This window comes from Panthera uncia, chromosome B1 (assembly GCF_023721935.1).
Source record: "Panthera uncia isolate 11264 chromosome B1, Puncia_PCG_1.0, whole genome shotgun sequence".
Taxonomy (NCBI): Eukaryota; Metazoa; Chordata; class Mammalia; order Carnivora; family Felidae; genus Panthera; species Panthera uncia.
In genome coordinates, this window is record NC_064811.1 from 105,712,536 (window position 1) to 105,848,323 (window position 135,788).

At 36.2% G+C, this 135,788-nt stretch overlaps 2 protein-coding genes across 3 annotated transcripts; both read left to right on the top strand.

The window, feature by feature from the left end:
* The first annotated feature begins 7,496 nt into the window (after positions 1 to 7,496).
* Positions 7,497 to 94,671, top strand: INTU (inturned planar cell polarity protein). 2 transcript variants are annotated; one of them, XM_049631150.1, is made up of 16 exons: positions 7,497 to 7,735; positions 18,944 to 19,482; positions 29,159 to 29,244; positions 39,222 to 39,425; positions 43,498 to 43,616; positions 49,500 to 49,589; positions 57,130 to 57,207; positions 64,223 to 64,412; positions 66,128 to 66,181; positions 66,831 to 66,893; positions 67,697 to 67,918; positions 68,521 to 69,006; positions 70,852 to 70,949; positions 75,274 to 75,463; positions 81,888 to 82,045; positions 91,369 to 94,671. In XM_049631150.1, the coding sequence occupies exons 1-16, from the start codon at positions 7,590 to 7,592 to the stop codon at positions 91,478 to 91,480; spliced, it is 2,835 nt and encodes a 944-aa protein (XP_049487107.1). In that variant the 5' UTR covers positions 7,497 to 7,589; the 3' UTR covers positions 91,481 to 94,671. The 2 variants fall into 2 exon arrangements, with proteins under 2 accessions (XP_049487107.1, XP_049487108.1); XM_049631151.1 differs by having other exon boundaries at positions 7,520 to 7,691.
* A 2,764-nt stretch (positions 94,672 to 97,435) lies between these two features.
* SLC25A31 (solute carrier family 25 member 31) lies at positions 97,436 to 125,540 on the top strand. The gene is made up of 6 exons (XM_049631155.1): positions 97,436 to 97,826; positions 107,101 to 107,228; positions 116,018 to 116,135; positions 118,707 to 118,861; positions 120,334 to 120,459; positions 124,636 to 125,540. Exons 1-6 carry the CDS (start codon positions 97,583 to 97,585, stop codon positions 124,834 to 124,836), a joined length of 972 nt encoding a protein of 323 aa, XP_049487112.1. The 5' UTR covers positions 97,436 to 97,582; the 3' UTR covers positions 124,837 to 125,540.
* The last annotated feature ends 10,248 nt before the right edge of the window (positions 125,541 to 135,788 follow it).

A 135,788-nucleotide genomic window follows, 5' to 3' on the forward strand; every position in this document is an offset into this window, starting at 1 on the left:
AGAATCCACATGGAGAGCAAATTTTCTTTCCATTTTAAGGTTAAGAAAGGATGGATGAAATGTCAGGCACTTAATGCTGCTTTAAGTCCAGGAAAGCCGGGCCTTCTTAAGACATAATATGGGGGAAACTTTTAGAAATATATCAAAAGTATCTCTTGAATACTTTTGTGGTGAGAAAGAGTAAGTGGCCCTTAGTACATATCTGTCAGGGGGAGGTTTATGTGAGTTCTCTCATCTGTAAACGTTTCATGTGACCCTTTTAAGTCTTTGTACAAAACCATATGAGCTGTAGAAATCCTGTTCTGTTGGAAGTGTGAGTAAAAAAAGAAAGACATTGTGCAAGAAAGAAATTGGGTCTCTTCGATTTAAAAACCGTCTTCTGAAATCTGCAATTTTCCACAGTTGATTTCCTTTATCCCTCCCCCAAGAGAGCCCCTGCCATATACTATAAAATATTGTTAAATGAGTAGCTAAAAGGGGTTTCTGCTAACTTCCCAAAGACAGATCCCCCCTACATTTGATAAAATTACAGTCCAGCAGTAATCCCCCAAAACATTAACTAGAACCTCATTCACAGCATGACTTTGATAAAGCAGGGACGGGTTTTTGTTTTAAATGCTTAAGACCCTGTTGCAACAGAATTTCATATTTTAAATGTCAGGCCAAAAAATTCCAAACTGATTAACACTACAGGGTGTCAGATCCAAAGCACAAATGCATCTGAATGAACCACTGTGAAAGAATATGTTTAAACTATAGTCATCAAGACTGAAATGATTATTTCAGAAGTAAATAGTGGAGTGTTTCTGGAATAAACCTGCTCAGTATATGAAAAACTACTCTACTACTCTATCTGAATTACAAATAACTGCTCCCACATGGTATAGGAACCCATGGAATCTGAAACTATAAACGTGTTTGTCAGTATCATGGCTAATGATGCTTTATTTTTAACATGGTGTGAAAGTCTTTTTGCTTTTGCAATGTGTCATTTTCATTAGTGGTTATTATTTAATGTTTTCAAACATACTTATTAAAAAATATGAGACATCTGTAGAGGTTTCTCTTTCATTTAATGAAGCTATGTTATCATACAAGTTCCTATTTCATCAAATGTCTTTTACTTGTATATATAAATTGAGACATAGTGTAATAGAACTTAGAGAAACCAGATAACTTTTAAATCATGTTCATCTACTCACTATAGCTCTCATTGACTAGTCCAGAGCATGGCCTATTTTTTTATATCAGTTTTATAAAGTTTTTATGTTTTTCCTTTAAAATGTCCCTTGTAAGATATCCACAAAATTCTGGCAATTGCATTAAAGAAAACAATAGCCTTGAGCCATAAGAAATGTATAGACAAGAGAAAATAGCAAGATGATTCTATTTTGTTTTTACATCTTATTTTAAAGGATAAATCTTCTGAGTGTTTTTTTAATTACTTATGTATTTTCTGTTGTGAATATGGTTTTCAAAATGTAAAGCGTTAAACTGCTGTGCTTTTTTTTTTAATGTTTATTTATTTTTGAGAGAGAGAGAGAGACAGAGCTTGAATGGGGGAGGGGCAGGGAGAGAGGGAGAAATAGAATCCAAAGCAGGCTCCAGGCTCTGAGCTGTCAGCACAGCATGCCAGACGCAGGGCTTGAACTCACAAATTGTGAGATCATGACCTGAGCCAAAGTCAGCCACCCAACTGACTGAGCCACCCAGGTGCCCTTAGATTGCTGTGCTTTTGAAAGATGCTCCAGCCAAACCCAAAGTGAAGCAAAGTTGCAAACTTTTCTCTGCATGAGTGAAGTGTTAGCTACAAAATATGGTCAAGACTAAAATAACAATAGCTGGGATAAAAGACCATACTGCTTTTCGATTAAAAGTTACATATAGGTTGTCAGAGTCAGGAAAAAGCTTCAAGATTGTCTCTCAGTTACTTTTACTTAAGTAAATTAACACATATTTGTATCATCTTGATTATAAGAAGTACCCAAATGATTATATTAGGGTTCATTAGTATTTTTGCAGACTTAAAAAAAAAAAAAACAACTAGGTACAAGGCTATTGCAGTTTAAACATTCCCTTGGAGTCCTATTTCTGTTGTGCACTAGTTGTGTGACTTACAAGACTTTTGACTTGTCTATGTTTTCCTGTTCTTCCTGTAATATAAAGGGATAATACCCACTTCATTGGGTGGTGGTGTGAATTTCAGATATGTAAGTGCTGTAAAAAACTAAAGATCTGTAAAATACAAAGGATTATGTTAACCAGTGTCCTAAAAAATTAAAACAAAGCACAGAACAATAGGTATTCTTAGAGACTCTGAGAAAATTCAGCTAAGTGAGTTTTGCCCAAAGCCTAATGGCTAATATATGGGGCTGGTCCAGGCCAGAGTGCTAGTGTGTTCTAACATCTAAGCCAGCAAAGAAAATGAGCAAGAGGTGAGTCTCTGAAAATGTTTGATAACCTAAACTTCATACTTTTGCCAATAGCAAAATAGCATATTTAAAATATCTCAAATATCCAGAAGCCTCAGGGGTAAAGATGTGCCCCATTAGATAATATTCCTGATGAATAAAATATCCTTTAATAAGTTCAAAAAGTAAAAACTAAAAAAAAATACTGAAATAAAAAACATTTTTTTTTTTAAGTTTACTGAGAGAAAGAGAGACAGTGGCACACATGAGGCAGGAGGAGGGGCAGAGAAAGAGGGAGAGAGAATCCCAAGCAGACTCCTAGCTATCAGCACAGAGCCCAACACGGGGCTTGATCCCACGAACACCTCGAGATTGTGACCTTAGCTGAAATCAGGAGTTGGATGCTTAACCAACTGAGCCACCCAGGTGCCCCAAAATCAAAAACATTTAAATATAGCATATAACACACACTCCTCTATTTCTTAAAGTGTGGGACATTAGATTCCAAGGACATTTGGTTCTTAGCAACCCTGTACAGTACACAGGGATTATTATTGTCGTTTTCAGATGATGAAACTGACTTTGTCCATATTCACTTGGTTATTAGTGCCAAAATCAGGATGAGAATGTGGATTCTCTGACTGGAGGATGCATGGCACTTAGGGAATATCAAGCATTTTCACGATCTTATCAAATTACTGTAGGGTTCGGCAATGCAGTAATTTTGTTTCTTTCTTTCTTCTTTTTTTATTTTAGATGCTATTGAGGGCACTTAGCACTCATTTATACGCTATGAGTTTGGGGGGGAGTTGGTTTTTTGTAATTCTTGTGTCTGCTTTTTGTTTCTGACTTTGCTCTTCATTGGCAGATTGTCAGCCATCAACAATTTCTGCTGCTATTGTATTCCCGTTTTAAGGAGGCCTCCCTTCCTTCTGGTTGGCAGCTACTGATCTATGGCGGTAGAACATTTCATCAACTTTTTACAATGTGTAAATGAAAGTATAAAATGAGAATAACTAGGAGTAAATGAAGGGTTTGGGGTTGAGCTTTGTGCCATCTACCTCAGATACTTTTATATTTACCTCTGTGTTCTCATCTGTATTTCATTATTATTCAAATAGAGAATGCATGATTTCTATGGAACAAGTTCCAAACATTTTAACAGGCAATTCCATTTTTATAAAGGAAAATTAGAATCTTAGATCATAATCCAATTCTATAAACATTGGATTGCTGAAATGTTATTCATTTATGACTATCTCAAATTTTAAAAATCCTACATTACGATGCCTCAGTTTTTAAAATGCTGTTTTGCTGGTCTACCGAATTATTATTCATCATTTTTTAAATGATTGGGGTTGTCAGGATTACCACATCCCTCATTAATTATTTCCACATTCATAGTTAAGATGGTATTAGTTTCTAACAATGCTAAGTTCTGTAAATTTTTACCTTGCAGTTTAAAATTTTTTAATGGACATGACCTCATGTAGCCCTGTTTTCATTTACTTCTCATTGCTAGCTTCCGTTACCACTAGGCAAAGAACTTGAACCTGCCAAAAATACTAAATATTTAATTATGTTCTTATCTGGTGTATTTTATGTCAGAGTTGTGTTGTTTGCCTAATTGAGGGAGTAAAATATGAAAATAAGGACTTTATGTCATATATATATATATATATATGTATGTATTAAACTAAACATACTTAGTTCTCAGATATATATATATATATATGTATATATATATATATGTATTAAACTAAACATACTTAGTTCTCAGAGATGGCTGGCCATCTGTGTAATGGAAAATAAAAATTGAGAATATACCCCAGTCTCTTTTAAGTCACCAGCAATTGCTAAGTATAAAACAAAGTCAGTATTTTTTAAAAGGCCCTGAAAATAGCAAGTTAATCTTTTCCATTCTTCATCCTCTCTAGTATATCTAAGGTTGTTAAATATTAATTTAGTACAAATATGACATATAAAGTTAGAAATCTGATAAGCATCACACCCTGAAGATTTAAATAAGAATATAAAATGATTGCTCTTATTTTTTCTTTTGTGAAAGATCAGGAAAGTGGTATCCTTCTGGGGGTGCAGATTTTGTCTTTTAATCTAACGTATGGAAGTAGACTAGCCAAGGAAGTTAACTTAGAGACATATCTAGTGTGAAAAAGATTTTGTAAAAGATACTTTTATGTGGCACCTCTTGCTCTTGTTCAAACTTATGTAAGATGAAAGATTGAAAACAACAACAAAAAAGACCCAGTTATAACTTCCAGGAATTTGTCATTTGGTAGCAAAGATTCCTAAATAATTTACACATTAGGCAGACATACTCGTTATAAAACTTTATTAGATATGAGGGGAAGGTGGAAAGAAGAATTGTCACTGAGATAGGAAAAGAGTGTGAGAAGTCTTCTTGAAAAAGGTACTATTAGACTTGGGTCTTGAAGGAAAATGTAGCATTTCACAATGAGAGAACTGCATGAGTAAAATAAATGATCTATAAAATAGTTTTAAGTTTTATTGATACTTTATGTGCTAGGGATCTTACATACATTGACTTATTAGACCTCCAAACAGTCCTATGAAGTACATATCAATATCTGAATTTACCAATAAAGAAAGTGAAGCTTGGAGAGGTTGATTTGCTCTGTCTGCCAGGCTCAAAATCAGGAGGTGGGAGTGGTTTCTAGCCTATTGTGGAAATGGTCAGTGGGCCTGCAGATATGAAGAATTAGAACTGGGGGGAGGCTTGGGGCAGTGTTTCCCAAGTTTACCTTAATCTAGGGATCATTGAGGGGTGAGAGCATTTGTTTAAAACAGAGGTTTCTAGGGCAACTTCCCTGGAGATTCTGATCCTTTTGAGGTGGGACAGGTCTTAAAATCTCTATGTTTAACAAGAACCCCAGGGGTTCTTTTGATCTGGCAAGTTGGGCACACTTGATTAACTTGATTAATGCAGGAAATAAAGCATCTAATTCCTAATTGGTGCTCAATTGTTTGTAGAACTGGAATCTTTTTTTTTTTTTTTTTTTTTTTTTTGAGGAGACTACCTAGTTTGGAATTTATTCTCTAATGGGGTGGCGTTGAAGGTTTTTGAGCAGCGCATGAAATCATTAGCTGTTTATAGAGGAAAAAAAAAGAGTGTCATTTATATGCAGAAAATGTGGGGTTTTTTGTTAATATTTAGAATGTCTTTTTTTTTTTTTTTTTTACTTCCAATAAGATGCTTTTAAAATATTAAAATTTTTATCACTGGAGATTGTGGTGAGAATAAGTATGTATATTTTAACATGAAACAAGTATAACTATTATATTGATTCCAACTTTTTAAAAAATAATATTGTTTCTCTGATTTTAAAAGTAACTACATTTTTGGACCTCAGTGCTGATGGAAATATTTGTTTCCCTTCCTTCGGGGATCCGTTCTCTTCAAACTCCATTGCCCTCCTTCGTTTTCACCTGGCAAGGTTACCTTCTACTTACCTGAGAAAATAAACACCATTATGTATGGAGAGTGTCTCAACTTCCTGACTAAAACTGGCAAATCAGAATCCACACCTGCACCTTCGTTTAGGATCCAGTTTTAAAGAAGACATGTCAGCAAGGTCATGTCCTTCCATCTGTCTGGTAGACACCAGATTCTCCTGCCACCTCAAGGACCTCTTTTGCCCCATTATCCTGTTATGAACTAGTCCCCTGTTCTCCAGTCTGAATGATAGATAGACCTCTTTTAAGGAAAAAAAGAAAAATCTGTTGTGGATTTCCAGGAATGAATTAAACTTTTTAAAATTATAATTTAAATAAAAAGTTATAAGCTCTGTGCTCTATAGCTCTCATATAAGATAAAAACAATTTTATAAATTAATTCAAATTAAGACAAAACAATATTCAACAGCTGGTATACAACTATGAAAAAACACATTTAGAATTAATGTAATTTAAGTTGAATCTCCAGCACTCATCCATTGAGATAAAATATTATATCCTTTAACTTGTTATAACATGAATATTCCCCCTTGCATTATTCTTTGAAAATACTTCTATCATAATATTTATATTTCATATAGAAAAGTGTATTATTTAACTTTTCCCCTATTGTTGAATATTTAGATTGCTTTCAGCTTTCCACTTTCACAAACTTTATAATTGTTTTTACAACCTTTATTTTCTTAGAAAAGATCTGTAACAGTTGAATTACTAGATCCTGAGGACGAAATATAATCAAGTAGTTAATGACAGGTTCAATTTTTGTGTGGCTTGGCTGCCTTCTAGCCATGTGACCATTAAGATGAATAACCCAAGCTTCAGTTTCCTTATTTTAGTATAAGGATCTTTACTTCATAGTATGTGAATACGTAGTATAGTATATCAATAGAACAAGTAATTTGAGAAATGGCTGACTCTCAATAAAAGCTAGCTATTATTTTGTACTTAGAAAAAAAATACTTGTAGGTATTCGTAAATTACCGATAAAATTTACCAGTTTACATTTCCAATTTCAGTGATAACACTTCATCAAATTATAAAATTACAAAATGAACGTGCAGTTGATTTCACATTGCCTCTTATTTTAAGCAATTTACATTTGCTAGGGAAAACTATACAAATGTTTGCAACTGTGAAACAGTAAGAAAACCAAAGAAACATTGGAGCGTATTTACATTTACACCTAGTGGACTTTGCTTAAAAGCTTCCCTTCCCAGCACAGATGCAGAGGCCCTGTGGAAAGGTACGGAGGAGTTTCCTTTACTTCATGGGAACCCCAAGCTGAGTGCCTCTAAGGCTTTGGGCAGCTGTTCGGCTTAGAAACATAGGGCAAAGTGCAAGCTAGAAAAAGGGAAGAAAAAAATGGGTCTCCGCTGTTAATAAATTATAGTACTCTAAAGGAGCGCGTTTAGGAGACTCTAAGTGGTGAAGTTTTAGCTACTTATATTCCTCCAACTGAGACGCCCTCCTGGAAGTTCTACCTCGTTGGCTTCTTTCAGTAGCTCCCTCTCTCTCTCGGGAAAGCTTCCTCGTCTCCCTGGCAACTCAAGCTGCCACCAATTGCAGCCAAAGATTGGCGGTCACGTGGCCTTTGCCCTTTCCCTAGCGGAGACAACATGGCGGCTACGGCGAGCCATTGCTGCGAGATTTGAATTAACACTACTAGTAACTACTGCATCCTTGATGATGGCGTCTCCGGTTTCGTATGGTTCCCGTCAGAGCCCAGATGAGCTCCCTGGAGACCATTCTTCACAAGAAGATGAGGATTGCGATTATGAAGATCGGGTCAGCGACTCGGGTTCATATTCCTCAACCAGTAGTGATTATGAGTAAGATTCTTGAAGAGGGACAATTAAGTCCATTCTTTCAATCCAGAGAGTGTACACTTGGGCGGGGGGCGGGGGGGGGCGGCCTGTCAGAGTGTTGGAGTAGTTGGGATTGAGTGTTTGAGGTTCTATAATTAGTGGGATTTATTTGAGCCACATTCCAATTGTGAGGGACGTGAGCCGAAATGACGTGCCGTTCTTTGCTGTTGTAGGTTTTTTATGGTTATCAGATAAGGCTCTCCTCTTTGTGGAGTGTTCTATAATATTTAACTGTATATCTGTTAGAATGTTCACAAAACTCTTCGTTCCTATGTCAGTGTCTTCTTATCTGGTGTTATAATCTTTGTGACTTTAGTGGAGGGATACCCTACACGTTTTATAAGTCAACTATTTATTTAGATTTTTTTCCCTGTTATAAAAATGGATATATATAAAAGAACTAAAATCCACTGATAGTCTTCACCATCAAGGACAACCTCTCAGCATTTTGGGGTATTTCTGCTGTATTTTCCTACACGTTCTCATGGTTTTCTGGTTTTCTACTTAATGTCATAACATAATTTTTAAAATACAAAATATCTAAATATTATTTTCCACTTTTTAATCTTTAATAATAATGAAAAAATTATTTTGATTCATAAGACCCAGTGCCTCTTTAATTTTGAAGGAATCTATCCCTTACTGCTATGGATTAAGACCTTTTTAGAAAAGTAAATTAGTGGTAGTTTGAAATAAATGACTAATAGTGAAAAGGTTTAGGTGCCAAAACATCAAGCAATCCCATAATAGACTACAATGCACATTCAGTTTTAGGATGACATTTTAAGTGTATTTAGGAATAAATGGTTACAAGTATTTAATGTGTATTTAGGAGTAAAAGTTACTTGGCAATTATTTTCACCTATGGGTATGTAAAAAAATTTTACCATTATCGTTAAAAGCATAGGGGAAGAGCAGTCACTAATGGCTGCTTACCATACTCTAGAGGCTCAATGAGGACAGATTATATTCTTGAAGACTTGAACAGATTTTAGAGGATCAAGTATTTTGTGTAATCTGCTGTGGTCATTTAAAAAATAATTACAAAATTATGGTTATCAAGAGAGGCACTGGAAGGAAATATAGATTATGGGAAACCTTATTTGGTCTTGCTGTGGGAGTCATAGATCTTGTGAGACTCAAGCTCTTGATTTCTCTACATCTTAGAATCACACACTTTTAGCCCAGAGAGAATCTGTAATTTGCCCATGGTCACACAGCTAAATCAGTGTAGAGATTTAGGAGGCCTCATTTCGAATGTAGTACCTTGATTTTAATAGAATGAAGACAAATGAGCTAGTCCTCACTTAAATTCCTAGGAAATGAGTAATCTGGAGACCTTGTGTTAGGAAAGCTTGTTAATTCAAAGCATTTTGTAAATCAAAATACATGTGTGTATTTCATATATATATATATTTAAATGGTCATTAAGCTTTCTACATTAGTCATTCACTCATCACTCCAGATGTTCCAGTGTCTTTATCCTCCTAATAGTAAAAGTACAGTAAATCCCTTTTGTAAAATGTTTTGCTGGTCTATATTTCAAGTCCTATCAAGATTCAGATTTTATGTCTGCCCCTTCTTGATGTGTAGGTCATGGGAATTGATTTGCTGATCTGACCAGGTAGGCTTCTGTTCTGCTCCTATTTACCTATCTAATGTGCAGAGTCAGCAATGCAGAGGTGATCCTCCCAGTTTGGACAAGATCACTTCTTTTTTTTTTTTTTTTTTTTCAATGTTTATTTATTTTTGAGAGAGAGAGAGAGACAGAGCACAAGCAGGGGAGGGGCAGAGAGAAAGAGGGAGACAACAGAATCCAAAGCGGGCTCCAGGCTCTGAGCTGTCAGCACAGAGCCCAATGCGGAACTCACCTCACAAACCGCGAGATCATGACCTCAGCCAAAGTCAGACGCCTAACCAACGGAGCGACCCAGGGGTCCCAAGGACAAGATCACTTTTTGATCAAAGGCATTGGGATGTGAACTTAATCTTTGTCATCGAAGCTAAGAGATCCGAATTGCCCATTGTTTTTCATTGCCTACATGGATGATATTGAACAAGTATGCTAGGGATGCCTGGGTGGCCCAGTTGGTTAAAACATCTGACTTCGGCTCAGGTAACCATCTCGCGGTTCCTGAGCTCGAGCCCTGCATCGGGCTCTGAGCTGACAGCTCAGAGCCTGGAGCCTGCTTTGGATTCTGTGTCTCCCTCTCTCTCTGCCCCTCCCCTGCTCATGCTCCATCTCTCTTTCTCTCAAAAATAAATAATAAACATTAAAAATTTTTTTTCAAAGGAAGTTTATGCTAGTTGTTTATTCATATAAAATATTCTTAACTTTCAGTGTCCTAATAGTTAATTATTGCATATTCTTTCTGGTAATTATTATTTCATACATGCTTTCTAACCAAAAACCAGTTTGAGCTGCATGTGATTGTTAATACAGAATAAGGTGATCATTTTGGGGATAAAATTACTTTAGGGTATGTTCTGGTGAAGTACTTTTAGTAAGTTTGTTTAAGACTTATATAAGAGGACAATTTTAGATTAGAAAACACATTGGCAAGTCCCTGAGGATACTTCAGAGATAATACTGGTAGATGAGTTGAGGAAATCAATGACTAGTTTTGGTATTGAAACAATGGAAATCATACATTTACTTTTAATAATGCCAAGTTCCTTTCCTGTGGTTTTCTTCTCTTTTAACTGTTTTGATCTGTACACACCTATTTTCAGAAATACTACAAATTCTGTTTCCTTCCTTCTTTTCATTTGGCTTATTTGTTTTGTTTCTTAAATTCCACATATGACTGAAATCTTATGGTATTTGTCTTTCCCTGACTTACTTCACTTAGAATAATACTCTCTAGTTCCATCCATGTCATTGGATTTCATTCTTTTTTATGGCTGAGTAATACTATTCCATTGTGGATGTGTATGTGTGTGTATATACCAACTCTTTTTTTCCCCCTCAGATCTAAGATTAGGGTTCAGTTTAGGGCTAGAATAAGGGTTAGGGTTAGGGCCAGGGTGAGGTTATGTGCCTGTTAATCCTGCAGGTCAGAGATCTCTCCAGAGGAATGTGGAGAGGGTTAGGGTAAGGGTTAGTGTTCAGGTTTGGGTTAGAATTAGGTTTAGAGCAGGGTTAGGATTAGGGTAAGAGTATATGCCTCATACCCTGCAGTTCAGAGACCTCTCCAGAGGTTAGATTTGGTGTTGCAGTTAGGATTAGGGTAGAATTTAGGGGTTACTAGTTAGGGGTAGCGTTAGATTTAGGGTCAGGGTTAAGGTTAGGGTTTAGGTTTGTGGTTGGCATCCTTTGCTGTGGTTTTCCAGTTATTCAACTTTTGAGGCAACATTGGTTAGTACAGATTGGTCAGAGTTCTCAATTTTATAACTTAGATTTTTGTTTTTTCAAAGTGAATTTTTTGTTGTTGCTAGATTTTTTAAAAGCTTGACTTATAGAAAGAGGGATAATTTAAAAAGAGAATTTAGCTATAAAAAGCTAAGGAACTTCCACTAAAAATAAGAATAACTGGAGAAGAAGGGAAATATGTCCTTTACAGTTTTTTTCTGAGATTTTTTACCATACAATAAACTTCATGTATTTAAAGTGTACAGGAGTGCCTGAGCGGCTCAGTTGGTTGAGTGTCCAACTCTTGACTTCCACTCAGGTCATGATCTGAGTGTCGTGTGATTGAGTCCCCTGTCAGGCTCTGTGCTAAGCCTGGAGCGTGCTTTAAGATTCTCTCTCTCTCTCTCTCTCTCTCTCTCTCTCTCTCTTTCTCTCTCTCTCTCTCTCTCTCTCCCACTCTCCCAGCAGGCTGTGCACTGTCAGTGTAGAACCCAATGTGGGGCTCAGTCTCACAACAATGAGATCATGACCTGAGCCAACATCAAGAGTCAGATGCTCAACCAACTGAGCCACCCAGGTGCTCCAGAGTTGCCTCTTGTAGTAAGTTTTCTCGTCTTCATCAGAGGTTTCCCAACGTCCTCCATATCTCCAGGATGGAAAATGCTATGTATTCTAAGCGCAGTGTGGCTAAAGAGAAAGCTAAAGCCTGAATGTGCAAGCATTTCTCTGAAATCTTTGTATAGGTGACCTATTAAAGACGTGCTTTTCCTCCTTTTAATCAAACTTTTTTTTCCTGAAAATTTTCAAATATGCACAAAAGAAGAAAGAAGTCCCCTATGTGCTTTCCTTTAACATGAAAACTATCTTCCTGGTATTGAGAAGCTTTACGGGCCTTCATTTATTCTGGTTTTTATTTTAAAATTTAAAATACTAGGATAATTGTGTTAGGGTAGTGATACTACTCTGTATGATACTGTAGTGATGGATGATACATGTCATTATTCATTTCCCTAAGCCCATGGAATATACACCACCAAGAATGAACTTTAATGTAAACTGTGGATTTGGGGTAATTATAATGTATGAATATAGGTTTATCCGTTGTAACAAATGTATCCCTCTGGTGGGGGATGTTGATAATGGAGGAGGCTGTGCATGTAGGAAGAAGAAAGTATATTGGAAATCTCTGTACCATTAGCTCAATTTTGCTATGAACTTAAAATGGTTCTAAAAAAAAGAGTATACTAAATCATTTTTCTATAGTACTCAAAAGCTTGGTGGCCTCCCAAATAAATTCCATATTTGCTTTTAAAGCTGTTTTAAATCTGTCCCAAGCCTCTCTGATCTCAGTTTTGATGATCTTCCTTCTTTAAAGCTACCTATATTCTTGCTTGTCTTACCTGGGGCTGCTATTTTAAAAAAGAGCATAGACTGAGTAGCTTAAATTATTTTTTCAATGTTTATTTATTTTTGAGAGACAGAGAGAGACAGAGTATGAGTAGGGAAGGGGCAGAGAGAGGGAGACACAGAATTCAAAGCAGGCTCCAGGCTCTGAGCTGTCACCACAGAGCCCGACACAGGAGCTCGAACCCATGAACCGTGGACCTGAGCTGAAGTCAGACACTTAACTGACTGAACCACTCAGGTGCCCCTAGGCTGAGTAGATTATAAACAACAGAAATTTATTTCTCACAGTTCTGGAGGCTGGAAGTCCTAGATCACTGTTCCAGTACGGTCAGGTTCTGGTGAGAACCCTCCTCCAAGTTGTGGATTGATGACTTCTATTTGTACCCCCACATGGCAAAGAGCAGAGGGAATGAACAAGCTTTCTCAAGACTCTTAGGAGGTCATATCCCATTCACGAGGCTCCATCCTCATGGCTTCATCTACTCCTCATTACTTCCCAAAGGTCCCATCTCTATACCATCACATTGAGTGGTGGGGTTTCAACATATATATTTTGAGGGGACACAAACATTCAGTACATAACATTACTACACGGAAATATACACCCTCTCTCATACATATTGTATATACTTTCACACCTACACTTTTACCTACTTTGTTTTCTCTGAAAGACCTTTGCTTCCTATCTTGTCAAAATCATTCAGTGTCCCACTTAAGTGCTACCTTCTCCTACAGCCTTTTTTGATACCTCTTAGACTTAATTTCTCCAAACTTGACTTTCTTATAGCAGTTTTTGTTCCTCTGTTTTGGCACTTGCATTTAAGCTAGGTGATGAGCCTTCTGTCTGTCTGACATCTTTAAAAGTACAAAAATGCCCTATCAAAAAATGTTTTTGTTGGTCTATGATTTCAGGGTCAGATCTTATCTCTAAACTTAGTGATATGTAACATGCTCCATTAAGCTGAAAGAGTTGGAGGTAGGGATTGTGGTCCTGGGAACAGGGTCATTAGCATAGTTCCAATGAAGATGTGTTCATGATGTAAAAATTTATTTCGTGCAGTGAGTACACAGTGACTAGTTTACTGATTGATCCCCTTCTTTTCTCTAATATGCTTTACGTTTGTAAATGGTGACTGTGGCTAGGCTAGAAAGAATACCAGCCCATCCCAGGTTCCCCACCCCTCAAGCTGCTATGACAGATTTTAACCATTAAAATTATGGCTTTCTTTTAGAAAACAATCAAAAGACTTCATAGGTGAAAATTAGATATTGCTGGTAGGCAGAGCACAGAAAAGCATGGATAAACCAGTACTGAACAAACACCAGAGAGAAATGGTGTTCATTTGTCATGATGTTTTTATTGTGTGTGGTTTTTCTCTGTCCCTAGAATTGTCCTGCTGTGCATATTAGCACCATGTAACTATGTGTGTTGGCCACTTTGGTGTGCTTTTGCCTACTAAAAAGGAAAAAAAAAAAATTCTGTAACAGGTTTGGAGTAGTAGCAAAAGTCTGTTTTCCTTCAGGAAATGAACCAGTAGGTTTGACTGTTCATAACTTTTCTTGTGATGGCTAAGAAAATTCTAATATTACCAATTGATGAAAAATACTGACAATATAAAGACCTGAGAGATTCAATAATTTAGAATAAAAAAATTAGTATCAGTATAGAATTCTTGAATATGAATTGAGAAACTTATTTGCCTTATCTGAAGTTCATTTTCTTTAATATAGTTATGTTACAGTTTATGTAAGTGAACTTGCTTATTTGCAAATTAGCAAGTCTGTCTTTGGGAAGAAGGATTCTACTCATGTTTACTACATCCGAGCCTTGAAAACCAATTAAAGTGTTCTCAAACTTTATGAGCAGACTGAATATACAGTTATTTCTGTTTAGAAAACAAGTAGAATAAACAAAGTAATCTCACTGAAAGACACTTACACAATGACAACTTTGCAGCTTGTACCATTGGATCTCAGAAAAGAGATTAAAGCATTCTTATATTATAAAAATCTGAATTAAAGCAGCTAGAGTTAATGCCTTTTTAAAAATAAACATTTTTTGGAATAAATTTAAATTTTCAGAAAAGTTGCAAACATAGTACAGAGTTCCCATATATCCTTCACCCAGTTTCCCCTGATGTTAACATCTTATACAACTATGGTATATTTGCCAACACTAAGAAATTAATTAACGTTAGTACGGTACTGTTAAATAAACTCCAGACTTTATTTGGATTTCACCATTTCTCTACTCATGTCCTTTTTCTGTTCTAGGATCTAATCCAGGGTAGCATATTGCATTTAGTTATTAAGTGTCCCTAGTTTCTTTTGGTCTGTGACAGTTTCTTAGTTGTTCCTTGTTTTTCATAACCTGCATCACTTGGTTAAGGTAATGTCTGCAAGGTTTCATCACTGTGAAGTTACTATTTCTCACTTTCCATACTCTCTTCTTTGGAAGCATGTCACTAAGTCCTGTTCACGTTAAAGGGGAGGAAAGATTAAGCTCCATCTCCTGGAGTAGGGAGTATAAACATATAACAATAATTTCTTTAATTTTGTTATGAATAACACACACACACACACACACACACACACACGTATACATACATATACACCACATCTTCTTTATCCACTTATTGGTTGATGGACATTTGGACTCTACATAATTTGGCTATTGTTGATAATGCTGCTATAAACATTGGGGTGCATATATCCCTTCAAATCTGCATTTTTGTATCCTTTGGGTTAATACCTAGTAGTGCAGTTGCTGGATTGTAGGGTAATTCTGTTTTTAACTTGAGGAACCTCCATACTGTTTTCCAGAGTGGATGTACCAATTTGCATCCACCAACCGTGTAAGAGGGTTCCCCTTTCTCCATATCCTCGCCAACATCTGTTATTTTCCTGTGTTGTTAATTTTAGCCATTCTAACAGGTGTGAAGAATATCTCATTGTAGTTTTGATTTGTATTTCCCTGATGATGAGTGATATCAAGCATCTTTTCATGTGTCTGTTGGTCATCTGTATGTCTTCCTTGGAAAAATGTCTATTCATGTCTTCTGCCCACTTTTAACTGGATTATTTGTTTTTTGGGTGTTGAGTTTGGTTAAGTTCTTTATAGATTTTGGATACTTTTACCTGATATGTCACTTACAAATATCTTCTCCCATTCAGAAGGGTGCCTTTTAGTTTTGTTGATTGTTTCCTTTGCTGTAAAGATTTTTTTATCTTGATGAAGTCTCAATAGTTCATTTTTGCTTTTGTTTCCCTTGCCTCAGGAGAAAGTTGTTACGACACAGATCAAAGAGGTTGCTGCCTGTGTTCTCCTTTAGGATTTTGATGGTTTCCTGTCTCACGTTGAGGTCTTTCAACCATTTTGAATTTATTTTTATGTATGGTGTGAGAAAATGGTCTAGTTTCATTCTTTTCCATGTTGCCGTCCAGTTATTCCAACACCATTTGTTGGAGAGGCTGTCTTTTTTCCATTGGATATTCTTTACTGCTTTGTCAAAAATTAGTTGACTGTATAATAGTGGGTCCATTTCTGGGTTCTCTGTTCTGTTCCATTAATCTCTGTGTCTGTTTTTATGCCAGTACCATACTGTCTTGATCACTACAGCTTTGTAATAAATCTTGAAGTCTGGAATTGTGGTGCCTCCCCCTTTGCTTTTCTTTTTCAAGACTGCTTTGGCTATTCGGGTAGTCTTGTGGTTCCATACAAATTTTAGGATTGTTTATTGTAGCTCTGTGAGAAATGCTGGTGGTATTTTGATAGGAATTGCATTATAGATTGCTTTGGGTAGTGCAGACATTTTAACAATATTTGTTCTTCCAATCCATGATCATGGAGTGTTTTTCCATTTCTTTGTGTCTTCTTCAATTTCTTTCATAAGCTTTCTATAGTTTTCAGCATACAGATCTCTTATCTCTTTGGTTAGGTTTAGTCCTAGGTATCTTACGGTTTTTGGTGCAGTTGTAAATAGAATCAATTCCTTGATTTCTCTTTTTGCTACTTCATTTGGTGTATAGAAATGCAAAAGATTTCTGTACAGTGGTTTTGTATCCTATGACTTTACTGTAATCAGTTCTAGCAATTTTTGGTGGTCTTTCGGGTTTTCTACATAGAGTATCATGTTGTCTACAAATAGTGAAAGTTTGACTTCTTCGCTGATTTGGATGTGTTTTATTTCTTTTTGTTGTCTGATTACTGAGGCTATAACTTCCACTACATTGTCAAATAACAATGGTGAGAGTGGGCATTCCCGTTTTGTCCCTGACTGTAGAGGGAAAGCTCTCAGTTTTTCCCCATTGAGGATGATATTAGCGTGGGTTTTTAATATAAGGCCTTTATGATGCTGAGGTATGTTCCCTCTGTCCTTACTTTGGCAACCATCAACAAGCTTTAGTTGTCCACATAGGCCATGGAGACTGTCCCTCAAGGCTTCTGCTTATGCTGTTACTTCTGCTTGGAATTCTCTTTTCCTCTTCCCCTTAACCCCCACCATACCTCCTCCCAGCAACTTACTCTTTTAGGACTTAACTTCTGTGTTTCCTCTGCTAGAAATTCTCCCCAACCTCACCCCCCTTCCCAGGCTAAACTAGGTGACCTCTATCTTGCATCTACCTTATGTATTGTTGTGAATTCTTTCTCACTTCCTCTTCCCCACAAGACAAGGGAAGGAACTGATGTTTTAATCATTATAATTCTAGTACTTTACAAGCGCCTGGCACTGTTAATTTGCTCATGATAAAATGCCCTGTGCCCCCTGTCCCCCACCTAAAAAGGTCTTTAAGTTATAGCCTAAAAATGGTTTCACATTCAAATTTTAGAGATTAAGATGAAACATCTTCATGTTTAGCATAGGGAGAAAAATATTTCTTTGGAGTCACATGTTCTAATACAAATAACATACCATATTAAAAGAGTGAGATTATAAAGCAAATAATTTCATTCATTTTTTTAAATCGATACATATCTTCATAAGTAATTGTATATAATCATGATATGTACATTGTGCCATTTTAAATTATGATACATGGTTATCTAAGTTTTTTATGGTTGGAGACATTTATTTAGAATCTTCAGAGTCGAATTGCAGAGTTATTAAATACTAATTTCTGTGGATGCAGATAGATGTGGTTAAACCAACTGATAAATGGTTAATACCTGGTGCTAAGTGGTGCCAAAATGATGCCACACATTTGATATTTGGGACTAGTTATGCCTTTTTTTAGCCATTAGTATATAGTTGAAAATTATGTATTAATGACCAACCACAAACGAGATCAGTGGTTAGTTTCAGAGTTGTGTAAGAGAAGAGTACATTTTTAGGAGGTTAATTTTCATAGTTTTTAGAGAGATAGCTAACTTTTAAAAGAACCAGAGTTGCTAATAAACACTGCAGAAACAGAAATGTCTGTTTGATGGAATGATTAGAACACAAATTATACCCTTTTACATCAGGATATTACAGCTGATGTTTCGGAAAGACTCTCTTTACATATTATATTTTTCACTGTAACCAGTTTTGCTTTTAAAAATAGCAGTTTGAAAGGTAGGGTGTTCATAACATTGAACAGGCAGGGTAGAGTTCATGATTAGGTTTGTTACCTTAAGATGAGCATTTTGTTTTTTAACGCTGTTTCAGTCATTTTAATAGCAATACTTTTGCTTTTTTCAGTGGCCTACTTCCCAGTTAAAAGGTTTTTTTTTAAGCAATCACATGGCAAATTATGTAATATGTGGTTTACTTTTCTTACTATAATTATTCACAAAAAGGAGTTTTACAGAAATTATAAGTTATGGAAGCAATCGTTACTAACTGTGATTATAAACTGGTCATTTTGAGCAAGGATTTTATGGTGAGGTGAATGTTTCTTTTTTTGGAAGTTTATTGTATAAATAAATCTTATTAATAGTGGTAGGCTTTAGCTTTCATTTAACATGACAGCCACGATGAATTATTTCTGTGCAAATACGATGTTTTTGTGTCCAGTTTCCAAATGGCTTATGTCTGGATATAATTGCATAATCAACTATTAATGTAAATTATTATCCAGTGAAATGTCTAAAGTGAACAATAACCATACAGAGGCTGAATTAAAATAATAATAAAAAATACCCTTAGATTCTAGAAGGAGGCCATTTCCTTTTTGTTTTTTTTTTTTTTTTTTTCTATCACTGGTGCCTTTTTGATCCCTGTCCTCCAACCCCACTTGAACTTCAAGACTCTACAAAAAGCATCCTAGGAAATAATGTTGATGTTTACAATAAATTAGAAATAGCAAGGAGACTTTGAAAGAATCAAAGAATTTTCACCACCTCCCACCTCTCTGTACCACCTGTGCCCAAAAGACGTAGCTATTTTTCTTATGTTGGCTGCTATTCAGATTATCTTTTCTCTTTTTCATAGTGATGTTGAACCTGAATGGCTGGACAGTGTGCGGAAAAATGGAGAATTATTTTATTTGGAATTGAGTGAGGATGAAGAAGAAAGCCTTCTTCCTGAGACTCCTACTGTGAACCATGTCAGGTTTAGTGAAAATGAGATTATAATTGAAGACGATGATTACAAAGAAGGAAAAAAGTGCGAACCTAAACTCAAGCGGTTTACGAAAATTTTAAAAAGTAAAAGCCTTTTACCCAAGCGCTACAATAAAAAAAATAGCAATGACAATGAACCAGTGTCCATTCTAAAGCATCAGTCCAACCAGAAAACAGGAGTGGTTGTCCAACAGCGATACAAAGACGTGAATATTTATGTAAACCCCAAAAAGTTAACTGTGACCAAAGCCAAAGAGCAGCTGAAGCTTCTGGAAGTACTGGTTGGGATTATTCATCAGACCAAGTGGAGCTGGAAAAAAACTGGAAAACAGGGCAGTGGAGAGAGACTTGTGGTCCATGGCCTATTGCCAGGAGGATCTGCTATGAAGAGTGGTCAGATATTAATTGGTAAGTGCTGTTGGTGAACATCTGTTCTTGTTTGCAGAGATTCATGATTAGTAATGCCTTTTGAGACAAGTGATCAAAACAGAATTATATCCAAAGTCTCAACAGATTAAGGACTGCTTGATGATATTTGGGACAGTAGTGAAATTGTTTAAGCATTGGTGTACTGCAAGGCATAGTGTTCTTTAAATAAGTACTTTGTTGAGTTGAATGTGTGTGTGCCTTGTTTAGGCCAAGGAATAGCTTAACTAATTTTTGAGTTTTGAATTATATAATTTTATTTCATCTTGGTTATATTTCCTGACAAGAAAAAGAAAATAAGTTGATTTTACAGTGATAATTTAGATTTGAATGACCTATACCCAATAGCATAAAATAATATGTAATTTATGAATAAAAATACTTTTAAATTGTATGTTTGCACTTGAGTACACTAAGTTCTTGGAGTGGTTTTAAATTGTTTCATTTGGCATATTTAGCCACAGTGATGTTATACGTAAATTTCCTTTCAAGGGTGCTTGTCATAAAATATCTCATCAATTTCAAGGGAAAAAAATAAATCCCGAAGTTATTCTGAATATATATTAAAGTGAGCATTTTGTGTTGCTAATACATTTTTAGCTGTTGGATATAATGGTTGCATCAGTAGCAACTTTATTACTTAGGGAAAGCTATATTAGTCAGATGTGAGAATATATTCTTAATGAAACTTAAAAATTATTAATAAACCTAAAAGCTGACAGTCTTTTAGGTTGACTCAGCCTATAAGATTTAGATAAAGGAACTTTTATAGATACTTTAGAAACATGTTTTTAAAATATTAAAAAAAAATTTAATGTTTATTTTTGAGAGAGACAGAGAGAGACAGAGAGAGAGAGAGAGAGAGAGAGAGAGAGACAGCACAAGTAGGGGAGGAGCAAAAAGAGAGGGAGACACAGAATCCGAAGCAGGCTCCAGGCTCCAAGCTGTCACCACAGAGGCCGATGCGGGATTTGAACCCACGAGCCATGAGAACATGACCTGAACTGAAGTAGGACGCTTAACTGACTGAGCCACCCAGGCGCACCTAAAAAATATTTCTTTAAGTCTGAGTTGCATTTGTTTGTTCATTGATTCATTAAATTTTTGAGCATCTGCTAAGTGTCAGGAATACAAAGATTACTCTAATGATCTAGTTACTCCTCTTAGGAAGCTCATACTATGGTGGAAGAGATGAGTCAGAAACAGGCAGACAGTTTCACATAGTATGAATAGTGCCATCATGGGGGTTTACGAGGATGAATCATGTAGGATGAGCATCTGTGCAGTGTGTGTTCCAAATGGTTGCAACAAGATCTCCACGTTCTCATCTTACAAAGTAATGTTGATACTCCTCCCATGGAGAGTTACAGTGTTTGTGTCACCGCCTATACCCCCTGGCGCCTGTCATGGGCCTGTGACTACAGCTCAAATAGTATTATGTGATTTCAGAGGTAGGATCATAAAAGGTGATGCAGCCTCTGCCTTGTATTCTTGGAACCTAGTTGCCATTCTGTACAGGAGCAAGGCCGGTGTACACAAAGAGGCCATGAGTAGTACTCTGGCTGAGGCCTCAGCCACCCTGCAACATCAGCTACCACACATGAGTGAAGAAGTCTTCTGGATGACTCCAGCCCCAGCTGGCTGCAACTTTGTGAGGAACCCTGAGTGAGACCCTTGGCTAGTCAACCCCAGAACCAGGAAAGATGATAAATGGTGGTTGTTGTTTTAAACAACTTAGTTTTGGGGTCATTCATTATGCAGCAACGGATAGCTGGAAAAGAAGCTAATGCATGCTTACATTCTCTCAGGTCCTCAGCTTTCTTTTTTGTAAAATATGTCTAAGTTTTATTCTTTTCATTCTATCAGAGGAGGCCAGGATTCATGCTTATGAAATCCTGCTTGGTCGTTGCCAACCACCGTAATTCTAGGTACCACGTGATGGGAAACTCCAGCTAATGTACTGTCTGTATTTATCTGGGGCCTCTGCTCGGGACCTACTTGGACTGATTTATAGACAAATCTCTAAAATTCTTTTTACTCATTCCTCTTGAAACCTAGTAGAAAGGTGGTTATGGTCAGTGAGCATGTGCTTCCATGTTTTCTTTCCCCTGATCTTCACTCCTAATACCTAGGCCTTACCTCTAGGCCTGATCTTTCTGCACCAACTGTATGGGAAGAAAGAGAATGAACTATAGAGAGGAAGAAACTACTAGGTAGTCCTGTTGTTAATCTTTAAAATAATTAAAGATACCCAGGATGCTGGTAGTGTACTTTCTGACCTGAATGTGGTTACATTGATGTGTTCAATTTTTGATCATTTATTGTTGTAACGCTACAATTTGTGCACTTTTATGCATGTGTATTGAATAACAATAAAAAGTTAGAAAAATGAGGTTCATGATTTCATTTCCATAATGGAAGCATTTATGATTTACTAATAGGTTAAAAAAATTGTCAGAATAAAATGATTATTTCATCTTTGGTGCGTAGCAAAACACTTGGTTGATAAATAAGCCCTCAAAAACATTTATTGAATAAATGCATAAACTGTAAAAAATATGTGTAGGGAAAACAATTAGATGTAAATAGAAATACAGCAAAATGCTAATAGTGTTGGGTTAGTATGGATACATTATGGTTGATTTGTTTCTCTATTTTTTCAGATTTTTAATTTTATGATTATGTTATATATTTTTAAAGTTACAAAAAAAATAAAGTTGATACTTTGGGAATAAATAATGGACTATTTTAATGTCATGGTCAGTTTGATAATCCCACAAAATGGAATTTCTCATTTGTTTCTTTCATACTTTCATTTCACACTGAAGTCTGTGGGTGAGCTCTGAGGTAACCCTATAGGCAGGAGGATCATGAAAACTTTGTCCTGGTAACGCAGTTTGCTGGGTGACTTCTGCTATTGTCTAGCTGGAGGATGACCCTCCTTTGCCTAAAGTCCATTAGCCAAGACAGTGAGACTGGTGACTCTTCATTCTGTCCTTTCAAGACAGCAGAACTCTATTCTATTCTGATTCTTCTGTACCTGGATTTGGGGGATTTTGCTGCATTTTTCAGTGCCATTTTTGCTCTTCTTACTACTGACTTGCATCTTTATTTTTTATTTTTATTTCTGAGGTTTTTTTTTTTTTTTTTTTTTTTCAACGTTTTTAATTTATTTTTGGGACAGAGAGAGACAGAGCATGAACAGGGGAGGGGCAGAGAGAGAGGGAGACACAGAATCGGAAACAGGCTCCAGGCTCCGAGCCATCAGCCCAGAGCCTGACGCGGGGCTCGAACTCACGGACCGCGAGATCGTGACCTGGCTGAAGTCGGACGCTTAACCGACTGGGCCACCCAGGCGCCCCTTTCTGAGTTTTTCTTAAAGTTTGACAGCTGATTGCTTCTTGACTACCAGTACCAGCCTCCATCCCCAGACCAAAGCAAATCCTCTTTTTGCCTACACCCTAGAAACTGCATGTCACCTTGGTGACTTTTTCTTCTTTAAGATGACCCATTTTTGTTTAACTAGGTGTTTTTTTAAGGATTAGGAAGAATAGGGTTAGAGAAATCACACATTAATATTCTAGGCACATACACCCCCGCAGATTGTTTCAGTTCAACAATAACACAAAGTTTTTATTTTTTTATTTCAAAGATTTTATTTTTAAATAATCTCTCTACCCAATATGAGACTCAAACTTACAACCCTGAGGGGTACCTGGGTGGCTCAGTTGGTTAGGTGTCCCAACATCGGCTCAGGTCATGATCTCACAAATTGTGAGTTTGAGCCCCGCTTCAGGCTCTGTGCTGAAAGCTCAGAGCCTGGAGCCTGCTTCTGATTCTGTGTCTCCCTCTGTCTCTGCCCCTCCCCCACTCATGCTCAGTCTCCCTCTCTCTCTCTCTCTCTCTCTCTCTCTCTCAAATAAATAAACATTGAAAAAAAGTTAGAAAAAAACAACTTACAACCCCAAGATCAAAGGTCACATGCTGTACTGACTGAGCCAGTCAGGTATCCCTAAAATTTTTATTTTAAGCTCTTATTATGTAACTTCTAATGTTCTCACCTGTGATCACTGAATAGCTTTTTTTGTATGACATATTGTGCTATTTCTCTTTTAAATTTTTTGAAGTTTTCTTTTTTGCTTTTTAAAAATCTTTTTGAGGTATAACATACATTCATAAGATGGACAAATCTTAAGTGTACATTCAGCAAATTTTGTCATATGTATATACCTGTGTAACTGCCACCCAGATCAAGATATAGAACATTTCTAGTACCCAGAAGTCTCCATGGTGCCTCCTCCCAGTTAATGCCCTCTCCCAAAGGTAATCTGAAAGTCAAGTTTTCTATCAATAGAGTTGATTTTGCCTCCTCCTCTTTTCTTATTGTTTTATTTTGCCTCTTCTTGAACTTCATATAAATAGAAATATATGGTATGCATTCCCGTGTGTTTATTTTCTTTATTATAATCTGTGAGAAATATCCAAGTTGTTGCTATATAGTATTCCATTGGAATGTACACTATTATATTTCATTTCACTGTTGATGGACATTCTGGTTGTTTCCAGTTAAAACATTTGAAGTACTTTTTTTTTTTTTAAACCAAACGGGTTTTTTTAATGTTTATTTATTTATTTTGAGAGTGAGAGAAAGAGAATATGTTAGTGCACATGAACAGGGGAGGAAAGGCAGAGAAGGAGAGAGAAATTCCCAAGCAGGCTCTGCACTGTCAGAGCCCCATGTGGAGCTCGATCTCATGAATCATGAGATCATGATCTGAGCCAAAATCAAAAGTCAGACACCTAGCCAACTGAGCTACCCAGGCACCCCTGATGTGCTTTTTTAAAAAGATGGATTTTTTTTTATGAGTATATAATGGATGGTTTTATTCTTTAATATTTTGCATGTTGTTATTTGATACACATTTTTATTTTCACCTTCTGTAATACTTGCAACATTTCAATTTTCTCATTGAAGGGAACTCTCCTGTGTTTGTCTCTCCTTCCTCACATTTCTTTCCCACATTTTGCCTGTGGTACTTGACTCAGCATAAAGGAAAGAAACTGAAGCAGTGAGTTCATTGGAAAGGTAGAATTTTAGAGTTTTTAGGCCTTCCTAGAGACCTTCTCATGCAGTTAATTCCTTCTACAGCTGAGTACCAAAGGGATTACATGATTTACCCAGGAACAATGGCAGTCAGTGATAAAGCTGTGACCTACAAGTTCTGATTTCCATTCACAAAGTTCTTTTACTTGCTGTAGTGTTCACTTGAAGGGGTGGGGAAGTGCCAAAGGATTTCTCTTTGAAGAAAAAGAAAAGAAATTATTTAATCCTTTCAAAGTGTAATTTGGAAATAAGGATTAAGCTACAACAATGTACTTTTTAAACCAATTAATCCATTTTGAGACACTTATCCAAAAGAACCTAAAACAGATCTGTAAACCATGGCCTGCATGTCATATCACGCCTACCACCCATTTTTGTACAGTCTGCAAACTAAGAATGGCTTTCACTTTTTCAATGATTAAAAAAAAAAAAGAAACCAAAAGAACAATATTTTATTACATAAGAAAACTTTATGAAAGTCAGATATTAATGTTTATAAATAAAATTGTATTGGAACACAGCCACATTCGTTTATTGTTTATTGCTGCTTTCAAGCTACAGTTGCAAATTTGAGTAGTTGCTGCAACAAAACCATATGGCCTGCAGAACCTAAAGTATTTACTTATGTTGCCCTTTACAGAAGAAGTTTGCTGACCCCAAATGTAAAAGAAGGAAAAACTATGCACATGAAAACATTTATTTAAGGGGCACCTGGGTGGCTAATTGGTTAAGCGTTCGACTTCAGCTCATGGTTTGTGGGTTCAAGTCCCGTGTCGGGCTCTGCTGACAGCTCAGAGCCTGGAGCCTGCTGCAGATTTTGTGTGTGTGTGTCTCTCTCTCTGCCCCTGCCCCGCTCACGCTCTCTGTCTCTGTCTCTGTCTCTCAAAATTAATAAACTTTAAAAAAGGTAAAAAACATTTATTTAAACATTTTTTAGTAATAAAAAATAAAAAAGCATGAAAATGTCAAACTGGAGTATGGTTATTTGAATTATAATTTAATAAATGTATGTGTTATTTGACTATTAAAATTATAATCTAAAAACAGTGTGGGGCACCTGGGTGGCTCAGTTGGTTAAGCGCCAACTTCAGCTCAGGTCATGATCTCACAGTTCATGGGTTTGAGCCCCGCATTGGGCACTATGCTGACAGCTCAGAGCCTGGAGCCTGCTTCGAATTGTGTGTCTCCCTCTCTCTCTGGTCCCCGCCCCTCCCCACCTCTCACCACTGGTGCTCTGTCTCTCTGTCTCTCAAAAATAAACAAACATTACAAATAAATTAAAAATAAATGAAAACAACGAACTAACATCAGAATTCTTACGACTTGAGAGGTTTAAAAGGATGAAATTCCTTTATATCTCATTTGTGCCAATATAGGTAAAGACTAAAAATAACTTGCAAAAATAATTATGGTTACAGTGCTGGGGTCATCAACGACTTTTCCAACATTTCTGTAGTATTATTTTCTGTTTTAATGAGAAATAAAAACCTTGCACTATTTCTTTTCCAGCCTCATCAGGTAATGTGATATTTTACTTAAACTTTTTGAATGATAGTTACAGTATATGAGTCACCATTATTTAAGGATTTCTAGAATGATAGGTTAGGAGGGACCTTAATTTTCTGCTTATGCCTGCATATTATAAATGAAGGATTGGTATTGAAGCTCAAAAAATACATAGTAAAGTTAATTCTCTCAAAACTTAAGAATTTTTCAATAAATACCTTGATGGCAAATACATTAACTTGAAAGTGTAAAATGGCAGTATGATAACTATGTTTGAAAAGCCAGATTCTCTTCTCCCTGAAGTCAAATTCAGCCTAATTTAAATAACCAATTTAAATTCACAGTCTGGTCCCACACCACTGACACATACATATTTCCCAGTCTTTCTCCTCTAACAAGATTTATTGTTTTTCTCCAGCAACCTCTATGTACCTGTGTATCCAGATCTGTTCTTTATTATTTATAGTTCCTGATTCTCATTTGGTGCTTAGCCAAGACCGCTTTGTATTGTTAGGCAGGTGTATTCATTTTCATTTTGTATTGTTAAGCAGGTAATTTGTGCTGTGACAAATTACCACAAACTTAGTGGTTTAAAACAACACAAATTTATCGTCTTGCAGTTCTGGAAGTCAGAAGTCTAAGATGTGTCCTCTGGCACTAAAATCAAAGTATCCATAGGGCTACATTCCTCTGAATTCTCTAGAGTCCCTTTCCTTGGCCGGCATTCAGAGGCCACTGGAATTCCTTGCCTTGTGGTCCTTTCCTCCAACTTCAAAGCCAACAGTATAGTATCCTCAAGTCTCTCTCTGCCTCTGACCCTCCTGCCTCCTTTCTTATAAATACCCTCTGATTACATTGGGCCCACTTAGATAATCTCCCAATGTCAACATCCTTAACTTGATTACATCTGCAAAGTCCCTTTTGCCATGTAAGGTAACATTCACAGATTTCAGTGATTAAGATGTGGACAACTTTGGGAGACCACTAATCTACCTACCACAGTGGGGATTTTTAGGTAAAATAATGAGTTTTAATTTTTTCTCTTTGTAATGGTAGTATTTGTTTAATGTAGACAGTTTAGAAAATATAATTAAGCAAAAAGAGAAAAAGCACATACACCCAAAGGCAAAATTTTTATATGTAGCTTTTCTTTTTCCTGTATTTATGTGTAATAGTTTTGTATTAAAAATAATTTCTTAACGTGTGTATTCATTTTGTATATAGTATAAATAGAACAGTAAACAAACTTTGGCATTTAGTTTTTCATGGGCCTTGGTACCCTTCAGTACACATTTGATATTAAGTAGATGCTGAGAAATTGATGGATTTTCAAATGATTAATTTTACATTGAGGAACAAATTTAAGCACTGTGATAAACTGGTTTCACCTCTTTATATTTTATTTGACTTTGAATGTATCTCGATAAAATTTTCCACCAGCACAGACCATTTCTTACCTAACAATTCAAACTAATTCATGCAATTCATTTCCTTTTAGCCTTTGACAGTGCATACTAATGACTTCTGTGTCCTTGTTGAGAAAGAACTTTCCTGGAGTGTATACTGCCCACTGTAGTGATACGATGTCCAGGAAGCCTGCCATTTCTGAGTCACAGAGATACTGAGAAAAACTTGAGGAAAACAAATATCTGGGAGAGTGAGAAGTGGATATAACTCTTCTGTTATAGAAACACAAATTTTTTAGGACGCCTTCATGGTTCAGTCAGTTAAGTGTCCAACTTTGGCTCAGGTCATTATCTTGCCATTCATGAGTTTGAGCCCTGCATTGGGCTCTGTGCAAACAGCTCAGAGCCTGGAGCCTGCTTCAGATTCTGTGTCTCCCTCTCTCCCTGCCCCTCCCCTGCTATCACTCTGTCTCTCTCTCTGTCTCAAAAATTAAAAAAAAAAAAAAGAAAGAAAGAAAGAAAGAAATTTTTCTACTAAACTTTTAAAAATACTTTGTATACTATACTCACTCTAAAATTAATTTTCATACCTGTTATGATGATATATGTATGGTTCCTACTTTGAGAGCTTTGTTAAACATGTTTTCAGATGATTACTCCCTGTAACATTATCTATGTTGTCCAAGGCTGTTCACTACATAAACATCCTTGAAAAAATAATTCAGAGCAAGGACTTTTAGTGCCTTAGCTTGCAAGATATACAAAAACATGAGAGATTGATGGAGAATTGTTTACCAACACTATTATCTATATACATGTTTATTATCTGTCTTCCCCAAAGCATATGAAGTTCCATGAGGGTAGAGATTTTTGTCTGTTTTATTCAATTCTCTATCTGTAGTGCCTAGAACAGTAAATGGTACATAGTAGATGCTCAATAAATATCTGTTGGATGAATATTAATTATTTGGTCCATTTCCTAATGATATGATTGATTAGAAATGATAAAAAATAACCCTTGTATGTATATATTTCTATTAATAAAGCTCATTGGTATTTTGATATTACCTCTAATTATGTTGTAAAAGTAAATTTCCATTTTAACATTGATCTTTACTTTATGAAAGCCACCAAATTTAATAAACATACAGATTTAAAGAAAAGCCATGGAGAAGGCGATTTTTACCAAAACGTGCTGTGCATTTTGTTATGATTGGGGCCTTTGAAACAAAGGCATAGATCAATAACAGCAAATACTGCAGCATACTGAGTTATGCCACATGGATTGAATTAAAATTTTAGCTAAATTTTTTCACTGTGGGTTTAAGTGAATAGATTCAGTTTTGCTAAGTGCAGTACTTGTCCTTTGAGTTTACATAATGCTCTCAAATTATATTCAAAATGAGAATATTCATCTCTTTAAATCTCCATAGGTTGTATTTAGTTATGGCACTGTGTTGGGCTGTGTTGTCAGAAAAGAGTGGAGTGGGAGCTTACCTCTGCTGCTAATGAAGTGTATAAAAATACATAATGAGTTCCATAGACTTTGAAGAGGTCAGAATAGATGCTTTTTAATGTTCTAATTCTAGATCTTTTTGGGTTTTGTATATTCATACAACCACCTTTGTTACTCTGTTTTCAGGTGATGTCCTTGTTGCTGTGAATGACGTGGATGTGACTTCTGAAAACATAGAAAGGGTTCTGTCTTGCATTCCTGGACCTATGCAGGTATGGACAATCTTTTTCTATATTCTTTGATGAATTAAAAATAAGGACATCTTGTACTTTTTTCTTTTTTTAAGATTCTGAAAATGACCATGTATAACGTGAATTACACTTACATACTTGACTGAGGGTTTTTGTTTTTTTTTATGTTTATTTTTGAGAGAGAGAGAGTGTGAGCAGGGGAGGGACAGACAGAGAGGGAGACACAGAATCTGAAGCATACTCCATGCTCTGAGCTGTTAGCACAGATCCCAACACAGGGCTTGAACTCATGAACCATGTGATGATGACCTGAGCTGAGGTCAGAAGCTCAACTGACTGAGTCACCCAGACGCCCCTACATACTTGACTATTTTAAAAAATTTGGCTCTTGTTAACATTTTTAGCTTTTGGAGATGATTCTAAATAGAGGAGAAATATCTACAAATAAAACTCCTCCTGGGGTGCCTGGGTGGCTCAATCAGTTAAGTGTCTGACCCTTGATTTCAACTCAGGTTATGATCTCATGGTTCATGGGTTCAAGCCCAACATTGGGCTCAGTGCTGAGCATTGAGCCAGCTTGGGATTCTCTCTTTCCCTCGCTCTCTGCCCCTCCCTGGCTCGTGCTTGCTCATTCTTTCTCAAAATAAATAAATAAACTTAAAAAAATTAAACAAAAAAACTTATCCTAAGTAAGCAGGAACAATGACAATAATAAAAAGATCTATAATGACTAACCTATCATTATAACTACCATATATGTTGATGAAAATCCAATTCCTAGAAAAGTCATTTTGAACAGTCATGGAATTTTCTTTTCTCTAATTTATTAAAATCACTATTAAGTTTTTTAAAATGTGGTTTTGTTTATTTTAAAAACTATACCATTTTGTTGATTTTTTTCTGTTATCTAGTTTAACCTTATTCCCAAGCTCTTATTTAGGTATTTAGTGAATTATTTTTCATTCCTTGTAGGTAAAAATAAATCTCTTTCATAATAGTTATTTTGATAGTCTAAGCATTGACATTTTGTATCATAGATGACATTTTTAGGTCCTTAGATGAATTTTTAAAGTGCTATACTTTCTATTTATGAATGCTTTGCTCTTGTTAGTATCAGGAATTAGCTGGGGTGCCTGGATGGCTCAGTCAGTTAAGTGTCCATCTCTTGGTTTCAGCTCAGGTCATGATCTCACAGTTTGTGAGTTCAAGCTCCACATTGGTCTCTATGCTGACAGTGTAGAGCCTGCTTGGGATTCTCATTCTCTCTCTCTCTCTCTCTCTCCCTCTCTCTCTCTGTCCCTCCCTGACTTGTGAGCTCATGTTCTCTCTCTCTCTCTCTCTGTCTCTCTCTCTGTGTTTCTCTCTCTCTGTCTCTCTGTCTCAAAAATAAATAAACTTTTTTTTTTTTAAAGTTAGACTGTGGGAGAATGAAGCAACTTTCTGGATTGATCAGGATGATTTGAGATTCTGAAATATTGGCACCTACGATGAAATTCTTTATTTTCTAAGAAATAACATTTCCCTTATTTCACTTTTTTCTCTTAAAGCACACACACACCAAACATATACATGGATGCTCTGTAAAAGTAGCTATCTTTGGAAATGCAAAATGAAAGTGCTGGAATAAGTATGATAGCTAGTGACCAGCAGTGCTTAGGAATGAATAGAGAGATATCGATGGAGACAAGGTGGTGTTCGAAATATTAACAATCAGGCAGACACCAGCCATACTGCTGAAATAGTGTATACTGTTGTCTCCTTTGGTTGCCAGATGTGGACAGGTCAGCCAAGGTACTATGGTTCCTCAGGGTGCTCAGATAGCAGCTACTTACCAATCAGTAATGAAGAATTATGTATTTTAGCAACTGAAACAGCTTCACCCAAGCAAACTGGCTTTATGTCAGCCCTGGGTAAGGGCTTCTCCTTTCTTGCCTCTGTCAGTTGCCAGTGTTTGCCAGTCTTGCCACAGTTCAACCATGTCTCTTCAGTCTTCCAAAAAAGAAAAATTATGTTTACAGTGGAGTCACATACTTACGTTTAGTTGTCATTTGCAAATTCAGCTATGTGCACTCAGAAGAAAAAGAAGAGGAAGAAGTAATGATTTAAATATTTTGGTCCAGTTCCACCCACCATTTACATGTCCTCGTTAAGTGTGAAGTAGGAGTCGTGTATCTGCTCTTTGCCCAGTTTTGCGTTTTACAGCGTGAGCATCTTGCTGCATGAAGTGTGGTTCTGGATTTAAACACACACACACACACACACACACACACACACACACAGCTTTTATGTGCCAATATGTACATCTTGTACCTAAATGAAGAAATAGCAGTTTGTTTTGAAGATGGAAGAAAAACTGTTTTGAGTTGCTTGAATTTATCATATTGAGAGAATATGTTATGCTCCAGTACTCTAGCACATTCTTGCCTTTCCTAATATAAATTGAAAGTGATTTTGACACTATGTAATTTGAAAATATAGTCCCGTATTAAGATGTGTATTATTAAAATCTTTTTATTATTTAAGGAAATAATTTTTTCTTATTGTAAAGGTAATACATGTTCATTGTAAAAAAAAGAAAACATAAGGGACAAAATATTTTAAAATCCTGCCACCTGAGGATATCTAGTATTAATATTTTGGAATACTTTATTCTAATTTAACCTCTTGAGTATAAACATGTATACATTTGTTCACTTTACTAGAAGAATCGGTATTATACCTGTGTCATAGTCAAAAGCAGGCACCAGCATTTGGAACATGTCTTGAATAATGATTTAGAACATAGTTAAAATTCTTTTAACTAGAAATAATGTTTAATTGGTAAACCACGTTTTTCTTACATCATTAGTATTGAAAGTGGGGAAAACTATAAGCTTCTCTATACCAGCCATGTAAACTAGGAGGTTCAGGGAGGGTAAGAGTAGGCCTGGGAAGGGAACTAGTGTTTCTACGTGCCAGGCATATGTCGGTGTTTTGCTAATATTGTTTCCTTTAGTAGTTTCATTGATTCTTTATAACAGTCTGTAAGATGCCAGTAATTGTATTTCTATTTTACATGTGAAGAAAAAGAATCTAAGAGAGATTTAATGATTTCTCCTAGGTAGTAGAATTAATAACTCAAGGAACTGAAAGTGACTCCAGTGCACAATCCTTCCCTTTGTCACAAAGCCTGGGTGGGTCTTCACTCCTACTGGGTCAGAACTAACTGAGGTGAACTTATTCCAGAAAAAGTTGTTTTACCTGCTTTGTATCTATGGCATCTAAAACAGTTATTTAAGCAATAAGAGGAGAGGAATGCTAATTTATAAAGAATACCATAGGAGACTTTTTAGCATTTAAATTTGAAAATATCTAACAGCAACATTTTCAGCTTCTATTCAGGGTATAAAAATGGTCTGAAGGCTTCTTGTCATGTGACAGCATATGGCCTGGGAGATACCTACAATGTGGTAATGTGGTAGGATGAGGTCAGATCTCCATTTTAAAACCTTGCTCTGAGCAATTTGCCAGATTCTTCAGGGCTTCAGTTTTCTCATCTATAATCAGAGTAGATTTGAGCAAATATATCTGAGCCCAGTTCCAACTCTGCAGTTCTGTGTTTGGTTTTTGAATAAGTTCTGTTACAAATAGATTCCAAATACCAGAATGAGATCCAGAGGTGAAGCCTATACGCTAGGTAAGATATAAAAAGCCCAAATCATTTTCTTTCAAAGCCAAGTTTTAACATTCTGCAAAAAAAGTTGTCTTAGAGTGTCCAAAAATTTAACTATCATGAAAGGAAAAAAAGGCTGGAGAACTATTCTAGACTAAGGCAGACTGAAGTGACATATAACTAAATACAGTGGCTAATCCTTAATTGATCCTGGATTGCAGTGGGAAATAGTCATATTGGGACAATTGGGAAAATTTGGACACAGACTTTGAGAACAATATTGTATTGAATATTCAGATTCCTAAATGTGATCATTATATTTGGTTGTGTAGGAGAATGCCTCAGTCCTTAGTACATACATGCTCAAGTATTTAGCAATGAAACATTAAAATGTCTGCAGATAATTCTGAAGTGATTCAGTCAATTTTTTTTAAATGTTTTATTTATTTTTGAGAGAGTGCCCAGAGGGGAGGAACAGGGAGAGGGGGACAGAGGATCTGAAGCAAGCCCTGCACCGATAGCATTAAGCCTGATGTGGGACTTGAACCCACAAACCGTGAGATCATAACCTGAGCCAAAGTTGGATGCTCAACTGACTGAGCCACCCAGGTGTTCCAGTCAATATTTTTTTAGTACATAGAGTGGGAGTGAGGATGGAAGGAGAGAGGAATATTACAGAGAAGAGAAGGAGAAAGGAAATGTAACAAAATGTTAAACATTGTTGAAACTGGATGAGGAATAATACATGGGTAATTATTATATTCTTGCAACTTTTCTGTAGGTTTGAAATGTTTTAAATTAAGAAGTTGTAGGTTTGAAAAAAAGAGGTTTTAGGTATTTAAAATGACAACAAAGGTGCAAGTACCCTTCTAATTACCTACTTTTGTGATTTTGATCTCCTGCCACAGCTCTGTGCACTTATTTATTCTACAAGCACATAATTGTGCAGGTAGTATACCACCCACTCCTGGGTTGATCAGGGTTTTTGTGTCCATATTTTGCAGTTGACCAGGGTTGATTGCATTAAGCACTGGGCCATAGTTCATTTTCCTGGAGATTTGGAGGGAGCCAACTCCTTTTAAGGAGATCGGCCTGTGGAACATTAGTCCCAGACTCTTACCTCTCAAGTACTTCTTAGGACCAAGAGAGGGGGGGAAAGTTTTCTTAAAGGAGATGATATTTGGGTGGAATTTTTTAACTTTTATTATTTTCTTGTTACACAAAAGTGATATTCATATATGCTGTGGAAAGATTAGGAAATAGACTGGCAAAATTTTTAAAAATATGTATTTGGGGGCTCCTGTGGCTCAGTCGGTTAAGTGTCCAACTCTTGGTTTCGGCTCAGTTCATGATCTCACAGTTCATGAAATCGAGCCCTGAGTCACGCTCTGCAGTGACAGCCCAGAACCTGCTTGGGATTCTCCTTCTCCTTCTCTATCCGTCCCCAGCTAGCATGCTGGCTGTCTCTCTCTCTCTCTCTCTCTCTCTCTCAGAATAAATAAATAACTTTAAAAAAAAAGTGTAAACCTTCTCTGTTCTCAGAACCCAGAAGTAACCATCTGTGTTGATATTTTATTTTTAAATTTGTTCATGTTTTTATTTATTTCTGAGAGAGAGAGAGAGAGAGAGAGAGTATGAACAGGGAGGGGCAGAGAGTGGGAGACAAATTATCTGAAGCAGGTTCCGCCCTGACAGCAGAGAGCCCTATGCGGGGTTTGATTTAACTCACAAACCGTGAGATCGTGACCTGAGCTGAAGTCAGATGCTTAACCAACTGAGCTACCCAGTCTTGATATTTTTAAAGTGGAGGACTGACTTGGTCAGATTTGCATTTTAGGAATATTTCACTCTGAATGGGACTAGAGTTTAGGAAACCAGGTGACTGGCTTCACAGCAGTCAGAAGAGAGGTGATAAAGGCCTGAGCAAGGTTTTGGCTGTGGATATGGAGGAAGGAGTAGATTACATTTAAGATAATGTGAATTGAAGAGGATACTTCCTGCAGAATAAAAGGAAGTCCAAGGTGCCTTCCAGGTTTTGTCTTGAGTAACTCAGTGAGATTGTCCAAAAGAGAAGAGGATCAAGGGGAGAGAATTTGCTGACTCAGATAGACTCAATTCCTTCAGAATTTTGATGGAGGAACTTTCAAAGCTTCAGTCAGACAAAGGAGAAAGGATCAGACATGCAGATAGTAGCCAGGTGTTGTGAGAGAGACTGTGAGGGCCATAAGGCAGAAGTGAGAGACTGGTCAGCTCTTGGAGCTGCTTCAGATTCTGACAACCTCCCTCGTTCCCATCTCTGAAGAGGATGGCATGGAGAGAAAGAATTTGCTTGTTTGACAGAGGCTGAAGAGACATTGCTGGTTACATGGAAGGGTTAAAGATAGAAGTAGAGAGGGGGTAATTAAGGAAACAAGATTTTGGAAGTGACGAGTTATAGAGAGCATGTCCTTAGACCCTGAGGAAAGGCACATCATCTCCTGAACTGGAAGGAGAGGAAGAAAGAAAGAATGGGCAAATAGCACACACACACACAAATGTTTTGAGAGAGACCCATAACAAGGAATGATAAAACATGTCACAGGTTAACATCTAGGAAGGAACAACAGAAATGAAAACCCTTTTATAGGAAGTTTCATGCAAACTATTTTACATTAGATGTTTCTTAATAAAAGTATTTTTCTATAAAAAATTCTATGTATATCAACCCCTTTTTAAAAATAGCACTTACCTTTTAATTTAGTTGTCTCACCCATTTTCATTTTATCAAGGCAACCAGATATCCTGACATTTTAGAGCTACCTAACATGTAAGCTTTTCAAAATGTCTGGCCAAAGTGTAATCATCTTTGCACTTGAAGCTAACTTTACTTAAATCAGAAGAATGGTGGCTAAAATAGTTCTTAAAAGAATTTTAATGGATGGTTCTGCGGTCTGTGTATTTGTTTGAGTTTGTGACATGGTGAGGGGAAAACGTCCTTACACCACCGAAAAGAAGTGCAGTTGTTTGCCAAGTATAACATTAGTTTTCAAGTATGTCATTTTTCACTAAGCATAGCAAACTAGTCTTAAATTTTAGGTTGTTGTTGCTGCCTCGAGTAAAATTAGTGAATTTTCATTTTGAGTTTACCACCTCATTTCCTTTTGTCATTTTTGGTTAGTTACACCTGGTTTTTTGACCTCTCCACCCACAAGAATCTCAGCTGGAAAAGATGCCCTCCCTGTGCTGAAGCATGTTTCTTTCTCTGAAGACCACCTTTCTCCTTGTTCACCACTGGTATGCATATCTCTTACAGACACTCCCAACACAGACCCAGCCTGTCTCTCTGACACCTATTTCCCTAGGATGTCACTCATCATGTGCTCCCTGCAGTCAGATTTCTCCTCCCCCACTCCACTTATATATATGGCTCCTTGCCAAAGCCCACTGCTGAGGACAATCTCAAATCTCCCATCTATCCTGTCATGAGGTCTAGGTTCCGAATTTCCCCAAATTCTTAGGATTTCTCACATTTTCAAGGAACACCACCAAAGGCTCCCATATATTTTCTTTTGGACACACTTAAATTCTCAGGTAAAAGGACCCTCAACCACCAAGCCATTCACTTCAGGAGATCCTTGTTCAAGGATTTTATATGTCTATGCTTATGTTTGTATTTCTGTTTATGCAGACATATGTTGAGCATTGCCCTCTACTACAGATGCAACTCTCAGAACATAGTCTTTCAGGCCATCTAATGCTTACCTGTTGCTTTTTTGGATCAAAACCTCACACCAAAGGGGTGCCTGGGTGGTTCAGTCGGTTAAGCGTCCGACTTTGGTTCAGGTCATGATCTCGTGGTTTGTGAGTTCGAGCCCCGTGTTGGGCTCTGTGCTGACAGCTCAGAGCTTGGAGCCTGCTTCAGATTCTGTGCACCCCCCTCTCTCCACCCCACCCCTGCTTGTGCTCTGTCTTTCTCTGTCTTTTAAAAATGAATAAACATTAAAAAAAAAAAACCCTCACACCAAATATTCTTTTTCACATCCTTCTAAGATCTTTTCTAAAGCAACATCTCTTCAGCTATCTCTCACCATCATCTTAAGTTTCATCAGATAATGCTTGATTGTTCCCATATAGGATCTCTAATTTTTTATATTTTTATTTAGTTTGCCTAATATTCCCCCCCCCCACCCCCCGCCCCAAATATACCAATTTTCTATTCAGCCTTTTTTGGACACAGTGTTGTAATATCAAGAACCCATTTTTCAACATTAGGTTTATAGCAAACATGAAAAATTTAGTAAAGGTTTATCTTTTCTGTTTGGAATACAATTACATGTTTTGTAAAGAAAACCATGATTATCAGTCCTCAGGAAAATTTTATGAAGAATTTCTCCCTTCCTACTTTCAATACAGACTACTGCTGATCTTGACCTAGTTTCTGTTTACCTTAAATATATACATATTGATGAATTTAGACCTCATGTCTCTTTTCTACTTAATACCATAAATCTGAGATTTATTTTAGAAAAGATGTTTATTTAACTAAATCCACTTTAGGTAGACAGAGATAATTTGGTGCCCCTGAAATGCCGCAGACAGACAATTACAGATAAGCAAAATGGAATACAATCATAAATAGTCCTTCCTTGCTAACAAAAAAGGACATTTTTCTTTTGGAAGGTTTTATTCATCAGGACAAATTTATTTTATAGTCTAATACTAACAATAATTAGATGGGCTGGTGTGATTATGAATGAATTTTTAAAAATAATATGCTTAATATTTTTTATGAAAACATATAAATATATAAAGCTCATTTTTAAAAAGAATGACTACATATGTTGGTATTCATCACATATTTAAAGTTGGCCTTAAAAATGGTAACTCATAATAAATTATTAAAAATTAGAGATTATTTATTACTATCTTGATAATAGCTTTTAAAGATTTCCCCTCAAAATATAACTTAATGTGTACAATTTTATCTGCTTTTAAATATTGGCTAGACATTCCCCCTGCTTTATTTGGGTTTGATTGACAAATAAAAATTGTATATATTTAGGTTGTGCATGATTTCTTTTAAAGGATGCAGTGTGATGATTTAATATACATATTAAAAAGTATGTTGAGCAGACTTCTTTATTCTTGATAAGCATGAATTTATCATCTGACTTCAAATTTAACCTAATTTTAAAAGAGTCATTACACTTTAATGTTTAAATGTGAAACTTTATGGATTATTACAGTTAGAATATCCTGTTTTACTCATCTATATTCTGATAAGATTTTAAACACAGAATACTTTGTGGTTATGTAGCTTATGATGATGTCCTTACTATACCAAATTAGCTATCTCTAGTGAAAACTTCTTTTAGTCAAGATACACACTGGTGCTTCTTTAAAATGAATGAGTTATCTTTGCCCAACTCATGGCCAAACTCAACTATCTACATCTCCTTTTTCAAGGAAAGGTAATTGAGAAGTGGAAGCTTCCTTTCAGCAACTGGAATGTGGATGGCCACATTCTGGCTCTTACCAATCTTGTCAACCATGAAAATAAAACTGTCTTGATAAAACTGATAATCTTCTCAAGGTCATGGTCCGAGATCCAGCACATTGATAGTTTTCCTTGGTCTTTATTTAAAAAAATTTTTTTAACATTTATTTATTATTGAGAAACAGAGAGAGACAGAGCATGAGCATGGGAGGGGCAGAGAGAAGGAGAGACACAGAATCTAAAGCAGGCTCCCAGCTCTTAGCTATCAGCACAGAGCCCGACACTGGGCTCAAACCCATGAGATCATGACCTGAGCCGAAGTTGGACACTTAACCAACTGAGCCACCCAGGCGCCCCTCCTTGGTCTTTAATTTAAAGGACCTCAAAGAATGTCTAAGAAAAATGTTTGACTATCACCTCGCTTGAAAGGAAAGCTAATCTGGTTTTATGAAGTTCCTTTTAATCCTAAATCTTCTTTTTCCCTTCTCCAGATGAATCAGTGCCATCAGCATTCATAGTAATAGTGTTGCTGTTTTTGAAATTATGAGATCATATGAATTCTTGTTTTTCCATGGCATTTCCTTTTGTTGTCAGTAACTTAGAATACAGTGATTAAATAAATGAATTTTTGTACGCATAATTATAAATTCTTATTCAATAAATATTTGTAATAATATGTGCTAGGCTAGGAGCTAGAGATAGAAATGTAAATAGACTACATAGTCCCTTCCATAAAGAGCTCACATTCTAGGATGATATTTAGATATACTGTGTGTACCTGAATATATATGCATGTACAGACCCTTTTTTGTGAAAACTGCAGCTGACTTTCCCTTGTTGAAAAATCAACACATTGTTTAATTGTTAAAGGTAAAACTGACATTTGAGAATGCATATGCTGTGAAAAAGGAAACAACTCAACCAAAACAGAAAAAGACACAGTCGAACACAAGTGATTTAGTCAAACTTCTGTGGGGAGAAGAGGTTGAAGGGATCCAGCAAAATATCCTAAACACTCCTCATATCGTTATGTATCTCACACTACAGCTTGACTCGGAAACATCAAAGGAAGAGGTGAGTGCCTTCTCAAAAGTGCAAAGGAAAAGAATAAGGATCTTTTATAATCTTCCAGGTGAATAATAAGCACTTTTTTCAGTCATTCTGTGTCTTTATGGTTTTGGTATGTCTCTTACACAATCTTCTAATTGACAAACTTAATGAGTCCATTTATAGATTACTGAAATATTTGAATTTGTTTCTACCATCTTCTTTAAAAATTTCTATTTGAACTACTTTTTCCATAATATTTTTCTTACCTGTTATTGGTTGCTGTAGTCTTTATTTCTATTTTTTTAGTAATTGCTCTTAAAATTTTGTCATATTTATCTTAGCAGACTCTAAAGCAGTACCTTAACTCTGTTTTAAAATAATTCAAGGCCCTTGGTACACCTTAATTCCAATTTCCCCTCTTCACATACATGCTATTTTCCTCAGTATTTTTGTGCTATCACTTTTTTAAAAATTCCAGAAATTGGGTGTAATTATACTAGTGTTACTACTATTAATTATTGTGACATTTTATATATTATAAAATATGTAAGTAATACATTATAAAAATGCATATTTTATCCATTGTATTCCATACAAATGGGCCTTCTTTAAATTTACATAAATGCTTACCACTTTCTTTACTATCTTTCTTATGTCTCTGTCCTTATTTGATCATTTTTCTTCTTCTTAAGACATATATTTTAGGTATTTCTTTTTAGTGAAAGTCTCTTGATGATAAATACTTTTTGTTGTTATTTATCTGATGATGTTGTTTCACCTCATCTTGAAAGGTGCTTTATAATTATTACTACAGTGTGTTAGTCAAAATAGGCCAATCGTTGTAACAACTCTGATGTCTTAGTGGCTTAACATAATAGTTTATTTCTTATTTCAATATAAATGTTCCTGCTCATGTTGCTCCGTGGTCAGAGCCCTTCATCTAGTGGTTCCATGATTTCCAAAGGCTTCAGAGCCGTAGATCATTTTGCATCTAGTTCACCAATGAAAGAAGAGAGAAAGCATTTAATATCTCATGGGACATTTCCCGAGTCCTAGCTTAAAAATTAGAACATCACTTCTGCCCATGTTCCAGTGTCTAGAACTAGTTATATGGTCTCTCCCAATGCAAGGAGGTAAGAAAATGTAGTTTTTCTGTGTGGCTGAGAAGAAGATGAAGTTAGCGCATACTATTGCTTATTTCATTCAGGTAGAAAGTTATTTTCTCTACTGGTAGTCTTGTCTTAGTGATTTTATACTTTATTTCTGTAAGTATTTCATGTATATTCTGTGTTCTTCTGTATCCTTTATCTGCCCATTCTACCAACTCTGAGTCCTCTACGTCCTAAGACTTGTGGTGGTTTGCCTTCTTGTGTCCTTGGTGATCACTGACTAAACTTAACTGCTTGATTTTTATCTTTGGGAGTCCTGTGGTTTAAAAGTGGGAATGCCTTCCTCCAGAGAGAATTTGCTGCTTCTGCTTCTGCTTCTGCCACTGACCTAGGGTACTTCAGCCTTACTCAAGAATCCGGGTTTAACACAACGGTGCTAAGTTCAGCTTACCTACCTAGCCACTAGCTCAATACTCAGTGTCCTGACTGACACTATTGTAGGCATCAACCCTCAAAGCAACCCTGCCTCTGTCCTTCGGCCCACCACTCACCACTCCCAGCTTGCTTTGCAGTTCTGGGAAGTGGCTTGAAAGGGTATGGAGATGTCCTTCTTACATATCTAGCAGTTCAACAAGTTACGTTCGAGCCATAACTCTACTTGTTTTACAGCGTAAGGGTCTCTCAAAGCATCTAGTTTACCATAATGCTTCAAGCACAAGGGAGATCTAAAAAGTTTTTACCTAATTTACATTTCTTTGCTTTTGAAATCCTTGCAGCCTATATTCTCATTGCCAAAGCCATTTTATCCAAGGAGCGTGTTTCCTCGTCTTGCTGCTTCTTCTTTTTTTTTAAATTTTTTTCAAAAGTGTTGCTTCTTTGTATATCAAAATTTAGTCAATAATTGAAATGGAAAAGAAAGGATTTACTTATATGTATTTTTTATAATTTTCTGTGTTCTGAAAACAGAAAAACCTAAAGTTAATTATTCTGATTTCTTGCATGTATTACTAGTTAAATGAGAAATTTAACCATTTATTATATAAAAACACACAACAAAATCCTGGGTCATCCTGGAGTAGAATACTTTCTACTGAAACTTTCTAGGTCATCCTGGAGTAGAATACTGCTGAGGCCTTTTGTCATCTTTGCCTTTCTTTCCATGGGAAAGTGTGTAGATGTCTCTCAAATGAACAAGTTTCTGTCTGTTGACAGCCCTGTATCAACACTGTAATTAGGAGAGGCTTTTCATTCTTACTGAACAGAGTGGAAGCTGCTGCAAATGCATGCCACTAACAAGTGTCTAAAAAGACAGCTAATTAAACTGGTTAGAAACTGTTGAGTTTGCCAGGTCCTTAACAGTGAGGCTTTCTGGGCTGGTTGCTGCAGAGGTTGGAATAGAGACTTGTTCAAATGACTTTTTTTACTAATATGACTTAGCATACAATAAAATGTCATAGGGTCATTTAGTTTTCATGTGAGTTACATAGTTAATAACTTGTATTCTCCAAGTTATAAGATTTGAAAATTTCAAAAACTTAATCAAAGAGTATATGGTTATTTGTTTAAAGTGGTGTTTGGTATTTGACCAAATGCAATAAGTGCATTTACTAGTCAAGGTTTAACTTTACTAAATAAGCATAACAGAAGATCTTAACTGATGTTTGGCTTAATTTTTAAAGATAGGATTTTTGTAACTGTTTTACAGTAGAAATATTGCAAGAAAATTTGAGGGTTAGGCAGAGTGTATTTGGCCAACATATTCTATAGCAATTTGCATATATTGAATGTGCTTAATAAGTATAAAAAAGGTGTGTCCAGTTTATTAATTATTTGTATTTGTCATGATGTAAAAGTTGCCAAGACATGGATTCTAAATCACATAATTATTTCTTGTAACGAGAGATCAAAATAAGATGTAGAACACTCTTTAGAGAGAGAATCAAGGAAAAGATCCAAGTTAGGAGTTTGGCTTTTCAATAGTGACTGTATTAATATTTACAGATATTAAATATTAAATAGCATAACTGGGAGCTACTTTGAATTCTCTATGATTTCATATAGAAATTTTTATTTTGCCTGCTTTTAATTTAACCTGTGAGGAAAATAGCATGTTGTTTTAACAACAAAAAAGTGAGGTACAGAATGATTCATCCTTTTGTGTAAAAGGTCTAGCACAATGCCTATTCTGATTTTGAAATTTATTTTATTTTATAAAAACTGTTTGTTTCTTGGGAACATGCTTTTCTTGAAAACAAAAAAATATATATTAAGCATTTTGTGAATTATCTTATAGATCTAGTTTTTTCCATAATTTAAAATGTGCTTTCTTTTAAAGTTTAATTTGTGGTGGGCAAACCCTTTTAAGTTTAAGACAGATAAGATATTATAATATCATAATACTGCTTTCTCTCTACTTGCACTACTTTCATTTTGTATTCTTACTTTGTAAATTTAATTGTAGTACCGTCTTATGTTTGAATAAGGATTTAATGATTTCACCAAAGATGATGATTATCTTTTAAATGTCAGTAATGAAAGTAATTAAAATTAAAGACTCTTACAAGTTACATGTGGTATCCATACAGATACACTACCACAGAAGATCAGAAAATTTGAGTAATTAAATATAATAATATATTATTATTAGAATTTATTGTAAAGGAGATTAAAGTTTAAAATATTGAAATTAATTGTAATTATTCTAACTAATGAGTGTCCTACTCAGTATATATTTTGATATTATGAACAATTTTGACAGTTTGTAACTGACTTCCAAATGTAGTGTTTTAAATACTAGGTAATGTGTTAAAATTCCAGACATACTTCCTTTCTTGTGTTTGTTTGAATGAAACTTCCCCTGAAGCTGAAAGGATTCATTTTTTTGTTCTTTTCTTAATAGTACAAAGCCTGAAGTTTCCATGACAAAAGTAATGGTTGGAAAATTTGGGGGGGGGGGTTGATCACTTCTCTTTCTTTTCATTTAACAGCAGGAAATTCTTTATCATTATCCAGTTTCTGATGCATCTCAGAAACTGAAAAGTGTGAGAGGGATATTTCTCACACTCTGTGACATGTTGGAAAATGTAACTGGGACACAAGTTACTAGGTAAGAATTGATTTTTATTTAGCTTTTATTCTATTTCTTGCAAGTTCTGTACCTTGGTTCTGACAAAATACTAATACAACTACTTATTATACAAATATATTTGTATCTATAATGTAGATATCTATATAGCAGATATGATGTCTGCAGATATTTTGTTTCTTACCTAACATTTCTACCGGTCACCTATAAGGTGTAAGTTCTCAATACAGCTGTAGATCTGGGTGTTTGGCATACTTTAAATAACAAATTTGGACTAATGACATATATTGTAGCATTTATTCATGAAGGTGCTATTTCTTAAGCATGACATTATGTTGAGTCTGGGCTCTTTCATGTTTTTGTTTTGATTATTAATTTGCTAGGCAGTACTCCTGTGGTTGGTAAGAATGACTGAACACTGCATTTTTCATGTAGTTCAAAATAGTCTGTTCTACAACAATGACAGAAAAAAACACAATACACATACACTTTAAGAAGAGGAGCTAGAATGTTCCTTGTATCATCTGTGCAAGTTAACTTGATGAATAAACAACACTGATGTGAAATAATTTTTTGAAAAATAAAATATACCATATACTCAGTTATAGAGCCACACATCCCATTCAAAGTCGATTTAGTAAGCCCTGACTTTGAAATGCCACAGTTAACTTATGGGAGGAGGATGCTCAAAACTTGGTTGAGTTTTGTTTTTTGTTTTTTTAATAAAATAAATCTAGGGATTACAAACCATTTTTCTTTCTTAATATTTCAAAAGTTTTAGAAATATAAAGTTGGATTTTCTAAGGCTTTAACTTTTCCCATCTTTTGGTAAAAATGACACCTCTAAGATTCTAAAAGATAAGATCTGCAAGACAATAGCAAGAAGAATTTCCTTGTTTTCTAAATAAAAGTCATGTTTAATTCTGGGACTCATTTTCCAGACACTAGTAACTGAGGTTATATTTAATATATAAATTTGCATTCAAAAACACATGTTGAGTAAAATCATATGGTATTTGTCTTTCTCTGACTTATTTCACTTATCATAATACTCTAGCTCCATATATGTCATTGCAAATGGCAAGATTTCTTTTTTTTTTATGGCTGAGTAATATTCCATTGTGTATATATATAATCACCTCTTCTTTATCCATTCATCAGTCAGTGGACATTTAGGCTCTTTCCATAATTTAGTTGTTGTAGATAATGTTGCTTGTAGATAATGTTGCTATAAACATTGAGGTGTATATATCCCTTTGAATTAGTGTTTTAGTAATCTTTGGGAAAATACTTAGTGCAATTGCTAGATGGTAGGGTAGTTCTATTTTTAACTTTTTGAGGAACTTTCCTACTGTTTTCCAGAGCATCTGCACCAGTTTGCATTCCCCCCAACAATGCAAGAGGGTTCCCTTTTCTCTGCCAGCATCTATTGTGTCTTGTACTGTTGGTTTTAGCCATTCTGATAGGTATGAGGTCATACCTCATTATAGTATTGATTTGCATTTCCCTGGTAATGAGTGATGTTGAACATCTTTTCATGTGTCTGTTGGCCATCTGTATGTCTTCTTTGGAAAAATGTCTATTCATGTCTTCTGCCCATTTTTTTAGTTGGATTATTTGTTTTTTGGGTGTTGAGTTTTATAAGTTCTTTATTTATTTTGGATACTAACCCTTTATCAGGTACGTAATTTGCAAATATCTCCTCCCATTCCATAGATTGCCTTTTAGTTTTGTTGACTGTTTCCTTCACTGTGCAGAAGCTTATTTTGATGATGTCCCAGTGGTTTATTTTTGCTTTTGTTTTTGTTGCCTTAGGAGACATATCTAGAAGTAAGTTGCTACAGCCAATGTCAAAGAAGTTACTGCCTGTGTTCTCCTTTAGGATTTTAATGGTTTCCTGTCTCACATTTAGATCTTTCATCCATTTTGAGTTTATTTTTGTGTATGGTGTAAGAAAGTGGTCCAGTTTCATTCTTCTCCGTGTTGCTGTCCAGTTTTCCCAACACCATTTCTTGAAGAAACAGTCTTTTTTTCCCATTGGATATTCTTTTTTTCCTCTTTGTTGGAGATTAATTGACCATATAGGTATGGGTTTGTTTCTGGGTTTTCTATTCTGTGCCACTGATCTATGTGTCTGTTTTTGTGCCTATGCCAAACTGTCTTGATCGCTACAGCTTTGTAATAAAACTTAAAGTCTAGAATTGTGATGTCTCTAGCTTTGCTTTTCTTTTTCAAGATTACTTTGGGGGTGCCTGGGTGGCTCAGTCAGTTAAGCGTCCAACTTCAGCTCAGGTCATGATCTCACGGTCCGTGAGTTTGAGCCCTGTGTCAGGATCTGTGCTGACAGCTCAGCAAAACCTTGTCTTGTTCCTGACCATAGAGGCAAATCTCTCAGTTTTTCCCCACTGAGGATGATATTAACTGCAGGTTTCTCATATAAGGCCTTTATTATGTTGAGATATGTTCTCTATAAACCTGCTTTGTTGAGGATTTTTATCATGAGTGAATGTTGTACTTTGTCAAATGCTTTTTCCTCCTCTATTGAAATGATATTTTTAAATTTTTATTAATGTGGTGTGTCACGTTGATTGATTTGCAAATATTGAACCTCCCTTGCAACTCAGGAATAAATCCCACTTGATTGTAGTGAATGATTTTTTTGTAATGTTTGTTTATTTTTGAGAGAGAGAGAGAGAGAGAGAGAGAAAGAAAGGGGGGGAGGGGCAGAGAGAGAGAGGGACAGACAGACGCTGACATCAGCAAGCCCAATGTGGTGCTTGAACCGATGAACTGGGAGATCATGATCTGAGCCAAAGTCAGACACTCGACCAACTGAGTTGAGGCAACTCGGGTGCCCCATGAATGATTTTTTTTAATGTGTTGTTGGATTCAGTTTGCTAGTAGCTTATTGAGAATTTTTGCATACACGTTCATCAGAGATATTGGCCTAATGTTCTCTTTTTTCGTGGAGTCTTTATCTTTGCAACGACACAGATAGAGCTAGAGAGTATTATGCTAAGCTAAATAAGTCAGAGAAAGACAAATACCAAACGATTTCACTCATATTTGGAATTTAAGAAACAAAACAAGTTAGCAAAGAGAAAATAAAATGAGAGAGGGAGGAAAACTAAGAAACAGACTTTTAACTATAGAGAACAAACTGCTGGTTACCAGGTGGGAAGTTGGTGGGAGGATAGGTAAAATAGGTGATCGGGATTAAGGAATGCACTTGCTGTGATGAGCGCTGGATGATGTATGGAAGTGTTGAATCACTGTATTATACACCTGAAACTAATATTACATTGTATGTTCAATTGGAATTTAAAGGATTTTTAAAATTTATTTTATGTCTTTATAAATAGTTATTTAATTTTGAAAGAGACACAAAGCACAAGTGGAGGAGGGGCAGAGAGAGAGGGAGAGAGAGAATCCCAGCAGGCTCTGTGCTGTCGACGAACAATGAGATCATGACCTGAGCTGAATCAAGAGGTGGACACTTAACCATCTGAACCACCCAGGAGCCCCAACTAACTGGAATTTAAATAAAACTTAACAAAAATTTAAAAAATATAATGATGGTAATGCCTGAAGACGATGTTAAAAAGATTAAAAAATATTAAATATAATGTCTAGCAAATAGTATGCACTTGATTGTAATAAAAAATAATAACAATAACAAATAATATGTATTAAACATTAGAGAAAATAATTAAAATAATGATATGAAAAAATATGTTGCAGGCCTCCTTTTATTTTTTATTTTTACTTTTTAAATGTTTCTTTATTTTTTTTGAGAGAGAGAGAAAGAGGATGCCCATAGGGAGGGGCAGAAAGAGAGAGGGAGAGAGAGAATCCCAAGCAGTCTCCATGTTCAGCATGGCTCCCAGCACAGGGCTTGATTTCACGACCATGAGATCACAACCTGAGCCGACATCAAGAGTCAGTTGCTTAACTGACTGAGTCACCCAGGTGCCCTCCTTTTATTTTTTTTAAACAGCTTTATTGAGACATCATTCATTTATCATACAATTTGCCCATTTAAAGCGTACAATTCGGCAACCATCACCACAGTCAATTTTAGAATATTTTCATGATACCCAAATAAAAACCTATACTGGACATTTCATGTGAATGAAATCATAATACATGCTTATTTATGACTGGCTTCTTAGGATAATGTTTTCAAAGTTCAGGCCTCCTTTTTAATCTTATTGGAAAGAAATTTTGTTTTAAGTTTCTCCATGTGGATTTGATTTTTTCTTTTTACTCTAAAGGATAGATGTTATTTTACTTGATGTTTAGATCTTGTTATTAATGATAAGATATGGATTAAACATGTGGAAAACAGTAAATGTAGGTAGAAAAACTTTTTTGTAAAACAGTAAATATGAAAATGATTATTATTTCAGGGATTCCTTAGCAACATGTACGTCTTGTATACAGTTTTAAAACTATAGTGATATTAATGTCTGAGTATAAAAAGAATCTAATATTTGTCAAAAAGCATATATACTTTTAAACTTTATTAAGACAAAAGTAATATTTCTTTTCATGTTTAAAATCCCACACACTTATCTCTATTGTAATATACAATATACATTATATTCCAAGGACTCAACCAATGAAAACTGATGTGTGTATTCTCACTTAAAGAAAAAAAAAACACTAAAGAAAAAAAAAGGAAGGGGTATATCTGGGCGACTTAGTTAAGTGTCTGACTCTTGATTTTGGCTAAGGTCATAACCTCCATTGTTCGTGAGATCAAACCCCCCATCGGGCTCTGTGCTGACAGCACGGAGCCTGCTTGAGATTCTCTTTCTCCCTCTCTCTCTCTCTGCCCCTTCCCTGCTTGCACACATGCACATGCTCTCTCCCTCTCAAAAATAAATAAACTTTAAAGCAAAAACAAACACTAAATATGTTTTCTTCACACCATCTACCCGCATTACAAGAAGGATCATACTCTGTTTTCATAGTTCTTTATTATATCTCTTTTTAGAACACATTTAATATGTTTTCCAACTTGATTGAAGTAGAGTAAATTGCATATATGTAAAATATACAATTTGATCAGTTTTGACAGAGGTGTATGATCCTGAGACCATTACCACAATGAATATATACATTATCCCAAAAGTTTCCTTGAGTACATGTTTAAATCTGACTTATATTTTGGTTCTTTGTTTAAGTACATGTGCCCCATATTGAATTATCACTTGTGAGCTGGAACCATGTTGTCCTTTCTTTGTAATTTCTCTTAATAAATAGAAATTTCTCTTGGGGCGCCTGGGTGGCGCAGTCGGTTAAGCGTCCGACTTCAGCCAGGTCACGATCTCGCGGTCCGTGAGTTCGAGCCCCGCGTCAGGTTCTGGGCTGATGGCTCGGAGCCTGGAGCCTGTTTCCGATTCTGTGTCTCCCTCTCTCTCTGCCCCTCCCCCGTTCATGCTCTGTCTCTCTCTGTCCCAAAAATAAATAAAAAACGTTGAAAAAAAAATTAAAAAAAAATATAAAAAAAAAAGAAATTTCTCTTAATAAATTCTCTTAATAAATAGGCAATCAGAAAAGATTTGTTAAATTAGCACAGTCATGGAAGCTTTCTTTTGGGAAAAAAAATAGTGTATAGTCACTTAATTTAGCAAAAGAATTTCAATACCTTTTACTGTAATGTGACTACTTTTGTTTGACCTGGAGCTTTTTATAGGTATTTAAAAGAATATTTCAGAATACATTATTGTTGTTATACAATTCCTTGCCTTTTCTGTGTGACAGATAAATGCCAAGAAACTTGTTTATTAAGCATGAGGTTCTTAAATCATACCATGTGTAATCTTTTATGAGTGACTGTTTATAATTTTATGACATGTAAAGATATTCTGACTTTATTTTCACTCTATTTTTTCTTAGCTCATCCCTTCTTTTAAATGGGAAACAAATTCATGTGGCTTATTGGAAAGAATCTGACAAGTTGTTGTTAATTGGCCTGCCTGCTGAAGAGTAAGTTGAGATCTTTGTTTACCTTAAAATCTTTTCTAATATATTGCTAACAAAATCTGTTTCATTAAAAGTATGACATTTTTGTCAAAAGGCAAACTCCTTTAAACAGTCTTATGTTGGGGCACCTAGGTGGCTCAGTCTGGTTAAACCTCCAACTTCAGCTCAGGTCATGATCTCATGGTTGGTGGGTTTGAGTCCTGCATCGGGCTCTGTGCTGTCAGCTCAGAGCCTGGAACCTGCTTCAGATTCTGTGTCTCCCTCTCTCTCAGACCCTCCCCTGCTTGTGCTCTGTCTCTTTCTCTCTCAAAAATGAATAAATATTAAAAAAAATTTTTTTAATAAAAAAATAGTCTTATGTTTTAAATATCTGTTCCACCAGTACAATTGCTACCTATGTTAATTTGATATTAAAAATATAAAAAGTGCTGGGAACACCCAGCTAGACCAATTAGTAAGAAGAAGGACTTTCAACACACTTTCTTATGAGATGTGGCCAGTGTGAAGGTGGCTGAGAGATGACCTTCTCTGCTCAAACTTTTGACAAGATCGTGGTTTGGATTTTGTGTGTTTGGTTTTTTACTGTTGGAGATTTTGGAAAATTAAAAGTCAAGGGAAAATGTGTTTGGCCCTGATGTTGAGCACCTTTGACAAAATACAGTTGACCCTTAAACAACGTGGATTTGAATTGTGCTGATCCACTTATATGTGGGTTGTTTTCAATAAATATATTAGAAGGTTTTTTGGAGATTTGTGACAGTATGAAAAAGCTCACAGATGAACTACATAGTCTAGAAATATTGAAAATTTTGAGAAAAAGTTACATACATCATGAATGCATAAAATATGTGTAGATACAGTCTGTTTTATCATTTACTACCATAAAATATACACAGATCTATTATTAAAAGTTAAAATTTATCAAAACTTAAACAAATACTTACATGGAGCTATTTGCAATTGAGAGAAGTATAAACAAATGTAAAGATACATTATTAAATCATAACTGCATAAAATTAACCATAGCACATACTGTACTACTGGAATAATCTTATTGCTATCTCCTATTGCTGCTGTTGCAGTGACCTCAAGTGTTATCTACTTACAACCCCCCGTGACGTTAATCATCTCTGTGTGAGCAGTTTGTCTTTCTAGTAAATTGCAGTAAAAAGTGATTTCTTACAGTTCTTGCATATTTTTCTTCGTGCAATAGTGTAAACCTTGAATAACACCGGGGGACCCATATGAAGTGCCACTAGTAATGCTGGAAATGCTCCCAAGAAGCAGACAAAAGTTAGGACATTACAAGAAAAAGCTAAATTGCTTGATATGTACTATAGATTGAGATCTGCAGCTGCAATTGGCCACCATTTCAACATAAATAAATCCTGCATGAGGGCCATTGTAAAAAAGGAAAGGAAATTCCTGAAGCCATCACTACAGTTAGGCCAGCAGGTGCAAAAACATTGCACTTTTTGTGAAAGATCTTTTTATCTTGTATTGAAAAAGCAATTTTTATGTAGGTGCAGGATTGCTAGAAAGAAGGCATACCTATAGACTAATATGATTTAAGAAAAAGTGGTCATGATATGACAACTTAAGGCAAAGGGAAGGTTAAGGATCTAAAGCAGGAGAATTTAATGCCAGCACAAAGGATGGTCTGACAATTTTAGAAGCAGGTTTAGCTTTAAAAATGTCAAGATATCAGGAGAAGCAGATTCTGCTAAGAGACTGCAGATGACTTCCCAGATGTCATTAAAAAAATCAGTGAGGAGGAAGGATATCTGCCTCAAGGTTTTTTGTTTTTTGTTTTTTAATGTTTATTTATTTTTGAGAGAGTGCAAGTGGGAGAGGGGCAGAGAGAGGGAGACAGAGAATCCGAAGCGGGTCCTGCAATGACATCAGCAAGCCCAATGTGGGGCTTGAACTCATGAACCCCAAGATCATGACCTGAGCTGAAGTCAGACGCTCAACCAACTGAGCCATCCAGGTGCGCCCCAAGGTTTTTAATACAGACAAAAGTGCCCTATTCTGGGAGAAAGAAAAATGTTGCATAGGACATTAGTTAAGAAGAAAAGTGAGCACCAGAATTTAAGGTGGGAAGGAATAGGCTAACTCTGTTTTGTGAAGACACAGTCAGGTTTATGATTAGGACTGCCCTTATGTATAAAGCTGCTAAGCCCCAAACCTTGAAGGGAAAAGATAAACACCAGTTGCCAGTCTTTTGGTTGTACAACAAGAAGGCCTGGGCAATGAAAATCCTTTTTCTAGACTGGTTCTGTTGATGCTTTGTCCCTGAAGTCAGGAAGTACTTCACCAGTAAGGGACTGCCTTTGAAAGTTCTTTTGATATTGGACAATGCCCCTGGCCACCCAGAACCCCATGAGTTCAGTACCAAAGATGTCAGTCTACTTGCCCCCAAACAAAACATCTCCAATTTAACCTCTAGATCAAGGGGTCACAAGGGCCTTTAGACATCATTACACATGGTACTCTATGGAAAGGATTGTCAATGCCATGGAGGGGGACCCCAATAGAACATCATGAAAGTCTGGAAGGACTACACCACTGAAGATGCCATTGTTGTTATAGAAAAAGCCACAAAAGTCATCAATCCTGAAACAATAAATTCTTGCTGGAGAAAATTGTGTCCAGATGTTGTGCATGACGTCACAAGATTTATGACAGAGCCAATTAGGGAAATCATGAAAGAGATTGTGGATCTGGCAAAAAGGTGGCAGGGCAGGGAAGTGAAGGGTTTCAATATAAAGATCTTACAAAATTTCAAGAGCTAATAGACACCACACCTGAGGAATGAACAGAAGATGACTTAATGGAGATGTGCCATCTCCACACATGGCCACATCCAGTGCCAGCAAACAAATTGACACTAGACAATCCGGCCGTAACGTTCTAATTATTCAGGACTGCTTTTGACCTCTTTTACAACACAAACCCTTCTATGATATGGGCACTAATAATAAAGCAAATGGTGGAAGAAGTTTTGATAACATATAGGAATATTTTTAGAGAAACGAAAAAGCAGAAAAGTCAGAAAGAAATTACGATATATTTCTCTAAAGTTACACCAAGTGTGCCTGCCTGTCCTACCTCCCCTTGCACCTCCACATCTGCTTATGCCACTCCTGAGACAGCAAGACCAACCCCTCCTCTTCCTCCTCTACTCAATATGAATACTTTCTCCGCCTACTCAATATGAAGATGAGGAGGATGAAGATCTTTATGATGATCCACTTCCACTTAATGAATAGTAGATAATCATTATGCCATACAGTTAATAAACTTATCTGTTGTGCATTTGTGTGTCTTCGTGCAAATCAATATTTGCAAAAATCTAATAATTGTACAGCAAGAACTGTGTCATCATCATCGTTGTATAAGTATTCATCTTGTAGAACATCACATGCAAGATTTCTGTGGAAGGGAATAGTCTATCCTTATAGAGGCATAAGATGATTGATATTTAATATAAAATAAATAATGTGTTAGTGTTCTTACTGCTTTATAACTTTGCTTTTTGCTTTTTTGCAGCAGTGTTTCCAGTATTGTGTTACGAATATAATACAGTGTGCCCTAAAAAATTTTAAATATTTACTCTCTAGTCTGTAGGCTAGGCTACCATGAAATAATACTATCAATTATACTAGGCTACCATAAAGAAATCATATTGCTCTTTCTTCATTATCAACACATAAGTTTTCTGTAAATAAATATGAATTTCTTTTTAACATCTTTTCATTTTGGGTGTCTAGTGTTAGTAATATGTGTAAATCTACAGTGTTTTGTATCGTATAAGACAGTATTGATGTAGGTACTGACAGATGATTCATCTTGTAAACAGATGATACAAACTTATGGCATCAATTTCTCTTCTTATGATTTTCTTAATAACATTTTCTTTCCTCTAGCTTGCTTTATTGTAAGAATACAGTATATAATACATACAAGATATGTGTTAATTAACTGTTATCATAAGGCTTCCAGTCAACAGTAGACTATTATTATTTAAGTTTTGGGGAAGTTAAAATTTATACTTGGATTTTCAGTTGCCTGGGGTGTAGGGACTCCTAACCCCTGCATTGTTCAAAGGTCAACTGTAATGAATATTTAACTTTAAAGTGACTTCTCTAATGGTATGTTTTATATTATTATTTTCACCTTCTTAACTTTTAATTTTAATGTATATATTATTTTTATAGTTGGAGATAAGAGCTGGATTGATGTTTATGAGTAGAATGTGAACCCAGGGACTACGTTAGGTATTTTACATTCATTCATCTCATTTAATCTTCAAAATCAGCTCCAGATGTACGTCATGATCTCTGGCCCCATCTTATAAATGAGGAAAGTAAAACCAAGAGAAGATTAAATAACTTGCTAAAGATCACAAAACTAACAAGAAGCAGAATTGGAAGTTGAAGGAGAGTCTTTCTGAATTATTTCTGAAACTACATTGCTTCCCTAATGTCATAAGACATTAAAAGCTGGGGGAGGGGGGGGGATGGGGTAGGAATATGGAGAACTGCCCCCAAGGAGAGGTTTTTAATTATTGTTAGACTAGTCTTATGTCCCTGTTCAATGATTTTTTAAAACTTGTAATTTAGATTCTTCCCTGCTTTAAAAAAAAAAAATTGACAACTTCTATTAAACTATTAACACATTTTAGTTTTAACCTTTTGGTGCATAGAACTATCATATATTATCTACCAAATAGTGATCAAATATCAAAATAAATACTATATTATGTGACTGACACAACGTTAGAGAATACCAGTTTAGATAACTTTTCTTTTGGTGTTGCCTTATGCTTCCCAAGGAAGAAAAAAGTAGACCTCAAAAAAATGCATTATACAGCTACTCTAGACATGAATATGACTATTTTCTATTATTGATGATTTTGTTAACAAGATTTCTTTCATTATATAACAGTGTATTTGTTATCTATTCCTAGGTAACAAATTACACCAAAATTTAGGGACTTAAAACAGCAGACATTTATTATCTCATAGGTGTCTTTGTGAGTCAGGAATTCATGAACGACTTAGCTGGGTAGTTCTGACTCAGGATCTGTATTGAGGTTGCAGTCAAAATGTTGTCCAGGGATACAGTTATTTGAAGGCTTAACTGAAGCTAGAGCATCTGCTTCCAAGATGGCTTACACACATAGCCATTGTTGAGAGGCCTTAGTTCCTTGCCAAATGGGTCTCTCCTGTAGAGCTGTTGGAATGTCCTCACATGTCAGCTGGCTTCCCCCAAAGCAAGTTATGGAGAAATAGATTTCTCCAAAACAGAGAAAGAGGGGAAGCTGACTTAGTCTTATAAATGATGCAGTCATTTCCACTATATACTATTTGTTAGGAGTAAGTTGCTAAGTCCAGCCCACACTCAAGGGAAGGGCAATTAAGCTCTACCTCTAGAGAGGAAGAGTAGTGAACAATCTGTTGACATGTTTTCATACCACAAACAGGAACTCCAAAGGAGACTATAGTGAAAAATTATCCAAATGATTGTGCTTTAAAGATGTCTAATTTTGGACAAAAGGTTATATGATCTGTCATGAATGTATGGTTCAAAATTTTTTTTAATTTCATTTATTTCTGTTCTAATCTTTATTTTTTTTCCTTCTATTGACTTCGGGCTTTGTTCTTCTTTTTCTAGTTCCTTTAGGATGTAAGGTTAGGTTGTTTATTTGATACTTTTTTAGTTATCAAAGTAGGCCTGTATTGCTATAAATTTCCCTCCTAGAACAGCCTTTGCTGCATCCCCAAGATTTTGACCATTGTGTTTTCATTTTCATTTGTCTCCATGTATTTCCTGTGTGTTTCAAAATGTTTAACTTGAAGGATAATGGTGCTGTGACATATACTACATGGTGATTCCCTTAACCAGCTAATTTGTATTTTTCTGACTCAAAAGAGACTATGATGAACCCTGCTAGAATACTGCCTTATGTCAATGGGTCAGATTATGAAAAAACTGAGTTGTTTTGAAAGTATGGGTTTACAAGAATTGGAGGACACTCGTTATAAATTACTTTAGTATAAAATAATTATGCTTAGACTTTTATAGTGGCCCAAACAGCAAAAGAAAGAAAACAGAAAATACAATGGTAAGCTGAAGGTAGTGTAGACAGACACAGGGAAAAGGAAGGCCCTGCTAAGGAACTGAGCAGAGGCTGCTCAGCCACATTCTGATGCTATCAGCCAAATTAATTATGCAGATAGAGACAGTTTCCAGGCAAGGTTTTACCCTGAAGCCAAAAAAAAAAAAAAAAAAAAGGCTGTCCCAGCTGAGCTGAGCTCTGAATTAAGGTTGTGCTGCATAGGGGATGCTCTAGCCAATTTCCCAGTCTTTATTACTGGGTGATGGGGATAGAAAGTGTCTACCCTAAATATTAGTCATTCCTATCCTGGGGAACTTGGTTTGATAAATTAGAATGAATTTGAAGATCCCCTTTATTCTACTCTGTACCAGATTCTTTTCCTCATCCCATCTTGTTTCACATAGCCATGAAAGATAGGAATTATTATTCTACTTTGTTCAAACTGAGAAATAGAGTATGAGAGATCATGCACAAGCACCTCCTCAGTGTCAATTAATAGGTCTTTGTATCTCTAACACTGTGCATGTGGTTTGTAATGGAAGTGGCAGGCCTGGGATTTTTCTCTTATTTGTCTTAAATGCCAGTCTATGCATTTCCTTCTTTGCCACTATGCCTTTTACGAGCAAAATGAGAAAAGTGCCACCCCACAGAAGATCAGGTCAGGTGTATAATCCAGGAACATGTGTTTTCAGAGGGGAGATCATCTTCCTGTGATGACTGCAGTGAATAGTGGGGACCCAACCAGGAAGTCATTGTGAGGTAGTAGAGAGAGTAACTTTAGAGCTAAGAAGATGGATGTCCACAGGCAGGTTCTACTCCCTTTAAGTCCTTGTACAAGTTACTTCTTGGACCTCAGTTTACCCAATGCTATAATAGCAATAATCAGACCTACTTTGTAGAATTTTTATCAGGCTACCAAGAAAACAGTTAATTCCATTTCTTTCCTCTACTTTCTTTCCCTTCTCCCATTTGTTTAGGGGTGTCTTTTGTCACAGAAGTTGGAGGTTCGGTTGAAATCTAGGTAATACTGGAAAGTGTCAAGAATTTAGCATTTTTTTCTGAGCTCGGATACCGCACTACTTTATATGCATTAATTTAATCCTCAAAATGAACCTGAGAAGGGCTTAGTGATTATTCCCCCATTTTATACATGAGGAAACTGAACCCTAAGGAGGTATAAATAATTTCCACGTAGGTAGTGATATAAAAGTCCTTACTTGACCCATGCTAGAACTCCAAGTCTAGATATCAGAGTCTTCAGTTGCTAATTCAGTGAACCATTTTACACAGCCATACTCGCAGTTGACACACAGACTTTTCACATTCCTTACATATAAAATGGAACGATGTTCTGCTTCTTTTAGATATGTATCACTTGGTTATGTTATAAGTGAACAAATGTATTTTTCTTCTTTTTAGAGTTCCTCTCCCTCAGCTAAGGAGTATGATAAAAGATGTTGCCCAAACCTTAACATTTATGTATGGTTCTTTAGATAGGTAAGTATGAATTGAATCTCAAGTTTTTTGTTTGTTTGTTTAAAAAAAAAAAAAAAAACTTTTAACCACAGAGAACAAACTGATGGTTATCAGAGGGAAGGGAGGTGGGAGGATGGGTAAAATAGATGACTGGGATTAAGGAGTGCACTTGCTGTGATAAGCACTGGGTGATGTAGGGAAGTGTCGTATCACTATATTGCATACCTGAAATTAATATAAAAGAGTGTTAACTATACTGGAATTAAAATAACTTAACAAAAAATAATACTAAAAATAATAAAGATACCAGTGCTCCTAAAAAAATGAACCTCAAGTTTTAAGCACATGATTCCAAATCACCTTTTGCATTTAATACTTTTCTTTGTTTGGCAAGTTAGTTATTTGTTTTGTTTTTTTTCTTTCTTTCTCTGATTTTCTCATCTTTTATTACTGGCTTCATTTTACAGTTCTAGGCACTTTTTCACTTGATCTATTCATTGCTTTTTCATTTTTGGTCTCATGTTAGTTTAGCAAAATAAAGTAAAATAGTGATAAAACCATAATTATATTCTGACTTGATATATTTCTATAGAAGCAAATATAAGGGCATTTCTTCAAAACAAATACAAAAAGGAGTAAGAAGATTTTAAGTTGTGTTGTTCTCTCATTATAAGACCAGTGTCAAATGCACTGTCCTAAAATGTGATTCTTCTTTCTTAAACCAATTTTTAAATTAAAAAAAAAAGCACTATTAAAATATATAAATGACACAGTAAAGATATTTAGTTTCATGTGTGTCATATGTTTCCTATACAATATGAATGCAGTATATATATTCCCTTTTAAAATATGTGTGGGCTCATGTTATGCCTATTTTCCTGCTTCTTGTTTTTTTAACATTACAGTAAAATATGATGCATCTTTCTTGATCTAAAGGAGGCAATTTGAGGTAACTTCAGGATTTGAACACATGAAATTATGGATGAAAAAAAGATTTTTCTGTTTGTGGGATTTTTTCTAAGTTCCAGTACTTCAGAGAACTAAAATGATACCTTTGCTTTCAAAGCCTTAAGAGTATATAAGTATAAAGATCCAAAACAGTTTATATGTCTTTCCAAACCACAGTGGTATTGGCTCCCTGTTTATCTCTTATGGATCTTTGTTACCACTGTTCTCAAAGCAGCCTGAAATAACTTTCTGTGACATTGGGACTGTGTAGTGTACAGAATTCTCCTCAACAAGCCTCTTAGAAGACACATCCCTCTCAAACCTAATTACTGGTGAGCCTTTTCCAAATATGTGAACTACAAAAGGCCAGGCAGCCACCAACATTGTTTTTAACTTTTACTAATAAGGAAACTTTTAACCAATGAACAGTAAGGATATGGTTGTAAACTACTTCCTTAAATTTACGCTGGGTGAGCAAACCTTGCCCTGTTTTACCTTAACTGAAGCTTTATGTTTTCATAAAAACAGAGATAATTAAAGATTAAATTCCTGAGATGAATTCCATAACTTAAGATAATCATTTGGGGTTGTTCTGCAAATTCCAAATGGACGAGGTTATGAGCAGAGGGACTCTTCATTTCTGTGAATTTCATTTTGAAATTTAGCTTTCTTTTACTTGGAAGTATCACCAAATTGGCAGCAAGTTTTAGTTTCTTCTTGTTCTAGTGAGAATTGGAAAGGCAAACTAAGATAATGAATGTGAAGATCCATTGAGTTCTTACGACCAAGAAGCAGTATGGATCCAAGATGTTGTTAATAGTCATTTTGTAGTAATTTTTAATAAGGTTTTTTCTAATTATGAAAGATATTAAAGGCCCATTATGAAAAATTATGAAAAGATTAAGAAGTCCAAAGAGTTAATTTTTTTAAGTTGTGAGCTGTTTAGTTCCTGTGAGCCACAGAAAAGTGATTATGTATTAACAAGTTTAGGGGCATCTTTGTGGCTCAGTGGGTTAAATCTCTGACTCTTGATTTCTGCTTGGGTCATGATCTCATGGTCATGAGATCAAGCCCTGCATTGGACTCCGTGCTGGGTGTGGAGCCTGCTTAAGATTCTCTCTTTTCCTCTCCCTTTACCCCTCCCCTGCTCATGCTCTCTCTCCAAAAAAAAAAAAAAAAAAAAAAAGTTTAATATTGTGACCATATTAAAGATAGATTTCCTCCACTATTCCTAGCAAAACTATCAGCAGACTCTAAACAGTCTGTCTCCAAAACATATCTCAAATCCATTCATTTCTCTCCATCCTCACTATCACCTTGAACAGCCACCACCATCTCTCACTGCTATAACAATCTCCATTCTTGCCACTTTAATAAATTTCCAGGGATATTGGCCTGTAGTTCTCTTTTTTTTCTTGGTCTCTGTCTGGTTTGGGAATCAAAGTAATGCTGGCTTCATAGAATAAGTCAGGAAGTTTTCCTTCCCTTTCTATTTTTTGGAGCAACTTGAGAAGGATAGGTATTATCTCTGCTTTAAATGTCTGGTAGAATTCCCCAGGGAAGCCATCTGGTCCTGGACTCTTATTTGTTGGGAGATTTTTGATAACTGATTCAATTTCTTCACTAGTTATGGGTCTGTTAAAATTTTGTTTCTTACCATTTGAGTTTTGGAAGTACTTGAGTTTTGGAAGTACCTCCCGTTTGAGTTTTGGAACTACAGGCCAATATCCCTGATGAAAATGGATGTAAAAATTCTCAACAAGATACTAGCAAATCGAATTCAACAACATATAAAAAGAATTATTCACCATGATCAAGTGGGATTCGTTCCTGGGCTGCAGGGCTGGGTCAATATTCACAAATCAATCAATTTGATACATCACATTAATAAAAGAAAAGATAAGAGCCATGTGATCCTGTCAATCAATGCAGAAAAAACATTTGAAAAATTCAGCATTCTTTCTTAATAAAGACCCTCGAGAAAGTCGGGATAGAAGGAACATACTTAAACATCATAAAAGCCATTTATGAAAAGTCCACAGCTAATATCATCCTCAGTGGGGAAAAACTGAGAGCTTTCCTCCTGAGGTCAGGAACACAACAGGATGTCCACTCTCACTGCTGTTGTTTAACATAGTGTTGGAAGTTCTAGCATCAGCCATCAGACAACAAAAGGAAATGAAAGGCATCATAATTGACAAAGATGAAGTCAAGCCTTTCACTTTTTGCAGATGACATGATACTATATATGGAAAACCTGATAGACTCCACCAAAAGTCTGCTAGAACTGATACATGAATTCAGCAAAGTTGTAGGATACTAAATTAATGTACAAAATCAGTTGTATTTTTATACACCAATAATGAAGCAACAGAAAGACAAACAAAGAAGCTGATCCCATTCACAATTGCACCAAGAATCATAAAATACCTAGGAATAAACCTAACCAAAGATGTAAAACATCTGTATGCTGAAAACTATAGAAAACGTATGAAGGAAATTGAAGAAGATACAAAGAAATGGAAAAACATTCCATGCTCATGGGTTGGAAGAATAAATATTGTTAAAATGTCAATACTACACTATCAACAATAGCCAAAGTATGGAAAGAGCCCAAATGTCCATCGATGGATGAATGGATAAAGAAGAGGTGGTATATCTATACAATGGAGTATTACTTGGCAATGAAAAAGAATGAACCCTTGCCATTTGCAACTACGTAGATGGAACTGGAGGGCATTATACTAAGTGAAATTAGACAGAGAAAGACAAAAATCATAGAACTTCACTCATATGAGGACTTTAAGAGACAAAACAGATGAACATAAGGGAAGGGAAACAAAAATAATATAAAAATTATATTATAATTATAGGGAGGGGGACAAAACAAAAGAGACTCATAAATATGGAGAACAAACTGAGGGTTACTGGAGGGTTGTGGGAGGGGGGATGGGCTAAATGGGTAAGGGGCACTAAGGAATCTACTCCTGAAATCATTGTTGCACCATATGCTAACTAATTTGGATGTGAATTTAAAAAAAATTTTTTTTTTAAACATCAATACTACCCAAAGCAATCTACACATTCAATGTAATCCCCATCAAAATTGCACCAGCATTCTTCTCGAAGCTAGAAACAAGCAATCCTAAAATTTGTATGGAACCACAAAAGACACCAAATAGCCAAAGTAATATTGAAGAAGAAAACCAAAGCAGGAGGCATCACCATCCCAGACTTTAGCCTTTACTACAAAGCTGTAATCATCAAGACAGTATGGTATTGGCACAAAAACAAACGCATAGACCAATGGAATAGAATAGAGACTCCAGAATTGGACCCACAAATGTAGGGCCAACTAATCTTTGACAAAGCAGGAAAGAATATCCAATGGAAAAAAGACAGTCTCTTTAACAAATGGTGCTGGGAGAACTGGACAGCAACATGCAGAAGAATGAAACTAGACCACTTTCTTACACCATTCACAAAAATAAAGTCAAATGGATGAAGGACCTGAATGTGAGACAGGAAACCATCAAAACTCTAGAGGAGAAAGCAGGAAAAAACCTCTCTGATCTCAGCCGCAGCAATTTCTTACTCAACACATCTCCAAAGGCAAGGGAATTAAATGCAAAAATGAACTATTGGGACCTCTTCAAGGTAAAAAGCTTCTGCACAGCAAAGGAAACAATCAACAAAAGTAAAAGGCAACTGATGGAATGGGAAAAGATATTTGCAAATGACATATCAGACAAAGGGCTAGTATCCAAAATCTATAAAGAACTCTCCAAACTCCACACCCAAAAAACAAATAATCCAGTGAAGAAATGGGCAGAAAACACGAATAGACACTTTTCTAAAGAAGACATCCAGAGGACCAACAGGACATGAAAAGATGCTCAACATCACTCCTTATCAGGGAAATATAAATCAAAACCACACTGAGATACCACCTCACTCTGGTCAGAGTGGCTAAAATGAACAAATCAGGAGACTATGGATGCTGGAGAGGATGTGGAGAAACGAGAACCCTCTTGCACTCTGGAAAAGAGTGTGGAGGTTCCTCAAAAAATTAAAAATAGACCTCCCCTATGACCCAGCAGTAGCACTGCTAGGAATTTACCCAAGGGATACAGGAGTGCTGATGCATAGGGGCACTTGTACCCCAATGTTTATAGCAGCACTTTCAGCAATAGCCAAATTATGGAAAGAGCCTAAATGTCCATCAGCTGATGAATTGATAAAAAAGTTGTGGTTTATATATACAATGGAATACTACTTGACAATGAGAAAGAATGAAATCTGACCATTTGTAGCAATGTGGATGGAACTGGAAAGTATTATGCTAAGTGAAATAAGTCAGGCAGAGAAAGACAGATGCCATATGTTTTTACTCATATGTGGATCCTGAGAAACTTAATAGAAGACCAGGGGGGAGAGGAAGGGGGGAGGGGAGTTACAGAGAGGGAAGAAGGCAAACCATAAGAGACTCTTAAATACTGAGAACGAACTGAGGGTTGATGAGGAGTGGGGGAGAGGGGAAACTGGGTGATGGGCATTTAGGAGGGCACCTGTTGGGATGAGCACTAGGTGTTGTATGGAAACCAGTTTGACAATAAACTATGTTTATTAAAAAAAAAATTCCAAATGCGGTTAAAGCAGTCTTTTTACATTATAATCTAGCCCTACATATCTTTCTGATTTCAGATTTCAAACCACATTTCCTCTCTGGGTGGTCTGTGGACACCCTGGCCACACTTGTTCCACACTAGGGCTTTTGCGCTCTTTTCTCTCCCTAGATCTTCTTGACATTGGGATCTCAGCTAAATGTCCATTCTCAAAGACTCTTCCCCAACTTTTGATCTAAAATAACCAACCAGTTACATCACCCATTCACATGATCTTGTTCTCTGTATATCTCTTTGTACAAGTTCATGTTTTTACTCTTTGTTCATTAGTTGTCTTTCTCCATTAGAACATGAGCTCCACAGAAGCAGAGACCTTGTCTTTTGTCTTGATATTTTTACTGCGGTACCTCCAGCAATGAGAATAGTGCCTAGAACATAGTTGGCACTCAAGCAATTTGTTGAATGAATCCATGAATATTATTCTGATGTATTAATGGTACATATACTAGCTATTGTGTTATCAAGCAGGCTATTCCAATGAATAGTTGCAGGCAATGCTCTGTTATTTTTACATAACTAAAGTCAAGTGTTTAGTGTGTGTGTCTCTCTCTCTATCTCTTTTTCGGTTCTTCAGTAGTGTTGCCTACATTAGTGAAGAGGGGAAAAATAACTTAGGCTAACTATGTGCTTACTGTGTTCAGTAAGTAATAAGTATAATAAATAAATAAATAAAGTACTAAGTACTTTGCATGCAAGTCAGATTGTATTATCCCCATTTTTAGAGTTGGAAACAAAAGTTCAAAGAACTTTTCCTGAGATAACTACCTGGTAAAAGCAATGATAAGATTCAAAGACAAATATGTTCTATTACAAAGCTCAAAATTTCTTTATTATTCCATCTTGCCTGAAAGATATTGAGAGGTTAAATGGTTAAGAGATAAGGTAAAAGCAACTTACATTTTTTTACAAAAAGGTTACTTCAGTCCATTTTGTTGTAGATATACCGCTTGTGTTAGCCCTGTGGTTCTTCCATAATACCATCTACTCAGTGCATTTGAAAGTAGGTTTTCGGTGCAATAACATTATAGCAGTAATTCTTTTTTTTTTTTTTTAATTTTTTTTAACGTTTTTATTTATTTTTGAGACAGAGAGAGACAGAGCATGAACGGGGAGGGGCAGAGAGAGAGGGAGACACAGAATCGGAAGCAGGCTCCAGGCTCTGAGCCATCAGCCCAGAGCCCAACGCAGGGCTCGAACTCATGGACCGCGAGATTGTGACCTGAGCTGAAGTCAGATGCTTAACCGACTGAGCCACCCAGGCGCCCCTAGCAGTAATTCTTCATAAGGGAGAGGAGGAAGGAAGAGAGCCTATGTATTTGGGAAAGATCCACTCTCCTAGGGACATACAAAAGATGACCACTATTTCCATATGTTTTTCTGACTTACAGCTGTTGTTTCTTCAGTGCCTTTTGCCAGGTTGAGAATGTTCCTCGTCTGGATCATTTTTTCATCTTGTTCTTTCAAAGAGCACTTCAGCCTACTAAACTACATTCCAGTGCCAGTTTGAACGCACAACGATATGATGCTTCCAGTGCAGTGCTTTTAGACAGTCTCCCCGGAGTTCGGTGGCTCACACTTCCACAGGAAATCAAGGTAATCCTGGGTGTCGTAAATAAAAATCAGAACCAGTTGCCTTGTAATTTTTTATCTTCTCTCTTTTTTAGCCTTTTTGTATTTTCAGGATTGTGGGTAAGAGTTGAAGCCATTGATTGATGAAGTAGGTGATCCAGTACAGTGAATTTAGACAAATATTTCTTTCTAAACAGAAATTAGCTCTCTCATCTTAAGCATTTTCTCATTTAAGCATTTTCTAAATTTGTAATACTTCTCAGAAATCATAATTATATGGTGTGACTTGCTTTTGTTTGTTTATCAGATGTTCTTTTTTTTTTTAATTTTTTTTTTTTAACCTTTATTCATTTTTGAGAGACAGAGACAGAGCATGAGCGGGGAAGGGGCAGAGAGAGGGAGACACAGAATCTGAAACAGGCTCCAGGCTCTGAGCTGTGAGCACAGAGCCCAACGTGGGGCTCAAACTCATGAACTGCGAGATCATGACCTGAGCTGAAGTCAGACGCTCAACCGACTGAGCCACCCAGGCGCCCCAGATGGTTTTTTTTTAATGTCATTTTTCTTAAGGTACACTGGAATAATTAAGAGAGTAGATACTTTGTTCTCTTAAGGAATGTGAAGAAACAATTATTGTAACCTTGTACGTTAGCCTACAGAGTTCAGTAGCAGGAATAGCAGCCTGTAAGCATTAATATTTGTGAGATCAGAATTAACAAGTGGGTACTTTTCTTGTTTTCTATTATTTTTTACAAGAGCACCAAAGCCACAAAAAGGAGTACATGAAATATTTGCTAGATACAGAAAAATGCAGGTCACAAATGAGTAATAAGTCATAGAGTGTGAAAAGTATTGAAAGGCATGACTAATGTTTCCAAAGCTTTTGTCATCTCAGTAAGACACAGTTTGTGAAATAGTCCTGCAGAGAGTGCCTTGGCCTTTAAAAAGAAAAGGAAAAGGAAAAAAAGGATTCTTTTCCACAAATCGCATTTATGCCACAAGCTTTAACTGCCAATAGTTTTCAATTTATATATATGTATTACAGATTAAACTACAGATTAAATTTATTCTGTTTTTAAATTTTGAATGTTTCATGGAAGAACAAACACATGAAAGAGTTCGGGCAATCTCCATAGAAACAAAAGCTAAATCCTAAGTAAGATTTTTCTAATAACCCTGTAGGGAAGCTAAACTGTGCCAGGTTCCAGGGGAACACTTTTCTTCATGTTTTAATCCATAAATAAAGATTAAAAGTCCTTTTATATAGAACATAGGAAAGAGACAGGGAAGAATGTTTATTTTCCAGAGATCTAACTGTTGAGAAATATACAGCAATAGAGGGGGGAAAAAAAAAACCTCAAAATAGATTGGGTACATTAAGATGGGTTATTTTCCTGTAAGAATTTTGATAGGTTCAAAAATTTCCTAATTCAAAACTAGAAAGCAATTTTTTAACCTCATAAGTTATTTTGCATTGAATACAGAGTGAATTTCATTTTGTAATAATTGAGATTTAATTGAAAAATGACAATATGTTAAATAATTTTTTTCCATGTAATTGCAAAGCTTAAAACAACATGTTCTATTTTCGGACATTTCTTAAATATCACAAAGGAGAAAGATACTTATTCAATTCTTCAAGTAATTATTAAGCACTTTTATGAGGCCATTACTAAACAATAACCGAGTTAAATGGTTGTGGTTTTTTGTTTTTTGTTTTTTGTTTTTTTCCCACATAGATGGAACTAGACACAGCATTGAGTGACTTAGAGTCTGCAGATTTTGCTGAACTGGTAAGAAAGCTAGTGGATTTTAGGCTTAATGTTGATTTCATATATTGTAAATCAGCCATTATTCTAAATATTTTTCAAGTGGGCATGTAATAATCTTGAAATACGTAGCATTGGATCTCTATTTTGACATGAACAAAATTTATTTTCCTTGCCTTAAAAAAACTTCTTATTTATTTAATTTTTATGTATTTATTTATTTTGATGTTTATTTATTTTTGAGAGAGAGCAGGGGAGGGGCAGAGAGAAAGGGAGACACAGAATCCAAAGTAGGCTTCAGGCTCCGAGCTGTCAGCACAGAGCCTGACACGGGGCTCAAATCCATGGACCATGAGATCATGACCTGAGCTGAAATCAAGAGCTGAATGCTTAATCGACTGAGCCACCCAGGCGCCCCACTTATGTTCTGTTCTTAAATGTCTCTAATCAACAGTATCTTACAAGAATAAAAAATAAGATTGCTTTCAGCCAAAAATATATGCACATTATTTTTCACCCTAATACCCTAGTATGTTCATTTCTAAAGAAGGCACTATGAAAAGTTCAGTTACTAAAGAATATAATTGCCATTTTTAATTATTATAGCTTTACTAGGATTTTTTTAATCATGAAAAACAAAGAATATAAATCCACTGTGGTTTTGCTCCCCCAGTCTGAGGACTACTATGACATGAGGCGGCTGTATACAATTTTAGGATCTTCTCTATTTTACAAGGTAAGTTGAAGGCTGAAATTTTTATAAGTGTCCAACTGCCATATGAAGAGACCTAAAGTAAATTTTCTCAAACTTCTACAAACATGAAAAATACATTTATCTCTTTTCCTTTGAATGTAGTTACCATAAAATTAAGGTCTTCAAAAAAACCCAGTACCTACAGATTTACAAATACAATAAATATTTTTGATATTATTACATTCATTACATACATTGCATTTGCAGATGTATAAGCAGAAACAGTAATGGAGGAACCAAGTGCGTAGGAGAGAAGAGCAATACTCTCTCGGTTTCTTTTTGCAGCAGTGCACTTTTTTTCTTATCCTCAGACATAACCATGTATCTTTTTAGTAAATCTTCTAACATTTCATTGACTTCCATGCAAAGCAAATTAAGCATCAAATGAATTTAAGTGTTTTGGCACTTCAAGAAGATTTTTAAACATGATTTAAAACATATCTAAAAAAGAATCAGACAGTACAGAATGGTACTGAAAAGTAAGTCTGTCCTCACTGTAACTTCTCTTCTCCACTTTCCATGCTCAAAATTCAGTTCTTTTCTAACTTTGCCAAATAGTCAGGTTTATACTACTCAGGCCATCTTGCTTTGTGCTAAAGTCTGTGGTAGACTTAACTTATCATAAATATTTGATCTCTAATTGACCTCAGAAAAAGAACATTTATTTTTGCTATGTCTTTATTCTATTTGAAACTGGAATATTTTAAGCTAACTGAAGTACCTGTAAAACTCTTAGAAATATATTATGACATAGTTGACTTCTGTTCTTTGCGGTTAAATTCAAGGGTTATTTGATCTGCAGTCATTTGCCTAAGGATGACCTTATTGATATTGCTGTATACTGTCGCCACTATTGCCTACTGCCATTAGCAGCAAAACAAAGAATTGGTCAGTTGGTTATATGGAGAGAAGTGTTTCCTCAACATCACCTCCAACCTTCTACAGACTCAAACACTGAAGTCTTTCAGGAACCTGAAGGAAGATATTTTTTGCTAATCGTTGGCTTGGTAAGTTTACTTTGGTTTCTGTGTGTGCGTTTTGGAGTGGCTTTTTTTTTTTTGGCCATTTACTATCTTAAAATACACAAACAAATATGACAGTTTAAAATTATGAGCGTGCCAGATACCAGTATTCAAGAAAATGTTATATGTCCCTTATTCCTTTTCTTTTACATCCATTTAATACTCGTGAAGAAATATTAATGAAGCCCAGAATAAGATTTTATCAGGTTCTTAAGATCTTTTGTTCTCATTTCTGTAGTGATTTTATCCTCTGGTTTGTCTTGGGAAAGAGAGACATGAAAAGAATATAGAATCAGAAAAAACATGTGATTGCAGATAAAAGGACTTCTAATCACTGTGGCTCTTTGAAAGCTACCTTAGGGAATTCCATGTACCAGAAAGTAGTCTTTGATGGTATACCAAGAGAAGGCAATATGAGATTTGTTTTCAAGGATGATCAGGAAGCATTGAGAATAACTAAGAAACTGAGGCAGTTTTTAATAATCATATGATTATACCATGTTTTTCGTACTTATGAATTTATGCATGCACACTACATATAAACATTTTCATGTAGCTAAATCTCTATTAATATTTTTGTCTTATAGAAGCATTATATGTTATGTGTACTATTAGAAGCTGGAGGCTGTGCATCCAAAGCTATTGGGAATCCTGGACCAGACTGTATATATGTGGATCAGGTCAAAACAACTCTTCACCAGCTGGAAGGAATAGATTGTCGCATAAATGAACGGCTAACATCTTCTCCAAGCCCCTGTTTGTCTTGTGCTGACTGGTTCCTTACTGGATCACATGAAAAATTAGATAGTTTGACAACCTCACCTATCCTCAGTAAGCTTCCAGGTACTTCCAAAGTAGCAACCTCTCCAACATGCAGAAGAATTCTTTTTGGTGACTATTCCTTAAAGACACGTAAGCCCAGTCCTTCCCAAAGCAGTGGAGGATCTGACAATGGTTGTGAAGGTGGAGAAGGTATTCACGTGAGTCCCCACTCTACACCAGATACAGTACGGAAACAACAAAGAGAACCTCAGGGCTCTGATGGTTCAGAAGAAAGTGGGGCCTTGCTTAAGGTGTGTGTTCATTTGAGCGTGTACATTTGGGAGCTACTGTCTTTCCAGTTCTTATTTTATAATTGCAAGAAAATTTTTAATGGCAAATCATTCTTCATTTGATCTAGTGGTTGTTTTGGTTATTGTTAGCAAACCAGTGATTTAGAACCAAAAAAGAGAGGGGCGCCTAGGTGGCTCAGTCGGTTAAGCAGCCGACTTCGGCTCAGGTCATGATCTTGCGGTCCGTGGGTTCGAGCCCCGTGTCGGGCTCTGTGCTGACAGCTCAGAGCCTGGAGCCTGTTTCAGATTCTGTGTCTCCCTCTCTCTGACCCTCCCCTGTTCATGCTTTGCCTCTCCCTGTCTCAAAAATAAATAAAACATTAAAAAAAATTTTTTTTTAATAAAAAAATTAAAAAAAAAAGAAAGAAAGAACCAAAAAGAGAAAGAAATATCAAGTAATAAAATAGTAGCATCCAGGACAACTGCTTGACACTACTTACAAGTAGGAAAATTCTTTAATCCTTCCTGCTTTCCCTGTTCATCTTTCTTCTGTATTCACAAGGTTAACAGAGAACATCCTAGTTGTGTGGGATTTTAGATGCCTGATTTAAGTAAATAAGCAATAAAATATTCAGCAGAAACAGAGAATCAGAAACTTAAAAAAAATATATTTATGTAAATATATGTGTGTATACGTGTTATTCTATAGGTTTTTATAGGGTTTTTTTTGTTTTATTTTGTTTTTATCTGAATCTATAAAGGCTGGTCTCCATTGTCAATAATTTAACATGTGATCATAAAACAAAGAGAATGTTCATTTTTCAGATTGTTTATTTTTATCCTTTTTCCATGTTTTTGGATACAATAATGTATCCAAATGATCATCAAAGTAGTCACCCCGGGAGGTCTTCTACTATTCTAGTGATGCTCTACTTTCAGAACACTTTTGAAACTTGCTTGTCATTTGGATTGTTGGAAGTGATGTCAGACAAGACATGAAGAAGGTAGAATCTGAGAAGGGGCACCAATAAAATATGAGATTCTGAGTGTCATGGCATAAATAGCCATAGCTTCCATCTTCTAATTCCAAACAATACAGCAGTCTTGGAGTCTGAAGTGGATATATTTAGAAAATACCCGCATTCGTACTATATATTCATTATCCCAGTTGGTGAAATTGGTAGGAAACATAGTTTAAGAAGTAGTAGGCTTAAGAAGCCATGAATAACTCTGAAGAGAAATTAAATAATCTCTATAATCGAGCCATTCAACAAATTTGATTGAACACCTATTATGTGCCAAGGGCCATGCTATACAGAAGAAATACAAAGATGGGTAAGACATAGCCCCTGCCTTTGAGGAGTGCAAAGTCTAGAGAGGGAGACAAGCACATTTACACATAAAATATAACAAAACTTGGGGCACATGGGCAGCTCATTTGATTGGTTTTGGCACAAGTCATGACCCCAGGGTTGTGGAATCAAGCCCCACATTGGGCTCTGTACTGAACATGGATGGAGCCTACTTGCGATTTTCTTTCTCCCTCTGCCCCTCTTCCCCTCTCACACTCTCTTTCTCTCTCTCTAAGATAAAGAAAAGAAAAAAAAATGAAAAAAAAAGTGTAACAAAACTTGATAGTGGCTCTGGTAGATTTTCAGGAAGAACTATGACATCCTTCTATGACATGGCCCTAGGTCACTGTTAGCGAAGAATAAGCCAGGAGGTATAAGTTAGCCTCAAACATATTTAAAGGAAACATTGCAAAATACTAAATAGTTCTCTTAGAAAGTTTTCAGTTTTTACACTATTTCTGCTGTTTGATTCCATTCTTAGATGCAAACTGATCTACTTAACTGCATTTTTCAGGTCACTAAACGGAAGTCTGCTCTTCCAAATCCATTTCATTTGGGGAACTTGAAAAAGGACTTTTCAGATAAAGAACTGGAAATATATAACACAATGAAGTAAGAAGCATCCTTGTATTCTTTTTTTTTTTAAAACATTGTGTCTTCGAGCAAACTTTACAGTAAGAAAGTACAAATCCATAACATACAGAGATTTAACTCAAAAATGTAATTGTGATATATCTTACATATTAAAGGTAATGTCTATGCTAATTCACTAATGTTTTTCATTATACAATAGGGAACCCGTACTCCTATTATAAGAGATAAAAAAACAGAGTGATGTTTCAAAATGTGAAACTCCCCTCTTATCTCTTTTCCACAGGTAACCTCCCTTTTGTATGTCTAATTTTTTTATTATAGTATTTACTGTTTTTAGACTTTGGTGGATGCTGCAGTCTGCTGCACAGATATTCCATAGCCCAGGGTACTCCTTCCAGTGTTTAGGGATAATGGCTGCTAACTATTCACAGCTGAGTCTCTTGTTCTGCTTGGAAGTTTATTGACTCAGCCAAGATGACAATTTCTCCTTAGAAATAGCCCACATCTAAGGACTAATAGATAAGTTGAATACAAAGACTTGGCCTAAATTCGAGACAACTCTAAAAGGCCATCCAATCTCATAGTTCCAAGTGGTATCTGCTGAGATTTTGTTTCAACCGCAGTGTGGTTCAGCTTTTCCCTCTGCTCAATCCTGCTTCCTCCCACACTTGTGGGACTTCCTCCCACAAGTGTTGTTCCCCAGAGTTCTCCCTAGTAAACTTCCTTGCTGCATCTCCCTCTGAGTCCGGGGGTAGGAACTGAGCCTATAACACCCATTTTAGGAAAGAAATGAAACCTCAAACTTACATTAAGTAGGAATTCTGAAGTAAAAGGAATGGAGTGAGAAGAGCATGTCTATAATTATTAGAACATAAAATATCTATAATTATTAAACTCTGTAATTATTAAAATGTAAAATGTTACGTATTCACTTCTTGTGCAACTATTATGTGGTGACGAGCTGTCTGAGCTTTGCCTGATGTTTAATTATGATGTCATGTGTGGGATCAGTTAGTATAACAAACTCCATTGCACACTTCTATTTGAATAAACAGACACATAAATCACACAAAAAAAGTTCAGCACTATTACTTTCTTAATCATGAAACATCTTTTTAAAGATTATGAATGTTTATTTTTTTGTTAATGTTTATTTATTTTTTATGTTTATTGATTTATCTTTGAGAGAGAGAGAGAGAGAGGGAGAGACAGAAAGAGAGGGGGAGAAAGAGAATCCCAAGCAGGCTCTACACAGTCAACATAGAGCTGGACGTAGGGCTCAAACTCACAAACCATGAGATAATGACCTGAGCCGAAATCAAGAGTTGGACGCTTAATCAACTGAACCACCCAGGCACCCCAAAACATTTTATAATAAGTTCAAATATATATGTCACAGAGTTGTCAAAAACGGCTTTTTTTTCCTGACGTTAGAGCAAAAACAAGGTAACTTGTCTGCATAAAATAATGTAATGGGAATCTAATGTGTTAAATTTAATGCCTTCAAAAACTATGGTTAGTTTTTTAATAGCTAAAAATGTTTTTTAAACAAATCTAAATCAAACCTTTTGTAGAGCTTTGAAATACTTTCCCAAACGCTCGTCTTCTATTTAACAACTACCACTCTGAAATTTTATTACCCCCACATCTTACTTTTTGAATGTGTGTGTTATTTTTACCTTATCTCTAGTAAAAGAAAATGTTTTACAAGTTCAGGCTTGAACATAAATTCATATACAATGTAAATCATAGGCTGTCTATTTAAAAAGATCCTACAGAGGTGCCTGGGTGGCTCAGTTGGTTAAGCGTCAGACTCTTGATATTGGCTTAGGTCATGATCTCCGGGTCATGAGATCGAGCCCTGCCTGGGGCTCTGTGCTGAGCATGGAGTCTGCTTGGGATTCTCTCTCTCCCTCTCCCCTTGCTCCTCTCCCACTCGTGCTCTCTCTCTCTCTCAAAATAAAAAAATGAGGGGCGCCTGGGTGGCTCAGTCGGTTGAGCGTCTGACTTTGGCTCAGGTCATGATCTCACAGTCTGTGGGTTCAAGCCCCGTGTCAGGCTCTGTGCTGACAGCTCAGAGCCTGGAGCCTGTTTCCAATCCTGTGTCTCCCTCTCTCTCTGCCCCTCCCCCAGTCTCACTTTGTCTCACTCTGTCTCTCAAAAATAAATAAATATTAAAAAAATAATAATAATAAAAAAATGAAACATTAAAAAAAATTTTTTTAAAGATGCTACAGATGCATATTTATTTTCTTTATTGACATGAAAAGTGTTCATACTATGTAGTTAATTTTAAAAGTATGAAATAAGCCAGTGTAGATTGTCCTAATTTCTGTGTGTACACTTTTGTAAAATAAAAATATATACCATATTAAAAATAATATACACAAAACAGTTCATTTAATAACCAAGTCCTATACTCTACATTCTAATAATTATTTAATCCATTCAACCCCTATTGTTCCTACTGTAGATCAGACTCCCATTGTTTTACCTGTTTTACTGCAACAGTCTCCCAACTCCCAGCCTACCATGAATCCATTTTCTGCTGCAGGAGTGACCTTTCTCAATAATAAATGACTTAATCTATGCTTTCACAAATATTTTGTCTTCCCATTGGGCAACTGTTTGATGATTTTTAAACTTGCAGTGTATCCACTGAGTTAATATACTCTGAATGAGTTTATGATTTTCAAGAGCTAAATTTCCTCACTGTGTTGTGGATTTTTTTTTTTTTTGAGAGAGAAAGTTAAAAAATACAACAAAAATGTTAATTCTAAACCTCCCTAAAAAGGAATCTTATTAATTTCTCTTTTTAAAGAATTGTTTCTGTTCTGTACCTTTTCTTAATTTTGAAGACCTCTAAAATAAAATGTATGTTTTAATTTATTTTCCTTTTTGAATAATCAAAATTCCTCTCTTCTTGATTATTTGAGTTACTAATTGAAAAAGATCAGCCACCAGTTGAGTTGTTAATGAGCCAGCCACCTTCTAGAAAAGTATGAGAAAAATTTGCAGATGATCTCCTTTCCGGTCTATCCCTGGTCTGAAAAAAGAACCAAAGCCATAAATCACCAATAAGAAGGAGAAATTATTCTGATCATGCCTCCTAATTAAGAGTTTAACAGGATTTTAACTAGCATGGATGATCAAAGGCAGTATCCAGGCTAAGAGATGTTACATGCCTTTTCTCTGCCTCTGTGCTTATGGCTGGAAAAAAAATCAACTGAGAGAATGTTTTAAAAATAGACATCAGAATTAGAATGGGGGCAGCTTGAGTGTTTGAAATGCAAATGGAGAATTGCTGTCCATATGTTTAAAGATTGCCCGTCAGAAGTCATCAGTAGAAAGGAAAAAGTAAGGGATAGTGGAGTAAGCTTCAGAGTTAGCTTAGCTCAGCCACTTAGCTGTGTGACCTCAGGCAAGTTAATCTGAGATCTCTGAACACTGATTTCCTCGTGGTTAAAATGAGGGGAGTAATACTATTTAATATCTCACAAGATCATTGTGAGAATTAAGACTAAGGTATTTTAAAGCCCCCCTCCCACCCCAGGCACAGAGAGGGCATTCAGTATGTGATACTATTAGTATTTTGTTGTTGCTATCATTGTTATTCTTTAGCTCTTCTTACCACTGGTAGAAATACATATTTATAGATTCTACTGACTTGTCTGAGACCTAAATAGGGGAAGAAAGAATGGAGAAATGAAAATAGTAATAAAACATGTAAGGGAAGGAAGACGGTGATGATGAATAGTAGAATACTACCAGTAATTGTCATAGTATTCTAGATTATTAACCCAGTTTTGCAGTCACTAATAATAATTTTATTTTTCTTCAGGATCATCAGTCTGACTGTTATGCTACAAACTTAAATGTGTTCATTTTGTTGGAAGGTGTTCTTGTATGTGGTCCACTCTGGACTGATACCTTATTTATGACTTGTAGGTATCTGGGCCAGACAGGGGCTGAGTTATTTATTACCAACCATGGAAAAAGAAGGGTTTAGCCAATTTGGGTTGTTTAGCAAAGGAATAATTAAGTGGTTTGCAATTGATGTTTATCCTCACATACCATGTAGTATTTGCCTGCATTAACAAATTGATAATAACCCTAGCTCTACTTTAGTTAAGGAGGAAATGGGAATTAAATATTTGTACTAGTTTTCCCTGTCCTAATTACACTCCTAATATTATATATATATAAATACACTCCTAATAATATAATATATACAATAATATATATATTGTAGATAAAAACTTAGGAGTCTATAAACATTCAAAATGAAGGAATATTTTTAAGCTTACTTAAATATTTTTTTCTTTCTTTTGTTCTTTTCAAGATTGACATCTGGTCCTGAGAACACACTTTTCCACTATGTTGCCTTAGAAACTGTGCAAGGGATCTTTATTACTCCTACCCATGAAGAAGTGGCACAGCTAAGTGGCTCTATCCACCCTCAACTAATAAAGAATTTCCATCAGTGTTGTCTCTCCATTCGTGCAATTTTCCAACAGACATTGGTAGAAGAGGTAGGATACTGCCATAAGTATACTTTTCTGTTTTGTTCCCAGATCTCTAAATATTATCTCTAAAAGGTCTTTAATCAGTATGCCCAATAATTACAGTTTTTATTTAAAAATTTTGTAACAATCACCCAATCTAACTAGAGCACCCAATCTAACTTGAGTGCCCAAAAGATTATACTCACCATATTTAACTTCAAAGCTTTGTTTCATAATACTGAGTTTGATGTCCTGGATTACTATTTCAGAAAATGGTGGACCTGTGTTCTTCTACAGCAAAGTAGAATATGGTAGTTTGTAATGTAAATTAGCCTCCATATTTGACATTTGTGAGTCAACCATTACTTGCGCAGTAGTATCTACCCATTGGTAACTCTGATAATTCTTTAAGTATTCCATCAGTAATATAAGGTATTTTGTAATATAATAGGGTAAAATATAGCAGTAGACACAAGACTGTTGTAAATGTTTCAGCCACTTGTTTCATTTCTTGCTTGCTTGCTTGCTTTTTAATCCAGGATGAAGTTTCATTTAATATTATACCTCTGGAAAGTAGTAATGTTGTATATAATTAAAAAATCAATTAGATTATCTTAATGGCAGGGAAAAGTATGTGTTGATTTCTGGAAAAGGATAAACATACAGAAATTCACTTGTCAGTGGTCAAATATCATACAGCCAAAAAAAAATTAAAAAATAAAAAAACACAAAACCCTCTCTGAAGATGCTAGTAATGTATATAGCAATATGTGTGTTAAGAATGCTAAGTTTGTGAAGAACTTGGGTTTAAAGTAGAACATTGGACTGGGAATAAGGAATCCTGGACTGAGCCACAACTCTTCCTATTTCCTTACTGTAAAGTAAGTGGGCTGAATTATGTCTTAGAACTTGTTCAGCAATAAATTCTGTCTGATAGGATTTCTTCTTTGAGCTATCAGAAATTAGTATTCAGCAAAATGTTATGTCTGACCATATATCTCTGTGTGCTTTGTGGTCTTATGATCCCACTTTCCTTGTAACATAACTGGTTGATTCTATAAAGGAATGTCTCATTAATTTATTCATGTAATACTCATGACGCAAAATAAATATTACTCATGTAGAGGTCTGTTGTCCCTGTCGGTTGATTGATGAGGTCTCTTTGAGCCAGTTAATTAAAGCTCCATAAGGGTCTTCTCATCTTATTGTTATATTCCCACCTCTTCACGGGAAGGTCAATTTCACGGATTAGAAGTAAGAGATGGTAAAGCCCTCCTGTGGCCATTCGTACAAGTCCCTATTTAGGGAACAAGTGATTATGCTACCTTTGCACGGTCAGGATACCGCAGCCCTTTAACTAATGTCACCAGGCAGGCACTGCCTCTAATACAAGAAATGCTAGAGGTGATGTTTTTGGTAAACAGGCGGGGATTGTGTTTGCCGAGTTCCTTTTACTTCTTTTAATCTTTCCTTATTTGCATACCTGTGTTGGGTTAACAATTGGTTTGATATTTGGTTTATGGTTAGGTTATATTTATCTTGTCGTTAACTATCAGTGGTTATCCGCTCTGATATAAGCTTATGCAAGGAGAAGTATTTCTTGTTACTTATATTAGCATTATTGCTTCTATTGTTGAATAGATTGACCCAGTATTGAATTAGGAGTTGGTTACATTTTTTGACATTAAGGTGTTTTGATTGTTGAGCTTGAACACTTTCTTAATTGATGGCTGCTTTTAAGCCAACTATGGTTTATGTTTATGCTTACTCTCTAAGGAAGGCTGTATCCTAGTTCTAAAAAGCTGTACCTTTTTAGATTATATTTTAAACTTACATTAGAATTTTAGGAGGTTTTTGGGGTAAGTTTAAAGTTGAACTGAAATTCTGTTCTGGGTAACCAGCTATCACCAGGCTCGTTAGGCTTTTCACCTCTACCCACAAATCTCACCATTTTGCAACATAGACGAGTTCATCCTGTAAAGATTGTTCATGGGTAGCTCGTCTGGTTTCGGGGGACCTAGCTAAAGTTCTCTTTGTTAGGTTGTTCTAGCTAATTCATTATGCAAAAGGTACAAGGGGTAATCTTTGCTGTGTAGTGCTTTTAATTTTTCTTTCATCTTTCCCTTGCAGTACTCTCTCTATAGCGCCAAGTTAAATTTCTATCTCCTATACTTTTAAGGGTAACTTCTATTTTATTGTCTAATGTTAATTTAATTTATGGGTTTTTGGGCTAGCTTTGGCTCAAGATGGTCAGTTTAATATGAAATCTTCTGGGTGTAAGCCAGATGCTTTGTTAAGCTACATCTTGTTTATCCAAGCATACTTTCCAGTATGCTTACCTTGTTACGACTTGTCTCCTCTTGTGGGTTTAGTGGTTTGAATAGGTTTTTTTTAAGGGTTTTTGTCACTTGAGGAGGGTGACGGGCGGTGTGTGCGTGCTTCATGGCCCGATTCAATTGAGCTCTCTATTCTCAATTTACTACTAAATCCTCCTTTAGTCCTTAGTTTCATAAGGATTTTCGTGGGTATTCTAGTTACAGAAAATGTAGTCCATTGCTTCCCATCTCATGGGCTACACATTGACCTAACTTTTTTGTGTTAAGATACTTGTGCTTACTTTTCTTCCTTTTTTAGGGTTTGCTGAAGATGGCGGTATATAGGCTGAATTAGCAAGAGATGGTGAGGTATATCGGGGTTTATCAATTGTAGAACAGGCTCCTCTAGAGGGATATAAAGCACCGCCAAGTCCTTTGAGTTTTAAGCTGTTGCTAGTAGTTCTCTGGAGGATAGTTTTGTTTAGTTAAACTATCTAGGTTTAGGGCTAAGCATAGTGGGGTATCTAATCCCAGTTTGGGTCTTAGCTATCGTGTGGTCGGAGATGTTAAAGTTACTTTCGTGCTGTATTTTTACGTTAACTGTAGCTTTTTACAGCCTAGTTAAGGCTAGTTAACTTTAGTATGAGTTTTTCTCTGTAACATGCTTTACGCCGTGGGTCTATTAGTTTGGGTTAATCTTATGACCGCGGTGGCTGGCACGAAATTTACCAACCCTTGTTTAATATAGCTTAGTCGAACTTTCATTCATAGCTTAATTTTTATCACTGCTGTATCCCGTGGGGGTGTGGCTGAGCAAGGTCATGAGTTACAGTGGTTGTGTGCTTGATACCAGCTCCTTTAGGTCGCTGAGTGACCTCGAGGGCATTTTCACTGGGGTGCGGAGGCTTGCATGTATAATCTTATTAATAACTAATGGAAAGGCCAGGACCAAACCTTTGTGTTTATGGAGTCTGACGACTCATCTAGGGATTTTCAGTGCCTTGCTTTGTATATTTAAGCTACATTAACGGGGAGGAAGTATTGTATTAAGTTGATTAGGTGTGGGAAAAATATTGCTCGATAGGGACGAATTAGAGCTTAGGTTAGTGTATCTATAGATAGCTGCGAACAGAGATATAAATTAGTATTAGTAGTTAGTAATAACAGGGATTTGGTGAATTTATAAATGTTGCTTCTTAGGCCTTATATTTAGGTACAGGTTGAGTCTTGTTTTTTGGGTTTGGTAGGACAGTAATAAACGCGTATTTTTATTAATAAGGTTAACGGGGGGTAAGGGGGATTTGGTTAAGCTAGTTATTTACTAAATTAAAGTGTTTGCATGTGTAATGCATATATGCGTATGTGTAAACGTGAGTGTACGTGTATACGTGTATGCGTGTGTGCGTATACGTGGGTGCGTGCGCGCCGTGTCCTGTGAGATGTTAAGAATTGAAGTATATGTCCTGTAACCATTGACTGAATTGCACCTTATTTGTATGCGTGTGGAGACCCCGCATAGAGAATAAGCCCAGCTACAAGATATTTGACTGCATCGAGACCTTTACGGTCATAGCTGAGTCATAGCAAGTTCCCCCCTAAAAATTAAAAAATAACCAAATGCATGACACCACAGTTATGTGTGATCATGGGCTGATTAGTCATTAGTCCATCGAGATGTCCCATTTGAGAGGGTTGAAGGATTGGAGTCAAGAATTTGATGGCCCTGAGGTAAGAACCAGATGCCAGGTATAGTTTCACGATAGAAACCCCCAGGTTAAGATGGGTCCAGTGTGAGAAGAGGTGCAAGTTCAGGCAAGGGTTGCTGGTTTCTCAAGGCTTGGTGATTAAGCTCTTTCGGACAGTTGAGGTCCATAGAGGATTAGTCCTAGAACTAATATTATGTACAACTATACACTATTATGTCTTATGTAATATAAATATTACGCATAAGCATTTGCATAAGTATTACGCTTAGTAATGCAATGTATTACAACGCTTAGTAATGTAAATTAGCCTTTTCCATATTACTGAACTGTTGAGGTATCTACTATGTACCAGACACTATTCTGGTGCTGGGGATACAGTGAACAAAGTCCCTTTCTTCATGAAGCTATTACCAGTGGAAGAGTCTACATTGTGTGAAGGGAGGTCTGGGTTCTTGTATTCCAGAAAGATTTACATGAGGATCCGTGCTCAAATAAAGACAGCAAGGAGGAAGGTAGCAAGCATAAAACAGTTTGCTTATTTATTTATTTATTTATTTATTTAAAACAGTTTATTAAAGACAGTACACTGGCAAGGTGGGAGAGTGGGCAGGCCCAGAGGTGGTAGCTGCACCTGGGTTAGGGGTCTCTTTTCTTTTTATGTTTGTGTAGGTTACGGGTCATAGCCGGGACAGTCTCTGGTTGGAAAGGGGAGTTTTGGGCTCTGTAGGGTTCTTGCCACAACTGTCATGGCCATCTTCCTCCTTGGTGGGGAGTGTAGGGGTTGAAACCACAATGTAAATATATTATAATGAAGCTGTAGGTTACCCTGGGGCAGAGGGAGGTGGAAGAGGAGAGCTTTGGCTCTTGGTCTATCAGCTCTTGGGCATTGGATGCCTTAATTTAAGCCCAGGATATTAAAAGCCAACAAGTCAGGATGTGATGCCCTTAGGCTTCTAATGTGTCACCTATTTATCACTGCCTTTGCCTCCTGCTCACGTTTAACTAACTGCCTATTCTACCAAAACCTGTATCTAATGGAGAAGACGAATTAATTGGCAAGTCGTATAATATGTCAGGTAGGATAAGTTTAACAGGAATAATAAGATAAGGTAATATTTGAACAAAGACCTGAATGAAGTGAGGAAACGATCTGAAGGCAGGGCTTCCAGACAGAGAAAACAAGTACGAGTGCAATTGCAAAGCCACAGAAGTAGGAGTGGCTGAGAATGCTGGAGCCATCGGGGAGGAGGGTGGTAGGAGTTGAGATGGCAAAGGTTAGCAGGGCCAAATCGCACATGGCCTGATATACTTAAGGACTTTGGGGTTGCTCTGAAGGAGATAGGAAGCTCTCAGTTCTGAGCAGAGGAAGGACATGATCCTAAATTTTTGAAAGGATCACTTGAGCTACTACTGTACCAAGAACAAGCTCTGTAGTGTAGCAAGGGTAGAGGCAGGGACCAGGAATTTCCATTAGGAGGCTATAGAAATTCTCAAAGCAAGATGATAGTGGCTTCTGGATTCTGGGTGTATTTTGGAGGGTGAGCCAAAAGGATCTGTTGACAGATTAGGTAAGGATTTTCAGAGAAAGAGAAAAATCAAGGATCACTCCATGATTTTAGCCTGAGCCTTACAAAGAGTCTTTTTTTTTTTCCAAATGAGTCATTCTTTTGCTAATGATTTAATCAATGGGAAATTTAGAGTATGCATGAAAGAAGAGACCACAGGCGCCTAGGTAGCTCTGTGGGTTAAGCAGCCATCTCTTGACTTGGGCTCAGGTCATGATCCTATAGTTTGTGAGATTGAGTCCCATGTTGGGTTCCATGCAGACAGCCTGCAGCCTGCTTGGGATTCTCTCTCTCTCTCTCTCTCTCTCTCTCTCTCTCTCTCTGTCTGCCCTTACCCGGCTCATGCATGCGTTCTTGCTTTCTCTCTAAAAAATAAATAAATAAATAAATAAACTTTAAGAAAGGAAGAGACAATACTGTTTTAAGTATATTACAAAATCATCTATTAATTTAGTAACCTATTCATTAGTAATCTATTTATTAAGCACCTACTATGTACCTGGCCCTGCTGCTTGAAAACATACAAATATCATATGAATATCATATTGTCTCTGCCCTAGCAAAAAGCATATAGTCTACTGGAGAAGACAGATCTATAAACTGCTAATATAATTAATATAAATACTAATAGGGCTGTGAGCAAAATGTTTTCTGGGAGATTTCAAGGACACTTTATCTATAAAATCTTTTTTAGGAAATGCTATTTATACTAAGTATGAGGAAGAATAAAAATTTTCCCACCGATGAGAAGAGTGTCATTCTAGGCACTTAAGTATTAGGATCAGTCAATTCAAATCTCTGTGTGAAAACATTTTAAAGTAACATTAATACCAGTGAATACTAATAATACTTATTTAATTTACAGAAAAAGAAAGCACTAAATGGTGAAGATCATTCAGGTTCTACAAATTCAGTATCTTCTCTTCACCCTGTGAAAGAACATGGTGTGTTGTTTGAATGCTCACCTGAAAAGTGGACAGATCAGAGAAAAACACCACCAGTTATGGCTTACTGGGTAGTAGGGTAAGTGGGGAAAAAAAGTATTTGAAAGTGAAGTAAAATGTTAGAAAAGCAGTAAAAGAGATAAGCATTTTAAGATGTAGGTGTGGAATTATTAATCCAACTATAATATTTTAATAGACTTTAGAATTTTGCTTTATTTACCATCTCCTTAAATTCCTCCCAAGAATTTCTCTTTTTACTCTTTCTTTTTTTTTAATGTATTTTTAAATTCAAGTATAATTAACACACAGTGTTATATTAGTTTTAGGCATACAATATAATGATTCAATAATTGTATACATTACTCAGTGTTCATCATGATAAGTGTACTCCTCATCCCCTTTACCTATCTCACCCATCTCCCACCCACCTCCCCTCTCTCAACCACCAATTTGTTCTCTGTATTTAAGAGACTGTTTTTCAGTTTGTCTCTTTTTCTTCTTTGTTTTGTTTCTTAAATTCTACATTTAAGTGACATCATGTGGTATTTGTCTTTCTGACTGCTGTCTTTTTCTATTAAAAAAAGCTGATTTTGTTATCTTATAAAATTATACTACTAATACACTAAAAGATAATGATTCCACAATTTTACTATTTCCTTCTATCCATCCCTACTTCTTTTCTTCCCTCTCCTCCTTTCTCTACCTCTTCCTTCTTCTTTCTCCCCACCCCACCCACCAACTACAAGACCCTGCCTGACCTAGCTCCTGCCCACTTGTTTCCATCTATCATTCCTTCTCCGCCCACTGTGCACAGCCACACTGGCATCCGTTGAATCTCGTTCCTGCTAGTCCTTCTGTGTGAAATGTTCTACCTCTTAACCTTTGTATGTCTGGCTCCTTGATATTCAGATCAATGTTGGCCTCAAAAAGAGGATCCATGGGTTTTATTCTCAAGTTAGTTAACATAAAGGGTAGTGTTAGTTTCAGGAGTAGAACCCAATGATTCATCACTTACATATAACACCCAGTGCTCATCCCAACAAGTTCTCTCCTTGATGCCCATCACCCATTTACCCCACCCCCATCAACCCTCAGTTTGCTCTCTGTATTTTGAAGCCTCTTATGGTTTCCCTCCCTCTCAGTTATTGTTTATTTTCTTGTTTGTATATGGTCTTCCTCCCCCTCACTAGAAAATTAGCTTTATGAGGTCAGGAATTGTATCCGTCTTGTCCACTACTGGTGCCTGCAACAGCATTGTACATAGTTACTTGATAAATATGTAACAATTGAGTAAATGGAGCTGTGCTTGGCAAAATGTGGTAGTGGGAGGGTGGTATGGCAAACACGAAGATAAAGTCACAGCTATCAGCAGTCTTACATCTAGAAGAAGAAATACAAAATATGCTCAAACATACATACATATATATATATATATATATATTTATGGATATATAGATTTTTTTTAGATAGATAGAATGAATTAGTTGATACAACCAAACACTATGGGAGTTATGAGGAAGGGGTGAAAACCTATGTTGGGATTACAAAGAAAGGCTTATAGATTCCATTTGGCCTAGTTTGAAAATGAATTGGATTTGGATAGAACATTCTAGGAAAAGGATGGGATGAAGAAAGACCGAAACAAGGGAAATCATAAGGCATACAGTGAGTAGACTGATTTGCCAGGATGGTAAGGAATGATATATACAAAGATAAAATGAAAGATTGACTGGAAAGCTAAGTTAGGACCACTGCAAAGAGCCTCCAATTTCTGACCCAGGAATTCAGTTTTGAGCGAAATATTGAGCCACTAAACATTCTTTGAGTTGCAGTAAAGAATTGATGGAAGAGCTGGCTACTGGTGTGGTACCTGCACCTGGCCCCTGGGAGTAGGGGAGCCAGCCCTGACTAGGTAGTGAACTCAGAGGTGCATTGGGAGAGCAGTCCCCTCCTTCGAGTGCTGTGGGAAGAAGATATATTGCCACTCCAAGGACAAATGACCCTGCAGGCACCAGCCAGAGACCTTTTGTCAGCTGGGCAGAGTGGCACTATGGGGCACATGGAGCAGGATCCTTTCAGACATTGGAGTTTGAATCCCAGCCAAGTGCCTCAGAGGCGTTGGAGACTGCAGAGTGGGACAAACAGGCTGCTCGAACCTGCACGAACCTGCACGAACCTTGAACCTATGAGGATTGTCTGAACAGTGTGGTTTGTGACACCCAGCAGGGGAGCGGAGATTGGGGTGTTACCATTTTTCTCCCCATCACCAACTTGGTGGGGCTTCAGGGAACAAGACAGCACCCACCGCCCCCCCAGTGGAGGCGGGACCTGTTTATACCAAATCCCACCCCTTCGTGCCTGGCAACTGCATATCTACCAGAGCGAGACTGACACTGACTGAACCAGAAGGCCCCTCCTCTAGACCAGCACAGCCGCCAGTTCCAAGGCACCATCAGACAACGACATTTTTAATCTATTCTTTTTATACCTCTTCTGTATCTCCTTCTTCTTTATTTTCCTCTCTCTCTCTCTCTGGATTAAGCCATGTAGTTTCTCAGAACCTCTGCCTGGTCATTTTTTTTTCCCCACCCCTGTCATTTCTCTCTTTGTATGAAATAAGGCTTCTTTCACCACCACCCCCTTTCTTAATTTTTTCCACGTTATTTCAATGAACAAATCAAAGCACACCTGGTGGAAGGTCCAAACCACCACTACAAGTAGGAAGATAAAGCAACCAGAGTCACAACAACAGACAACACTCAACACACTCCAAAAACACCTCCTGAAGGGCCAGGCCCTGGACAGTGTATGACCCCTTTTTGATATAGTAGTACTCACAGATGCAGGACACATAACAAACTATTAAAACATGTAAAAGACAGAAAACTAACCAAAATTATGAAACAGAAGGATTTTCCTTAAGAAAAATTCCAGGAAGAAGTGACAGCCAGAGAATTGCTCAAAACAGATATAAACAATATATCTGAGCAGAATTTAGAATAATAGTCATAAGATTAATAGCTGGGCTTGAAAAAAGCATAGAAGACAGCAGAGAATCTATTGCTGCAGAGATCAAGGAACTAATAGTCACAATTAATTAAGAAATGCTGTAAATGAGGTGCAAAATAAACTAGATATAGTGACAGCAAGGATGGAGAAAGGAGAGGAGAGAATAACTGAAATAGAAGATAAATTATGGAAAATGATGAAGCCAAGAAAAAGAGAATAAGAAAATAGTAGACCACGAGGAGAGAATTAGAGACCTAAATGATTCAATGAAATATAATAATATCTATCCATATCATAGGAGTTCCAGAGGAAAAAGATAGAGAGAAAGGGGCAGAAGGTTTATTTGAACAAATTATAGCTGAGAACTTCCCTAATCTGGGGAAGAAAGCAGACATCCAAGTTCAGGAGGCACAGAGAACTCCCTTCAGAATAAACAAGAACAGGTCTTCATCATGTAATATCATAGTGAAACTGGCAATATGCAAAGATAAAGAGAGAATTCTTTAAGCAGCTAGGGACAAATGGGTCTTAACCTACAAGGGTAGACACATAAGGGTAGTAGCAGACCTGTCCGCTGAAACTTGGCAGTCCAGAAGAGAGTGGCAGGAAATATTCAACGTGCTGAAATATAAAATATGCATCCAAGAATCCTTTATCCAGCAAGGCTGTCTTTCAGAACAGGAGAGATAAAGGCTTTCCCAGACAAACAAAAACTGAAGGAGTTAATGACCACTAAACCAGATCTGCAGGAGATCCTAAGGGGGACTCTGAGTAGAATGCTACAAAGACTACAAAGGACCAGAGACATCACCACAGGCATGAAACCTACAGATAACACAAAGACACTAAATCCATATTTTTCAGTAATCACTCTGAATGTAAATGGACTAAGTGCCCCAATCAAAAGACATAGGATATTATAATGGATAAAAAACCAAGATCCATCTATATACTGTCTACAAGAGACTCATTTTAGACCTGAGGCACCTTCAGATTGAAAGTGAGGGGATAGAGAGCCATCTATCATGCTACTGGAAGTCCAAAGAAAGCTGGAGCAGCCATATTTGTCTCAGACAAACTAGATTTTAAACTAAAGACTGTAAAAAGAGATGAAGAGGGGCATTCTATCATAATTAAGGGGTCTGTCCATCAAGAAGAGCTAACAGTTGTAAATGTTTGTGTCCTCTACTTGAGAGCACCTAAATATATATATCAGTTAATCACAAACATAAGCAATCTTATTGATAACAATATGGTAATCGTAGGTGATGTTAATACTCCCCTTACAGCAATGGACAGATCATATAGGCAGAAAAATCAATAAAGAAACAATGTCCTTGAATTATACACAGGACTAGATGGACTTGACAGATATATTCAGAACTTTTCATCCCAAAGTAGCAGTATACACATTCTTCTCAACTGCACATGGAACATTCTCCAAAATAGATCATATACTGGGTCACAAAACAGCCCTGAATAAATATAAAAGAATTGAGATCATACCATGCGTATTTTCAGACCACAATGCTATGAAACTTGAAATCAACCACAAGAAAAAATTTGGAAAGCCTCCAAATGCATGGAGGTTAAAGAATATTGTACTAAAGAATGAATGGGTCAACCAGCCAATTAAAGGAGAAATTTAAAAATATATGGAAGCAAATGAAAATGAAAACATGACAGTCCAAAGACTTTAGGATGCAGCAAAGATAGTCCTAAGAGGAAAATACCTTGCAATCCAGGACTATCTCAAGAAACAAGAAAAATCCCAAATACAAAACCTAACTTCACACTTAAAGGAACTAGAAGCAGAGCAGCAAAGAAACCCCAAAGCCAGCAGAAGAGAAATGATAAAGATTAAAGCAGAAATAAACAATATAGAATTAAAAAAAAAAAAAAAACAGTGAAAACAGATCAATGAATCTAAGAGCTGGTTTTTTGAAAGAGTAAACAAAATTGATAAAACCCTAGCCAGTCCTCTCCAAAAGAAAAGAGAGAACCCAAATAGATAAAATCATGAATGAAAGAGGAAAGATCACAACCAACACCACAGAAATACAGTTATTAGAGAATACTGTGAAAAATTGTACGCCAAGAAACTGGACAATCTGGAAGAAATGGACAAATTCCTAGACACCCAAAACTCAAACAGGAAGAAATAGAAAATTTAAACAGACCTATATCCAGCGAAGAAATTGAATAGGTTATCAAAAATCTCCCAGCAAATAAGAGTCCTGGGCCAGATGGCTTCCCAGGGGAATTCTACCAGACATTTAAGGCAGAATTAATACCTATTCTTTTCAAGTTTTTCCAAAAAATAGAAACAGAAGGAAAGCTTTCAGACTCATTCTATGAAGCCAGCATTCCTTTATTCCCAAACCAAAGATCCCACTAAAAAAGGAGAATTACAGGCCAATATTCCTGATGAACATGGATGCAAAAATTCTCAACAAGATACTAGCAAATCTAATTCAAGAGTATATTAAAAGAATGATTCACCATGATCAAGTGGGATTCATTCCTGGGCTGCAGGGCTGGTTCAATATTTGCAAATCAATCAATGTGATACATCATATTAATAGAAGAAAAGATAAGAACCATATGATCCTGTCAATAGATGTGGAAAAAGCATTTGACAAAATACAGCATCCTTTCTTAATAAAAACCCTCAAGAAAGTTGGGATAGAAGGAATATACCTTAACATAATAAAAGCCATATATGAAAGACCTACAGCTAATATCATCCTCAATGGAGAAAACCTAAAAGCTTTCCCCCTGAGATCAGGAACACAGTGGGGATGTCCATTCTCACCACTGTTGTTTAACATACTGTTGGAAGTCCTAGCCTCAGCAATCAGACCAAAAAGATGAAATAAAAGGCATCCAAATTGGCAAGGAAGAAGTCAAACTTTCATTTTTTGTAGATGACATGATACTCTACATGTAAAACCCAAAACACTCCACCAAAAAACTGCTAGAACTGATCCATGAATTCAGAAAAGTCACAGGATGTACAATCAATGTACAGATCAGTTGCATTTCTATACACCAATAATGAAGCAATAGAAAGAGAAATCAAGAAATCAGTCCCATTTACAGTTGCACCAACAATCATAAAATACCTAGGAATAAACCTAACCAAAGATGTAAAAGATCTGTATGCTAAAAACTATAGAAAACTTATGAAAGAAATTGAAGAAGACACAAAGAAATGGGAAAACATTCCATGCTCATGGAATGGAAGAACAAATATTGTTAAAATGTCTATACTACCCAAAGCAATCTACACGTTCAATTCAATTCCAGTTAAAATTGCACCAGCATTATTCTCAGAACTAGAATAAACAATCCTAAAATTTGTATGGAACCACAAAAGATTCTGAATAGCTAGAATAATGTTGAAAAAGAAAACCAAAGCTGGAGGCATCACCATCCCAGACTTTAGCCTGTGCTACAAAGCTGTAATCATTAAGACAGCATGGTATTGGAACAAAAATAGACACATAGAGCAATGGAATAGAATTGAGAACCCAGAATTGGACCCACAAATATATGGCTAGCTCATCTTCGACAAAGCAGGAAAGAGTATCCAATGGAAAAAAGACAGTCTCTTTAGCAAATGGTGCTGGTAGAACTGGACAGCAACATGCCGAAGAATGGACCTGGGCCACTTTCTTACACCATACACAAAAATAAACTCAAAATGGACGTAAGACCTAATGTGAGACAGGAGACTATCAATACCCTAGAGGAGGGCAACAACAGGCAACAACCTCTTTGACCTTTGCAACTGAGGTTGCAGCAACTTCTTACTCAGCACATCTCTGCAGGCAAGGGAAATAAAAGCAAAAATGAACTATTGGGACCTCTTCAAGATAAAAAGCTTCTGCATAGCAAAGGAAACAATCAACAAAACTAAAAGGCAAATGACGGAATAGGAGAAGATATTTGCTAATGACATACTAGATAAAGGTTATTATTCAAAATCTATAAAGAACTTACCAAACTCAATACTGGAAAAACAAATAATCAAGTGAAGAATTGGGCAGAAGACATGACTAGACACTTTTACAAAGAAGACATCCAGATGGCCAACAGACACATGAAAAAATGCTCAACATCACTCATCATCATGGAAATACAAATCAAAACCACACTGAGATACCACCTTACACCAGTCAGAATGGCTAAAATTAACAACTCAGGAAACAACAGATGTTGACAAGGATGTGGAGAATCAGGAACCCTCTTGTACTGCTGGTGCAAATGCAATCTGGTACAGCCGTTCTAGAAACAGTGTAGAGTTTCCTCAAAAAATTAAAAACAGAATTACCCTACAACCCAGCAATAGCACCACTAGGAATTTATCCACAGGATACAGAGTGCTGATTCACAGGGGCACATGCATCCCGATGTTTATAACAGCACTATCAACAATAGCCAAATTATGGAAAGAGCCCAAATGTTCATCAACTGCTGAATGGATAAAGAAGATGTGGTATATATATACAATGGAATACTACTCAGCAATGAGAAAGAATGAAATTTTGCCATTTGCAACAATGTGGATGGAACTGGAGAGTATTATGCTAAGTGAAATAAGTCAGAGAAACATATCATGTGTTTTCACTCATATGTGGAATTTGAGAAACTTAATAGAAGACCATGGGGAAGGAAGGGGAAAAAAATAGTTACAAACAGAGAGGGAGGGAGGCAAACCACAAGAGACTCATAAATGCAGAGAACAAACTGAGGGTTGACAGGGGCGGGGGAGAGGGGAAAATGGGTGATGGGCATTGAGGAGGGCACTTGTTGGGATGAGCACTGGGTGTTGTATGTAAGCAATGAATCATGTGAATTTACTCCCGAAGCCAAGAGTACCCTGTATACACTGTATGTTAGCTAACTTAAACATAAATTATATTTAAATTAATAAATAATAAATAACAAACAAAATTTAACCTAAAAAAAATTGGTGGAAGAAGTAATCCTGTGTATTGGTCCATAAGATTTTGAATCACCTGAGTCACTTATTAAAATCAGAGATGCCTGCGGCCCACCCCAGACCCACTAACAGAATCTAGGATAGCGGGACTCTATATTTTTAGTAAACTCCTTGTGATTGTGATTGTGTAATCAACCAAAGTTAGGAGGAGCATCAGCATAAGCTCAACTCTGTGTAGTCTGATTAGAGATGTGCTACTGTAAGATTACACCAGGAGCAGGAAAGGGAGTAGTGTAGACACAGAGAACAGAGATAAGAACAGTTAGGCATACATGCACATGTGCAGTGGAGCCTTAACTACATTCACAACAATTGGAATAGAAAGAATCAAGAGGTATTGAATTATGATGATGCAGATATGTATATACTAGATAAATTTGGAGCACCTGGGTGGCTTAGTCAGTTAAGTGTCCAACTTGGGATCAGGTCAAGATTTCACGGTTCGTGAGTTCAAGCCCCACATAAGGCTCTGTGCTGACAGCTCAGAGCCTGGAGCCTGCTTCAGATTTTGTGTCTCTCTCTCTCTGCCCCTCCTTCGCTTGCACTCTGTCTCTCTCTCTCAAAAATAAATAAACATTAAAAAAAAAAAGAATAGAGAAATTTAAGGAAGTCAGGCAAACTATCTCTGATTTAAAAGTTTGATTTGTATATACTAGTGTCCACTAAATGTATCAAAAAAAATTTTTTTAATTTTTTTTTAATGTTCATTTATTTTTGAGAGAGAGAGACAGCAACAGAGTGTGAGAGGGCTAGGGGCAGAGAGAGATAGAGACACAGAATCAGAAGGAGGCTCCAGGCCCCGAGCTGTCAGCACAGAGCCTGACGCAAGGCTTAAATTTACATGCCATGAGATCATGACCTTAGCTGAAGTCAGGCACTTAACCAACTGAGTCACCTAGGTGCCGCATAAATATATCAAAATTTTAACTCTCTAAAAAAATCAAAGTTTCAATGGTATTTCCAATTGAATACTATCTCCAAAAACAAATCATATATTTAAAATGTTTTAATAATAATTAACATTTAGAAAGTAAATGGCAGTGTTCAGTAACTATTGTACTTAATGATGTTAACATCAACTGGCTTTATTGTAATAATAATGACTACATTTAATATTTTAAAACTGAGGGATATGGTAATTACTTATTGATGAAATAGGCTTTTTACACTCTGGAAAAATAGAAATAATTGACCTAAGACATATATTATTTATTTAAAAATTAATCTAGCTATATTTCCCCCTACTATAGATTTAGACTAGTGGTTTTTAATTCACTACTAATTCTTTCAAAAACAAAAATAAGATATATTAAAAGATTGGAGTTTTTTCCCTTTGATTTTTGTTTTTTTAATTTCTGAAATGAGTGTGTTCTTTTCCTCTACAGGAGACTCTTTCTTCGTCCCAAACTTCAAGAACTTTACGTCTGTTTTCATGATTCAGTCACAGAAATTGCCATAGAAATGGCTTTTAAATTGTTCTTTGGATTAACCTTGTAGCTGTGTTTTCTTGATGCATAGCAACTATGCATGGAACATTGAACAGTGTTAGGATTGCTGAAAACATACACAAGAAGATAAGGTTTAGCTTCTTTTAACTGTTCAGTTTTGAACATAATAATGTTAAATATTGAGATGATATGCTCTTGGGTTTGATGCACTAAATCTTATGTAGTATTGTCAGACTTTTGAAAAGATACTTGATCAAAATAAGAAGGGATTTTTAACTTATTTCCATTTTTTGTATGTAATGTTAATTTATTGACTAGTTTGAAATAATGTGAAGTTTTATATAAAATTAATAGAGGAAATATTTATCTTGAGGAAATATTTATCTTGAAAAAATACACAGTTCATAAGTAAATTCACTTGTGTATTTTTCTCAAGACTAATGAGGATATCTGGTGAAAGAATCACAAAACTGGAGGATGTGACCAGGTCCTGTAACTAATTAGTGCTGTGACCGTGAACAAGTTTTTGTACCTCTCTGAGTTCAGAATCTTCATGTATAAATGAGATGACTGCATTGAGACTTCTAAAGTCCCTCTTAAGTAACATGTGCAATTTTTTTTCTTCTTGCCTACTCGTCAGTATCTAAATTTGTAATGTCCAAGTACTGACTCCTTATTAGATCAAATACTTTTCTTTAGTTTAAGTGCTTTAATAGATACCTCACTATGGGGTAGAAGAACTAAGGAATGAAAATTAAACTTTTTTCTCTATTTATTTGATTCTCTTTACTCTTTCAGATCAGCTCTGTTTTGTCCAGAGTATAGTTTTTAACTATTTAGTGTCCATAAACTTTTATTATTTTTCTTTTCGTTGAAATATATTCAGGTATGCACACACATTTTATATAGTTCATGAATTTCAAGACAGCTGTATGTAAATCTTTTTACGAACCTAATCATGTTAAAAAAACACTGAAAAACTTGGATTAAAGTAATCCTATGGTGACTTGTTAAGTACTAATTTTTGCCTTACAAATATGTCTCATTATGTGTTGGGTTTTCCCAGAGGGAAGTTCCTTAATGAGCAAAAGTTTACTTGACCTTTAGTAGAGAAAGAAAACTAATGAGGTAAGAATTTTCTTTGACTGTGACAATTTGGTAGATTGAGAAGGAAGGAAAAACATAATAACTGCATTTTTTATTACCATTTACCTAATGGATCCTTCTGAAGTCTCAGATGCCCTTAAGACTACAATACTGGGTTTTTTCTTCTTCAGGACTTAAGCTTTGGAAGGAAAATTATGCCAACACATGTAAAATCAGTTTCTATTTCCTTCCCCTCAGACGCCTGGAACATGAGCCCTCCAGGTTAGAATTAACTGTAAAACATAGTGGGTGCACCATTTGAAATATTTGGCCTTTTTTTTTTTAATTTTTTTTTAACATTTATTTATTTTTGAGACAGAGAGAGACAGAGCATGAACGGGGGAGGGTCAGAGAGGGAGACACAGAATCTAAAACAGGCTCCAGGCTCTGAGCTGTCAGCACAGAGCCCGACGCGGGGCTCGAACTCACGGACCGCGAGATCATGACCTGAGCCGAAGTCAGCCGCTCAACCGACTGAGCCACCCAGGCGCCCCTGAAATATTTGGTCTTAAAAGAAACACTGTTACCTCTCTGTAATCAGTTTGAGAAATTTTCACCCAGGTATTTAAAATGCAAATGACTATATTTGTCCTATTAGTGACTTGTGGGCCTTAAATTTAACATTGAAATCAAGTCAAGAAACTTTGGTTCTTGAAATGTACAAAATGGCTTAAAATATCCTCCCCTTAAGATCACAGTATTGGTCAGAATGGTAGACTCTTTACCACTGCATTAGTTTAAGGAACTTTGTTTATAAGTATTTATTAAATGTCTTAAATTTCTTAATATGTCCCCCAAACACCATGTGCTATTTTCAATACTGAGATGTATTAATAAATGCAGCTATTAATCCCCTCAGCTTTTCAAACAGACTGAACTAAAATATCTCAGGTTGTATTATAAGGGACTTTTTAAAATTTCATTTAATGAAATTTTGGTCTTTTGAACTGCTTTAATGGTGTCAAAGAATCTTGAGACCACCACTCAATAACTAAAATAAAAAGACAAAGTAGTCTACTTACCTTAATAAGGGGAAAATCCTTTGCTACACTGTAGATGTATAGCGTAATGTTCATGTTGCAGAGACATTGCATTTTTAGGAAATAAAACCAAACATTGTGGTTGTCATCTCTAAATGGATATTGAAGTAAGCATTGTAACTAAATCTAGCTGCCCATTTTCCAAATTTATTGAGATGCACATCTGAAAGATCAATCTGACTATTGGCCAATGACTGCCTATCTGCCACTTTATTTTAAAAAAAGGGACAAAGTAAAAGTGCAGATACCCCAGAGGTATGTTTTAGCAGATACAGAAACATTCTTAAGTTGGATTTTTTTATTAGCATCCTGCAAATGTTCCCTTTTACTAGACTATGAATGCAAAAGACTATAGAACTATCAATTTTGGGAAATACCAGGTACTATTTTATCATCATATATCTTGTAGCCCCCCCAAAATTATGTTTTAGATTCTACACCTTCCACCCTTCACCCTCCTCCCCTTTCTTCCTTTGTTTTCTTTCTGTCGGGTTAGAGAACTGTACTTAGCAAAGGAGGGTTTCTTATTTGTGCCAAGAAACTGTTGATGATGATGCATACTGGCAAGATAGTAAATTTGCAGTGCCTGCTTTTTTATATTTCTGACACAAATGGGAAAAGTTGTGAAACCAATTTAGTAGGTTTGTCTGCTTTGAAAATTCTTGGAAATAATATTGTGAATAACTACTTGTTATCTGTGTAAGTTCCCCCTAAATAGTGCCTGCACAGTGCACACGCTGTAAAAGTGTTAGCTACTACTACTACCACCACCATCTATTATTATTATCCATTGGTTGAAAATCCAGGAGCCAGCTAAATCATACCTGCTACTGTACAAACTGTTGGGGAAAATCTGAGAAAAAAATTCAGCACTGAACACTTTGAGAACAAGGATGTATACTTTGGATATTCTAAAATACATTATTAAATGTTATTAAAACTTTAATCTATACACTAAACTGTGTGAAAATGATTTAATTTTCTAGAGTTGTATTTCTCTATTCTATATAATGAAGCTATTTTTATATTGATAGTCTTTAATAAAGATGGTTTGGAGGTATGTTTGCAGTTGTGTTGTCCTTTCATGCATTCAGCCAACAAATATTTATTGACTTTCTACTCTGTGCCACGCACTGTTCTGGATGCCAGGGGTAAAGCGGTGAACAAAACAGCTAAAAACGGACCTTCACGGACCTGATGTTCCAGTGGAAGAGGAAGGCCACAAATAAGTAAAATATGTTGATAAAAGCAAGAGGGAAAAAAAAGTGAAGGAAGAAATTGGATAGGAAGTGTGAGAAATAGGGTAGCCAGAAAAAGGGTTACTGAGGTGACCCTAGACCTGAACTAAGAGGAAACTAACCATGCTGATTTCTAAGGAAAGCAGAGTGAACAGCTCAAAGGCCCTGAGATGCTGTACTTTTATATCAACATGTAAATCACCAGAACTTTTTTTGATCCCAAAATTAGTAAATAAAATGCAATGCAGCTGGTGAAACATTTTAAGCTCAGACTTTAGAAAAGAGCTGATCCACAGCTCTTAAGGTAATAAGCTACATTTCTAAGTATTTTCACTTTTGCTATCTTCTGTCAATGAATGTATGTCAGAAATAAGCTTGAGGATATGATAAATCAGTGTGCTATAAACATTGTCAACTATAGGGTCAAAAGTGGGGTTTCGGGGGAAAGGGAGTCAAGAAAGGAAGGAAGAGAAAATTTGCCTGGGGAACAACAGAACACTTGCTTTTCTGTCTGAGATATATATATATGTTCCTTGGGACCGGAGATCTTCCTTTGACCTTTCTTGGCACCTTAAGAACACAATCTTGCCTGGAATGTGATTCAAGCATTCCCTGTGCCCCCTTAAATTTCTCCCTGTGTGCTTGTTAATACTTTAATATCCTATAAAAGAGACCGAAACCTCTTTTATTATTCATATTTTTGCAGATAAAACATCAATCACGTCTTGAATTTGCATGGATTTCACAAAGGGTTTTGAAATCCGTGCAATGAGAAGACTTTAAATCTTTTAAGCCTAGGAATAATTAATGCAATTGCTTCAGAAAGCTTAATCTGGTAGCAGCATGTAAAATGGAGAGATTTGGCCGCAAAACCAGTTAAGGGTCGAATAAGCTGCCATGGAAAGGAAGGTAGCACCAAAATGGTACCAGCAGGACTTGCCACCTGCTTTTGTATGAGGTAATCAAAATATAAACAAAATTCCTGCTCTGGAACCCTGGCCTAAATATGGTTTTGTACTAGTGACAAGTAGTATTAAAAGTGTTATAACACACTTAAGATAATAAAAAACTAGAACCTCAAGTTCAAACAACTAACTCCTACAGAGTAAGAGATGATAAAATAGGGTCTCTTTATTAGAAACCATCAAATAAGCTATAAAAAAGAAATAAGTGTATATTAGATGCTACTACAGAAAGATTTCCAGGATGTACAAAGTGAAAAAAAGCAAGGTGAAAGAAAATACAGCAAGACCTCATGTCCAGGATAGATGTATATCTACTGCATATACTTGCCCAGAGTCAGACCTGAACCTGGTAACACTCCAGATGAATTCTCAAAACTGTGGTATGCATATAGATGTCACCAGGACCTCCTCGGAGACACCATGAGATAAAAACTTTACTTAAAAAAATTTTTTTTTCATCATTTATTTATTTTTGGAGACAGAGAATGAGCGAGGGAGGGGCAGAGAAAGCGAGGGAAACACAGAATCAGAAACCGACTCCAAGCTCTGAGCTGTCAGCACAGAGCCCGACACCGGGCTCAAACTCATGAACCAGGAGTTCATGACCTAAGCCAAAGTCCGACGCTGAACGGACTGAGCCCCAGGCGCCCCTAAGAACTTTTCTTAATAATACTAAGACGTTACTTGTCTGTTTCACTCTGATTCTCTCAGTGCATAGTGGAGTTTTCCAACAGCCCCACAATGTGTGGTATTGCAGTAGACTGGGTACAAAAGCAGCCATGTAAATCCAGCTGTCGTTTATTACGGCAGGAATTGAAGAGATTTTCAAAAATAAAAAACAAGGCTATTCTCATTTGTTTTGAAAACTAGTTACTTTTTATTTAAAAATGTTATTTTTATATGGGCTATTTTAAGTGAATTAATATTTTTAAAATTTCAGTTTCAGTTTCTGAATATAAATATATCAATATATAACAAAAACAGAAGCTTCCTAGTGGTCTTAGTTTTTTTAAAGTGAAAAGCGATCCTAAATTAAGTTTGTGAGGTACTGTTCTAGAATAGGTCTTTGGTTCTCAGCCTCCCCAAGCCCAAGCATTAGTTAAAACAGCATAGCCCTCTCTTCTTTCGGCTGTCTGGATTGAGAAACACTGCTCCAGATGAAATTACCAATTTAAATAAAATCCAAACGAAAGAGGAACATGTCGAATTAAGCTATTGGGGTGCAATCAGCAAAGCCAGACTGAAAATGTGACTAGATAAACAAGCCCTGCTAAATTCAAGGAGCAGAAATAAAGCAACTTTTAAGAGAAAATGAAAGGGTAACTCTGGGAACCAAAATTTAAGACTTGATTAACCCCACACGTTGGCTTACTCTACTATGTTCTAGTTTTGCCTACTAAATATATTTATACAGGACTAGTTACGCACTCTCCCTTCCTGCACCTCCACAGTTCAGTACCCATCGCCTGCTAACACTGCGGGCAGTAAGGAAAACCCAGACCCGGGTTTATCAAAGGCAGCGCTCAGCGCTGAGGAGACACGTGTTGGGAGTCACGTGGCTGGTGCCAGAAGGCGGGAGGCGGTTGGAGGCGCCTGCGCAGCTCCGCGAACTCCCCCAGGCCCTGGCGCGCCGATCTCGCGGCAACCTGAGCGTCGCTTTCCCGCCAGGACGAAGCTGAAGCGGTTTTAGGTTTCCCTTCGTAGATTCTCTCAGGCTTTTTTTCCTTGTGCTGGTGCCCATTTTTACCGCCGTCCTCCCACCATGCAGCGTGAACCTCCGAAGGGGAGGCAGGGGAAGAAGTCGGAAAAGCGGCTCTTTGACCCCGTGTCCTTCGGGAAGGACCTACTGGCCGGCGGGGTCGCAGCGGCTGTGTCCAAGACAGCCGTGGCGCCCATCGAGCGGGTGAAGCTGCTGTTGCAGGTGCAGGCGTCGTCCCGACAGATCAGCGCCGAGTCTCAGTACAAAGGCATGGTGGATTGCCTGGTGCGGATTCCCCGCGAGCAGGGTGCGTACCAGAGGCCACCATGCCAACCTTTCCCGGTCTGGGTCAGCTTGCCAGAAAAGGGGAGAGGGGCGGGAGTGGGTAACTGCACCACAGATGTGCCTGTCCGTGATGCGTTTGTTTCTATACCGTTGACAGTTCAGTTTCTTAGCCAACCTAAGAGGCTCCCCTTTCCAGAGCCAGGAAGACCTGTAACGTGACCAGTCCTGGGTAGGAGAGGCCACCACATTCTCTTTTTTCGCTTAAGTTTCTCCTTCACATCGGGATTTACACCTTGCTGTAGTTGTGCCTGGGTCAGAAGGAAAATGGTTGACCTCCCAGGATTGAGGGAGATGCCATTAGGCATGTTAACACGTGCTTTAAGTTGCTTAAATATTTGTTGAAATAATATTCTTAGAAGTACTCCAAGTATGGTAGTGTAGGAGCCTCCCAATACTCTGCTACCTATTGAGTGAAAAGAGGTTCTGTTCATTCTTCAGAACTACTGAAGACCAGGGCTGAAACTAAAGAGGCATTCACCCGTGCACAAATTGGAGGAGGGTACCCCAAAACTCAGTAAAGACAAATGATATTTTAGTGCAGTATTTTTAAAAATCAAAGTTAATTTGAAAAATCCAAAGTGAGCAAAATATCAAAATTTTAAATAAAGACGAGAATAACATTACCAGTTTTTTTCTTTTTGTATCAGCCCTGCCTTAATTAAAATTTTGATTTTTTTTTTCATTGTAAAGGTTTTTTTCCAGTGATACCGAAATGATTTCAAGGGATAAATAAAGCGTTTTGTTAACCATTAAATACCCTTCTGTTGCAGAATTGCTCTTAAGTTAGCTAAGTAGATAAGAGGATAAATTTATCAAAAATCTTCTATAAATCACCCATGTAGTTGTATTCAGTTGAAAACTCAACAAGAACTTTAAAAAGAGAATAGGCCTGTTTATTGTGTAGCCTGAACAAGAAGTGAGTGGCTTCAACTTCAGGGCCTGCCCTTTCTTCTACTCCTAAGTCTATGCCAGGTTACTCTTCCATGAGAAAACCATTCTCTCCCCAGAGATGTAGTTACAACTCCTCTAGGCCTGTTGGGTGTGGTATTTAGGGTGGAGTGTAACTGTTTTTTGTTTCTGTTTTTTTGTTTTTTGGGCTTTTTTGGTGTGTAACTCTTAAGGCATCATCTAAGCTGTAAATTTAGGATACTCACCTGGACAGCTGAGCTCAGATCTTTCATAGTGCTTCACATTTCTCTACTCCCATTTGTAAGCTTCCCATTTCCCCCAAGGTTTTTACAGGAAAGGTAGGAACCTATCTCCACTTGGTTTATATTCTAAGACTTCTTCACAGAAGTAGGGGACTCTTTATTATTAGCTAATCTGCTTTAAATATTTAGTCAGGTAAAGTTAAATATTCTAGTCAGGTTGTGTTGATCAGTGCTAATTTATTTTATATTTTAACTGTTTTAAATAATATTTAAACCTAAACATATTCAATATGGATCTTGTAAATTGAGATCATTCTAAATAGTATTCTAGTGCTTGCTTTCTTTACCCTCCGATGAGATGATCATAAGCAGAACTTTGAGATGTTTTATGTTCTTATAAACAAGGCCTTGTTATGAATACACACTCCGTGGTACATCCTATGCTAAGAGACTAGTAATTCACAACAGGGATAATATTGCCATCTAGGGGCATTTTTACAACCTTGGAGGGAATTCTTTGTTTAGCACAAAGATAGAAGGGTATAATACATAATTGCAATGATATAAAAGGCAAAATCCAGGGATGCTAAACATTCTGCTGCTGTACATGGCCAGGCCTGTGCAACAAACACTTATTCTGCAACCTAAATGGCTCACTTCTCCCACTAGACATTCATGTAGTAGTAAAACCTGTTTATGATTTTCTAAGCTTAGAACCTAACTCTGATTTACTCATGAACACAAACTGTCTGGGACATAGTTTCCATATATACTGATCAGTAATTCAACTACCTTGTGAGTAGAAGGACTGTTGTATTTTGTTTTGTTAAGAATTGTACTAAGAGGGGGTGCCTGGGTGACTCAGTCCATTGTCAACTTCAGCTCAGGTCATGAACTCATGGTTTGTGAGTTTGAGCCCCACGTTGGGCTCTGTGCTGACAGCTCAGAGCCTTGAGCCTGCTTTGGATTCTGTGTCTCCCTCTGTCTCTCCCTGCTTGCACTTGATCTCTCTCTCTATGTCTCTCAAAAACAAACAAACAATAAAAAAATTTTTTTAAAGAATTGTACTGAAAGGTGTTCACCATTGTAAAAACTTATGTTACCAATTCTTGTGATATTTGATCACCACTTAAGCATCATCTTCATTTGTAACTACTGAATTCATGATCATTATACATACATATACACAAATATATTTATTAAGCCCTTTTAAAAGAAATGTTAATGGTATCTAAAGTATAACATTCATTATTAAGTGGAAGCAAGCATCTGACAATTTTGTGGTGTGTTCATGCCTCACCAATTTACTAATTAAAATGCCTATTTTAGGGGCGCCTGGGTGGCTTAGTCATTTAAGTGTCCGACACTTGATTTTGGTCCAGGTCATGATCTCATGGTGGTGGGATGGAGCCCCACGTCAGGAACTAAATGAGTGTGGAGCTTGCTTGGGCTTCTCTCTCTCCCTCTCTGCTCCTCCCCCACTCATGTGTAAGCATTCATGGTGACATGAGTTTTCACAATAGTGAACAGCTCTCAGTACAATTCTCTCTTTCAAAATAAGTAAACATTTAAAAAATAAAATATAATCCCTATTTTATTTAAAATGCGTTTATTTTCTCTTCTTGTGTGGTAGAGAGGGCATTATATGGATTTTTAAAAAATTGTTGAAGAAGTCACAGTCTTTGAATTCTATTTCTAGATCCTAAAGGAAGTAATGTTAAGTATTTATTCTATATAGAGGACTTGAGCCTGGTAAGGTTGAGAATCACTAGGGTAGATCATTCTGGAATTTTACTGGGCAATGAAGTTCTGAAATTGTTATTTTCTGGAATTTACCTCCTGTCCCTTTTTTGAAAGTCAAGGCACATCCTCATCTCAAATGCTCTGAAGTTTCTCTTGTGTTTCATGTTTCCTCTAATTTTACTGATAATTTTTCCTTTCTTTAGGCAACATGAAATGAACTTGAGAGACATGAACCCATAAGGCACAAGTAGATGGTCTCTCACTATCTTCTTACTTATCTCTGCTTTCTTTCTACACCAAGGATAGATCTCTTCATTTTAAATCTCTGGACTTAGCTTTCAACATCTCTTTGGGTATCTTTCATACACCCTATAAGCTTTCCTTGGCTTGTAAAAGCTTCTGGATTTATCTTGACTGATGCTGTTCTTAAAGATTTACTGTATGCTTTAGTTGTTGGTGTGACCTTCAAACTTTGTATGCACACTTTTATTTAGTACTGTTTAAACCTTTATTACATGAAAAATTCATGTTATAGAAAATTAGAAAATATAAAGAATGAAAAAGTAAAACAACTCACCACTGAAATCCCCACAGGTAACATTTTGGTGTCTGTGCTATAATTTTCCACTGGGCACAATAGGCATATATGTAAGAATATTTTAAAGTAATTGTTTTTTAAAAAATAATTGTTTTATTTCATACATAGTAAACAAATATTTTAAAGATCTGATCTAGGCAGCTCATTTTTAAGCATCTACCAGATCTCTCTTTCCTCTTTTAGGAGTTTCTGGCTATGAGGTTTTTTATATCTTGAAGACAGTGGTTTGGGATATGGAAAGGCATCATTTTAAATAAAATGGGAAAGTAAACATAAACATTACTAATATTTGGTATATGAATTGGGACTGGTATCTATGCTTGGGCCAAATGTCAGTTACAAATCCTAAGACACTAAGGCATTCTGAAAAAAAGAAAATGAATTGCATACTAAAGAGGGGCTGACAGGCACCCTTTCTCAATTATTATGTAATAAACATAGTTTATGTTTGCTCAGTTGGATTTATAGAGACAAGAAGACTGTTTGAATATTTGAAAGTATCAAGAAGACTATTTGAAATATATATTCATGTACACTATTCTTTAACATTTTTTAAAATATTTTATTTTATTTTATTTTATTTTATTCTTAAGAATGAACCTCACCTCAAGGGTGCTTTGAGATAATAGCAAATAATGGTGTGAAAACACCATGATTAGCAAGATATCTAAATATATTGTTTAATTGTTCAAATGAATGCTAAGTTATTCTCTAATATCTCCTATCTAGAAGTTTTCTCCAACTGCCCTATGTAAATAGCCCTTCCTCAATCTCCATGTCCACATATTATTTTTGTTCTTAAAGCCACTTGACATATTTATCTGTTCATAGTCTGTCTCCCTGTTCTCTCTCCCTTAAAATATAAGCTCCGTAAACCCAAGAAATTTGCTCCTTAGTGCTATCCCTAGCAGGTTCACTATGTACTAGGTACCAAATAAAAGGTTTTTAAATGAAGAATCTTTACATCCTTTAATTTCTATTTTGGGTATTTTTACAAATGTGCATAGCAGAGTAGTATAGTAGAAAATATATATAATCTTTTTAATGTGTACATATTTGAGAGTCAGCCTTACATAGTTTTTACTGATAGGCATATTGTCAAAACATGTAGTAGCACACCAGTCTAGAATATATATACCCAAACATGTTTAGCATTATCATGGCTTGGCTAATAAGTTGACCAGTAACTTTTTCTCATTTTCTCATCAGGTCTATATTTTAATTCTTTTGTTTGTTTGTTTCAAGTATTTACTTAAATTCCAGTTTATTAACATGCAGTGTAATATTAGTTTCAGGTGTAGAATTACATACACTACCCAGTGTTCATCACAGCAAGGGCCCTCCTTAATACCCAACTCCCATTTAACCCATCCCCCCACCATGTCTAGCAACCCTGCTTTTTCTCGATAGTTGAATCTGTTTTATGGTTTGCCTCTCCTTCTCTTTTCCCCCAAGTTCATTTGTTTGTTCCATTTAAATTCTTTTATTTAAATGTGTTTTTTTAATGTTTATTTATTTTTGAGAGAGATTGACAGAGTGTGAGCAGAAGAGGGGCAGAGAGAAAGAGAGACACAGAATCTGAAACAGGCTCCAGGCTCTGAGCGATCAGCACAGAGCCTGATGCAGGGCTTGAACTCACAAACTGTGAGATCATGACCTGAACCGAAGTCAGGTGCCCCTGTTCCATTTTAATTCTTAATTATTTTCTCAGAATTAAGTTCATGATGGTTTTTTCTCAGCCTTAAATTTTTTTTTAAACATTTATTTATTTTGAGACAGAGAGAGACAGAGCATGAATGGGGGAGGGTCAGAGAGAGAGAGAGAGAGACACAGAATCTGAAACAGGCTCCAGGCTCTGAGCTGCCAGCACAGAGCCTCACACGGGGCTTGAACTCACAGACCGCGAGATCATGACCTGAGCTGAAGTCAGCCGCTTAACTGACTGAGCCACCCAGGTGCCCCTCTCAGCCTTAAATTTTGAAGAAATTATTTTTTTCTTAGCAATTAAGTAAAAAACTTAGATATTTTGTTATTAGCAAAGAAAGATACCACAATCACTATGTTTTTCCCTACCAATTTTGTGATTATATCTTAGGAAATTGCCCTTTTATTCTGTATGACTAGAGAATATCAAAATACTCCTACATTTGCATCATCCTTTTCTCTTGTTTTTTTCTGACCAAAAATACTGGTTTTTATCTAGAATGGATTATCTGACCAAAAAATACTGTTTTTATCCAGAATGGATTTTTATAGAGAGGCAGTAGAATTTAATAGATCTAGGTTTGGAGTTGGATTCTGGAATCAAGTCCCAGCCTTTTCCTCACCTTGTGACCTTCAGCAGTTTTTATTAAACCTATCTCAGCCCCAATTACCCCAGTTATATACTGGGTATAATAATAGTACCTACCTGATATGATAGTTGTGAGAGTTAAACAAAATTATGCCTGTAAAATATTCAACCATGTGTCTGTTGCAATTAGTGCTCAATAAGTTTTAACTCTTTAATCAGTATGTATACTTCCCCAAATTTACAAGCATGTATTCCTGATATTCATTTATAAATGAGTGTCTTTGATATAAACTTGCATTATACAGAGTAGGTTTTTGTAATCTTCCTGAGGAAACTTATGTAGGTACCTAGTGTACTATAGATGAATAAAACCCTGAAACCTAGCCCCCAGAAATAACATTCCTATAGAAAATGCATTCAGAATTTCACTTTGAGGTTTCTCTCCCTTTGCACTCTTAGCAGGGACACTGAAGTTCCTAAAAGCATGGTACAGCAGTGAGATGCAAAGAAAGGAATAAGAATAAAGTTTTTAAGGGTGATCTATGGAAAAAGATTAAAACAGGAGTTCTTAACCTGACACTATAGCTTCAAGGAATCCATGAGTTCTGTGAAATATATGCAAAAGTATTTTATGTATGTGAGATTATATTTTTTTCAGATATAACCCATTAAGAGTTGCCAGTTTTCCTGGTATACTTCTAGGGATTTATTTGTTTCTAGATTTTCATTGAGACATTGGCCTGTGTTTTGATGAATTTTCTAGGTTTTTTTCATGCAAATGCAATTTTGCTAAAAAGGATGCAAATTAAATCCAAATTAGTTAACATATAGTGTAATAATTAACATATAGTGTAATAATTTCAGGAATGGAATTTAGTGATTCATCACTTACATATAACACCCAGTGCTCATCCCAACAAGTGTCCTCCTTAATGACCCTCACCCCTTTAGCCCTTCCCCCCACCCAGCACCCTGCCAGCAACCCTCAGTTTGTTCTCTATCATTAAGAGACTCTATGGTTTGTCTCCCTCTCTGTTTTTGTATTATTTTTGCTTCCCTTTCCTTATGTTCATCTGTTTTGTATCTTAAATTCCACATGAGTGAAATCATGATATTTGTCTTTCTCTGACTTATTTTGCTTAGCATAATACATTCTAGTTCCATCCACGTTATTGCAAATGGCAAGATTTCATTCTTTTTGATTGCCAAATAATATTCCATTGTATCTATATACCACATCTTCTTTATCCATTCATCAGTTGGTGGACATTTGGGCTCTGTCCATACTTTGACAATTGTTGATAGTGCTGCTGTAAACATTGGGGTGCATGTGCCCCTTCGAATCAGCACTCCTGTATCCTTTGGATAAATACCTAGTAGTGCAGTTCCTGGGTTGTAGGGTAGTTATGTTTTTAATTTTTTTAGGAACCTCCATACTGTTTTCCAGAGTGGCTGTACCAGTTTGCATTCCTACCAGCAGTGCAAAAGGGTTCCTAAAAAGAATATATTCTTCAGCCAACTGTAACAAACCTTTTTAATCATAAATCCAGCGCTATGTTATACTCTCATGTTAATTTCCAGATGTCTTTCCAAAATCTTCCATTTATATACAATTCATTAGCCAAAGTTACAATCCTTTATACTGCTCTTAAATATGACACTGTTTTGTGAAGTATTAATTCAGACTATAATCATAAGTATAGAATTATGACTAATAACTTATAATCTAAAACCCATAATATTTCAGTACCACTCAGCTGGGTCAACCATTTCCTAAAATTTTTTTTTAATGTTTATTTATTTTTGACAGAGAGAGAGACAGAGCATGAGTGGGAGAGGGGCAGAGAGAGAGGGAGACACAGAATCTGAAGCAGGCTCCAGGCTCTGAGCTGTCAGTCCAGAGCCCGACGCGGGGCTTGAACCCACACACTGTGAGATCATGACCTGAGCTGAAGTCGGATGCTCAACCGACTGAGCCACTCAGGCTCCCATGGGTCAACCATTTTCAAAATGACTTTTAATATTTAAGGGCCATGTATAAAATGGAAATTCTAATATCTTTTGATATATGACACTTTTTCTAAACTCAGGGTTTTTTTTAAACAAATAATTTTTTTTTTCAATTTAAATCCCGGAGAGAGAAGGAGAGAGAGAGAATCCCAACCAGGCTCCGCACTATCAGCACAGAGCCCAGTGCAGTGCTCTACCTCACGAACTGTGAGATCATGACCTGAGCCGAAATCAAGAGACGCTTAACCGACTGAGTCACCAGGCGCCCCCTTAGTTTTTAAACTTTTAAAGTTTCACTTTGTGCATGTATAAAATGGGTACTGTAGGAGAGCCTATTTCATAAGCATAATGTGGTGATTAAATGAAATATACAGCCTTTGTCCTGTGCCAGCACATACTAAGTACTTAGGAAGCACTCAGTACCATTACATGTTAAATGTCCTAGTAGAGACTGAATCAGTTGTGAATACTCAGATTATTTCTTAGCTTTTAAATATGTTTCTTAATTATCTTTGTGTAATTGCTTTATATGCAGTTTGGGACTCACCAAGATTCTTTTTTTTCCCCCACAAAGCAGACTTTCTTATTTAGCAAATAAATATAACTTTCAGTTTCTGAACTTCAGCCCAGTCAACAGAGATTATTTTCATTTGAATCTTTATCTTTAGAAGACTGATTCTGGGTATTCTCCAAGTTTGGACTAGAGGTATCCTATTCAAAGTAGCAAGATCAAACCATTGGACAATTTGTAATCTAGTAGACACAACTATGGCTACTTAAGAGATATCCTATTGTATTCTAGATCAGTTCTGGATTTTAAAGGTAGTTGTGAATTACAGGGGTAACACAATGACTGAATTTTAAGGATTGGTCAATCCATGGAGATTTGAAGTGGGAAGATTATTGGCCTGGAAAGTTTCCTCTAATCTCTCCATCAGGCCTCTGGAGACTGCCTTGAATTGTAAATTGATCCCTTTTCTGGCTAGGTTCCAGAACATAAAGGTGAGGATACTTTAGACTCTTAACAGCTTTCTCATTCTCATATGTATGTATACAAACCAATTCTGTTCTAATAATAGGAATTGTATGTTATGATTTGGAAATAAGGCTAAGGGTTACTAGCTTCTCTGACAAATACTGGTGAGCTCTGTTTTTCTACTAGGAGAAAGCCCTGTATTCAACTGATAATACTTTCCATAGGTTTTGAGGTATTTAAGGCTTTTTATTGGAAACTAACAAAATTGGAATGGGGCACATGGAGTTAACACTGCCTGTTTTCTTCAGTGGATTCACACATAAACTTAATTTTTTCTCATGAGAAAGAGTATAAATTTTAGATAGTTCAAATAACTTAGTTTGTTAAAACTATGGGAATTTTTAAATAATAATACAAGTTTATATTTAGTATGTTTTTTGTTTGTTTGTTTTTGTTTTTTGGTAGGTTTCTTCAGTTATTGGCGTGGCAATTTGGCAAATGTTATCCGGTATTTTCCAACACAAGCTCTAAACTTTGCTTTTAAGGACAAATACAAACAACTTTTCATGTCTGGAGTTAATAAAGAAAAACAGGTAAGTACATTTTTTTAGGTTTATTTATTTATTTTTGAGAGAAAGCGTGTGCACAAGAGTGTGAACAGGGGAGGGTAGAGGGAGAGAATCCCAAGCAGGCTTTGCACTGGAGCCTGATGCTGGGCTTAATGTCACAAACCTTGAGATCATGACCTGAGCCAAAATCAAGAGTAAGATGCTTAGCCAGCTGAGCTACCCAGGCGCCCAGTAAGTACATTTTAATATCTATTATTTTCTAAGAAGTAGTTGCATTTGTCTTAACCTGTGATGTTTTACTTGGGGAGGAGGTGCTAAAGTGGTAGAAGAAATAGTAATTAAGACATAGGAACTTTTAACATATTGATATGTATTATGTTATAGAAACTATATTTGAGAAATATAGAATTACATTTTTTACAAGTTTCTCTAAATCTCTTAACACGATTTTAATAACTAAAGGATCTTTTGTCCCAAGATAATATTTGTCTGAATAAGTATTAATTTTAATATAACTTACATGTTATAATCACTGTTCTACTGCACTGTTCTACAGCAAAAAAAAGTAGTCAACAGGGGTTCCTGGGTGGCTCAGTCAGTTGAGCATCCAACTCTTGATTATTGGGTCAGGTCGTAATCCCAGGGTCCTGGGATCAAGCCCCACATCAGGCTCTGCACTGAGCATGGAGCCTGCCCAAGGTTCTCTCTCTTTCTCCCTCTGCCCCTCTCCCCAGCTTGCATGCATGTGTGCCCTCTCCCTTTATCTCTCTCCTTCTAATAAAAGGGGTGCCTGGGTGGCTCAGTCAATTAAGCATCTGACTTTAGCTCAGATCATGATCTCTCAGTTTATGAGTTCAAGCCCCGTGTCAGGCTCTGTGCTGATAGCTTGGATCCTGGAGCCTGCTTCAGATTCTGTGTCTCCCTCTCTCTCTGCCCTTCCCCCATTCACAATCCATCTCTCTCTCTCTATCTCTCTCAAACAATGAATAAACATTAAAAAAATTTTTTTAAAGCAGTGTACAGATATGTATTCCTACATATCTGAGGTATTTAATTTCTTAAAGAAGTACATTGTTTCTTTTTTCTTTTTTATGACTAAGTCTCTATTTAGTTGAGATTAAAGTGCATAGGAAGAAAATCAAACAAAAACAGGAAGCAATAAATTGAAGGTAGAAAATTCTTTTTTTTTCTTTTTGTTTTTTTGGGGTTTTTTGAGAGAGCACATGAAATCTTGAGCTGGGGAGGGTTAGAGTAAGAAGGAGAGAGAGAATTTTAAGCAGGCTCCATGCCTAGCGCAGAACCCGATGCAGTGCTTGCTCTCACAACCGTGAGATCATGACCTGAGCTGAAATCAAGTGTCAGACGCTTACCGACTAAGCGACTTAGGCACCCTCCCCCTTTGTTTTTTGAATTGAAAAAGTGCTTTTTCTTTTCAAGGTAATCACTCCCTTGGTTATAAAATTTCAGTTTTAAAATTGCCTATTCATATGAGCTATATGTCATTTGTTTTGGTTTCTATTTGTTTTGTTGCCTCTGTATACACTAAACCACCTACATTACTCTTAAGGTCTCCCTTTTAAATACCTTACAAAGTCTTCCCCTTGCCCTTACACAGTCTCTCTTTGCCTTCATCCTTTCTCTTTTTCTTTTTCCCCCAACCAGCCAAAGCCAACCAACCAATCTAGCTGTCCTAGCAGATTCTTTTTATTTTTATTTCTCTATTTATCTATCTATCTAGCCATCTATCTATTTATTTATTTGAGAGTAGGAGAAAGGGGCAGGGGGGAGAGGGAGAATCTTAAATTTTTTTTTAATGTTTATTTATTTTTGAGAGAAAGAGAGAAAGACAGAGACAGAGCACAAGTTTGAGACTCGGAGTCTCAGAATCTGAAATAGGCTCCAGGCTCTGAGCTGTCAGCACAGAGCCTGACGTGGGGCTCAAATCCACAAATGGTGATATCGTGACTTGAGCTGAAGTTAGATGCTTAATCTACTGAGCCACCTAGGCGCCCTCTAGTGGGTTCTTTATAAAAGCAACTGTTTGTGGAACATTTGTTTGTTGCTGTCTTCTTTAATTTCCTTGTATATCCTTTATTCCCCTTTTTTCACAGTCTATATTTCATTAAGAAATGTTTACGGAGTACTTTGCACCATCTAATATGTAGTGGGAAATAAAAGGTAATGAAGAAAATTCTTTAGACTTAGAATGTCTGGATTTGGATCCTGACACTGTGTTATTTAGCTTTGTGGGTTTTTGAAAGTCACGTCTCTGATCCTTATTTTCCTCATCTAAAAATTGGACATAATAATACCTCCCTTATAGTTGGTGAAGTTTAGATGACATTACTTATAAGGTGCTTATTATCATAGTACTGTGCTTGATGATAGGCACTCAGAAAAATATCCCTGTCTTTCTTAGCTGCTAGCTATAATAATTAGAACTTTTCTTGACTCAGAACCTGTATCAGAGGTCCCCAAGATTACCTTCACTTTTAGTGATTAACTAGGACTCAGAACACAGAAAAGCTATTATGCTCATGAGTTGTTTTTGTTTTTTTTTTTTTTTTTTTTTTACAGCAAAAAGGATATAGTTAAAATCAATAAAGGGAAAAGGCAGATAGAGTCTGGGAGAAACCAGATGCAAGCTTTTAGTGGTCTTCTCCTAGTAGAGTCACATGGACAGCACTTAATTCTCCCAGTAGCAATGTGTGACAATACACATGATGTGTTGCCAAATAGGATTGCTCACTTGAGCATTGGAGTCCAGGATTTTTTGGAGAGATCAGTTGCATAAGCAAGGAATGTGAGTGTCATTAACTACTCAGACTCTAGCCACTACTCCCTAACCCAAGAGATCAAACTCATATAAGTTAGCCCAATGTTCCAAGCATACAAAACAGGTGTTCACCATAAATTCACATATTAGCATAAACTGTCTGGTGTGGCCCAAAGCCTAATAAGGCTTTCTTTCATACAAAGAAACTAATCAGTAGAATTTTCTAAGGGCTTAGATGTTATCTTGAAGAAACTGGTCAAGGATGGGTCCTGAAGATCTCAGTATATAAATGGTTTGGGCAGTGCAGGCCTGCTGAGTTAAGTCTTTACTGAACACTTCCCACCCCACCTCCCCCAAAAGATAATTTCTGTAAGACTAAGCCAAATGGAGAATTTAACTCCTGAGTTAACCAGAATATTTGTTACTAACATCTATTCCTAGCAGTATAAATAACATCTCATTACAAGTTTTAAAGTTAACTTTGATCTTTGCTAAGTATTTATAATAAATTTCAAATTATTAGAACTTGAGATAAGAACATCTTTAGTATTTCTATAAAGACATCCTATCTTATTTATAATGTAAAGGTATTCAGTCACAAGTAAGAATGCCATATGTATTATTTACTAAATTTGGATATTAATGACCCTTTTACTTCTGACTTTGGACATCAAAATTTTATTTCATCTTTGCCCACCCCTCTAAAGTGAAGAAGAATAATTAAAATAGAAAAATCAGTATTTTTGGTTTTTTTTTTACCTGGTTTTAAAATAAGTAGGGAAGATAGAAAAAAACAAATATAGTATATGAGTTTAAAAGTGATTTTTGTGGGACACCTGGGTGGCTCACTTGGTTGAGTGTCTTGACTTCAGCTCATGGCTTGTGGGCTCAATCCCCTTGTCGGGCTCTGCGCTGACAGCTCAGAGCCTGGAGCCTGCTTCAGATTCTGTGTCTCCCTCTCTCTCTCTGCCCCTCCCCCACTCGTTCTCTCTCTCTCTCTCTCTCTCTCTCTCTCTTTCTCTCTCTCTCTCTCTCTCTTTCAAAAATAAATAAACGTTAAAGTGATCGATCTACCACAGTGAGATAGCACTACACGCCTATCAGAATGGCTAAAATAGTGACAACCCCAGATGTTGGTGAAGATGTAGAGAAGCTAGATCATTCCTATATTGCTGGTGGGAATGTAAATGATAACTGCCACTCTAGAAAAGAGAACAATAGTTTCTTACAAACTAAACATGTGCTTATCATACGTCCCAGCAGTTATACCCTTGGGCATTATCCCAGAAAATAAAAACTTACATTCACACAAAAACTAGTGTGCACATGTTCACAGGAGCTTATTTCATAATAGATCAAAATCTAGAATTAACCCAGTTGTCCTTTAACAGGTGAATAGTTAAAACTATGGTACATCACACCATGGAATACTTCTCAGCAATAAAGAGAAACAAACTGTTGATAAAACATATATTGTATGATCCCACTTAGGTATCTAGAATAGGCAAATTAAATTCATAGACAAGAAATAGAATTAAGGGGCCAGGAGGAAAGAAAATGGGGAGTTTTATCTAATGGGTACAGAGTTTCTATTTGGGGATGATGAAGTTCTGGAAGTAGAGAGTAGAAATATTTTTATGATATTGTGAATGTACTTAGTGTCACTGAATTATACTCTTAAAAATAGCTAAAATGGTAAATTTTATGTTACATATATTTTACAACAAATTTCTAAAAAAGAGTAAGCTTTTGATACATGCAGGAACTTTGGATGAAAGAAAACAATCTTGAGTTATTTGTTCTGTGATTCCGTTTATATAAAATTATTGAAATATCAAAATCATTGAGATGGAAAACATATTAGTGGTTGCCAGGATTGAGGTAGGTGGCTGTGGCTGTAAAAGGATAGCATTGAGGGATCTTTATCATGGAACTGTTGACTGGTGATGGTCACAGGAAACTGGATATGTGATAACACTGAATAAAACTAAGTACACACACAAATGAATGCATGCAAAATGGGTGAAATCTGAATAAGGTCTAAGTTTTTGTCAATGTTGATTTCCTCTACTGTAGTTATGCTGAATACTACCATTGGGGGAAATTAGTTGGAGAGTTTACAGATTCTCTCTGTATTATTTCTTAGGATTCATGTGAATCTGCTATTGTTTTAAAATAAAAAGTTTTTTAAAAATAACCATTGTGGGGAGCTATGCACCTATATTGAGCTCAGCTCTATATTGTTTCATTGAATGTTCCCCTCACCTTTTGAGGTATTTTTATCCTAACTGTACAGGTAAGGAAAGCAAGACTCAGAGCTGAGAGCACTTGACCAAGTCATTTGTTCAGGTCTTCCTCACTCCCAAATTCAGATTCTTCAATTGAACTCTACTCCTCTCTGAGCTAAGGTGACTAGACTTGGTGAACCTTAGCTGAATCTGGGTACAGAATGTTTCTTTGCCCCCTTTTAGCTTCCAGCACAACCGTCAACAGGGAAGATTAGAACTTCTCCCAGCTTTCCTTCATGCCCAGACAAGCTCTGTTAGAAAGAACTTTGGTTCTAGGGCATTTGTTCTTCAGTGCATCATTGAGTCTGGTCACACAATATCTATTTGTCAACAGTTGAAAATAAACAAGATTGGGGCACTGGGGTGGCTCAGTCAGTTGAGCATCCAACTCTTGATTTTGGTCATGATCTCAAGGTTCATTAGTTCAAGCCCCACATTGGGCTCTGCACTGACAGCACAGAGTCTACTTGGGATTCTCTCTCTCTCCCTCTCTCTCTCCACCCCTACTTGTGCTATCTGTCTCTCGAAATAAAAAAATAAACTTGAGAGAGATAAAAGAAACAAGATTATTTTCCTCCAAAACCGTCAGATTATTTCATCTTCTTGTCTATCACTGATTCCTCTCCTTGCCCTCTCCTTTTACAATATAGTAATATCTGAATTTATTAATTTATAATAACTGAAACCCTCATTTAAATCAATAAATTACCTCCTCTGGGTCTATTTTATTTTCAAGCTTAACTGTGGAGGGGTAGATTTTGTTGCACGAACACTTGCAGGATTATCATTCAACATAAATACTTCGTTTCTCCTCCTTGCTTCTTTCATTCTTCCCTCCTTCTGTCTTTCTTTCTTCCACCAGAAGGTTGGCCACACTATTTATCCATGTTGTGCCTGTCTGTGTCATTTTTTCAAAGGCCCCACTTCCACTGTCAGAAGTATCATGGTTTGGATAATAAATTATATGATCATCCACCCAGAAAGACATCAGTCTGCCTTCCTGAGATCCATGCATGTTTGACAAATACTTTAAACCACTAACAGTATGTTTATACATAGGTGATTTTTATTGGAAGAGGATCTATAACTTGAAACAGTCTCAAAAAAGACAAAAAAAAGCTATTTAATAACTTTTCCATTTTTGTCCTTACTGCTAACTGGCATGGAACTGTAAAGTCACATTCCCAAGAAATAGACTGTGGCCCTGTTCATCTTTTTCTACCAGGTTACAGATTATCTTCTAGATTATAGATTAGCTACTTTGGGGTCAAATGCAATCTCCTGATCTAACTGTCTCTGGGTGATTAGGAAACAGGGCTACCCATACAAAACTTAATAAGTTTTGCTGCAAAGGAGCCATAGGGGTCTGAGGACAGTATGTGGCATTCCTAGTACCTCATTAAACAAATATTTATTGAATATATTACTATTATTCTGGGTAAGGTCCTATGACTTGTATTGTGAAATAAACAGGTAAATTCAGAATCCTGGCATCAGGGCACCTGGGTGGCTCAGTTGGGTGAGACTCAGACTCTTGATCTCAGTTCAGGTCATGATCTCATGGTTCCTGGGTTCAAGCCCCACATCGGACTATGTGCGGGGAGTGGATTCTCTCCCTTTCCTTCTGTCTCTGCCCTGCCCTGCCCCATGGACATGCACATACACACTCTCTCAAAATAAATGAATAAACATTAAAAAAAAATCTGGCCACAAAAAAATACAAACAACCAAAATGTCCATGAACTGAAGAATGGATAAATAAAATGTAAATCCATATACTGGAATATTATTTGTCAATAAAAAAGAATGAAGTGCTAATACTTGCTACCACATGGAAGAACCTTGAAAAACATTATGTTAAATGAAAGAAGCCAGTCATGAAAGACTATCTACTGTGTTATTCTTTGTGTAGGAAGTGTCTATAATAGACAAATCTATAGAGACAGAGAGTGGCTTAATGGTTACCTAGGACCCAGGGAGATGGGTTGGATGTGGAGTGACTGCTAATGGGTATAGCATTTGGGGTGATGAAAATGTTCTAAAGCTGCTGTTGGTTGCACAGTTCTGAATGAATATACATACTATCAATCCATTGAATTGTATGGTGAATTTACATTGGTAAAGTGTATTATATTTTAATAAAGCTGTTAAATAATAATCCTAACTTCAAGAAATTTATAGTCTGTAGGAGGTAAGATGAGTACAAATACTTACAAATAGAAGAAAGTGATTGTAAATACTATTTAAGTGAGAATCTGGAACATGTTGACATATTTTACATATTGGTCATAGGATTCACCTTTAATTCTCTGAGAGCTGAAGTATATGGAGAGAGAGAGAGATGATTACATACAGTTTTGAATGGGTTTGGAGATCAGAAGTTTCATGGAAGAAGTTGAATTTGATTAGAGTATAAATCAATAACTTTTGTATTTAAAAAAATAGGAAAAAAAATGATGGGAAGGTCCTTCTAGGCCAAGAGTTCCAAAGCTATCTGAGACTTAAAACTATTGTTAGAAATAAAAGCGAGAGAATAAAGCAAAAAACTGAACCTGACTAGAATATTATTCATTTTAATGTATTTAAAATGGTTACAGTGGCCTTGGACCCTAGGTTTTCTATAACCACTCCAATTCAAATATTCTTTTCTTCTCCAGTAAGCTCTAGATGTTAAAAAGCAGTTTACTGGACCTAAGCAGGGCACATTTTAAATGTTTATCAAAAAGAACCTCAATAGCTTAGGGCACCTGAGTGGCTCAGTGATCCAAGTCATGATCTCACAGTTCATGAGTTTGGGCTTTGTGTTGGGCTCTGTGCTGACAGCATGGAGCCTGCTTGGGATTCTCTTTCTCCCTCTCTCTGACCCTCCCCTGCTTGCATATGCATGCCCCTGTACTTTCTCTCCAAATAAGTAAACTTTAAAAAAAAGAACCTCAATAGCCCAAGTGAACCAGATCAGTAAGGCCTAATTTACATGCCACTCAACTATATTATAATTGATTTCTGCCAGTTTTCATGTCAGCAGTTGAACATAATATATTTTTGAGCTGTTAACTTTTGAGCTGTTTAATATCAACTAAAATTACAAAGTGAAATTGTGGCATTATAAAGTATTATTGCCCCCCCCCAACACCAAAAAAGAATGTAACTAAAGCCTCCATAGGTACCTGACATTTTAGCCATAGCTAACACTAATATTTATTTACTCATTGATTCATTGATTCATTCATTCATGTATGTATGTTAGAGCACCTGTGTGAGCAGGGGAGAAGGGCAGAGGGGGAGATTGAGAAAATCATAAGCAGGCTCAATGCTCAGCGCAGAGCCCAACATAGGGCTCAATCCCCCAACCCTGGAATCATGATGTGAGCCGAAGTCAAGCATCAGGTGCTCAACAAAGTGAACCACCCAGGCGCCCCCTAATACTGTTATTGACAAAAAAATTATATAGTCTAAAGAGATGATTATCTTATGTGGCCTCTTGTTAATTTGGACTACTTTTGCTGGAGGCCATTAAAATATCTTGGAATTTCTGTGTATCAGCATTTAAACTGTATCTCCCAGACTACCTGGAAAGAAACAGGCTTTGTGAACATGAAGGGAAATATTTTGCACAATATGATATGCATTATCATAGATGTTTACTTTATAAAAGCATTTTGAAAATCTGACTTTTTAACCTTCATAAAAATAACAATTTTAAACAGATTCTATAGTTTAATAACCACTTTTTAATTAATATGTTTCAGTTCTGGCGGTGGTTTTTGGCAAACCTGGCCTCTGGTGGAGCTGCTGGAGCAACATCCTTATGTGTAGTTTATCCATTAGACTTTGCCCGAACCCGATTAGGTGCTGATATTGGAAAAGGTATAGAATTTTCGAAAATACTACTCTTCCTTATTTGTGTTTTGAGTGAAGTATTATTTATTGCAGAGTTATACTATAGCAACGTGAAATACATTCTAAAAATCTTATCTCAACCAAATGGTAGAATAATAGGGCCTAAAGATTACTACTTTTTTCTTTTCCCTCAAAAGAAGGAAGGAGAAGGCCATTACTGCAGTAACAAAAGAGCAGATATGAAGATGGCTCGTAACTTCCAGTTTTTTCCTAGAGAGCCACCTCTTAGATCCCTCCCTGAATTTATTCCTGTTTCAACTATGGCTCCTCTCTAGGTTACATGTACAGTTCTAATCCCAGAGATTCCCTTTGCCTCTGTTCTTATTTATCATATCTTCCTCTGTTTTTGTTACACTCTTATTTTGGTAGATTATATTCTTATATAGTCTTCTGAGCTTTTTGAGCAGATAGGAGATATATTGGGATCTTGAATGTCTAAAAATATCTCTGTTTTTACCCTTTTACTTAATATTTGACCATATTTACAATTCTAGTTTAAAGTCACTTTCTTGGGGCGCCTGGGTGGCTGAGTTGGTTAAGTGTCCGACTTCAGCTCATGATCTCGCGGGGTCATGACCGTGAGGTCATGATCTCGCGGTTTGTGGGTTCAAGCCCTGTGTCGGGTTCTGTGCTGACAGCTCAGAGCCTGGAGCCCGCTTCAGATTCTGTGTCCCCCTCTCTCTCTGCCCCTCCCCTGCTAGTGCTCTGTCTCAAAAATTTATTTATTTACTTACTTAATGTTTATTTACATTTAAAAAAATTTAAAAAAAATAAAGTCACTTTCACAATTTTGAAAACATTTCTCTGGACTGTTGTTTCTAATATTGCTCTTAAGAAACCAATCTCTTAACTGCCGATCCTTTTGTATGCGACTTTTCTTTTTAATTACCTTTTGTCCCTAATGATCTTGACATTTCACAATGATACATCTTTGTGTGAGGCTTTTTTCTGCAGTTGTGGAAGAACTGGCCCCAGTAGGGGCTATCAATTGGCCCCATTCAGTCTGGAGCCTTGTGTTCAGTTCTGAGGATAGCAGAGGAGTAAGGCACTTGACTTCTTGGGGGTGAGGTTTTGAGCATTCATATGTTACATTGCTTTCACCTCAAGAGCAATACTCTAATTTCTAAGTCTTTCTGAGATTATTGGGGTAAAACAGCTTGCTTTTCTCTCTGCAAGAAAGTAAGTTTCAACTTTTTCTGCTCTACTGAGTGAGTTATCACTCTTCCATCTCCTTTCCATCTTGCTGATATTTGTGGATTTCATTCTGTGTCATGTACTGTTCTTGCCTATATACCTTTAAACCTGTTTTATTCTTTTATTACCATTTTAGTAGAATTTCTTAAAGCAAGAGATTCATTTGACAAATACTTATTGAGTACCTCTGTACTCAATCAAGGCCCTGCCTCAGATACGAGATTAGAGACACACATATAGATACCCCACATAAAACATGGAGCTCATGGTACATGGCCCAAGTACCTCATGGTCAAAACACAAGTAAAAAAAAAAAAAAAAATGAATAAATGACTAAAATATACTGTCATTTAGCAATAAACGACATGAAAAAATATTGAGGGAGCAGGGAGTGACATCAGTTTTAGATAAGTGATCAGAGAAAATGTCTCAGAAGGGGTAGCAGTTTGAATAAAGATGAAAATATGAGTTCCAACTATCATGTTTAACTGGCAGTCCATATTTTCTTGTTATTGCTAAGAAAGTGAAAAAAAACTCTCTTTAGTTCAGTTCTGTAATTTTTTTCTCTCAAAATTGGGAGAATTTAGTTTATTTTGAAAGATTATATTCTATATACAATTACTTTAAAATATTGTAAAGGAGTTCTAGGTGAAGGGAAAATAAAAATGAAACCAGCAAACACTAGAAAAATATGATAATTCATCTAAACTATTAATCCTTAAAATTGCTAGTTCTTGGCTTTGTCTTTTTGCTGTGTCTGTCTTTCTGCTTTTCAACTTAAGTAAGTTGTGGGGTATTTTTATTTTATTTTTCTGAACCCTAGTTAGTAGCTTCTGGTAATTTTGTTGAAATGTTTTAGGCAAGTCAAATTGGTTGAAATATGTTGCTTTTATTTGCTTATTTTTTTTTTTTTTTTAGTTTATTTTGAGAGAGAGAGAGTGTGTGTGAGAAGAGAGAGAGAGAGAGAGAGAGAGAGGGAGAGAGAGAGAATCCCAGGCAGGTTCCAAGCTGTCAGTACAGAGTCTAATGTGGGGCTGGATCCTCTGAACTGTGAGATTATGACCTGAACTGAAATCAAGAGCCCAATGCTTAACTAACTGAGCCACCCAGGCACCCCTAGATTGCTTTTATAAGAGATTAATATTTTCAGTTAAAATATTTTAAGATACTATTTGAAATCTTAATTCTCTGTAAACAAATGAGAGGATTTTCATTTGTGTCCTTTTTTATTAGAAAGATTTCTAAATGGCAGTTTCAGATCATTTAAGTCTGTAAGATTACTTTGATTAAAGTGTTTATCTGATATGTAAGGTTGCTAATACATTTTAAATGGTTTTATTTTAGGTCCTGAAGAGCGGCAATTCAAGGGTTTAGGTGACTGTATTATAAAAATAGCAAAATCGGATGGAATTGTTGGTTTGTACCAAGGGTTTGGTGTTTCAGTTCAGGGCATCATTGTGTACCGAGCCTCCTATTTTGGAGCATATGACACCGTTAAGGTAATTTGAGGCTTTAGCTGCTGTATATTAAATACCTGGTTTGTTTCTTTTTATTGTTTTAATGAGTAGTTTGTTCAGCAGATATGTTTACTTTTAATTATGGAAATGAAAATAAATGATGAAATTAGATACATTATAGAATTTTGTTTAATCATGACTTTGCCATAACCTTATTAAATTATAACTCGATTATGGATCTCACTTTACATATAAAGCATAAACCCAAACATTAAGTTTTTGTGCTGTTTGCAACTGAACAACTCACTGTATATTGTGTTACAAATAGAAAACATGCTAATTAGGCTTACATCATAATCAAATCTTTAGCATATAGAAAGACACCTTCTAACAGGTTTTCTGATTTTACATTCACTTTATTATCACTTATCATAAAGTAGGAAAGAGGAAGATTGTAATTATAGCTGCCATTTTTTGAGTTACTACTTAGTTCTAGGAACTTTGTTAAGTGTTTTCTTGCAATTTCCTAGGGTAGCTTTTAATATCCCCATATTGAAGATAAACAATCTAGAAATCATTAAGTAATTTATGTTAAGTGGCAAAAATCCCATGTTCTCAGTCACTTCCAAAAGGAAGCAATGAAATTAATATCAGTATTACTTACTAAATAAGATGAAGACTTCAGAGAAATTTTGTTTTAGGTATTGTTTCTGCTTTCCCTCATTAGCATAAATATAATTGTTGAAGGTCATTTTTTTTTAAGTTTATTTTGAGAGTGAGCAAGTGTGAGTTAGGGAGGGGCAGAGAGGGAGAGAGAGAATCCCAAGCAGGCTTAGCACTGTCAGCATGGAGCCCAGAGCCTGACTCAGGGCTCCACTTCATGAATCATGAGATGGTGACCTGAGGCAAAGTCAAGAGTCATGACGCTTAACCGACTGAACCACCCAGCAGTTCTGAAGGTCATTTTTATTGTGGTCTGGACATGTTACTTTTAGTTTGGTGTGTATTTTTTAGACAGATTAAATTAATGGAAATTAACATGCTCTTATGTATGTTTATTTAGTAATGGAAAATTTTATGTGTGTTCTTCCTCTGCTTTTCTCTATCATCACCTGTAGTAGTTGTGAAATTTAGGAGTGTTTCTTCTGCTTATCAAATACTGTTGATGATAATATCAGGCATTCTTTAATTTTTAACTCTATGAGGAAGAGCCATGGAAGAACTTTTTTGGTCACTGGCTGCTATCTCTCCTAGTGTTTGCCATTAATAACAAATCTCTGATAATAGCAAATATGCTTTTTTCTTTCAGGTATGCTTTTAAAGTGAAGCCATGTACGGCATACTTCTTTCTTACTAATCTCCTAATATTAATCTTTCCACATTAAATCAAACTGTGTTTTGTTGCATTTGAAGTATAATTGAGCCCTCTTTCATTATAGGAGTTACTCTTTGACTTAAGAATTTAAGGTATTTTGGAAATTTAGATGGTTACTTGACATGTTTTTCTTTTCTAGGGCTTATTACCAAAACCAAAGGAAACTCCGTTTCTTGTCTCCTTTTTCATTGCTCAAGTTGTGACCACATGCTCTGGAATTCTCTCTTATCCCTTTGACACAGTTAGAAGACGCATGATGATGCAGGTATTATATTATTATTTGTGAACCTAATTGAATTTTCTAATATCTTTGATATTCAAATATAAACTTACTCAAATTTTAGAGAAATTGTGGCCAAAAGGCAGGACGTCTGTTTTATTTACTAAAAATAAATGTATGATGTGTTCTTGTATCCTTTCTTATCCCCAAACAAACTTCATCCAGCAAAAGTTTCTTCCTCTTTTGTTATCAAAATAGAAATTCTTTCCACTCCTATAACATATCTGAAAGGTGGAGGGGGATGGCAGGGATTGGAGGGGGATGGCACAGATTGGATGAGTATGTCTATCTTAAATGAATATTAGGTTAAGTACAGTAAGCCCTGTCACAAGCCATTGACATGTTGTTATTTGTTGTAGTATATTTTAATAAAGGAAATAATTTTTAACTCTGAGGATGAAAACTTGTTTTAATGATCTATGTTCTAAATATAAATCCCCAAATCAAAATTTTGGTACATCCAGCTTATTGATGTTACTTGCTACATTCATTTGTTTAGCAAATATTTGAGTGCCTAATCTATGCTATGTTATGGTGACACAAAATAAGGTAGAATCTGCTTCCAAATTAATAGCATAGTATTAAATGCATACAGTTAATGGTATAAATCGAATGTGCATAGGTTCCAGGAATGCAACAGAGGGATGGATATCTAAATGTTTAAAGTGATCAGATGTGACCCCTTGGAGAGCTAAATGTCTGTAAATAGATTTTTTTTCTCTAGATAGTGAGAGAACATTCTAAACAGAGGAGGGGAAACATATGTAGAGGTATGGCTTGAGAAGTAGTTCAGTATACCTAGATGATAGGTTTCATGAGGGCAGTTAAAAATAATGAGCCCAGAAAGCTAGAATAGTAATAGAGGGCTTATTGTGTCCCAGATACTGTCCTAAGCATTTTGTACTCTAACTCATTTAGTTGACAGAACAATGCCATGAGGTGTAGTTACTATCATTATCTTCATTTTATGTCTACAAATCCTTTAGGCCACCTGAAAAGGTAAAGCATACCTATTATTACTTCACTCACAGACTATTTTTAAAGTTACTCCTGTGTTTCCTCTTGATCTATATCTAGCTGTAGTTTAATACACTGAAAAACTTTTTTAAATGGAAAGTTAATTTGCATATAGACTGTGGATTAGGTAAATAGTACTGTATCAATGTTATATTTTCTGATTTTGATAACTGTACTTTGGATATGCAAGAAAGTATTCTTACTCTTAGAAAATACACATAGAAGTGTTTGAAGGTAAGGGACATGATAATCTACCACTTACTCTCACAATAATTCAGAAAAAAATTGTGGGTGTATGGAGTTTTAAAGCTTTTTTTAAAAAATTTTTATTTATTTTTTGAAACAGAAAGAGGAGGCCGTGTAGGGGCATGGAAAGAGGGAGACAGAGGATCTAAAGCAGGCTCTGCACTGACAGCAGAGAGCCCAATGTGGGGTTTGAACTCATGAACCATGAGATCATGACCTGAGCCATATTCGGACGCTTAACCAACCAAGCCATCCAGGCACCCCTAGGGATTTTAGGTATATGTGTGTGTATTGCCAGAACTGCCATAACAAAGTACTAGAGACTGGGTAGCTTAAACAATAGAAATTTATTTTCTCACAGTTCTGGAGGCTAGAAGTCTGAATCAAAGAGTCCAGCAGGGCTGATTTCTTCTGATGACCTTTCTCCTTGGTTTATAGATGGCTGTCTTTTTCCTTGTGTCTTCCTATGGTCTTTTTTCTGTTTCTCTTCTGATAAGGATGGGCAAATTGGATTAGGCCCTACCCTAATAAGCTCATTTAATCTTAATTACCTTTATAAAGACTCCATATCCAAATTTAGTCACATTCTGAGGTACTGGGGATTAGGACTTCAGTATATTAATTTTGTGGGGACACAGCGCAGCCCATAATAGTACTCTTTAATTTTTGTATTTTCATTTATATTCTACAACTTTGTTAAACCCTATTACAAATACTAGTCTATATCTACACTCTGAAGTTGTATTTTTTTAAACATAGGTGTATATCTGTGAATAATACTATGCTTCTTCCCCTTATCAATTCTTGCACTTTAAAAAAATTTTTTTTGATGTTTATTTATTTATTTAAATAAGGGAGATTTTTTAAATAAGGGAGATTTAAATAAGCCTGATGCAGGGCTCGATCCCACAAACAGTGAGATCATGACCTGAGCCGAAACCAAGAGTTAGCCACTTAACCAGCTGAGCCACCCGGGTGTCCCAATTCTTGCACTTTTTATTTCCTTTTCTTGCCTTTCTGCACTGGCTGAGGCTTCTGTTTTAGTGTTATACTAAAGAAGTAATAACTGTCAACCTTTTTTTGCTAATCTTATGCCTTTATTGAATTCTTCAGTGTTGCATAAATTAATGTTAGCTGGGGGAACCTGCGTGGCTCAATCAGTTCAGCATCTGACTTTGGCTCAGGTTTGTGAGTTTGAGCCCCACATCAGGCTCTCTACTCTTAGTACAGAGCCTGCTTCGGATCCTCTGTCTTCCTCTCTCTCTGCCCCTCCCCCATTCATGTACGTGTGAATGCGCTCTCTCTCTCTCAGAAATAAACATTTAAAAAATAAAGTAAATCTGTTTAAAATGTTTAAAAATGTTACCTGTGGGATTTTGTAGTTATCCTTTATCATATTATGGCTGTTCTTTTCTGTTTTGGGTTGTAGTAGTTTTTAATCATGAGTGGTGGTCATGTTTTTCTATATCTGTTAAGATGATTTCATTTTTTATATGTTAACCTGTTATATTACATTAATCTGTTTTCCAGAGCTAAACAAATCTTATGTGCCTGGGATAAACCCAGCTTGGTCATTATATATTATATTTCTAGCTGGGTTTGACTTGCTAGTTTTTGTTTAGGAGTTTTGCATTTTTTCAGTGATTTGGTCTTGTAATTTTTCCTTCCTGTACTGTCCTAGTCTAATTTTGGTACCAGGGTTATGCAGGCCTCATAAAACATATGGAGGAGTCTTACACTTGTTCTCTTCTCTAGAATAACTTCCGTAAGATTGGAATTAAATGTTCATTGAATATTTAGTAGGGATCACATTTGAAGCCATCTGGACACATGGTTTTCTCTAAGAGAGGATGTTCAGCAACTAATTGGATTACTTTAATGAATTTCATGTATTCCAATGCTTTATTTTTTTATTCTGTTGGTAAATTATGCTTTTTTAGGAGTTTGTCTATTTCTTCTGAGTTTTCAATTATCATGAAGTTGTTTGTAATACCATCTTGCTTTTTCTTAATCTCTGGATCATCTGCAGTGATGTTACATTTGATGTTTCTAAGAAATTTAGAGACTTTCTTGTTTTTCCTCAAATACTGTTTCTAGAAATTTTTCAGTAAAATATTTCAAGTAACTTTGACTTTGTATACTTCCTGTTATATTTATTTCCTATTTCCTTTATTTCTGTGGGCTGTGTTCTTATTTCTACTTTCTCTAGGTTTATTTTCTAAAAATGTTTAGATTGTTCATTAATTTTCAGCCTTTCCTTTCTGATATTTCAAAGTCATTAATTTCCTTATAAGTTACTACCCAAGCTTAATTTTAGTTAAGGAGTTTGGTAGTTATTATGAGGCTTTAAATATTTTCTCAGATGTGTTTTTCTTAATAGCCAAACATTTGATATTTTTCTAGTTATCTTTTTTGCTATCGATTTCTCACTTAATTGCAAAGTAGTGAGAGGGTAAATCATAGTATGTGATGTCATCTTTTGAACTTTGTGAAGCCTAACATATGGTCAGTTTTCAAGATGAGAATTCTCCAACCACTAGGTACAGTATTCAATATATGCCCATTGACTCAACATACTTACTCAATACAGTGTTAATTTAATCTATCCTTCGTGCTGAAAAAAATATGTCTTCAAATGAAAGATATTGGGGCACCTGGGTGGCTCGGTTGAGCAGCTGACTTTGGCTCAGGTCATGATCTCACAGTTCGTGGGTTCGAGCCCCACATCTGGCTCTGTGCTGACAGCTCACAGCCTGGAGCCTGCTTCCATTCTGTGTCTCCCTCTCTCTCTGCCTCTCCCCTGCTTGCGCTGTCTCTCTCTAACATAAATATTAAAAAAAAAAAATTTTTAAGATGAAAGATACTAAAATGACAAATTATTTGTCTTTCTTTACATAGAGTGGTGAGGCTGAACGGCAATATAAAGGAACTTTAGACTGCTTTGTGAAGATATACCAACATGAAGGAATCAATGCATTTTTTCGTGGTGCCTTCTCCAATATCCTTCGTGGTACAGGGGGTGCTTTGGTGTTAGTACTATATGATAAAATTAAAGAACTCCTTAATATTGATATTGGAGGTAGTTCATCAGGAGATTAAATTAAGAAATGCATATATTTAAGTTGTTAAACATACAAATTATATAGCTGCCATTTGTATACAATTTGATAGTGTGTTATTACTGTCAGTATTTTTTAGAGTACTAATTCTACAATAAAGCATATGCTTTTTCAAGGGTTTTAAATACTAAAAATCAGATAAATGTGGGTTTCCTTCCTACTTACTTAGACTCAAACTCAATGTGACATTTTACTCATAAGTAGTATGTTATTTCAGTGTTTAAAATCCTTTTCTTTTATGATGAAAAATTAAAAAGTGTAATGCTAAAATCTAAGATATGCAAGTTTATTCTTTTTAAATGCTATTCTCTCAATATAACTGTCTTCCCATTTAAAATCATATGATATATTAAATATTTATTAAAAGCTTCTCAGGAGATGTCATCATATTTATGGGTATAAGTAAACTTCTACAACATCTCTATTAAGACAGCTCAGGTATTGTGTATATTTATGTTATCATATAGCTGTTATAAGTACAGTTTCTAGATCTGATCATAAAAAATTGATGACTTTATGACTCTGTAAACATGTAGTTGTAAAAGAAAAGATATAAAATGGCATGTCTGCTTTTGTCTTTAAATAAAATCTGGCTAATGTGAATATATCTTGGAACAAAATATATACTCTTGAAAATTAGTTTGTGTACTCTGTATTGATAATAAAGAAAGTTTAAAACTGTTACATATGAGCTTTTTTCCCCTTGATTCTAACTTTATTAATAAGCAAAGAGTAATAAAATTTTTGTCAGAATTTGGAACTGACTTAAAGACAGAAGACGGGGTTTCCAAGGTTTTGTATAAGAGTCTGTCTTTTCAGAAATGTCGTAGAAGATAGTACATTTGAAATTCCCAGGATCTTAAAGTTTTAGTGGGTAAAGGAATGTTAAGCTAGAAGGGATAAACTGTAGAGAGATTTTTGAGAGGCTGTGAATGGGCAGAAATGGAGTAGGTGAACTTCCTCCTGCACAAAGGCAAAAAGTACATTTCTAGGAAAATAATCCAGACTATACTTTTTGAATATTTTGGTGTTACCACATGAGGAAAAAAAAAAAAAAAAACTCTTGAAAACTCTCAACATGATTTCTTGCAGTGGTCAACATAACATAGAAGGTTATAGAAACAAAGTAGAAAATATCTTCTACACTTTTGCTAGTTGTGTTTGCCATAACAAAAGGAAGATAAAAGATGGCTCACAGAAAAACAACTAAAATAATCAAGTATTAGGAATAGTCTTCCCTGTAAAAGTTTTCAGTTTGTACAGAGACATGCTTAGAGGAAAGAAGTCTTTAAAATCCTGAATGGTTTGAATAGAGGGCAAACAGGAATTTAATTATTAGGGACACCTGGGTGGCTCAGTCAATTAAGTGTCCAACTCTTATTTCAGCTCAGATCATGATCTCATGGTTTGTGAGTTCAAGCCCCATGTCAGAATTCACACTGGCAGTGCAGAGCTTGCTTGGGATTCTCTCTCTTGGGATTCCCCTCCCCTGCTCATGTTCTCTCCCTCTCTCTCCCTCCATCTCCCTCTCTCTTTCTCTCTCAAAATAAATCAATAAAATTTAAAAAAAAATTATTAAATCACTAGACCAGAAAGTATGTTTTTTTTAATGTTTATTTTCGAAAGAGAGAGAGAGGGAGACAGAGTGTGAGTGTGAGTGTGGGTAGGGAAGAGAGAGAGGGAGACAGAGACAGAGTGTGAGCAGGGGAGGGGCAGAAAGAGAGGGAGGCACAGAATCCGAAGCAGGCTCCAGGCTCTGAGCTGTCAGCACAGAGCCTGACAGGGGCTCAAACCCACGAACCACGAGATCATGACCTGAGCTGAAGCCGTATGCTCAACTGACTGAGCTACCTAGGTGCCGCGTAAAGTCTATTTTTTGAAGTCTGGAAGATGTATACTTAGGACAAAAAGAAGTTAAATGTTACTTATTCTGGACTGAATGAAAACCGTATATTATGTTAAGCTGCTAGTGATTTAAAGTAAGCAAAATCATAATGGAGATTTCATAAGGAAATAATTTTTACAATGTTAATGTAAATGTTGGAAAAGTACATAGCTAAAGTATATTTAAAACGTGTACAGGGGGGGCGCCTGGGTGGTGCAGTCGGTTAAGCCTCCGACTTCAGCCAGGTCACGATCTCGCGGTCCGTGAGTTCGAGCCCCGCGTCAGGCTCTGGGCTGATGGCTCGGAGCCTGGAGCCTGTTTCCGATTCTGTGTCTCCCTCTCTCTCTGCCCCTCCCCCGTTCATGCTCTGTCTCTCTCTCTCCCAAAAATAAATAAAAAATGTTAAAAAAATAAAAAAATAAAAATAAAAAAAATAAAACGTGTACAGGGGTGTCTGGGTGGCTCAGCTGGTTAGTGTCAGTCTTCCAACTCTTTTGATTTCAGCTCAGGTCATGATCTCACAGTCATGGGATGGAGCCCTACATGAGGCTCCACACTGGGCGTGGAGCCTGCTTAAGATTCTCTTTCCCTCTACCCCTGCCCCACCTCAAAAAAATTTAAAATTTAAAAACCGTTTAAAAAAATACATACATAAATAAAATGTGTACTATTTTCCATCTTAAATTACTAGTGCTGCATCTCCTTGCATAGAGAGTCGTCTTGGGTAGGAGTTTTAATTTCCCACCCTGAAACTATGTCCAAATAATACTTAAAATTTCATCCTTAGAGCTACATTCTTTTAGTTCATCTTTACTTATTTCATTAAAATAACATCCTCCTTACAAAAGATAACCTTTTAAATTTGTAGTCCTTTATATTTAATGAAACATCTATTTTGGTGAATTTTACATTTTTTTCTCACAGCAGGTTTTGTTACAGAAGGGAAAAAAAAAGACAAAATAAGCAACAAAAAATATGTACTAAGTAAGAATCATGAAGGCCCTGAAGAAATTTTTACTACTTTATATTCCTACTCTGGATTGATGCTTTTCATTAATAGAACTTTGGTATGCTTGACTAAAACTTCTGAAATAGTTCCTTTGTTTATAAATGAAAGTTGTGCTATGTAAATAAGAAGTAATACCTTTGTTCCTCTTTAGCTGATTGACTTAAATGTAAATTCAAAGGGGCTCCTTTTCTTCCACCATATCTTAAATGTTAGTATTCTCCAGGGGCCAGTCCAAAGCTCTTTTCTTACTTTATATGGGTTTCCTAGTTCATTTCTTCTGTGTCTTTAGTTTCAAATACCATTTGTATGCCAGTTACAGTCAAGATTTTCTCTTTAGCCTGACCCAGATTCCTCTTTGGAGTTTCCAGATGCAATTCTGTCTGTTGTACCCCTTTCTCTCTGTACCACTGATTTCTCTAATCCAACATTTCTAAAACCTAACTCACTGCTTCAAATCACACTGACTTCTCTTTCCATAACCCCTATCTTAACAGTACATACCAATTCTACTCAGTCTCCCACACTAGAAACCTGGTTACCACCTTCTACTTCAGTTCAAACACGAAATAGATCACTTGCTCTTATGAAATCTACTTACTAAAAATTGTACGTTTTTATTTTCTTTCCATTTTGACTGTCATTTCCTTGAGGACTTATTGTCACTAATGCAAGATATTTTAATAAGCTTAGGGTAAAGGCAAAGATTCTGTAACAAAGAGACTCAAAAATATAGTGGTTTAAGCAAGACAAGTGTTTCTCTTAATAGTTTGGAGGGGAGCAGTGTAAGCTATCAGGGTGTCTGGTCTATGAACTCCTTCAGAGACCCACCTTCCTTCAGACTTTTTGCTCTGATATCTTAGAACAGGGATTCTTAACCATTTTATGCTGTGGATACCTTTGGCAATCTAAAGCCTGTGGATCCCTTGTAATAGTGTTAAATGAATAAAATACAATACACAGAATTACAAAGGAAACAGTATTTGAAATATGGTTATTAAAATATATAAAAGTACAAATTTGTGATATAGAAATAGGTGCTGCTTTTTAACACATAACAAGGTACAGTGGTCTAATAATTACCATAATTTCATAGTATTGATGTCCATAAATGTTTGAAATTATATATCCAACAGTTATAATGTATGCAAATACCTGATTTCTATTGCTGGGAAAAATCACATACTATTAATACTTCAGTGATTTGTGTCTATATTCATGATTGAAACAAATGTTAACTTTTAGTTAAAGGTTAATTTAAAACACTGCCCCCCCCCCCCTAATTTTTCTTTGGGTCCCCTTGGGAACCGGGGGCCCCCCCCCCCCCCCCCCCCCCCCCCCCCACCCCCCGCAGGTAAAGAACCTCTGTCCTAGAGCTTTGTACTTATTTGCATAGTCAAAGTTGGGTCTCTGGGTAATCTGTGTTTCCATTTACAGGAAAAGGGAAAATTTAATCAGGGCAGATGGAAGGGATTTTAACCAAGTAAGGTGGAAGCTGCTCATGTTATATATATACACACTGGTGACTTTAGTCACATGACTTTAGTTACAAAGAAGATGAGAAATAATAGTCTGCAGTTGAGCAGCCATGTGTACAAAACAAAATAATAGTTTTTTAAAAATAACTAGTAGTCTACCACAGTCTTTTAAGTGACCATTGTGTATCCAGTCTCACCTTGCTCTAATCCATTCTTAACACTGCCACCAAAGTATTTTTTAAACTCTGAATCTGATCATGTCAGTCTCCATCTATTTCAGTGTTTCTAAATATCTTATAGTAGTACTTCCTGACTTGTGGGTCATCAGGATTGGGTGAGGTTGGGGGGCAGTTTTTGCAAGTAATTTAGGAGTCCATATTCCAATTGAAATTGAAAATTGAATTTTAAAGTCAGATGTTATGTATATGCAGCAGTTTTTTTGTTCATATATGTACAAGCTTTAGGGATTAGCAAAATACAAGTATATGCTGAAGTATCCTAGAACTCATGGTACATGAACATACTATTCTAATAAATGCTAAAAAAAAAAAAAAGTTACTTTGGGAGGCATAATTTTTTGTACATTAAAAATATGTCTTTGGGGTGCCTGGGTGGCTCAGTCAGTTGATTTCTACTCAGGTCATGATCTCATGGTTCTTGAAATCGAGCTCCACATCAGGCTCTGCCTTCACAGCTTGGAGCCTGCTTGGGATTCTGTCTCTCTACCCTTCCCTGCCCTCCCTGCCCCCCAGTTTCTCTGTGTCTCTCAAAATAAATAAACTTAAAAAAAAACTGTCTTCATTCTTGAAAAGGTAAACACCTGGCCTACAGGGTAAACGAAAGACTTCTTAGTGTGGCATAGAGTATCCTTTGTGATCTAGCTCTAGACTTCAGCTGTACACCATATCTGTCCTAGGCATTGTAGGCTTAACAGTAACCTCTGATTCCCCAAATATGGCATGCTATTGATGCCTCTCTGCCACTGCACCTTATTTTTCAGTGTCATTTACCTTTTTTGTACTTTTTTTCCCCTCTGCCCATTATTTCCTTTTCATTATCCACCTTGAGAGTTACTCATTTTTTAAAGCACAATTCTAAAGTGGACTCCTCTGTGAAGATCTTCCTGCTTCCTGCCTTCAGACAAGTGTCCCATTTTTAGCCCTTCAAACACAGAAGCTTCTAGACTTCCAATGCAAATCTCTACTATAGCATTTATTGTTAGAGTGAATTTCCTACCTATTTTATAACTATTGTGCACTCTCTAGTTCAAAGCCTTGACTAGTTTTAAAGCATACAAAAACAAATACATTCCATACCCTCATAATCTTGTAAAGGTCATAATCTAGAAGTTATAATCTAGTAAAATGGACAAAACAACTGGTGGAGGACAGAATGTAAAAAAGGTCGTAAGAAAGAAAGGTACAAAGTGCTAGAAAAGGAAGGAAACAAAGTTAACTTGAGGCAGTCTTGGAGGCCTCATGATACCTTACACTGGATCTTAAACAATATTGAAGATTTTTTTTTTTTAATTTTTATTAAAAAAAATTTTTTTTTAATGTTTATTTATTTTTGAGAGAGAGAGACATAGTGTGAGCAGGGAAGGGGCAGAGAGACAGGAAGAAAGAGAATCCAAAGCAGCTCCAGGCTCTGAGCTGTCAGCACAGAGCCTGACGTGGGGCTTGAACTTATGAACCATGAGATCATGACCTGAGCCGAAGTTGGTCACTTAACTGAGCTACCCAGGCCCCCTTTGAAGATTTTAATAAAGCATGTAAAATTTGAGCTATATTCCAGAGAAAGACAGTGGCACAAAAACTTGGAGAAACTTGCCATACTTGAACAATAGTAAGTGGCCAAGCTGGCTGAGATAAAACAATAGATGTAGAAAAGTGATAGGAAATAGGGTTGGAAAAATAAATTGGTCAAACCGTGAAAGGCTTTCAATGCCAGAGTGAAGAATTTACACAGTGGAGAACCATCACTAATTTTTTGAAGAAGTAAATAACAAAGTCAAAGCAATACTTTAGGAAGATAGCTTGTTACTATTAATAGGAGAAAGACAATGTAAAAAAGAACAGGAAGCAAATTATTGCAATAATCCAGTTGAAGTAGAAATTCTGGATCAAAGGGGTGCCTGAGTGGCTCAGTCGGTTGAGCATCTGACTTCAGCTCTCAGGTCATGATCTCACATTTTGTGAGTTCAAGCCCCATGTCAGACTCTGTGCTGACAGCTCAGAGCCTGGTGCCTGCTTCAGATTCTGTCTCCCTCTCTTTCTGCCCCTCCCCTGCTCACACTCTGTCTCAGTCTATCTCAAAAATAAACATTAAAAAAAGTTTTTTTAATAAAAGAAATTCTGGGTTAAATATTTATTGCAAGTATAAGAGCTAAATACCTAGCAATATGGCAGATTGAATTTACACAGATACCTTCCCTCACAAACATGAACATATTGGATAAAATATATCCAAAAGAAATTTTTTTTTAATAAAAAGGGAAATACTATATGTCAGCAACAAAGATATGGCTAGGAACATTGCTGAGAGCTAACACTGCATAGCCTCTCACAGGATTCAGAAACATGTACAGACCTAAGGGTAGTTTTGACACCCACATGTAGATAGGAATTATGAGCTTGGGCCCTAGTAAAGTAAGGGGACTGAAACTGAATTCATCATGCGTACTGAAAGATTGGAAGGAGTGGGGTTTTTTTTCTTTTTTTGAAAGCGTTAAGCATATGGCTATTTCCATATGTTTTTTATTTGTTTCAATTTTTATTTAAATTCTAGTTAACAGATAGTGTAATATTAATTTCAGGAGTAGAATTCAGTGATTCATTCATCCTCTATGTATAACAACCAGTGCCCAATCATAAGTGCCCTCCTTAATAACCATCACCCATTTAACCCTTACCCTAGCCCCCTCCCCGCCAGCAACCCTCAGTTTGTGCTCTCTAGTAAAGAGTCTCTTTTATGGTTTGCCTCTTTTTCCTCCCTTATGTTCATCTGTTTTGTTTCTGAAATTCCATATATGAGAGAGATTAAGAAAATAGACCCCAGATATAGTAGACAAGAGGATTGACAACCATTTCAAAGCAGTGAGTAGGAAAAAAGTCATCTATGAGAAATCAAAACACCCAGGTTTGTGCCAGCACAAAGTACAGTTGACCTTTTAATGAATGTGGAAGCTAGTGGTGCCAATCCTCTGCATAGTTGAAAATCCATGTATAATTTTTGATTTCCCAAAAACTTAACTAATAGCCTATTATTGACTGGAATCTTCACTGATACAGTTGATAAACACATATTTTTCATGTTATATGTATTATATGCTGTATTCTGACAATAAAGCTGGAGAAAAAAATCTTACTGAGAAAATCTTAAGGGAAAATAAATTTACAGTATGATTCTGTAGTCAACCAAAAAATCCACATATAGTGGATCTGTGCAGTTCAAATCCATGTTGTTCAAGGGTCAACTGTATTATATACAGAAACACTATCTGTATGATATATGCACTCCAAACTGAAAAATTAGAACTGTTCTGACACTAGTGAGACTCCTCAGGGTTCTGACAAAAAAAAATACAAAAGCTTTCTAGGATACTTCTATGACCCAGGGTACACAAAAATTCCCACAAAAAAAGTAGCCTCAGTGAAGGTGAATTTATGGTCAAAATATAATTCATACCAAGGAAACAAGAAAGCACTATGTGGCAGAGTTGACACATAAAAGAATTAGCACCCGAGAACTAAAAATGTGATAAAATATTCTAAAAGAGACTATAAAATTAGAATGTTTAAAGTGATTAATAGATTTTTTGAAGGGAGAGAAATGATGAAAACAGTACCGTATGAAAGGACAAGTTTGAAAATTAACATCTAAAAATGGTAGAGTGCTCGAAATTAAAAATAGATGACAAAGAAAGGCTAATAAGAGTCACAGAGGTTAGAATAGAGAGACCCTATGCATTCTAATAGGAGATCCAAAAGAAACTGAAAAGAAGGGGTGAGAAGCAATTATCAAAGGGATAATGTCTGAGACTTCTCCAGAACCTAAAAAATCCATTCATCCTCAGGTTAACAAAAATCTCTGAATAAACTTTTAGAAATCCATACCTAGACACATCGTAATTAAGCTGCCAAATATCAAAGAAAAAAAAAAGACAAACTCATGATTTTCAAAAGAACAATATTTAGGGGCACTTGGGTGGCTCAGTCGGTTAAGTGGCCAACTTCGGCTCAGGTCATGATCTCGCAGTCCGTGAATTCGAGCCCCGCGTCGGGCTCTGTGCTGACGGCTCAGGGCCTGGAGCCTGTTTCAGATCCTGTGTCTCCCACTCTCTCTGACCCTTCCCCATTCATGCTCTGTCTCTCTCTGTCTCAAAAAATAAATACACGTTAGAAAAAAATTAAAAACAATATTTAGTCTCTTCAATAATAATGGATGCCAAAAAAATAAGGGAAGGTAACTGTCAAGAATTCTATACACAGCTAAATTATTATTCAAAAATTAGGTTAAGAAAAGATTTTTGAGAAGAACAAAAACATAAGTTCAATCAGAGACCTTTATTTAAAGAATTACTGAAAAACTGAACCCAGAAAAGAGTGGGATACAACAAGCAACAAAGTAAACAAATTGGTAAATATATTGGTAAACCTAAATTAGCACTGGCTACAAAAGAGTTTTTCATGGGAAAAGTGACTTAACTTGATGAATTGGGGAGTAATTTGGCCTTGTTCTCACTTTTCTTGAGAGCCTACGCACATTCTGGTCTATTCCTCCTTGGATTTTTAGAGGGGCAGTCTATCTCCTTCTAGATAAATCTGCTTAATTCTGGGGTGCAATAATCACAAGCCTATAGATGCATACATTTCTGTAATGTTTTACCAGTATTCATGCTGATATTTTTATATCTATTGCCTGTTCTTCTATCTCAGTTGTTTGAAAATTCAGGTAGAGATTCAACTAAAATGGCATCTGGAAGGAAATTTATGACTGCAAATACATGTATTAAAAAATAAGAAAGACTGAAAATTAATGAGCTAGGTGTTAAACTCAGGAGATCAGAAAAAGAACAAAGTAAACATAAAAATATAGAAGGAAATAATAAACAGAAGATGAAGTAGAAAACAAAGACATTGTAACAAAGCACCAGTGATAGGAACCAAGAAAAAAAAAAAGATTCAAATAAACAATATTAAGAATGAGAAAATGGAGGGATGGCTGGGTGGCTCAGTCGGTTGAGGGCCCAATTTCCACTCAGGTCATGATCTCACTGCTCCCAAGTTCGAGCCCTGCCTTGGACTATATGCTGACAGCTCAGAGCCTGGAGCCTGCTTCAGATTCTATGTCTCCCTCTCTCTCTGCCCCTACCCTGTTCACTCTCTCTTTCTCTTTCTCTCTCAAAAATAAACATTAAAAAAAATGAAAAAAAAATGGACATATAACTGCAGAAAAGATTTGCAAAACTCATAAGTGAGTAATCAACAATGATAGCAAATGTGAAAACTTAGACGGCACGGTAAATTTTCTGTAAAAACACAAATCAATATTAATTCAAGAAATAATAGAAAACATAGACTATAACCACTAAAGAAATTTAACCAGTGGTCATAAGCCTCATAAGCTCAAGGTCAAAATGGTTTACAGGCATATTTTACCAAAACTTTGCAAAAGAATAAAGAGAGGAAATGTCTCAACTTCTATGAGGCTAGTATAATCCTGATATCAACAAGATGAGTAAAGAAAGGAAAATCTATTTAAAATGCAAACATTCTAAATAAAATAAGCACAAGCCAAATCCAATAGATCTAAAAATAATCAGAATATCATAACGTAACTGGTTTATACCAGGAACACAAGGATATTAGAAAAATCTATTAATATTCACATTAACAGATTAAGGGAAAATAAAAAGATCATACCAATAGATAAATAACCTTTGTTAAGTTTCAATGTCCACTTAGGAGAAAAACTCTTAGCAAACAGGAAAAGAGGATAATTTTAACTTACATCAAAAACACGGAAGTATTTGTTAGGCACAAGATAAATATGCTTATCACTACTGCTCCTATTCAACATCATATTAGAGACTTTCAACAACATAATTAAGAAAAAAACAGGTAAAGGATTAAAAATGAAAAAAAGATTAGTTATGTCCTAGGCCACATGATTCTATACACAGGAAGTCCAAGAAACTTTACAAATACTAGATTTATGAGAGTACAGCAAGGCTGCTGTATATATGGATCAATGTAAATAAGTCAATATTCCTATATTCTAGCAATGGCTAGGCATAACTTCCATTTTTTGGCCTTTTTGGTGCCAACTAAGCACTATTGTTATGCTTACATTATTTAATAAAAAAAACAACATAGTAGGTGTATTTGTCTTTAACAGATTTTGAACCTTGAGTGTTAAGTCATTTGGCAAGGTCCTACCACTATAAATTAGGTGAGCCTGGGACTACAATCCAAGTCTATGTGACCCCAAAGCTTGTCATGCTTTTAGCCACTAGGTACTATGATTTCCTCCTAGTAATAGTAAAGAGTGCGATGATAACC

Bases quoted from the DNA above. Each gene is read 5' to 3' on its own strand.
- INTU (XM_049631150.1), top strand. From the start codon at position 7,590: ATGATGGCGTCTCCGGTTTCGTATGGTTCCCGTCAGAGCCCAGATGAG. The intron at 57,208-64,222 runs GTAAGTATGAAT...TTGTTTCTTCAG, and splicing joins ATGTATGGTTCTTTAGATAG to TGCCTTTTGCCAGGTTGAGA. The intron at 70,950-75,273 runs GTAAGAAGCATC...GTTCTTTTCAAG, and splicing joins GAAATATATAACACAATGAA to ATTGACATCTGGTCCTGAGA.
- SLC25A31 (XM_049631155.1), top strand. From the start codon at position 97,583: ATGCAGCGTGAACCTCCGAAGGGGAGGCAGGGGAAGAAGTCGGAAAAG. The intron at 107,229-116,017 runs GTAAGTACATTT...AATATGTTTCAG, and splicing joins GAGTTAATAAAGAAAAACAG to TTCTGGCGGTGGTTTTTGGC. The intron at 120,460-124,635 runs GTATTATATTAT...TTCTTTACATAG, and splicing joins GAAGACGCATGATGATGCAG to AGTGGTGAGGCTGAACGGCA.